Below are 144,179 nucleotides of genomic sequence, written 5' to 3'. Positions count from 1 at the left end.
AGTTTGAACGTGCGGAAGACTTGTCCGTTATCACTGTAGGTCACAGTGGCCGTCCGCGGGCAGAAGATCAGCTTGGTGTGGTCCTGGAAGAGATGTAGTAAAGAAAGATCAGTGTTTGGACCCCCATCTGAAAATGTTTTGTGCCAGTGACAAAAGATTGTATACCGGCAGGTAGGTTTTGCTCAATTAAAAGTAACACTTGTTTTGTTTATCATGTTCTGTTCTGTTGAAAGGTGACATCACTAGGTGGCCTAAGTGCTAAAATAATTCCCCCCCACCCCCCCACCAGGTGAAAATTAAAAATACAATTCCAAAAAACATGTCAAAGAAATTGTCAAAGGTTTTCAAAATAGCCATTGATAGCTGTTGTCAATAGTTGTCAAGCTCACAAACCGGCACATCGCAAAAGCGTTAGCGAATAGCCTGTCGATCGGCTATTCTCAGTCACTATTTCCGAAATCAGATTTGAAGTGATTCTGGGTTCCCGATTTGGGTATTTGAAAATATGGTCACCCTAAACATTACTCTATGGATGTAGAGAAGTTTACCAACCCGGAAGAAGTTAATCTGGACTGCACGATTAGAGAGCTGCAGCACCATGGCTCTCGTGGTCCTGAACCAGTGGACGAGGTAGGGCAGCTGCCACGGCAGACGAACCAACACGTCCGTCCCATGATACGCCATGTTGGCACCGGCCCCGCTAAGGTTTATGCACATGTAGCTATGGTAGTATTTGAGGCAAAGGATCTGCAAGTGGAGAGAAGAGGCGAACAAGACAACAAGTCAGAGAAGCGAAAAGGTTTGTCATTAAAAGTAGAGCTATACTTGTGGGGTTTATTAAGAGAAGCTGTTAATGCCACCATTTATTATTTCTCAACTCCAGTATTTAAATAATGCTTCTGTGAAAAAACCAATAAACAAAGGAAAAAAAGTAGAGTTCTTCTGATACCGATACCAGTATTGGAAAAGCTGCCGATACTGCCTAAAATGCTGCTATCAGTATTAGCAGTATGCCAATCTATGCCATTTAATGTCTTACTACATTTTAGAGAATACCTAGTATGGGTGTAATATTTACTGTATTTATTCTCTATTTTGAGCTTACAGGAAGTAATTAAAAATATAATTTGACCTGGGATGGTCATTTGATGAAGAAAATTAACAAATCCCCAGAACAATTTCACCCAAACAACCCCGATTTTCATTTTGGTCGCTTTTACACCTCCCTATCCGATATGTAACGATGAATCACATGGTGATATGTCATTTATAGTAATCAATAATTTTTTTGAGAACCAGTGGTAGAGTCGAGGAGGTCAGAGATAACCGCTGACCTTCTTGTGGAGTGTGTCGGGGTAGGAGCGTACAGTGACAAAGGACTTGGCGCCCTTCTTGTCAATGTACTGCAGGCTGTCTCCGTCCGCATACATCATCAAACGGGTGTTGTCCCTGAAGAGCACACCCACGCTGTTGTCACACAGCTGGTAGACTGGAACAAACGTCAAATCACTCTTTTGAAAATTACACAATCCATACTGCTATTAATCGCTCAAGACAAATTACACACTAAACTAAAAGCAAGGAACAAATGCCACATGGAAATGGCAACCGTACATAGTAATTGCATGTTATTTATTGCAGCACTGTAGTGTAGCCCCCAAACATTTGGATTTGTTTTTGTTTTTGTCACATTCATGAGCCAATAATTTGATGACCAGTGGAGACTAAATTGACCAATTGATCTCAGCTGAAAAAAATCTTTAAAAAAATTAAGAATTTCACCCACTTCTTTACCCCTTTAAACATGTGATGTTTACATGTGTTACAGGTTTAAATCCCAAGACCATCTGGGCAAGTAGTTGTTCTGATATTGATATACCGGTATCAGAAAAGGTGCCAATACTGGTGAGTATGCCAGTCTATGCCATTCCCATGATGATACATTCACAGTCAGTAATCAATTATTTTGTATTTTGAATGCTTCAGTTGACGTTACACTACTGTTTTATTTTATTTTATGTATTTATTTTATTCCTAGATCAGTGGTTCTCAAACCTGTGAGGGTCCATTTGGAACACCCTCAAGGAACCCTGAAAGTCCCTGGACACCACTTACTTAGTCTGTTCTTTTTAATATTGCCTCTTGTTAATGTGTCTGTTGTTTTACAGTAAATGTGACAAGCACCGTGAGTTATGGAGAAGGGTATTTTGCTCCCATGTATGCATGTATGTATCCAACGGTTCTCGAGACGTACAGTGCATGGGAGCTTCTGAACAACTAGCCATTGTGAAATTAATTATTCAGCATTGAACTACTTCATACTGTATACAGGAATGCGTCTTACCTAGGCCGTATTTATCAGAGCAGTCCACCCATTTGCTGATCCAGAATTTGGGGAAACAAGCAGGATCCTCTGCCTCTTCTGAAAGTGCGTGCACACACACACACACACACACACACACACACACACACACACACACACACACACACACACAGTCACACACGCACACACACACACGAACGCACACGCACACACACACGCACGCACACGCACACGCACACACACACACACACACACACACACACACACACACACACACACACACACAATTACAACCAGCATTCACAGCGTTCTTACAAATCAAAGATTTGGTGATGAAATTCAAACTAAAAGAGAACGCTTCCACACTGTGGGCTCCAGTTGTGGGATTTCTTTAATTGCACCACCCGAGGTGCAATATAAAGTTATATTTTTTCGCTTTATAGCACCTGCCCAATTTTGGGTGTGGTTTTCTCTCCTCCCTTTATCAGTGATCAGATGAGACATGATACTATTTGTAGCGGGGTGGGGGTTCTGAAACCCAGACAAAATGTATGATTCCGGTTCTTGAACTATTCCCTCTTAACGGTCCTTAACGATTTCTCTGCAAGGGTACAAAATGGAATGGCACCAAAAGACCTTACGGCTTTGTAACTCTGAGAGTGTACAAATGGAACCAAAATAATGGACCTGTCCCTTATGGTTCCATTTGTACACGCTCAGGGTTATGGACTGTGGTCAAACGTTTGACAACCACTAGTAGCCTATTGTTATAGTAGCCATGGTTCACATGACGCTCGTACTTCACATCATGATAATCATGACAGTCATGTTTCAGGGCTATTGTTATAGTATCATCGGTATAAGTCCACATAACCAGTCCAGCTCTGACAGTGTGATTTAAAAGAAAATGTGACAGAATTCTCCTCAATGTTAGATTTGGTTCCTAACCCTAATGGCAGGGTGCTTGCTCTCACCTTGGCGTATGAGCGGCCTCTCGGACGGCTCGGTTGCAAGAAGAGCAGTGATTTGCCGCAACACAGCAGTCAGATTGGCAACCTCCCTGTGAATATACAGGACCAGAACTCACTCATACAAGTATCTGTAAGGGGGGGGTTCTCCAAGTGGTGGGGTCCTTGAGTGGGTTCCAGGGGTCTCCCAGCTAAATTATATATATCCAAATCTGACAGTTACCACTTTAAACATTAATATACCGTACTTATACGGCGTCGGCTATCTTGTATGGGGTCCTTGACATGAATTGGCAAACAATGCTGTCAAACAAGTCTATGAAATGAGTTTAATCTGCCAAACAAGTCTATGAAATGAGTTTAATCTGCAACACAATTGTATACTGTGTGTGTGTGTGTGTGTGTGTGTGTGTGTGTGTGTGTGTGTGTGTGTGTGTGTGTGTGCGCTAAGGGTTCATTGGGCTCACAAACACATTGAAGACCCCTGCATTACACAATATTAAACTGTACCTACAGCAGGCCTACAGTGAATATAATGATACTGAGTCATACCTCAATGCATCAATTTCAAAACACATGCCTAGAAATGTTTTTCTTTCGGCTTTTTCCCCCCACTGATAGATCACGTCAGATCATTGATCTATTTTTCCTGTAGGCCTATGCGGTGGTGTAGCTGTATGAATTCAGTAAACAGTGTAAACACAAGCACCATGAGATCGAAAAAACGTGAACTACTATGGCACAATTTGTTTCAAATAATCACTGGATTCACGGAAACCTTAATTGTTTCCTCATCAATCATTGTAAACACATTAGGGCATTAGGCTATTTATAATGTTTTGAGAAATTCGGAACTTGCCAGAAGTTGTTTAGATGATTTATACATCTTCTTAACCTACCTGTGATGCATGGTGATGGTGAAAGGACAGTAGGACACAATGCTGCTTCTGTTCCGGTGTTTGAATTATGACCACGTTGTCAACCTGACCGCGTGTTAACCAATAGGGTTGAATTGAACCTTTGCAGTAAAGCCTAATGCTCTTTTGACTGTACTACGTACTTCACCTCTTATGTAATTAAATTGTAAGTGTATTTAATATAATACATTTAAAAGACTACTGTTCAAGAAAGCTGATCAATTATGTATTTGAAATTTTGAGTTGTTGGTAGGTAAAAAAAACCCCGCATGTTGCATATTCTCGTTCAGCCTGCTTCTTTTTCTTTTCTTTTTTTTACAGAAATAGGCCAATTTAATTCAAACCGATGCAAATAATTATTTGTATAAAATGCTCGGTAGGCTATTGACTGTCTGCAATATGTAACACATTGGAAACTTTTTGTATGGTTAATGGCTTAAGTTATATTAGAGTTAATTAGACAATACCTGTAAATCCTACTGGTACAGTACAGGATCTGTAATGGCTGGCTGTCTCCGGTAGGAGGAGCCACAGCCAAAGGCTGCGGTTCACGGCTGTTACATCTTGTGCAGTGCACACAAGACAAGAGTAAAACATTTTGTATACACCAACCTGGTGTCACTGAATTATCTTGTCACTTTTATTTCAAGATATAATCTGTAATAAGAAATTCAGCCCAACCAGTCAGAGCATTCAGTTTCATTGAAGGCGCCGATCAGGAATTCTCAACAAGGCACTGGTCAGGAAGACCCTATACAAATATTTGGCAGATATGTTAAAAACAGTGATAACTGGGTTCTAGTTTCTGTACACAAATGATCATTCCAAAAGGGGAACGGCACAGTGCAATGGAAAAGATGAGCATTTAGCGTAACCCTCACAAAATAATTCTTGATATACCTGGCTGTGCTTGAATATTCTGGGGTAAATTAACCTGCAAGTTTCTTAAACAGTAATCATTAGAGTTTTGGACCCGTCTGTACTTTCACTCTTGAACCTTTTCCCACCTGGGTGTGTCAAAAATGACCAGCACCCATATATACCTACTGAAATAATGAATCGTTGCCGTCGGGCAGAAACGGCCTTCTCCATATTTGATTGTTTTTTCAAGGTCGAAACAGACGTTTTGAGCTCATCGATCTGCTACTTTGCCATTTTTATCCAATAAAGTTTTGGATATATGGTTTCCACCCGACAGACAATATATAAAATAGGGGCATTATTCTGCTTAACAGCTTTGTATAAGCCCTCAATCTTTTTTTGTTCTTCCCTAGACTGAAATTGGAAGCTTTTCAGTACTTTGGGCCCCAGTCAACTGACCAGCACTGTGCAAATCACTATTTGAACTTATGCTTGCTAAAAACATTTAATTAAGCTACAACAGTCATTTCTGTGTAAGCCATGGCCCACCAGCTGAGAATTGCTGTACTACAGTACACAATAGATGCTCGACTGCCTCAAGTCAGGATGACCATACTAAAACATGCACAGCTATCATTTGTTTCCACAGCACACCAGATCTAGCCAGCAGATACATTACAAATTACATGAACTTCAAACATAACTTTCTTGAGTAAATCATGCCTAAACAAACCACCAGTTATTTATATTGTTCAAATTCTCTTTATTCAAAAGGAGATATTAATACAAAATTTAAAACACATTTAAAGTTAAACATGGAAACAAAACGAACTCAAAAATATAACCCAAAGTGGCTTCTGATTTTTACGATTGTGCTGCAGTGTACTTGGAGCTGAGCAGCTTCTCCACCATCGTCTTGGCATAGCGCATCCTGGTAGCCAGCTCCTTGCAGCAGCCAAACTCCTCCAGCAAGGACAGCTTGAAGGTGCGGAAGACTCGCTTCTCATCGATATATGTCACAGCACCCATCAGGGGGCATAGGATCAGCTTGGCGTGGTCCTGGAGGAGATGAAAACAATGTAATTTGTTACGCCACGTGCAATCTGAGTGTTCATTTGTGATAGAGCATGTAAGGAGCCGACTCGCAACAGCGTTGTTTCCTAAACATATATGTGGAATTATGAGGTTTAGATAATATCATTCTACAGGTATGTTCTTGCGGTCGTTCTAATTCCAGTTGAAGAAATTGCAGGTTGAAATATATACATTATGAAATATTTTAGTGTAGGGTTTTATGGAAGATGCTTCTGAACTGCTAGTTTGACCCATTCAACAAATTGCATGGGAAGAAAATATTCTTTGCACTATACTTGCTGATGTACAAACTCACAACAATTGTGAGCCTTTAGATCCGGCCAATTCGACCATTAAAAATAATGTGTGCGATTGTTCATCAAGGTAAACCCATTCTGGGCAGGAACCCATTTTCGTGGTAGCACTATGTTATGCTTTAGCTATTGAAAAATAGCAGATCTACAAGCTCATAGCTCGCCACTCGAGCTTGTAGGTCTGCTATTTTTGAAAAATCTAAGAACGACTGACATTTTTAGAATCTGATCTCAGGTCAGAATGGGTTAATCAGACCAGTGTGTGTCCAGTGGAAACCTCGTATGAATCTGATCTCAGGTTAGAATGGGTTTTAAGCACTGTGGAGGCAGCACATGGACAGATCTGCATGTTGTCGGTCTGCCATTACTCTTGGGTGCAGTACGTTAAGACTGGTCATTGGTCCGACAAACGACAACCCACCTCGAACCTAACCATAACGGCAAGCACGGGAGCAGGCGCACGGGAGCAGGAGCATTAGTTCGACACGCGTCCGCATGTCGAACTAATGCTCCGTCTCTGGATTTACATGCGGTCCCCATTACCCTTTGGATGCAGTGAAGTTTACCAACCTGGAAGAAGTTAATCTGGACTGTGCCGTTGGACAGGTGCAGCACGATGGCACTCTTGGTCCTGAACCAGTGGGAGAGGTAGGGCAGGCGCGCCAGCTCGTCACCGTCTCTACGTGCCATGTTGGCACCGGCCTTGAGAAGGTGCTCGCTCATGTAGCTACGGAAGTACTTGAGCAACGTTATCTGCAAGAGAGGCGATAAAACAATCTGGGTCAATTACGTGATAAGGATTAACATTTAAACAAAAAGGAAGCAAATGAGCCAAGAAAAAAAGTCTAAAGACCTCCGTGGATAATGCTTGTAATGCTCACCACTGAATGAATACGTCAAGATAGATCAGATAGGGTTATTAAATCCTGAGATCTCATGTATAAAAGTTGTTCCAAGCATGGAGGAAATGCCACACTGGGCAGATAAGTGAAATCACCACAGGAGCAAATAGCCATGGATCCCACAGAAGACATTTTCACAACCCTTTCAAGACATCTGGCTCCCAGCTTTTAGCTCCATACCCCACCAATAGCGGAGTTAGTAACATCTTGAATGTTTATTTATTTTTTAAGTCAGAGAACCACTGACCTTCTTGGTGAGCGCGCTAGGGTAGGAGCGTACACTGATGTAGCTCTCTGCATTGGCTTTGTCAATGTACTGCAGGCTTTCTCCATCAGTGTACATCATCAACCGGGTGTAGTCGTTGAAGAGCACACCAACGCTGTTGTCACACAGCTGGTAGCCTGGAACAAACAACAAAAATACTGAATACACGATCCATACAGCTTTACTACGCAAAGAAGAAATGACATAAGGCAAGTCTATATAGAAAACTGCACATTATTGCAGTACTGCGACTAGTTCTACCCCTGCAAACAGTCACATAGAAATTCTGTTTCAAGAGGTTTTATTAATATACATGCATGATTTGAAAGCAGAATACAAGATTTAGAAATCGTTTCTCCAAAATGCAGAGGCGTGTCTTACCTAGACCGTATTTATCAGAGTAGTCCACCCATTTGCTGATCCAGAAGATGGGGATACATGCAGGGTCTTCTGCCTCTTCTGAAAGTGCACAAACAGAATGATTGTCAGGTGGCTTCAGTAAAAAAAAAATTATATCACAATTGCTACTAAGTAAAAGACCTGCATTCAAAATGTTTGACAAATACAAAAATAAATTGTTCCAACAAGCCCACAACACATCAGCATTTTGAACTTTTAGATGAGCTATTAAAAATAGACAAAGTATAAACAAGGGCTTTAAGTATCTTTTCTTTTTATACATTATAATAAAAGTAACTTGTAAGGGTGCAGTCACACCAAACTTTGATTCACCCCAACTCAAATTTTAAGATAATAGTAATAGTTCAGTATTTGACTAGAAATAATATACCTCGGCTCAAACAGTACTAGGGTAAACATACTTTCTTTCTAGTCATTGGTCAGCATTTACAAGGTTATCATCATGATATCAAGTTCAGTGATCAGCCAAGAGAGCCAGGCCATGTGTAGCTTGGGGTGATATCCGAACAGACATTTGAGAGGACTTGACAAAGTGTTTGCTCTGACCTTCGCGTACGAGTGGCCTCTCCGACGGCTTTTTTGCAAGAAAAGTATTGAGCTGCTGTAACATGTCCGACAGGTTGCAGTCTGGTCCCTCTGGTGCATCCCTGCCCGCAACCTCCCTGTGAATACAGAACCAGAACTCAATTAATCTGTACTGGTCTGGACGCTGTCCAAGAACCAGGAGGAGAAACCTCTCAATATATCATTGCGGTCAATGCGGTCAGAAACCTAGCCTAAATGTATGCCGTTGTAAATGTCTCACCTTACTGCAGGCTCATCTTTCGCCTCCAGCTTAAACTCTGATCCTCCTGGAAAAATAAGAAAAGGTGGTCATGATCAATGGCTGCCTCTAGTATGTTTCATGATGCATTGTGTAGTACAGTTTCTATCATTGGGGGGGGGGGGGGGGGGGGAATACCTTTGTTGTTTAGTGCGGTGAGTGGCCGTCTCATCTCCACAGCTGTGGAAGGGGCGATGGAGAAACGTGGGGGCAAAGTGAGGCATGTGGTGGGCAGGTGCGAGGGGACATAACCCTGGGTGAAGAACTCGTCTGTCTGCAGCTGTGCAATGGTGGGCCTCTGGGAGGGATCAGCGTGCAGCATCCGCTTGATGAGCGAGGCCGCTAATGGGTTGACGTTCTGCAGAGGAAGTGCGAGGTACAGGTGAGTACGGAGCAGAGCAAGGGTGATCACACACAAAATAAAATTGAGGAAATGCTGGAGGTACAGGTTTAAAAACCTTCAAATTCTAAAATAATAAAAAAAACACACACATTTACATTCCGTGCTCAGGCAGCAAATTCCGGCCAATCACTTTGCGTCTTCACTTTTTAAATCTCTCAATATGTACTTTGCTCAGCCAATCAAATCATCGCTATGGGGGTGATCAGCCAATCAAATCATTGTGTATGTGTTGATTGTGTTCACACAAACGGACAAAGCGGGCGCTAGCCCCTCAAATAAAAAAATGTTGCTACATGTTTAGCAACAACTAATGAGCCACAGAGGTAGCAACTAGCTCCCAGATTGAAAGGTATAAGACATTAAAACAACATATGCAATGTTGAATGCTGTCGAGTTTAATTGTGACAATATAGGCTGTAATGCAGTAAGTCGCAGCTTGCCGGTTTGATTCACGATCCCCATGACCTTTCCTGCGTGACCGTCTCTACTGTGTACTATCCAAAATATCTTTAATCCGTGGGGTGTCAACTTACCCAGGGGATGGTATAGTTGTTCTTCTTGATCCGAGTGTATGTCTCCTTCAGACAGGACGTCTCAAATGGAGGCTTACCCACCAACAGAGTGTATCTGTGAAGAATGAGGGGTCAATAACCTGATTGTGGCAATGTCAACATTACTTTGTAAGCATCAAAGGGAAACCAGTTTCACTTTCTGCAGATGAAATTATGCAGTGCATGACAGAGGTTGAAATAGAATTGTTTTAAGTAACACCTTTTTTTAATTCTACCTTTTTCTATCGCCACTTTTTAAATTTACATACATTTTCAATATTTTTATTTATCTTCGAGCCTTCCATTTATTGCCGTTCCCTGAAAGTCTTTTAATGTTTGTTTTTTTCCTTTTTTCTATTAAAGTTGTTTTTATTTGTCGTTATCTCTGTAAAGCCCCCCCATGTAAAGAGTCTTTGGGAAAAGTGCTATATAAGTTTGAGATATTATTAAAGGGGTTCCATATGTGCTTGCCTGCTTGGTGACCTACAATATTTCCATTATATTCCAATAACATTTAATGACAAGGAAAAATGCAACTAAACATTGAACGTACAGGATGCACCCAAGTGACCAGACGTCCACCTCGAAGCTGTGGCCCTTCTTGCAAAGCACTTCAGGGGCGATGTAGTTGGGTGTTCCACACAAGGTCTTCTTCCTCTCACCATCGTACTCGATCTTAGTTGCCAGGCCAAAGTCCCCTTGTGGAGCGAGATAAAGATTAATTTTCTGACTTGTGTCATTCAAATGATTACAACTTTTGCGAGTTGAGGAGTGTGTGTGCCCGTTAGTGGACAAACAGGTTTGTTGTGATTGTGTCATTATGGAAAAAAGAAAATAGGATAAGCACATCCCACAGTTCTCTGTGCTGGACCAAAGATTCTAGTCAGTGCAAAGAATATCTGCACAGCGCGAGAATACTGCTCTCCCATATTTTAACCAACATGAACGTTTCTCCCATACAAGGGCTTCAGCAACATTATGCAGCCCCTTGCATTGGGCGAAATGTTACTTGTTCTTGTCATTTAAATAAAATATGGGAGAGCAGTACATTGTGTCGTGTAGCATGTGGCACTTGATGTGTCACAGCATGTAAATAACTTACCTATTTTTACCATCATGTCGTCGCTGAGGAAGATATTTCCCAGTTTTAGATCTCTATGGATGACTCTGTTGTTGTGGAGATACCGGCAGCCGTTCAGCAGCTGTGTCATGAAGTAACGCGCCTCTGGTTCAGTCACTGCCTTTCGGCGCTTGTGTAGTTCCAGCAGAGACTGAGATAGAACACAATGTTGGCATTATTATGGTTTGATTTACAAACCCAATAAAAAAAATCACAATGAAATTTGATTTGTTAAAGGAGGGCCACTTCACCCCTTTTGCAACCAGATCTTATTTTAATGTTTGGGAGACAATATTTAGACACTATTTCAAAGTGTCCATGGGCTCCATGCTGTCATGGACACTGGGCTCACTTATTTCCAAGATAGCTTTGAGAAGGAAGAGAAGTGGTCATGTGACTGGGCTGCGCCATGAATACATGGCAGTGAATGGAGCCGGTTGGACCAGGTCATAACAAACATTATTTATGAAGCCATGTTTCCATCAGTTTGGAAGCACTCGTTTTCAGTAAAGCAATGTCCTGCTGCCTCTCATGTGCTAATTCAAAACAGGTGGTACACGTACAGGGCAGTTGAGTGATATCTAACTAGCACTTCCAAACAACTTAGAAAAATAATCACCTGCAAGGACACAAAGTAGCTCATAACATGTAAGCAGTGGATTTTTATGAAACAAACACTTTGAGGATAAAAAGAGAATAATTCAAGCTTTCCGTGGTGAGTTTGACGTAGTTTAATACAATCAGACTTTTCTGTTTGGATGAATGGGCTGCCAATGGAAGTTGCACCTAGCCATTAACTTATATGGTAAGATGGCCACGGTCTGCATATGGAGAATACATCAGCTATTAAAATTAAAAAAAAAAATCTTGAATATCTTTGAATGCACACAATCTTTTCAGATTCAGAACGACTGGGCTACATTGATTAACATACAAAACAATTACAAACCATGAGCCGGCTATAGGAAATTACTGGTACGGTAGCCAAACAGGACAACAGGCAAACAGTCGCTGTGACAAATGCATTGCAATGGCTGTAAAAAACTTTATGGCCTAAATACCATAGGGGGAAATCTTCTAGAAGGGTGATTACGGTAGACATTAATGTAAACATGTACATGTAAACAAATTAGCCTTAGATCAAGAGTATCATACATGTATTTGATCGATTTTCACATTTATATTGTATCTCAAATACATCCATGATTCATACTTCATAGTATTGATCGAAGGCTATATAGACAGACTATAATAAACAAAACCACTCTATACATACTCTCCGTCTGCAGATTTCCAAGACGACGAACACGAAGTCGTCGTCCTCGAAGAAGCCGTGGAAGCCCACGATGTGCGGGTTGTCGAGGCTCTTGTGAATAGCGATCTCCGAGGTCATCTTCTCTCTCTGGTGCTGCTTCATGATCATGGACTTAGCCACGATCTTGCCGGCGAACACCTTGCCGGTCTCCATGTCCGTGATCTCGTAGCACTTGGCGAAGCCCCCCTTGCCCAGGAACCGGCCCCGGGTGTACTTCTTCTTGGTCCGCGGGTCGACCAGCACGTCTGGGATCTCCTTCAGGGTGGAGGGTACGGAGGACTTGGGGTCGACATAGGCCGGCTTCGCAACGCCCGCAGACATTGTTGTTGCTGTTTTAAAAGTTTTTCGGTAGTTTAAGTAGTAGAACCACGACAAAATCTTTAGTAGTTTTAGTAAATTCGAAAAGACCCCAAAAACAACAACCGTTGCCTCGACAAAACGTTGTGTTGAATGCTAGCCAACGGGCTTCTCTCTCTTCTTGTTGTGTGCAGTCCAGTCCTTCGATCAAAACAACAAACCTGAACTAAACCGACGCCAAAACCTTTTTGTTTAAATGTATAAAAGTATTGCAGTCTGTAAAAAAAAAAAAGAATATTCGCGTCAACAAACAAACTAAAAGCACACTGACGACAAACTGGAATGCCTCTCTCTCTCTCTCTCCACTCTCTGCTGTTCTTGTGAAAACAGCACTGCAGCAGTTTAAAAGTTTAAATTGCTGCTTCGCTTGTGACGGCGCCCTCTGATTGGCCCACTCGAATTAAATTCCGTCGCAGTGCATCTTGGGGGAAAACAACAAAGCATCCAATCAGTGCACTGGGACGTCACGCCAGAGGAAAATGATTGGCTGTTGATGACAGGAAGAGCCCCCGAATTGCTCTCTGGGAATTGTCGTCTATGCGGAATTTGCAGATAAAGATATTATCTATATTAATAATGCTATATGGGAATATATCGACCATCTACTTTGAATTAATTAATGAATAAAAAAAAGAAGAATACATTGCATTATTATTAATAATATATAATAATAATAATAATATTAATAATAATAATAATAACAATAAAGCACCTTTAAAAACAGTGCTTTACATAACACTGAATTCAAAATCAATTAAAAAATAAATGAATATAATAATCAGCAGATTAAAAAACACAAAAATAATATAATAAATATATAATAATTTTAGAAGATGCATAGAGACCAGTAGTTCTCAAAGTGGACCCCCACCCCCACCGTTTGTATTTTTGGTGACACGTGGTTCAAGGGGGCCCACTGCAAAAGTATGTAACAATGTTACTACTAGTCTGTACTGTATTGCTGCTATGATAGCTGAATTCTCCCCCAGGGCAGGGAATAATAGCGCTTTATCATACCGTACAATCTTTATCTTATACACATGTTTTCTTGGAAAGCTTGGTTTAACCATGGAGGCATTATGGAGGGTAGTGGTGGTGGGTTATGTATTATATCAGCTGTCTCAGTCTGTCACGTTCAGACACACACGTGCAGAGAAGCACACACACGCACACACACACACACACACACACACACACACACACACATACACACACACACACACACACACACACACACACACACACACACACACACACACACACACACACACACACACACACACACACACACACACACACACACACACACACACACACACACACACACACACACACACACACACACACACACAGACTTTCCTCTGTGGGAATGTTTTTTTCTTTACTTTTTTAGTTTCCACTAGATAACAGGGGTAGTATATGTCCACCTGTAAAACATGTGTTTTATGTCACGTGAGGGACAAAACAAACAGCAGACATGTAGTTAAACTGAGCTGACATCTCATCTGATACAGCCAGAGACCTATACGAACCAAATCACATATGGCTGTTTCTCACGTATGAAATGCATACAGTGAATCTTTTCAGATTTGGCACAAACATGGGGTCAAATAAGTTAGACTGCTATGCCACCAAACGTCAAGAAGTGTAACTCAAAACCCGCCATAAAAGCGCCCATGTCTGCAATTTGTAACTGGTCCTAGAAAAGCCCAATGGGTTTTCCTTCTGGTAGCTGTGCTTGTGTTTGTGCACTGAACCAACTGACTAAGTGAGGCAGCCCTGTAGGTTTTTCTTTAGGTTGAGGTCATTACTGTATGAGTCTGACGCTATCTGACAAGGTTACATGTATTCTTATTTCTGTTGTCCTGCATATAATGCAAGCTTTGTTGAGGCTGTACCCTGCTGTTGTATACCATTGTTCATTACTTTCTTACTTACTTACCCCTTCTGGGGCTTATGCCGTCTAAGAGTCCTCCAACTCCAAGCATCTCAATCCTGAGCCAACAACACCTGAGTCCAGCTATCCCCAAGTGTGGGCCTTTGCAGTGTGTGGCCCAAGTGTGGTGTTTATTTTGTGTGTGATGTTTTTATTTTACCTATACTGTTCTACAGTACTTGATCTCTTGCACTGTAACTGTCTGTGTCTAAAAACTGCAGTGCTACCTCTGGCAACTGAATTGACCTTGCAGGATCAATACAGGGCTTAACTTACTCTTAGTGTTATAATCATCATGCTGATAACAAACTATCCTTACACCTGGGAAAAACTGAATCCATTCTCTTCGGATCAAAGTGATCAAGTAATCTCATGCAGCAAGACAGATTCTTGGTTAGAGTGGATGACAATATTATCACACGAAAAGATGAAATTACCTACCTAGATTACATCCTGGAGGCTAATCTTTCCGGTGATAAAATGGCCATCAACGGAATCAAAAAAGTCAATCAAAGAACAAGATTCCTTACAGGATCTGGTCAACAAAAACACCTTGAAGACCTTAACAGGAGCCCTCGTACAAGGTTTCTTCGACTATGCATGCACCTCTTGGTACCACAGCACTTCAAAGGCCCTTAAAACAAGGCTCCAGACCTCCCAAAACAAACTGGCCGAACCCCCCGAACCCACCTCACCCCTGCCCACTTTGACAGGCTGGAATGGCTTAGGGTCGACGACAGAGTACACTGTAGTACAGTGCTGGTGTTGGTGTGCGGATCTCTACCTGGTGCAATATATATAGCATAATATGTCGGAAATCATTACACATGAGAGTCGAGAAATGAGCCAATTAAGCGCTTTATCTCTTTATATGTATATATATATATATATATGTGGGTTTTCTTTTTTGTTTTTTTATATATATATATATATATATATATATATATATATATATATATATATAATTTTTTTTATTTAATATTACTTTGTTTTATTTTTATTTACCTGTTTGTATTATTGTTAATCTTACCCCCCATTGAAGTTGTTATTAAGCATAACCATGTGATCCCTTTCTTTGTCTCTTAGTATCTTATCTATTACCCATTGGTTTTATACCTGTATATACTGTATGTTGTGTGTATTGCTTTGTACTCAAATTATTATTTTTATTTTTATACCTGTGTTTGTATGTTGTTTGTATGTCTGGCCTCGTGGGGAAAGATGGTGGGTGGGTGGGGAGGACTGGGAAGGGAGTTGTGGGAGAAAATGTCTTTGTGAAAACTGCACATGATCCAACTCTTTGAATAAAATTTACAAAAAAGAAAAAAAAAAGACATGCGAATCCCTTGACTCCTTCAAAACCGCTCTCAAAGGGCACCTACGGACAGCTGCAATTTGAAACTGGCCCCTGTAAAATCGGAATCCCCCCCCCCCCTCCTTTATGATGAATTCCTGTTCTGTTCTGTTCTGTGGCTATATTCTGTATGTTTTGATGAATTGAACAAGGTGGACCCTCTTGTAAACAAGTGTAATGCTTTATTGGGTCGTCCACTCACAGTTAACAGTCTTTGTATTGAGTTGTGCTTGAAATGTATAATTCGGCAAACTGTTAATAAATATTTCAATCAATCAAAGAAATCGCTATATGACCATTAGGCCTACTGTTGTTATTCTTCAATATAGGCTAAGTGTTTATCTTTGTAGTGTAGATAGGGGTTATTGTGCGTTGTGTAATGCGTACACAGTGAGTGAACATCCTGAAGCAGAGTTCAACAATAACCCTGCTGTACACAGTGTTCACCTTCTAATCTGTATTTTTGTATACCTTCTCCCCTCATTTTACCAAAAGTACAAGTGAGCAGTTGAGACGAATAACAGTCTAAATCCATACTAATTATCCATAATGTATAAATTATATATATAGGGGTCAGGACAGCAAGGCTGTTATTCGTCAACAACAGCTCATAGTGGAAAAACAAAAATCTGCCACCTCCCAACCTCTCTGTTATGCTAGTGGCTTCGTGCCTGTGTTGTCTCTGTTTTAGTGGCTGGCCAACATTAGAGCATGCCTGAGAGGAGCGAGATAAGAGCAGAACAAGAGGACGATGAGTGGACAGATGAATGAGAGAAGAGTGCGCATGTGTGTGTGTGTGTGTGTGTGTGTGTGTGTGTGTGTGTGTGTGTGTGTGTGTGTGTGTGTGTGTGTGCGTGTGTGTGTTTTTATTTATTTATTGGAGATCGGACATGGACTATAATATGATTGTGAGGGATATAAATAGTAAGTCAGTGGGACTTATATTAGAACCACTGAATTACAGTGGGTGTTTGAGTCAGTGAATACATTACATTCATATTCCTTGTCTGTTCCTTGTGCTTCCTTCAATTACCTCATTTGCATATTTAACCCATTCTGGGCGGGAACCCATTTTGGTGTTTTACACACTCAGATCGGGAACCCATATTTGGGTTCTGTACAGTATGTACAGTATTACAAAAATGTAAACATTTTGATTCTGCTATATAAATATTTGAAGTTTTTCAGAAACCTAGGTCAGGATTTAGAGGCGTTTTTAGAATCGGCCTCAGAAAATGTGTAATACAATAAATCCTTGTATTAATTACATTTACCTATACACCTATCACGTATATACGGAGCTCTGTACGCGTAGAGCGGCAGACCTACACTGTAGGCCTACTGTAGGTGAAAATTACAAAATGTGTGATAAATATGAAAAAGCTTTTCCTGTTATAATATATTAATTTACTTATATTGATCCTATAAACAATTTAATATAGGTATGGTTTTGCACACTCAATTCCTAAACTTTTCTTACATTTGTGCAAGTATTTAATAGTTGCTGTATGGATTTGATACAATCTCTTTCAGACTTCCCCCCCTTGAGCCCCCTATACCGGGAATATGAATTCCTGCCATCCGGCCAAGACCCCTGTTACTAAAACCAACAGGTACAAATTCTCATTCATACCTACCTCCATCCGAGCCATCAACAAGGGAAGCAGGAGGAGGTAGAATAGATGTAGTTACACTCAGTGCACTTTATATTTAATGTAACATCTGTATCTTGTGATAATGTATACGTATGTCTGTTGTTATGTATGTTGTACTGTTTGTAATGTCTTTGAGAGCTTTTATTATCTGCTGTAAAACGAAGTGCCCAGTTTGGGAATAAACTTGACCTTGACCTTGAGATATTCTATTTGAACTATTGGTAAAAAATGAAACAAATAAATGGCTGACAATCATCAAAAACAAAAGCCAATTTTATTTACAAGACCAGCATATATTGTAGACTATATGACCACCTGTACACACACAATCACACACGATCGCACACATAGGTGCTGATGATTCTTTATATGCCTAATACAGGTAGTTTAGTAATGTGGATGGATGACCAGAAGACATGAACATGACATGCAGACCAGCTGCTCATATTTCACACAGAGGCAATAAAGCAGGTGTTTGGGTTTCATCTCAAGACCCAAAAATATACCTTTGGCGTCTCCCCAGGACATGGCTCACAAGCCAGACTGTTGCCTCTCACACATTTTCAAATTGTACTCGGGATAAGATACAACATTCTATCTTCTTCAGTGACGGTTCATGATAGGATGGTAGGACAAGATTCTTCAGTGGATGTGTTAACCACTTTGTAGATAGAGCTTTCGTCAGATTGTTTTTCTTTTTAAGAAATCGAGAAAACTGTGAAAATGTTTTGCCTAGAATGACACGGACAGAGTTAATGTGGTGAAGCGCAAAGGATTGGTTTATGAGCTCACGATAAAACACAGCTGTTGTTCTTCTTCAGCGGTGGTCTCTTCTTCACGTCGTTCATGGCGACGATGGCGGGGACGGTGTCTCTGCGGCGCCGCAGTGCCGGGGTCAGCTGGTGTGGCAGGTTGACGTGCTGCAGCAGAGCGCGGAACACGCCCACCGCGTTGCCTCCAGTTTGAGCCGACGCCTCCACGAAGCTGGCGTCCCACTCCTAGAGGGTTGTTGTGAAGAGACTTTTAGTTTGACGATTTAACACAAATTATCGATTTTAATTTTGTTTATTGGGCATTGAATATTGGAATTGGATCCCCATTTAGGAGTGTGTACACAGTAGAAACAAAAACTAGCACACTCAGTCTGTATTATAAATACAATTTGCCAGTGCACGGCTCACAGAGAAAATAATAGCCAGTCCTTCTGGTACTTTTAATTCATTCAAGTCACGAGCAGCATTTTGCCTTAAGGCAAGGGGGTGCATACGTTGGTTAGACATACTAAGGGCCGATTCATACTCCTATTTTAGAGCCGAATAAAAGTCGGTTCGGCGCTGTAGAGACTACAATTTGACGTCATTTGAGGTTCGGGGGGGCGGGTACCGTCCTAAAGTCGGCTCTTCGGTGCTACTGAACATTTCTGACGAGCAGAAATCATTTCGGCACTACAGCGCCGAAACAGCGGTAAAATAGGAGTATGAATCAGCCCTAACAGTCTGACAGGCATTAGTCCGACAACACCGTTGCTCGGACTCGCTCCCGACATGCGTGGCCGGTTAACCTAACCCGTTGCCGGGTGAAACTCACCAGTGGCTCCCGACATGCGTGTCAGGTTAAAACTAACCCATGGCAGGTTAAGACTAACCTGTGGCTTCCTGTGAGGTTAGCTTTAGGGTTTGGGTGTTGGGTAGGGTGTCGTGTCGGACTAATGTCTGTCAGACTGTTAGTACGTCGGACCAAATACATGCACCAGTGCTGGCTAATTATGTTCTTATTAGGAGTACGGTACATTCTCAGAGACATGTTTAGAGGGGTCCGTGGCCTAATGCGTACTAAACGGAGGTTCCTTAAAACATAGAGTTTGAGAAGAACCACTGAAGTAACAACCGCGAAACAACCAGCCATGCACACACACACCTTCTCCACGACGGCCATGACGTCGGCAGCCAGCAACACGCGACCCTCGGCCTCCGTCAGGTCCGCCTTGTTGCCCACCACGGTGATGGGCGGGGCGGGAGCCGAGGAGTCACCCCCCCTCCGCAGCTCCAGGATCTCCTCTCGCAGCCGCCGCACCTCCTCCAGCGAGGCCGGGTCGTCCACGGCGTACACCAGCGCGAACGCGTCGCTGTGGCGGATGCACAGCTGACGCATGGCCGGGAACGAGTAGAAGCCGCTGGTGTCCAGGATCTCCAGGCGCACCTTGAGAGATGAGATCAGATAGATACGGTTTAGATTAGATAAGACCTGTGGTCCAGACACCTTGGCTGGCAATCCAGTCTGGCAGTGTGCCGTGGGTTCAACTCCTGAACCCCCCCCCCCCCCCCCCCCCATTTCTCTCCCCATTTCCTGTCAGCCCACTTTCTATCTATCCCTCTACAAAAATAATAAAATAAAGGCGAAAGCCACAAAAAAACACATTAAGATATAGGGCTGTATTTTGCGTGTCTTAAGTACCAGGTCTTATTCCCTAACTTGAGTAAACTAAAGACCTGGAGGCGTGGTCAATGCATATTCTGAGTGGCCAAAAAGCATTGGCCACTCCAGGTCTTTAGTTTACTCAAGTTAGGCGTTAGGGAATAAGACCTGGTACTTAAGACACGCAAAATACAGCCCTATTAAAGCCCTTTAATGATCTATCAACACTGTCACTACATCACTTGGGGTTAATAGGCCTACATATTTTGTTCCTTTTTTTTAACCAAATGCCATGGGTTCCCAGATTGGACCTTTATTGATCCTGCGGGGAAATGCAGTTATCAAAGGGCAGCACGTACAGCAGTTAAGATACAGCAGCAGGGGTAAGACATCATCACACTCAAATAATCAATCAATAATAAATATAAATATCGTTGCTGTCGATATAATTAAGAATCATTTCAACCACTTTATCCCTATAGTGTCTGCAGTGGCCAAATAAAGTATTTCATGTGGTTCTTGACATGAAAAGGTTTGAACTGAGTGCACACCAGGGGGTCCCAATAAGATGTTTAGCTCACTCTACAGTAAACAAACCAAACCAACATACATTTTAGTTTTAGCCTACATGGAATATCTGAAGTCACGTACGTGCCTCACAGTGCACATTTCCTAAGTTACAAATTATCACCAAATTCGCCAACATTGAGGCAAACGTATACATTGCGAAAGTAGCCAATCTTACAATCTTACAAGCCAACACGTTCTTGACTCAGCTTGTAATTTTTTTTGTCAGCAGCAGTGTAGCACAAAATAAATAGTAAGAGAGTAATTGATCAGGAAACATGGACAACAATATGTGCAAAAGTAAATCTATCTTCACTTACTTCACTACTTAACATAATTAGGCCTACAAGTTTATTTTCAAAACATACTTAACCCCTGTCTGTCTAAACAAAATGTCCAGGGAGAACTCTCCCCAATGTAACAGATGCAAACTGCATTTGGTACCTACCCGCATATGTTCTGGTTTTGTCCAAAAATCAAACCATTTTGGCAAATAATTCATGATCAAATTGAAAAAATCCTTAAAGTAAAATTGAGAAAATCTCCTCTGTTATACCTGTTGGGGCAGACCCAAATGTAAATTTGAGCTCTGCTCATAGGAAATTATTTGATCTATTTAGATTCTTGGCAAAGAAATGTATCTTGATTTTGTGGAAGACAGATGAAATAGGCCTACCCTCAGAACATAATGTGGATGGCCCAAATAATGTCACTACTATACCACTGGAGAGACTCAAGTATGAAACACAAAATAAGGCATCGAAGAGCGCATTTGATTCTGTGTAGGACGGAACCCACCTTAACGTGCACACAACACATGCATTACACAACCCATGTACCTCTTGGATTTTTTTTTTCTCTTTTATTTCTTTGTTTCTTTACTGTTGTTTTTATGTAAGTAACTGTTTTGTATGTAAGTCTGCTGTGTTGTCCTTGTGTCTATGTAAAGAAAACCCTCAAAATAAATAATGGGAAAAAAGAGAGACAGGGAGAGAGAGAGAGAGAGAGAGAGAGAGAGAGAGAGAACGCACTTTTCCTCCGCCTGCAGCATCATACTCCAGCGCGTGGAGCTCCTCCACAGTGGGGGTGTACTTGTGCACGTAGCGGTCGTGCAGGAAGCGGAGGATCAGAGCGCTCTTCCCGACCCCCGCTGCGCCCAGGAACACCAGGCGCACCGTGGTGCTGCCGTCTCCAACAGGCAATGGCATGGTGCTCGGTCCGGTCCGGTCCGCGGCTGGTTGGTTGGTTTAAGTTTGGTATTAAAATAATTAAGACCCAATAGAAAATGTAACTTAAAGTTTAAATTCCATAAAGTGTTATGTTGAATCAATTATTGTGTCCAATGCTCAATCAATTCCGTAGTGATGATGACTCTGCAGTCTGCACACAGCTGCACTGATCATAGGCTGCAGGTGCGCCTTTAGTTCACCACGGTGCAAGTTAACACAGACCTAGGCTAGGCTACTTATAGCCTACAATAGGCTGGAGAGGATGGCTCCGCCCACAGTCACACCTCTCTCTCTCTCTCTCTCTCTCTCTCTCTCTCTCTCTCTCTCTCTCTCTCTCTCTCTCTCTCTCTCTCTCTGTCAAATATACGGACCCTCCCCCCCTCTCTCTCTCTGATAGTCTCTCTTCTTTTGCTCTCACCTCTATTTTTCTCGCCCACCCCTCTCTCTCCCCCATCACCCCCTCTCTCTCCCTGTAGGGGGGACATTGGGAGGTTTGTAGGCATATAATGTATAGGCGAGGCACTACAGTACAGTACAGTACAGTAATAGTATTAAAAAATCACACCCATGTGAAGTGAGGGGCGCTCTTATCATCGTACAACAGAAATGATGGATGTTGAGTCTTATGCTCTGGTTGTGGTGTCGTTGTGTTTTGCTTTTTGCTTCTGACTTTACAGGTATCATATGAGTCTTCTGTAAAGGTTTTAAGCGGTCCGGAATTATTCCGCGATTGGAATTAACAGAAATCTAAATAGGATAAAAATATAGGCTCAAAAGACAAACATAATACATTACAAATGTGGTTGATTCCAATCGATCTGACGATGTGTGTGTGTGTGTGTGCGTGCGTGCGTGCGTGCGTGTGTGCGTGCGTGCGTGCGTGCGTGCGTGCGTGCGTGCGTGCGTGCGTGCGTGCGTGCGTGCGTGCGTGCGTGCGCGTGCGTGCGTGCGTGTGTGTGTGTGTGTGTGAATACCCACAGCATTATGACTAATATGGACCCACTTCTGAAACCAATCCCTCTCTTAGTCAACATTAATGAAGTCTTATCATGTGCCAAAAATACTGTTCGAACATTACGCCCATGTACGAAGATAAAAAAGCATTGTTGGGTAAAATTGCATGAACTTTACATTGGCAAATTTAATCATTTCAACACTCAACACTGTTTTTTTTCAGCAAATCAAATATCATATTTTGTGATCACTTGAAATGACTATTGAAGTTTCCAAATGGGGCATTTGATGCCAGGTTCTATTAGAACACAAAACACTTGACTTGACAACACATGTTACAGTTAGTTTTTGATGTTATAAGACGATTGATCATTTTAACTTTAGATGAGTATAGTCATCGACTCATCGTAGTTAGTTTGATTTAGTCCATTTGTGGTCCTTGGTTAATATAGCATTAGCATCACAATCATGTTACCACTTTATCCATTTATATGTTTCCTGTTCAAAGATAGCAGTGATGCGAGAGTGCAGTCTATAGCCAAGACCAACTGGAGCCTGCAGAACCATTGAGGGGTATGATGTTCGAGAGACCCGAAAACCCGATGACCTTGGGATACATCACTGAGGATACGTCCCAGATGCATCCATGCAATGTTTTTTTTTCTTCCGTTCTTGTTAGCTAAGGTGGTGTGCTTCTTACCTTTCCTGGCTTTGCCCTGGGTTATTAGCTCCCATATAGTGTCAGTTTGCTTGCCTATAGTTCCGGGTACCTGGCTGACGCAGTGCCCTATCAGCTAGCCTCATGCTTCTCTCTCGGACCACTGGGGTCACCAGTCGTAGAGGACCACATTTCTTCTGATGTGGTCCGTCCATGTGACATCTAGTGCCATGTTTTGAGCATTATCATGTAGACTCCATCCAGGGCTCCTTTCTGTTGTGCTGTGAGGGCCCAGCCCCATGCAGCAGTGCTGCTGACTCCACTCACTGTGAGGGTCCATGTCTCCGTCCCATACAGCAGTACTGACTCCACTGTGAGGGTCCGTGTCTCCGCCCCATACAGCAGTACGGACTCCACTACAGATCTACAAGCTCACAGCGTGTCAATTTGTTAGCTTGTACATCTGCAATATTAGATTTTTTTGTTGTTGACATAAATCTTCCCTTCTGGGAGGCCCTGGCACAAAACCTTTTCAAATGGGGCTCCCCAGCCAAACGCATATCAATTTGGGGGTCCTTGACATGAAACAGTTTGAGAACCACTGCCCTGCAAGTGTGCATTATAGAAGAAACTGCTAAAACTTCAAAAACAAAAAGACTGAGCCCTATTGTCCATGAGGACCAAAACAACGGTTGTATTATCCACGACCACGTGTGGACTTCTGGTACACACACACACACGCACGCACGCACACACACACACACACACACACACACACACACACACACACACACACACACACACACACACACACACACACACACACACACACACACACACAGAGACAGGAAACAGACACTTGCATACGTATTTACACCAGGTATGAGTCACGGAAGACTTCATGGTAATATAATACTTAGACCTGACCTTCTCAGGAAGATACACTATTTGCACCAACAGACACGCACACACGCATGCACGTGCGCACACGAGAGAGAGTGCTCGCTTATGTTTGTGTTATCTTATGGATAACACGGCAGAAGAGATACTGCAATAACATGAATTCTTGGTGTGTTTTCGGTTAGGTGTTCATTTCATGCTGGCACACATACATACTGAATGCAAATGAAAATAAAAGCCTGGGTACCGAGGCTACAGATACACCAACTTGACACAATCCAGCTCCGTTTTTTGGGTGGATGATATTTTGTTGTGTATACTGTACAAGATCACACTATTACACATCTTTGTTTGTCAACAATGATGCTTAAACACATAAAGGACAACATGTCATGTACCGGCGGTAATTGGTCCTCATGGTGATGGCGCCATTTATGTTTACTATAGGGCTGTGGACAGCTCAGAAACCTGCCTAACCAGTGATATGATCGGTACGGGCTAAGATTTCAAACCTTTTTGTTTTACAGAACAAGGGCTAACTTCCCAGGAAGGGAAAGGCTGTAGTTTCTGTATTGACTTCCTCATTCCAACCGATGATGTCACTGGCAGGCAGGTTTCATATGAAGGTCCACAGCCCACCATGCAGAGTTGGACCACAATTGTGCCATCTTATAGCGCAGGAAGTGAACAGAGTATGTGTATTATAAGGTACCACCATGCACCAGCAGGCAGCAGACCTGCAGAGTGAGGACATTAGTGATATATGAAGATAAGGTTCGGTGTTTAAACCCTATAAGCCTATACTGTATACTTTGTCATATACAAAAAAAAATAGCCCACCTTTACAACAAGCATTGCCGATCTGAATATTTTTGGCCCTTTTGGAAAGTTTGGCCAAACAAGCAGATTGAAAGTGGTTAAACGTGAATTACTGTATCACTACTACAGAAGTGGCCTGCACCCTCGTTGAGCTCCAGAGAAGCAATTAGAGTACGGGCGTGGGTGGGTGGCAGAAATGTGGATAAGGGCAGCGGGCAGGTTGGTAACCAAACGGTAGGCTGCTGTGCAGGAAGTGTGAACAGAGTATGTGTATTATGATATGGTACCACCATGCACCAGCAGGCAGCAGACCTTTCACACAGGATTTTTCCTCTTGACACAGTTATTCATGTCCACCATTGTTCTTAATATGAGACTCAAATACACAAGACCTCATTCTTTGTGCTCACACAGTATACTGTCTGGCCCGGTGGTGTGCAAAGTTTATTATCGCTGGGTAAACAGCTACCGAGATGGATAAAGAAGGAGAGTGTGTTTGTGTTTTTTACGTGTGTGTGTGTGTGTGTGTGTGTTTGAGTGCGTGCATGTGTGCTCATGTGCAAGCCCATATACTAACGTGTATGTGTGTGTGTGTGTGTGTGTGTGTGTGTCACTGTGTGTGTGTGACTGTGTGTGTGTGTGTGGGTGAGTGTGCACATGTACATGTACATGCACCCACCTGTACACATACGTGAGAGTAATTATTTCTGAAGAGGTTTGCATTGGTCTGAGTTCAAGAGATTACTCTCACCTATCTGTATACTGTACCCTTGAAGCATTAAGGTCAGTACTTTCTGTTCCAGAAAGACGTAAAAGAAAGAATGAATGAAAGAGTGAATGAACAAACGATAGGGAAATACGTGACATGCATGCATTCCATGTCTATAATGCTTTATAATGCACAATCATTCCAGGTCTTAAATCCTTATGGCCCAAACCACACTAAAGTACTAACTAGTCACAACTCCTTGCAAGGACATGATGTCACACCAATGCAACCGTTTTTGTTGCAAGGAGTACGTTGCATGGCAAATCATTTATGTGGTTTGGGCCTCACACCGGCTTGCTGTGTGTCAACGAATTGATTTCAATATTGTTACAATTTAGGCATTTAGCATGACGCTCTTAATCCAGAGCGATTTACAATAAGCAAGAACAGAAAGCATGGCAATACATCACATACATAAAAAAGTAGTTATCATGAAACATTCGTAAGCTAAGAATGTAACAGTGGAATATCTATATAATGATACTATACTATACTATACTATACTATACTCAATTTTAAAGTTTTTATTGAGCATAGAAGAGGGGTAAAATGCAGTACATATGTTATGCTCTCCTCTATTTGAGCGACCACATCAAACACGAGGTGGACGCTGGAAAATACTGCGGCATGGTCATGCTGGACCTCCAAAAGGCTTTTGACACCGTGAACCACTCCATACTGGTTAACAAGCTTAAAGCTATTGGTTTTGATAGCACATCAGTGAGCTGGATGCAATCCTATACCTGGAGGGGAGAGAACAGATGGTGGAGGTGAACGGAACACCTCCCAGTGAGCTGTGGCGTCCCACAAGGAAGCATACTAGGGGCTTTACTGTTCCTAATATATGTTAACGACATGACTTCAGCTTGTGACTGCAACTTGTTCCTGTTCGCAGATGACTCAGCACTGCTGGTCTCGGACAGGAACAAACTGCAGCTCTGAACTCGGTAGAATCTGCACCTGGCTCGCTGATAACAAACTATCCTTACACCTGGGAAAAACTGAATCCATCCTCTTCGGATCAAATAGTAATCTCAGCAAGGCAGATGGCTTCTTGGTTAGAGTGGGTGACAATATTATCACACGAAAAGATCAAATTACCTACCTAGGTTCCATCCTGGAGGCCAATCTTTCCGGTGATAAGATGGCCACCAACGTAATCAAAAAAGTCAATCAAAGAACAAGATTCCTTTACAGGATCTCCTCACTGGTCAGCAAAAACACCTTGAAGACCTTAACAGGAGCCCTCGTACAAGGTTTCTTTGACTATGCATCCACCTCTTGGTACCACAGCACCTCAAAGGCCCTTAAAACAAGGCTCCAGACCTCCCAAAACAAACTGGTCAGGCTCCTACTTGGCCTCACCCCCCGAACCCACCTCACCCCTGCCCACTTTGACAGGCTGGGATGGCTTAGGGTCGACGACAGAGTACAGCATCTTGCAATGGGTCTGGTCCACAAGATTCGATACACCACCAAGATACCCATGTACCTGTCTAAATACTTCCTTAATGTAAACGAAGTCCACACCCACAACACCAGAGGGAGTGCAACAAACCATGTACAACCCAGATTCGGCACAAACAAGGGACTAAATTCTTTTCGCTCCTATGCCACCAAAATGTGGAACGCCCTACCAACAGTCATTAAGACATGTGAATCCCTTGACTCCTTCAAAACCGCTCTCAAAGGGCACCTTTTTGCTTCCTATATGATGAATTCCTGTTCTGTTCTTTAGCTACATAGAAGTGTCTATTTGTATGTCTCTAAATGTTTTGATGAATTGAACAATGTGGACCCTGTTGTAAACAAGTGTAATGCTTAATTGGGTCGTCCACTCACAGTTAACAGTCTTTGTATTGAGTTTGTGCTTAAAATGTACTGTAAATTCTACAAACTGTTAATAAATATTTCAATCAATCAATCAATCAATGCTTCTTTTTCTATTTTTACATACAAATACATAGACAGAGAACAGACAGGAAACAGGACAGTTCTGATACAACATGGACAGAATTGTTTTGAGTTGGTTTGAGTGGTCACAAAACTGAAACTGAAACAAAACAAAAATTAGACTAAACAAAACAAAACGAAAGACAAGACGAATAGCAACCCCCCACCCTCCCACTTGGAACTTTGACACCTTTTTCTTTCACTGTATACGTTTTTTTTGTTTTTGTTTTAATAGAATAAATAGTGGTAATAGCCAGCAAGGATTTCATGAGCATAAGAGACCAGGATAGGAATGTAGGACATTGCAGCTTGCCTTCATCTGGTGGTTGGATAAAAGGGCAACAAAAGTAAACTAGAAAATTCGCAATTTAAAAAAATTGCAGAGTGTGGTTGCCGCAGTGGCTTACATATGCCCCTCCCACTAGTATTGCCAGCCAATTACAATTTCAAGTCACGCCTTAGATCATGCGTAAGTAATTCGGAGGGGATTTAACCCCCGAAATTCATGTTTTTGCGGCAAACGGTTACATTTCTCGCATTTGCGGCGCCCCCTATGGATGAAACCTGCTTTTAGAACTTGGTTGATTGAACCACCCCGGACATGTGATTCAAATTTGGGATGGATTGGACATTCCGTTCGTGATTTATGGCATTTTTTGTGATATAGGCCCCTCCTACTAACTTCGGAAGACGATTACGGCCGAACGATACGCACTTTCAAAATTCTGCAGTTCAGTTTTAATTGGATGGGTCCAGAGATCACGTGTGCCGATTTCTGTGAGATTTGGACAAAATCTGTAGGAGGAAAAGCAAAAAGTGTGTTTTGGACAAAATTCAAAATGGCGGAAAATCTATCATAGCGGAAATGGGCGTGGCCTATATGGGGAGATGCGTCATGACCCAAGGAATATTTTTTATTTTACGACCTACGGTTCAAGAGTTATAAGCCAAAAGGTAAAGTGGGCTGTTATAGCGCCACCATGAGGCCGACCGATAAAAATTTAGGGTTAAATAATTTTAGGGATAATGTTGAATTATCCCTAAAAGTTTTGTAACTATAGTGATTACAGTCTCCGAGGAACAAATACTTGAATGTGAATTTTTGCCTTTTCCCATTCATGTCAATGGGGAAATTTTAAAATCACTTTCACCTAGAAACTACATTCACACTTTGTTATTCAGCTTACTGTGGAGACACATGCTGGAACTTTTTAGTATTGAGTTTGTGCTTGAAATGTACTGTAATTCGACAATCAATCAATCAATCACTGACCTTGAGCAGTATAAATGACCTTCATAAGATTAGTAAATGACCTTCACCAGTATATATGACCTTCACCAGTATATATGACCTTCACCAGTATAAATGACCTTGACCAGTATAAATGACCTTGACCAGTATGCGGTCCGTGACCATGGACTATAGACTTTCTCTTTTCCGCGATTTTCACCTTTTTTTTTTCAAATCCTCTGAAATCGAAAAAAAACGACATACTATTGTATGACCTCCGAGACCATGGATTAATGACCTTGACATGTATAAATGACCTTCACCAGTATAAATGACCTTGATCAGTATAAATGACCTTCACCAGTATAAATGACCTTGATCAGTATAAATGACCTTGACCAGTATAAATGACCTTGATCAGTGTAAATTACTGTGACCAGTATAAATTACCTTGACCAGTATGCAGTCCGACACCATAGACTATATCCCTTCACTTTTCCGCGATTTTCACCTTTTTAAAAATCCTCAACAATGATGAAGAATCGCGCACTATAGCGCGCCGCTCAATGACCTCTGAGACCATGGACCAATGAACCATGTAAATACAACACATTGAGCAGGGCACTGCAGGGAGTTGAACCCCGTTCAATGAACCATGTAAATACAACACATTGAGCAGGGCACTGCAGGGAGTTGAACCCCGTTCAATGAACCATGTAAATACAACACATTGAGCAGGGCACTGCAGGGAGTTGAACCCCATTCAATGAACCATGTAAATACAACACATTGAGCAGGGCACTGCAGGGAGTTGAACCCCGTTCCGGTAAACCAGAAGTACGACACCAGTGCCTTAGGTTTTGTGTTGTCCTTTACAGGTCCTTTCGTTGAAATGTAAATTTTACATTTCAAACAGTAAAGTAATGTATAAAGAAGAGAAACACAAAAGCACAAAAATAACATTTTCGAATTACCTTTGCTTTGATTTTTTAAACTTTCTCTTTTGCCGACCTCCCACATTTCATTCGATGATTAACAAAAAACAGTGTTGGATCTGTAAGGATCCATTTGGTTACACGTGCGTGCGTGTGTACATGCTTCGATAACCAGTGTTGGACCTGTAAGGGTCAATTTGGTTACATGTGTTACACTCTCAAAGTTAAAGACCTGTAAGGGTCTATTTGGTTACATGTGTTACACTCTCAGAATGACAGACCTGTAAGGGTCCATTTGGTTACATGTGTTACACTCTCAGACTTACAGACATGGACCAAATGGTCCATTTGGTTACACTAGACCTGTACGTGCCCGTCGGCCACCATATATACTCTCAGAGTTAGAGCTGTAAGGGTCCATTTGGTTACATGTGTTACACTCTCAGAGTTACATTTGGTTAGCGTGTGCATGCACATGTGCGCCCGTGCGTGTGTAGGTGCATGTGTGTGTGCGTGCGTGTGTGCACGCTTCAATAACCACTGTTGGACCCCATGGGGATCAAGGACCTCAGGGAGCCACCCATAATTCACAACGATCACAGCGAACTCTGTTGCGTCACAACTGGTGGCCAACAGTCATAACCAACACCGCCGCCGACCCACAGGAGAATACCATCGCACAGTGGTATCAGACCAACCACAATCAGCCAGCCCTCAAACCAAACCCTTCGACCTAGAAGAACTCGAAACTGCAATGGGAAAGTTGAGCACCTGGGACCTAACGCAAAGACCTGGCTCGTGGGGATACTGAATAAATGCATGGCACAGAAAACCATCCCTTCTGTCTGGAGAAAGGCCAAAGTGGTTGCAATCCCCAAACCTGGCAAAGACCCATCATCCCCAAAGAGCTACCGACCCATTTCCCTCCTCTGCATCACCTACAAGAGAGGCTGCTACTCCAACGCCTCATGCCACTCATAGACACCAAGCTGACTAAAGACCAAGCTGGTTTCCGTCCCGGCCGCTCCTGTGCTGGACAGAGCTCAACCTCACCCAACCTCTGGCTTGCTCAGCTCGCATTCTGAGCTGGCTGGCTTGCCGTCATGCCCAGGACGAAAAGATATAGAGAACACCAACATGACAAATAACAGCAGGAAGGCATGGGCCACAATCCACCGTCTTGGCAAAGACCACACCACCCATAATTCACAATGGTCACAGCAAACTCTATTGCATCACAACTGGTGTAGTTATTGGATGGAGCCCGCACACCACCAAAAAAAGAAAAACCCTCCGTGACCATGGACTTTAGCCTTTCGCTTTTCTGCGATGTAACCTTTTTTCAAATCCTCAACAATGATGAAGAATCGAAGGCCCAGGCCGTAGCGTAACGGTCTGGGCACCGGACTGGTGATCCAGTCGCGGTGTGCCGCGCGTTCGACTCCCGGACCCGACACGGCCTTTACCGCATGTCATCCCCCCATCTCTCTCCCGTTTCCTGTCAGCCTACTTTCTATCCCTTAAAAAAAAAAAAATCAATAAAGGCGTAAGCCGCAAAAAAAATATCTTAAAAAAAATGATGAAGAATCGTGCACTATAGCGTGCCACTTAATGACCTTGACCAATATCAATGACCTTGAGCAGTATAAATTACCTTCAATAAGACTAGTAAATGACCTTGACCAGTATAAATGACCTTGACAAGTACAAATGACCTTGACCAGTATAAATGACCTTCACCAGTAGAAATGACCGTGACCAGTATATGACTGTGACCAGTATACATGACCTTCATGAGACTAGTAAATGACCTTGACCAGTATAAATGACCTTTATAAGACTAGTAAATGATCTTCACCAGTATAAATGACCTTGACCAGTATGCGGTCCGTGACCATGGACTATAGCCTTTTGCTTTTCCTTGATTTTCACCTTTAAAAAATCCTCAACAATGATGAAGAATCGCGCACTATAGCGCGCCGCTCAATGACCTGAGACCATGGACCAATGAATGAAATACAACACATTGAGCAGGGCACTGCAGGGAGTTGAACCCCGTTCCGGTAAACCAGAAGTCCGACACCAGTGCCTTAGTTTTTGTGTTGTTGTTCATTTAAAGGTCCAGGTGTGCATACGCATGTGCGCCTGTGCGTGTGTAGGTGCATGTGTGCATGTGTGTGTGCACGCTTCAATGACCACTGTTGGACCCAATGGCGATCAAGGACCTCAGGGAGCCACCCATAATTCACAACGGTCACAGCAAACTCTGTTGCATCACAACTGGTGGCCAACAGTCGTAACCAACACCGCCGCCGACCCACAGGAGAATACCATCGCACAGTGGTATCAGACCAACCACAATCAGCCAGCCCTCAAACCAAACCATTCGACCTAGAAGAACTCGAAACCCGGAAAAGCAGCAGGGATTGATGACATACTGGCAGAAATTATACAGCACCTGGAACCTAACGCAAAGACCTGGCTCGTGGGGATGCTGAACACATGCATGGCACAGAAAACCATCCCTTCTGTCTGGAGAAAGGTCAAAGTGGTTGCAATCCCCAAACCTGGCAAAGACCCATCATCCTCAAAGAGCTACCGACCCATTTCCCTCCTCTGCATCACCTACAAGAGAGGCTGCTACTCCAACGCCTCATACCACTCATAGACACCAAGCTGACTAAAGACCAAGGTGGTTTCCGTCCCGTCCTGTGCTGGACAGAGCTCAACCTCACCCAACACATTGAGGATGGGTTTGAGGGAAAACAAATAACTGGAGCAGCAACTGGAGGGCGAAGCAAGCACGCAGGCAGCTTGTGCCTGCCTGCGTGCCTGCCTGCCTTCCTGCCTGCCTTCCTCATGTGGAAGCTGCATAGTTGACTTTGTGTGTGTCTTTCTTTTTCTGTCTGTCTTTCTTAGGATGAAGATCAAGGTAGACGCCGTTGGAAGGCTCAACACAAGCCGATGCCCCTAGAGATCCATCCCAAAGCTTCCCTCAGGGAGTCCAGCAAGCCAGCTAGCCAGCAAGCCCGCCCAGTCAGCTAACGCAGCCAGCCAGCTCCGCCAGTCAGCCAGTGTAGAAAGTCAGGCTGACAAGCCAGAGCATATCAGCCCTTGCAGTCCGCCATTGCAGCCATACCAGCCTTGCTCAGTCAGCTCAGCCAGGCCTCTCTCGAGGCCTGGCTCTCTGTCTGCCTGGCCCGGTCTGCCCTGCCCTGCCTTGCAGCAACAGAACCAGCCTTGCTAGCAAGCCAGCCAGCTCAGAATACGAGCTCAGCAAGCCAGCGCAGCTGGCAAGCACGCAGTTAGTCTTAACCAGTTTCAGACAGGCAGGCCAAGGCAGACAGACAGGAAGACCGAGGCGCCTAGGCAGGCAGACAGGCCAGGAAGGCAACAAAGTGCAGGCAGGGGGACTATCCGGCCTAAGGCTGCGCTGCAAGGGTTGGAGCCTGGCCAGCTCCTGCTGATCTCCGCTGAGTGGCTGTGGCTGCACAGTAAGGCTGCAGTAACCTAGTCTGGGCTTGTTGCTGCACTGGCTTGCTCAGCTCGCATTCTGAGCTGGCTGGCTTGCCAGAAAGGCTGGTTCTGTTGCTGCAAGGCAGGGCGGGGCAGACCGGGCCAGGCAGACAGAGAGCCAGGCCTCGAGAGAGGCCTGGCTGAGCTGACTGAGCAAGGCTGGCATGGCTGCAGTGGCTGACTGCAAGGGCTGATATGCTCTGGCTTGGCAGCCTGACTTTCTACACTGGCTGACTGGCGGAGCTGACTGGCTGCGTTCGCTGACTGGGCAGGCTTGCTGGCTAGCTGGCTTGCTGGGCTCCCTGAGGGAAGCTTTGGGATGGATCTCTAGGGGCATCGGCTTGTGTTGAGCCTTCCAACGGCGTCTACCTTGATCTCCGTCCTAAGAAAGAAAGACAGAAAAAGAAAGACACACACAAACCCAACTATGCAGCTTCCACCTGAGGAACCGAGACGCGAAAAAAGAACTGAGCGTCACTTGGGATGGTCACAAACTCTCCAACCATACCCACCCCATGTATCTTGGAGTTACACTGGACAGGACACTCTTCTTCAAAAAACACCTGGAGAACACAAAAGCCACGGTCAACACCCACAATAACATCCTGTGAAAACTAGTGAACTCCAAGAGGGGCGCAGACCCACAAACAATCTGTGCAACTGCCATGGCCCTGTCTTTCTCTACAGCAGAGTATGCCTGCTCAAGCTGGAGCCGATCACGTCACACCAAATTGGTCGACACAGCCCTAAATGACACCTGTCGCATCAACACGGGATGCGTCAAGACAACACCTGTCCCGTGCCTGTATGCGCTAGCCGGCACCTCCCCCCGCACATCAGACGACTGTGTATCGCTCAAGATGAATGGAGAACACAGGAGATAGACAGTGAAGTTGGGAATGAACGAAGGAAAGTCTGGAATGAAATGATAGAGAACACCTCACACACACATAGTTTCCTTTTGTGGCTGTTTACATTCGAGGGTCGCCGGTCCTCTCGAACGGAACAGTTTAACGTCATGCCCAGGACGAAAAGATATAGAGAACACCAACATGACAAATAACAGCAGGAAGGCATGGGCCACAATCCACCGTCTTGGCAAAGACCACACCACCCATAATTCACAACGGTCACAGCAAACTCTATTGCATCACAACTGGTGTAGTTATTGGATGGAGCCCGCACACCACCAAAAAATTAAAAACAACATACTATAGTATGCCCTCCGTGACCATGGACTTTAGCCTTTCGCTTTTCTGCGATTTAACCTTTTTTCAAATCCTCAACAATGATGAAGAATCGCGCACTATAGCGTGCCACTTAATGACCTTGACCAATATCAATGACCTTGAGCAGTATAAATTACCTTCAATAAGGCTAGTAAATGACCTTGACCAGTATAAATGACCTTGACAAGTACAAATGACCTTGACCAGTATAAATGACCTTCACCAGTAGAAATGACCGTGACCAGTATATGACTGTGACCAGTATAAATTACCTTCATGAGACTAGTAAATGACCTTGACCAGTGTAAATGACCTTTACAAGACTAGTAAATGATCTTCCCCAGTATAAATGACCTTGACCAGTATGCGGTCCGTGACCATGGACTATAGCCTTTTGCTTTTCCTTGATTTTCACCTTTAAAAAATCCTCAACAATGATGAAGAATCGCGCACAATAGCGCGCCGCTCAATGACCTGAGACCATGGACCAATGAATGAAATACAACACATTTGAGCAGGGCACTGCAGGGAGTTGAACCCCGTTCCGGTAAACCAGAAGTCCGACACCAGTGCCTTAGTTTTTGTGTTGTTGTTCATTTAAAGGTCCAGGTGTGCATACGCATGTGCGCCTGTGCGTGTGTAGGTGCATGTGTGCATGTGTGTGTGCACGCTTCACCACTGTTGGACCCCATGGGGATCAAGGACCTCAGGGAGCCACCCATAATTCACAACGGTCACAGCGAACTCTGTTGCATCACAACTGGTGGCCAACAGTCGTAACCAACACCGCCGCCGACCCAAAGGAGAATACAATCGCACAGTGGTATCAGACCAACCACAATCAGCCAGCTCTCAAACCAAACCCTTCGACCTAGAAGAACTCGAAACTGCAATGGGAAAGTTGAAACCCAGAAAAGCAGCAGGGATTGATGACATACTGGCAGAAATGATACAGCACCTGGAACCTAACGCAAAGACCTGGCTCGTGGGGATGCTGAACACATGCATGGCACAGAAAACCATCCCTTCTGTCTGGAGAAAGGCCAAAGTGGTTGCAATCCCCAAACCTGGCAAAGACCCATCATCCTCAAAGAGCTACCGACCCATTTCCCTCCTCTGCATCACCTACAAGAGAGGCTGCTACTCCAACGCCTCATACCACTCATAGACACCAAGCTGACTAAAGACCAAGGTGGTTTCCGTCCCGTCCTGTGCTGGACAGAGCTCAACCTCACCCAACACATTGAGGATGGGTTTGAGAGAAAACAAATAACTGGAGCAGCAACTGGAGGGCGAAGCAAGCACGCAGGCAGCTTGTGCCTGCGTGCCTGCCTTCCTGCCTGCCTTCCTCATGTGGAAGCTGCATAGTTGACTTTGTGTGTGTCTTTCTTTTTCTGTCTGTCTTTCTTAGGATGAAGATCAAGGTAGACGCCGTTGGAAGGCTCAACACAAGCCGATGCCCCTAGAGATCCATCCCAAAGCTTCCCTCAGGGAGTCCAGCAAGCCAGCTAGCCAGCAAGCCCGCCCAGTCAGCCAACGCAGCCAGCCAGCTCCGCCAGTCAGCCAGTGTAGAAAGTCAGGCTGACAAGCCAGAGCATATCAGCCCTTGCAGTCCGCCATTGCAGCCATACCAGCCTTGCTCAGTCAGCTCAGCCAGGCCTCTCTCGAGGCCTGGCTCTCTGTCTGCCTGGCCCGGTCTGCCCTGCCCTGCCTTGCAGCAACAGAACCAGCCTTGCTAGCAAGCCAGCCAGCTCAGAATACGAGCTCAGCAAGCCAGCGCAGCTGGCAAGCACGCAGTTAGTCTTAACCAGTTTCAGACAGGCAGGCCAAGGCAGACAGACAGGAAGACCGAGGCGCCTAGGCAGGCAGACAGGCCAGGAAGGCAACAAAGTGCAGGCAGGGGGACTATCCGGCCTAAGGCTGCGCTGCAAGGGTTGGAGCCTGGCCAGCTCCTGCTGATCTCCGCTGAGTGGCTGTGGCTGCACAGTAAGGCTGCAGTAACCTAGTCTGGGCTTGTTGCTGCACTGGCTTGCTCAGCTCGCATTCTGAGCTGGCTGGCTTGCCAGAAAGGCTGGTTCTGTTGCTGCAAGGCAGGGCGGGGCAGACCGGGCCAGGCAGACAGAGAGCCAGGCCTCGAGAGAGGCCTGGCTGAGCTGACTGAGCAAGGCTGGCATGGCTGCAGTGGCTGACTGCAAGGGCTGATATGCTCTGGCTTGGCAGCCTGACTATCTACACTGGCTGACTGGCGGAGCTGACTGGCTGCGTTCGCTGACTGGGCAGGCTTGCTGGCTAGCTGGCATGCTGGGCTCCCTGAGGGAAGCTTTGGGATGGATCTCTAGGGGCACCGGCTTGTGTTGAGCCTTCCAACGGCGTCTACCTTGATCTCCGTCCTAAGAAAGAAAGACAGAAAAAGAAAGACACACAAACCCAACTATGCAGCTTCCACCTGAGGAACCGAGACACGAAAAAAGAACTGAGCGTCACTTGGGATGGTCACAAACTCTCCAACCATACCCACCCCATGTATCTTGGAGTTACACTGGACAGGACACTCTTCTTCAAAAAACACCTGGAGAACACAAAAGCCACGGTCAACACCCACAATAACATCCTGTGAAAACTAGTGAAATCCAAGAGGGGCGCAGACCCACAAACAATCTGTGCAACTGCCATGGCCCTGTCTTTCTCTACAGCAGAGTATGCCTGCTCAAGCTGGAGCCGATCACGTCACACCAAATTGGTCGACACAGCCCTAAATGACACCTGTCGCATCAACACGGGATGCGTCAAGACAACACCTGTCCCGTGCCTTTATGCGCTAGCCGGCACCTCCCCCCGCACATCAGACGACTGTGTATCGCTCAAGATGAATGGAGAACACAGGAGATAGACAGTGAAGTTGGGAATGAACGAAGGAAAGTCTGGAATTAAATGATAGAGAACACCTCACACACACATAGTTTCCTTTTGTGGCTGTTTACATTCGAGGGTCGCCGGTCCTCTCGAACGGAACAGTTTAACGTCATGCCCAGGACGAAAAGATATAGAGAACACCAACATGACAAATAACAGCAGGAAGGCATGGGCCACAATCCACCGTCTTGGCAAAGACCACACCACCCATAATTCACAACGGTCACAGCAAACTCTGTTGCATCACAACTGGTGTAGGTATTGGATGGAGCCCGCACATCACAGGTATAAAAAAAAAAACGTTCTGTATTGAAATACTGACAACGTTTCGATCTATTTGATCTTCATCATGTCATGTGTACACAAAACATACACTTTTATACTAAGGGAGTGCCCCCATCAACCAATCAAAACACCACATTTTGGTGCCCCTCCCATCACTGCAGGTGTGACACGTCAACCCTGAGTGAGTAGGTGGGGACCCAGACATATTGATGTAAATATAGTCTGTTCAGAAATGTTAGTGCCTCTCATAGAGCTTGTAGGTGATGCAGGAGGGAAATGGGTCGGTAGCTCTTCGGGGATAATGGGTCTTTGCCAGGTTTAGGGATTGCAACCACTTCGGCCTTTTTCCAAACAGAAGGGATGGTTTTCTGTGCTATGCATGTGTTCAGCATCCCCACAAGCCAGGTCCTTGCGTTAGGTCCCAGGTGCTGTATCATTTCTGCCAGTATGCCATCAATCCCTGCTGCTTTTCCGGGTTTCAACTTTCCCATTGCAGTTTCACGTTCTTCTAAGTCGAAGGGTTTGGTTTGAGGGCTGGCTGATTGTGGTTGGTCTGATACCACTGTGCGATGGTATTCTATGTGAGTCGGTGGCGGTGTTGGTTACAACTTTGTGACCAAGACCGCCACCGACCCACAGGAGAATACCATCGCACAGTGGTATCAGACCAACCACAATCAGCCAGCCCTCAAACCAAACCCTTCGACCTAGAAGAACTTGAAACTGCAATGGGAAAGTTGAAACCCGGAAAAGCAGCAGGGATTGATGACCTACTGGCAGAAATGTTACAGCACCTGGGACCCAACGCAAAGACCTGGCTTGTGGGGATGCTGAACACATGCATAGCACAGAAAACCATCCCTTCTGTCTGGGAAAAGGCCAAAGTGGTTGCAATCCTTAAACCTGGCAAAGACCCATTATCCACAAAGAGCTACCAACCCATTTCCCTCTGCATCACCTACAAGGCTATATGAGAAGCTGCTACTCCAACGCCTCGTTGCCACTCATAGACACCAAGCTGACTAAAGACCAAGCTGGTTTCCGTCCTGGCCGCTCCTGTGCTGGACAGAGCTCAACCTCACCCAACACATTGAGGATGGGTTTGAGGGAAAACAAATAACTGGAGCAGCATTCAGAGATCTCTCTGCTGCCTACGACACTGTCCAACACCGCACAATGGTCAGGAAAAGCCTCCTCAACAACAGGCGCTTCTATGTCCAGTTAAATGACCAGAGGAGTAAATGGAAAGCCCAAAAGAACGGCCTACCACAAGGTAGCCTGCTCGCCCCCTCCTTTTCAATATCTACACAAACGTCCAGCCACTACCCAAAGTAGTAGTACTGGAATTAAATGATAGAGAACACCTCACACACACATAGTTTCCTTTCGTGGCTGTTTACATTCGAGGGTCGCCGGTCCTCTCGAACGGAACAGTTTAACGTCATGCCCAGGACGAAAAGATATAGAGAACACCAACATGACAAATAACAGCAGGAAGGCATTATAAATTACCTTCATGAGACTAGTAAATGACCTTGACCAGTATAAATGACCTTCATAAGACTAGTAAATGATCTTCACCAGTATAAATGACCTTGACCAGTATGTGGTCCGTGACCATGGACTATAGCCTTTTGCTTTTCCTTGATTTTCACCTTTTTTTTAAATCCTCAACAATGATGAAGAATCGCGCACTATAGCGCGCCGCTCAATGACCTCTGAGACCATGGACCAATGAATGAAATACAACACATTGAGCAGGGCACTGCAGGGAGTTGAACCCCGTTCCGGTAAACCAGAAGTCCGACACCAGTGCCTTAGTTTTTGTGTTGTTGTTCATTTAAAGGTCCAGGTGTGCATACGCATGTGCGCCTGTGCGTGTGTAGGTGCATGTGTGCGCACGCTTCAATGACCACTGTTGGACCCAATGGCGATCAAGGACCTCAGGGAGCCACCCATAATTCACAATGGTCACAGCGAACTCTGTTGCATCACAACTGGTGGCCAACAGTCGTAACCAACACCGCCGCCGACCCACAGGAGAATACCATCGCACAGTGGTATCAGACCAACCACAATCAGCCAGCCCTCAAACCAAACCCTTCGACCTAGAAGAACTCGAAACTGCAATGGGAAAGTTGAAACCCGGAAAAGCAGCAGAGATTGATGACATACTGGCAGAAATTATACAGCACCTGGAACCTAACGCAAAGACCTGGCTCGTGAGGATGCTGAATACATGCATGGCACAGAAAACCATTACTTCTGTCTGGAGAAAGGCCAAAGTGGTTGCAATCCCCAAACCTGGCAAAGACCCATCATCCTCAAAGAGCTACCGACCCATTTCCCTCCTCTGCATCACCTACAAGAGAGGCTGCTACTCCTGTTTACATTCGAGGGTCGCCGGTCCTCTCGAACGGAACAGTTTAACGTCATGTCCAGGACGAAAAGATATAGAGAACACCAACATGACAAATAACAGCAGGAAGGCATGAGCCACAATCCACCGTCTTGGCAAAGACCACACCACCCATAATTCACAACGGTCACAGCAAACTCTGTTGCATCACAACTGGTGTAGGTATTGGATGGAGCCCGCACATCACAGGTATAAAAAAAACGTTCTGTATTGAAATACTGACAACGTTTCGATCTATTTGATCTTCATCAGGTCATGTGTACACAAAACATACACTTTTATACTAAGGGAGTGCCCCCATCAACCAATCAAAACACCACATTTTGGTGCCCCTCCCATCACTGCAGGTGTGACACGTCAACCCTGAGTGAGTAGGTGGGGACCCAGACATATTGATGTAAATATAGTCTGTTCAGAAATGTTAGTGCCTCTCATAGAGCTTGTAGGTGATGCAGGAGGGAAATGGGTCGGTAGCTCTTCGGGGATAATGGGTCTTTGCCAGGTTTAGGGATTGCAACCACTTCGGCCTTTTTCCAAACAGAAGGGATGGTTTTCTGTGCTATGCATGTGTTCAGCATCCCCACAAGCCAGGTCCTTGCGTTAGGTCCCAGGTGCTGTATCATTTCTGCCAGTATGCCATCAATCCCTGCTGCTTTTCCGGGTTTCAACTTTCCCATTGCAGTTTCACGTTCTTCTAAGTCGAAGGGTTTGGTTTGAGGGCTGGCTGATTGTGGTTGGTCTGATACCACTGTGCGATGGTATTCTATGTGAGTCGGTGGCGGTGTTGGTTACAACTGTTGGCCACCAGTTGTGACCAAGACCGCCACCGACCCACAGGAGAATACCATTGCACAGTGGTATCAGACCAAGCACAATCAGCCAGCCCTCAAACCAAACCCTTCGACCTAGAAGAACTTGAAACTGCAATGGGAAAGTTGAAACCCGGAAAAGCAGCAGAGATTGATGACCTACTGGCAGAAATGTTACAGCACCTGGGACCCAACACAAAGACCTGGCTTGTGGGGATGCTGAACACATGCATAGCACAGAAAACCATCCCTTCTGTCTGGGAAAAGGCCAAAGTGGTTGCAATCCTTAAACCTGGCAAAGACCCATTATCCACAAAGAGCTACCGACCCATTTCCCTCTGCATCACCTACAAGGCTATATGAGAAGCTGCTACTCCAACGCCTCGTTGCCACTCATAGATACCAAGCTGACTAAAGACCAAGCTGGTTTCCGTCCCAGCCGCTCCTGTGCTGGACAGAGCTCAACCTCACCCAACACATTGAGGATGGGTTTGAGGGGAAACAAATAACTGGAGCAGCATTCAGAGATCTCTCTGCTGCCTACGACACTGTCCAACACCGCACAATGGTCAGGAAAAGCCTCCTCAACAACAGGCGCTTCTATGTCCAGTTAAATGACCAGAGGAGTAAATGGAAAGCCCAAAAGAACGGCCTCCCACAAGGTAGTGTGCTCGCCCCCCTCCTTTTCAATATCTACACAAACGACCAGCCACTACCCAATGCCTAATGCCAGCATTTCATCTACGCCGACAACCTCTGCATTACGACCCAACAAGCAGACTTCCAGAAGATTGAGTCTGTCCTTGAAAGTGCCCTCCAAGAAATGTCAAGCTACTACAATACAACCACCTGAAACCCAACCCATAGAGAACACCTCACACACACATAATTTCCTTTCGTGGCTGTTTACATTCGAGGGTCGCTGGTACTCTCGAACGGAACAGTTTAACGTCATGCCCAGGACGAAAAGATATAGAGAACACCAACATGACAAATAACAGCAGGAAGGCATGAGCCCCAATCCACCGTCTTGGCAAAAACCACACCAACCATAATTCACAACGGTCACAGCAAACTCTGTTGCATCACAACTGGTGTAGGTATTGGATGGAGCCCGCACTTCACAGGTATAAAAAAAAACGTTCTGTATTGAAATACTGACAACGTTTCGATCTATTTGATCTTCATCAGGTCATGTGTACACAAAACATACACTTTTATACTAAGGGAGTGCCCCCATCAACCAATCAAAACACCACATTTTGGTGCCCCTCCCATCACTGCAGGTGTGACACGTCAACCCTGAGTGAGTAGGTGGGGACCCAGACATATTGATGTAAATATAGTCTGTTCAGAAATGTTAGTGCCTCTCATAGAGCTTGTAGGTGATGCAGGAGGGAAATGGGTCGGTAGCTCTTCGGGGATAATGGGTCTTTGCCAGGTTTAGGGATTGCAACCACTTCGGCCTTTTTCCAAACAGAAGGGATGGTTTTCTGTGCTATGCATGTGTTCAGCATCCCCACAAGCCAGGTCCTTGCGTTAGGTCCCAGGTGCTGTATCATTTCTGCCAGTATGCCATCAATCCCTGCTGCTTTTCCGGGTTTCAACTTTCCCATTGCAGTTTCACGTTCTTCTAAGTCGAAGGGTTTGGTTTGAGGGCTGGCTGATTGTGGTTGGTCTGATACCACTGTGCGATGGTATTCTATGTGAGTCGGTGGCGGTGTTGGTTACAACTGTTGGCCACCAGTTGTGACCAAGACCGCCACCGACCCACAGGAGAATACCATTGCACAGTGGTATCAGACCAAGCACAATCAGCCAGCCCTCAAACCAAACCCTTCGACCTAGAAGAACTTGAAACTGCAATGGGAAAGTTGAAACCCGGAAAAGCAGCAGAGATTGATGACCTACTGGCAGAAATGTTACAGCACCTGGGACCCAACACAAAGACCTGGCTTGTGGGGATGCTGAACACATGCATAGCACAGAAAACCATCCCTTCTGTCTGGGAAAAGGCCAAAGTGGTTGCAATCCTTAAACCTGGCAAAGACCCATTATCCACAAAGAGCTACCGACCCATTTCCCTCTGCATCACCTACAAGGCTATATGAGAAGCTGCTACTCCAACGCCTCGTTGCCACTCATAGATACCAAGCTGACTAAAGACCAAGCTGGTTTCCGTCCCAGCCGCTCCTGTGCTGGACAGAGCTCAACCTCACCCAACACATTGAGGATGGGTTTGAGGGGAAACAAATAACTGGAGCAGCATTCAGAGATCTCTCTGCTGCCTACGACACTGTCCAACACCGCACAATGGTCAGGAAAAGCCTCCTCAACAACAGGCGCTTCTATGTCCAGTTAAATGACCAGAGGAGTAAATGGAAAGCCCAAAAGAACGGCCTCCCACAAGGTAGTGTGCTCGCCCCCCTCCTTTTCAATATCTACACAAACGACCAGCCACTACCCAATGCCTAATGCCAGCATTTCATCTACGCCGACAACCTCTGCATTACGACCCAACAAGCAGACTTCCAGAAGATTGAGTCTGTCCTTGAAAGTGCCCTCCAAGAAATGTCAAGCTACTACAATACAACCACCTGAAACCCAACCCATAGAGAACACCTCACACACACATAATTTCCTTTCGTGGCCGTTTACATTCGAGGGTCGCTGGTACTCTCGAACGGAACAGTTTAACGTCATGCCCAGGACGAAAAGATATAGAGAACACCAACATGACAAATAACAGCAGGAAGGCATGAGCCACAATCCACCGTCTTGGCAAAAACCACACCACCCATAATTCACAACGGTCACAGCAAACTCTGTTGCATCACAACTGGTGTAGGTATTGGATGGAGCCCGCACTTCACAGGTATAAAAAAAACGTTCTGTATTGAAATACTGACAACGTTTCGATCTATTTGATCTTCATCAGGTCATGTGTACACAAAACATACACTTTTATACTAAGGGAGTGCCCCCATCAACCAATCAAAACACCACATTTTGGTACCCCTCCCATCACTGCAGGTGTGACACGTCAACCCTGAGTGAGTAGGTGGGGACCCAGACATATTGATGTAAATATAGTCTGTTCAGAAATGTTAGTGCCTCTCATAGAGCTTGTAGGTGATGCAGGAGGGAAATGGGTCGGTAGCTCTTCGGGGATAATGGGTCTTTGCCAGGTTTAGGGATTGCAACCACTTCGGCCTTTTTCCAAACAGAAGGGATGGTTTTCTGTGCTATGCATGTGTTCAGCATCCCCACAAGCCAGGTCCTTGCGTTAGGTCCCAGGTGCTGTATCATTTCTGCCAGTATGCCATCAATCCCTGCTGCTTTTCCGGGTTTCAACTTTCCCATTGCAGTTTCACGTTCTTCTAAGTCGAAGGGTTTGGTTTGAGGGCTGGCTGATTGTGGTTGGTCTGATACCACTGTGCGATGGTATTCTATGTGAGTCGGTGGCGGTGTTGGTTACAACTGTTGGCCACCAGTTGTGACCAAGACCGCCACCGACCCACAGGAGAATACCATTGCGCAGTGGTATCAGACCAAGCACAATCAGCCAGCCCTCAAACCAAACCCTTCGACCTAGAAGAACTTGAAACTGCAATGGGAAAGTTGAAACCCGGAAAAGCAGCAGGGATTGATGACCTACTGGCAGAAATGTTACAGCACCTGGGACCCAACGCAAAGACCTGGCTTGTGGGGATGCTGAACACATGCATAGCACAGAAAACCATCCCTTCTGTCTGGGAAAAGGCCAAAGTGGTTGCAATCCTTAAACCTGGCAAAGACCCATTATCCACAAAGAGCTACCGACCCATTTCCCTCCTCTGCATCACCTAGAAGAGAGGCTGCTACTCCAACGCCTCTTGCCACTCATAGACACCAAGCTGACTAAAGACCAAGGTGGTTTCCGTCCTGGCCGCTCCTGTGCTGGACAGAGCTCAACCTCAACCAACACATTGAGGATGGGTTTGAGGGAAAACAAATAACTGGAGCAGCATTCAGAGATCTCTCTGCTGCCTACGACACTGTCCAACACCGCACAATGGTCAGGAAAAGCCTCCTCAACAACAGGCGCTTCTATGTCCAGTTAAATGACCAGAGGAGTAAATGGAAAGCCCAAAAGAACGGCCTACCACAAGGTAGCCTGCTCGCCCCCTCCTTTTCAATATCTACACAAACGTCCAGCCACTACCCAAAGTAGTAGTACTGGAATGAAATGATAGAGAACACCTCACACACACATAGTTTCCTTTCGTGGCTGTTTACATTCGAGGGTCGCCGGTCCTCTCGAACGGAACAGTTTAACGTCATGCCCAGGACGAAAAGATATAGAGAACACCAACATGACAAATAACAGCAGGAAGGCATGGGCCACAATCCACCGTCTTGGGGAAAAAATAGCTGATCAATAAGCCCCAAACGCGTTGCACTGCGACGCGTTTTGAGCTTGTACATCGGCTATTTTTGCTACAACAGTAATATGCAACGTGGCCCTCTGGAGTGAGAGTGGAAATATAGTGGACTGTGGAAATATAGTCTCTATCGTCAAAGTTGCCCACCCCCATTCTAAACACTACAACATGCAGAGGAGAAGTCATAACAGAACCATCTAAACACTACAACATGCAGAGGAGAAGTCATAACAGAACCATCTAAACACTACAGCATGCAGAGGAGAAGTCATAACAGAACCATCTAAACACTACAGCATGCAGAGGAGAAGTCATAACAGAACCATCTAAACACTACAACATGCAGAGGAGAAGTCATAGCAGAACCATCTAAACACTACAGCATGCAGAGGAGAAGTCATAACAGAACCATCTAAACACTACAGCATGCAGAGGAGAAGTCATAACAGAACCATCTAAATACTACAACATGCAGAGAAGTCATAACAGAACCATCTAAATACTACAGCATGCAGAGGAGAAGTCATAACAGAACCATCTAAACACTACAGCATGCAGAGGGGAAGTCATAACAGAACCATCTAAATACTACAGCATGCAGAGGAGAAGTCATAACAGAACCATCTAAATACTTAGCCGCAATTTGCAACTCTAGATTTTTTTACAATCTGTTGAATCTAGAGTTGCAATACCCTCCATCCACTTCCTATTCATGGTTTTCGGTTTCTGATCTGCTGGTCTTAAATGACGTTAAACTCACCAACATTGCAGCTGTAGTCCAAGCTTGAATTATCCTCTTTCAATCTGCCGAGCTTGTTTTTCATAAAAATCCCCCGTAGACATGTTATGAGTTACTTTCTGTCCAAAATATTCCAAGAGTTCACAATCCGAGCCGCCATATTGTATTTTTGCAACGTGCCGTAAAACAAGATGTGAGGGGGAGCGCTTGTTTAATAGAAGGCTGTGCGTGATGGGGCGTCACACTGCGTCTGCCTCTTCTTTGGGTGTCTTACCTGCGCAGGTAAGATTCTATTAAACAAGCGCTCCCCCTCACATCTTGTTTTACGGCACGTTGCAAAAATACAATATGGCGGCTCGGATTGTGAACTCTTGGAATATTTTGGACAGAAAGTAACTCATAACATGTCTACGGGGGATTTTTATGAAAAACAAGCTCGGCAGATTGAAAGAGGATAATTCAAGCTTGGACTACAGCTGCAATGTTGGTGAGTTTAACGTCATTTAAGACCAGCAGATCAGAAACCGAAAATCATGAATAGGAAGTGGATGGAGGGTATTGCAACTCTAGATTCAACAGATTGTAAAAAAATCTAGAGTTGCAAATTGCGGCTACTAAATACTACAGCATGCAGAGGAGAAGTCATAACAGAACCATCTAAACACTACAACATGCAGAGGGGAAGTCATAACAGAACCATCTAAATACTACGACATGCAGTCATAACAGAACCATCTAAACACTACAGCATGCAGAGGAGAAGTCATAACAGAACCATCTAAACACTACAACATGCAGAGGGGAAGTCATAACAGAACCATCTAAATACTACAACATTCAGTCATAACAGAACCATCTAAACACTACAGCATGCAGTCGTAACAGAACCATCTAAATACTACAGCATGCAGAGGAGAAGTCATAACAGAACCATCTAAATACTACAGCATGCAGAGGAGAAGTCATAACAGAACCATCTAAATACTACAACATGCAGAGGGGAAGTCATAACAGAACCATCTAAATAGTAATACTACGACATGCAGTCATAACAGAACCATCTAAACACTACAGCATGCAGAGGAGAAGTCATAACAGAACCATCTAAACACTACAACATGCAGAGGGGAAGTCATAACAGAACCATCTAAATACTACAACATTCAGTCATAACAGAACCATCTAAACACTACAGCATGCAGTCATAACAGAACCATCTAAACACTACTCTGTTCACCTCTAGTCGATTATTTATTCAGCCACGGACCACCATTGTGAGCATAGAGTATATTATGAATAGAGAAGGCACCCAGAGGAAACCCTGAGGCGAAATGGACATAGTGGCCGAATGAAGGTATTGCAGCCTGGCCCCAAACACATGAACGCGCTGGTCCGTTGACTATCATTGTGCACGTTCACGACGGCAGCACGCTAGCTAGCTAACGAACTAGCGTGCATCCCAGAATGCTTTGTTCCTACTGTGTTGTGTTCATATATGTTACTACTACTACTTTATAAAACCATGATCCAGTAGCCGAATGGTTAAGCCGATGGTATGTGAACATCCGGGCCCGGGTTCACTTCCCAGTCAATGACCGAGTTTATTTTCTTCTTAACAAAGACAACACTGTTTGTTTGCATCAAGTCGAGGTCCTTTATTCATTCCGTATCTGAGCCACGGGACCACCATTTTTAGGCTCAAATACTGAATGAATAATGGACCTCGACGAGAAAAGCTAAAACAATTGTGCTAGTTTGGTAAGAATGAAGCTAACTCTCAGTCCTCGATGGGGACTCGAACCCGGGCCCTGTTGTCTACTAGGCGCCGAGAGTAACCATTAGGCTACTGGAACACGGTTTTACAGAGTGGCACGAACATAATATATAAACATCACAACAAGTTAACATATAAAGTGATCACAGATGTTTGAACAACAACAACGTTAAGTATTAAATAACATTGAACGTACCTGCTTGCTGCGGACACGACGACGACCGACATGGTGACGTGGCAAAACAACACTGAGCAAAACCCCCTCCACGCGTCTCTTCCGTATTTGAGGGGGGGCGGCACTTCCTTCCGGGTATGACGTGAGGCCACGCCCGCGAGGACGTGGAGCTTTCTTGATTTGAGGGGGGGCGGCACTTCCTTCCGGGTATGACGTGAGGCCACGCCCGCGAGGACGTGGAGCTTTCTTGATTTGAGGGGGGGCGGCACTTCCTTCCGGGTATGACGTGAGGCCACGCCCGCGAGGACGTGGAGCTTTCTTGATTTGAGGGGGGGCGGCACTTCCTTCCGGGTATGACGTGAAGGCCACGCCCGCGAGGACGTGGAACTTTCTTGAGTAAGACCCGGAAGCGGGTTACGTCACGGCTTATAAATAGTCAATACAGACATGAGTCCCCTTCCTGGCAGCGTCCTCAGTGGTCTAGCGGTTTAGACACCCGACTTTGAATTAAACTTTATATAACTTCACGGGTTCAAACCCCTCTGATGTTTTTCTCAATCATTGATTCACAATACCAGAATGCACGTTTAATCATAGTACATAAAGCAGACAGCCCTGTGATTAAACCTTCAGCATTACATTACACTGCAACCCCACTGTGGCTATACCTTTTTATTCACAATGCAAAGTTATTGTACTCCTAATAATATATCATGGTGTAGTCTAGCTCTGGTTTGATTGATTGATTTAAATATTTTATTAATAGTTTGTAGAATTACAGTACATTTCAAGCACAAACTCAATACAAAGACTGTTAACTGTGAGTGGACGACCCAATTAAGCATTACACTTGTTTTAGAGGGTCCACATTGTTCAATTCATCAAAAGTCCACATTGTTCAATTCATCAAAAAACAACATTATTACAAACCTACATTATGTGGGATCCTTTAGCTTACAAACGGAGTGACATTTCTGGCCACAACGTGGGTGTCGCTGGGCTGTGGCGCTGCCAACTGACTTTTGTGTTTCCCTCTGCTTCATGATCACATTTTAGTTCCTTTATTACAGCGAATCAAAGGTGTGTGAAATACTTCTGTAATTAATGACTTGCTGACTATCTCGCGATTTTAGCCTGGATTTAGTGTTCACGCCACATAGGCTATACATTGAAGACCACATAGGCTATAGCCTACATGAAGACCCGACTCCAGCAGCAGAACTGACAGGTAGGCTACAGTACCAAAAAAAAGCCCTATCTTGACCACAGAAACGCCCCTAAAAGACACGGTATCCTACCGTCGGTATACGTGTAACATAGTGTGTATAAATTGGCAGATTTTATTTTTTATTTTGCACGTCACTTTCTGACTTTCCAAAGGAAACGTTTTAATGCCTTATTGCTGTGTTGTTGGTGATTTGTGGATTCGTTTTAGATCAATCAGGGATCTGTTAATAACGTAATACTGTACTGCAGTCTGCAGTTGTTCCCAAATCCACATTTGTTGAGCCCCCATTAGACCCCCATTAGACACTACTTGATATGTATCAAACAAATTTGGCTAATAATAAATTAATTAACATAATTTCAAACATTAAACCATTTAAACTTCTTCACCTGAACTGACCAGCTCGGTGAAATAACTCAGTACTCAAAACATGTTAATTTATATCAATTTTATTTATAACTGCCAATGTCATGTAAATGTACAACGCACAAAATGTATGTCACCATAACCAAACATGTATTTCTACTTGATAAACCTTATTTATTGGAAGACGGAGCACTTGCAGCATGTATAGATTTTGAGTCTATAATTTTGTTCTAAATACCTGCAAATTGACAAATTGTACATAACTCCTGTACTGGACGCTTTATCGTATAAAGTAAAGAAAATAAAGAACCAGACCACGTGATTAGACAAAAAGTCTCTGCAAAAAAAAAAACAGTTTCTTACCCAAACTTACAAGTGAAACTTCAGTAGTATTTAACCCATTCTGACCTGAGATCAGATTCATACGAGGTTTCCACATGGACACACACTGGTCTGATTAACCCATTCTGACCTGAGATCAGATTCATACGAGGTTTCCACATGGACACACACTGGTCTGATTAACACGGTTCTGAATGTGAAAATCTGACATAACATTTCTATGTTCCGCATCTAGAGCCATACTGTAAAATAGATTCCAGCCTCACAAGAACTATGCATACATTTCACCTGGGCTGGTGGTGATTCACATTAAATGCCAGCAAAGCCATCCATCCTTTAATCACTTGAAACATGTGAAATTATCCTTTACAAATGTTCAAAAACAGCCTCACAATGCTGTGTTGTGAGTTTGTAGATCAGCCATTTTTACAATTGAACATTGTTGTGCGACTAAGTGTATATATTATGTAGGACTTAAGAGGTTAATTACAAAATGATGTAACAATAACTGAACGACTTCTACAAACATCTGTCAAAGGCATCACAAATTTAAAAAAATTGCAGAGTGTGGTTGCCGCAGTGGCTTACATATGCCCCTCCCACTAGTATTGCCAGCCAATTACAATTTCAAGTCACGCCTTAGATCATGCGTAAGTAATTCGGAGGGGATTTAACCCCCGAAATTCATGTTTTTGCGACAAACGGTTACATTTCTCGCATTTGCGGCGCCCCCTATGGATGAAAATGGAATTGCTTTGACATGTGATTGAAATGTGGGATGGATTGGACATTCCGTTCGTGATTTATGGCATTTTTTGTGATATAGGCCCCTCCTACTAACTTCGGAAGACGATTACGGCCGAACGATACGCACTTTCAAAATTCTGCAGTTCAGTTTTAATTGGATGGGTCCAGAGATCACGTGTGCCGATTTCTGTGAGATTTGGACAAAATCTGTAGGAGGAAAAGCAAAAAGTGTGTTTTGGACAAAATTCAAAATGGCGGAAAATCTATCATGGCGGAAATGGGCGTGGCCTATATGGGGAGATGCGTCATGACCCAAGGAATCCAGGGAAAAAATATTTTTTATTTTACGACCTATGGTTCAAGAGTTATAAGCCAAAAGGTAAAGTGGGCTGTTATAGCGCCACCATGAGGCCGACCGATAAAATTTTAAGGTTAAATAATTTTAGGGATAATGTGGAATTATCCCTAAAAGTTTTGTAACTATAGTGATTACAGTCTCCGAGGAACAAATACTTGAATGTGAATTTTTGCCTTTTCCCATTCATGTCAATGGGGAAATTTAATTCACTAATAAATTCATATCAATTAAACTATACAACATTTCTCTTAACAAAATACAAGCACACGATTCCCGATTTTTCCGGTCAATTTGACATATGGCTCAAGTGCGTACAGCGTACAGTGTGGGAGGTATAAAGCGTCAAAATAAAGACTACTCCAGTGAAATAATAAAGTGTCACAGTTACAAGAGTCTGGTTGCCCATTCGGGCAACCACACTAATAAAGTGTCACAGTTACAAGAGTCTGGTTGCCCATTCGGGCAACCACACTGCCACACTTTTCGGCCAGTTATAGCGCCACCTTGAGGCTGAGTTGAAATTGTTCATGTGGCATTTCTTCCTCGGCCTAGTGGGAATGTGCGTGCACAATTTCACGGAAATCACGCGATGTGTTCATGATTTGCAGCATTTTTTTTAAACTGAGCACTCCTGTGAACTTTGGAAGCCAATCTTAACCAATCAGGATGGAGTCTGAGAAATCTGAAAGACCCGTTTCGTTGAATGGCTCTAGAGAGACTGTGTACCTGGTGGCGCTATAACAGGCCGTTCTGGAAATTTTGGGGCAGAGGTTCATCGTTGGCATCCAGGGAGTGTGTGTGCAAAATTTGGCATCGACCGGGTTAACGGTGCCGGAGATTAGCTGCTCACGGACACACACACGGATGGACGGACGGAGTGCAAAACATACTCTCTCCCCATGCCTTCAGCCTGGTGGAGACAAAGAGAGGAGAGATATGAGAAGTAGAAAAGAGAGAAAGATAGACGGAAGTATAAGGAGTGGGGTTGGTGTGCAGAGTAGGAGGGGAACATCATGGTTTATATTTATAACCATCGGTCTATGGGGTGTTCAGCAGACCTGAGAGGTTCTCGATAGGTTATTGTCGGACCCCAGGAGGAGGTGAATCCTCCTGGAGAGCAACGTATCGAATTAAATTTACTACTATACTAATACTATACTATACTATACTATACTATACTATACTATACTATACTATACTATACTATACTATACTATACTATACTATACTATACTATAAAGTGCTATGACTACATAAAATGCAATTCTAGTGCTCTCTACATATAACATGCTATAAGTCTGTATAAAATGCTATCTAAGTCTACATAGTTCTATCTAAGGGGCTATGGTAAGTGATACGGGCCATGATGGAGTCTGAAGAGGTGGGTTTTCAGACTACAGCAGAATTGTTGATCTATAAAGTATAAAGCTTTGAATGGTGGTTTAAGGCCAAAATACATTTCTGATCTGGTACGATCATGAACCATTCAGAGTACCTCTCAGGTCATCTGGGAAAGGTCTGCTTTCCGTCCATAAAAACAAAAAAGAATGTGGATAAGCAGCATTACGTTTTTATGCACGATATATCTGGAACAATCTCCCAGAAAACTGCAGGTCTGCTGCCACTCCCTTTCTGTTTGCCACTGCCTTTGGTTGATTACTTTTCCTTTTCTCGTTTCTTTTCTCTTCTGCACTGTAACTGTATCTGTTCATGTTTTACTTCTTTTGTTTTACGCATCCTAAAGTAATTGTGTTTCCTTTGCTTAACGTTCCGTGTAAAGCACACTGAATTTCCTCCTCCTTCCTCCTCCTCGTTGAAATGTGCTATACAATTAAAACCGCATTTAACATTATATCGACCACAAAGTGGTCCTTGGGTGATTTAAGTCGAGTGCACAACAGCATTAAATCTGTGCAAGAAGTTAAGAACAACAATAACACCCAATGGCCACTTATACAGACTTATAATCACACTATAATGCGCTGCATCACAATAATAATAGATTAGTTATTATAATGTAATACAACTATGAGTATTATAATACAATAGGAGCCTTGCCAATGAAGAAACAAACACGTGATTGTCCAGAATTTATGAAGTATTACAATACCTGACCTCAAGTCATACAAACCTTTATCATTTGTTATGATCACTATTATAAAGCAGTATGGGTATTTATTAGTTCTTATTACTTATTTGTACAATGTCTAAAGCATATTCTATTGCATTATAACTATGTTTTTTTACATTATAGATGCATAAGAAAGAAAGACAGAACTAAAGAAAGGTGCTTCTTCTACACTAGAGGGCAGCATTGACTACATTTAGATACTGAAATGTCAGAAGTGTAGCATTAGAAATATGGTATAATATGCCAGCATAAAAATATAACGATTTTACTTATATCTCCAAGTCAAATAGGAGTTATTGTTGCACTACAATAAGACACACACACATACCCTGTCATAGTCGTACACGCACGCCCGCACGCACACATGCACGCACACGCACACGCACACGCACACGCACACGCACACACACACACACACACACACACACACACACACACACACACACACACACACACACACACACACACACACACACACACACACACACACACACACACACACACACACACACACACAGCACCCCAGCGGCACTCCAGGCCAGGAGAGAGCTCCAGTTATGATGCAGTGATGAAAAATTCAGGGGATAGGTCCCGGGAAACAGGTGTGGCTAGAGGTGATACTGTAGGTTCCAAGGACTGTATAAAGAGGACAGGAAGCGAAGACCGTAAGGGCGCCGCCATGTTGCTCACATGGTGCTCCATGGAAGGAAAGAAACATGCGCAATGGGCTTTATGCAGCCAACACTTCCGCGTTCAGCTTCCTTGGTCTGCAACTGCGCATGTTTCTTTCCTTCCATGGAGCACCATGTGAGCGCCCGTACGGTCTTCGCTTCTTGTCCTCTTTAGACAGTCCTTGGTAGGTTCCAGGATGCAGGTGTGGTTAGAGGGGAGGGCTCAGGATGGAGGCATGGTTAGAGGGGAGGGCTCAGGATGGAGGCATGGTTAGAGGGGAGGGCTCAGGAATTGGAGGCATGTCAGAGGGGAGGTCTCAGGGTGGAGGCATGGTTAGAGGGGAGGTCTCAGGGTGGAGGCATGGTTAGAGGGGAGGTCGCAGGATGGTTAGAGGTGATAAGTCCAGGTAGAGATTCAGGGGATGGGCCCCAGGATGCAGGTGTGGTTATTAGATATTGTAGGTCCCAGGATACAGGTATGCTAGAGATTCAGGGGAGGGGCCCCAGGAAAGCCGGCGTGGTTAAAGATTCAGGGATTTGCTCCCAGGATGCTGAGAAAAATAATCTGCTGACAACAGAGAAAACATTATTGGCTTTTTAATTTTTTGTTCAGTTCAATACAAATGGAAGAGTATGATGAAAAAACAGACACAAAAAACAAGTTTTATGCAAGGCACGGCCACAATGACAATGGGAGGATCTCATCATTGTGTTTACAGGCCAATGGTGGCATCCAGTCTTAAACAAACATTATGTAATCAATTCATCAATATAGTACAGTACAGTACAGTACAGACATGTGCTTTATCATTTGGTCATGATGTTTATACTACACGGTTACACAGAACACTTCATCACTTATGTTACACATTCAGGAGATGGTTGTGCATTTGTAAATACTGAAAATACTGTGTGTGTGTGTGTATGTGTGTGTGTGTGTGTGACAATTTGTTCTTATATTTGGCAGCCTAGGACATACCCACAGACAGCTTGTTAGACAACTTGGGATTTCCCGAAAAGGAGGAAAAAAGGCTGGCAAAGTATTGTGCTGTCTCCGCCACATATGGTGTGTTTTGTGTGTGTGTGTGTGTGTGTGTGTGTGTGTGTGTGTGTGTGTGTGTGTGCGTGTGTGTGTGTGTGTGTGCGTGCGTGTGTGTATGGACAGGTTCTTGAACTCATAACAATCAGTTACCCCCAGCTCTCATTTGAGCACTCTAGGCAGGGTTACGATGTGCAATGTGACACATTGTTAACTTGACGATCTGTGCTTTTTGGCATGCGACACAGTTGTGCGACAGAGTATAATTAATTAAGCTTAACGAGCCCACTTCATCTCCTTCCTTCTCTCTCAAAAGAGACTGATTGAGTTCAACCAAGGCGAGAGCTATATAAAGCCCAGCCCATTCAATATCACTATGCTCCTCCCACTATAAGGTTAGCAGGAAATCGTCCCGGTCTGGCAGAAACATCTTATTGTACATTTCGTAGATTAACACCCTACTTGATCATACTTCAGCGCCACACAAAGCATCAAAAGTAGCAGATAAACGTGCTCAGAATGTGGCACAGAGTGATGCGTTTTGAACTTGTACATTTGTTACTTTTGCTCTTTTTGAATCCTGAAAAGTAACAGCTTAGGACATGAAGTTTCCACCCGGCAGGGAAGAAATAGTGGTGATGTGGGAATGTGGGTGGGGGGGATGCTAGTCAGAAAGAATTGTCTGTCTGCACTCTGCAGCCACTCTAATTTGAATCCTATGAACTTCGGCATGCTTTTGCACTTAAGTTTCCATGGTTTTTCTGTGTTAGTGAAGTCCTCAGCGAACAAAGAAAGCATTATTTACAGCACCATAATGTACGTAAATCGGAATCATCCCTTTATCCAATGTGTCTTATGACAAGAGACAGAGAGAGAGATTGAGAGAGAGAGAGAGAGAGAGAGAGAGAGAGAGAGAGAGAGAGAGAGGCATTTATAGACGCATTTATAGAAGCAGCAGAACACTATTGGAATTTGGGATAGTCTCACTTACACCACATTTATCAGGAGAGGTGGAGCATCAGAGTTGTCACTTACACCGGTAGTAAACCAAAGACAGATGTGCACTCACAGCAATGCCTTTAACTTTATCCAGTTAAACTTGTGTTCAAATTGGTTCAGGAACTAGAAAAACAAATTAGGTCTAATCGGAGATGATCGTCATTCCTCTCTCATTTACCAAGGTCCCATGATGGCTTTAGAGAGGAGAAGGTCAGTTCAGTGATATTTATATTCCACGGAGAAGAAATCTTGGCGCCATGATTTCCATGTTAGCAGCTCTGTTCTCCGTTTCACACACACACAAGTACAGCCAAATTCACCCAGACGCACAGACGTACAGTCGTACACCCATCTACACACGCACACACACGCACACGCACACACACACACACACACACGCACGCGCACGCGCACGCGCACGCACACGCACACGCACACGCACACGCGCACACGCACACGCACACACACACACACACACACACACACACACACACAGGCTATGTCTACCAATACTTTGAAGCATAATATTACACGATGATGAAGTCATGTCGCCACGCGCGCGTGTTCCTCAGTATTCCCACAAGGTGGCGCTGTCCAACGAGTCTGCGCTGGCCTTCAGGGCCCCAGCGTGGTCTCCTTTGAGGTACTTGCCCCCCGGGGTGCGGATCACCATCTTGTTGACGTCACAGAACACAAACAGGAACTGGACCGGGGTGGCACTGTCGCACACCACCGACGAGTCCTCGGCTACACACCAGTACTTCTGCTGGGAGTCTGAGAGCACGCCCGCCCACACGCACACACACACACACACACACACACACACACACACACACACACACACTCACGAGGGTTTTAATGTGTTCTAGTCATACATCAATCGTGACACATGGATTAAAGCTAAATACAATCATGTCAGGCCAGGTCCGAACTTAAGCTGTTATTTGTGAAACAGCATATGGACTGAAATCAGTCGTATTTTTTTTTTTTTATATTTTTTTAAGATATTTTTTTACGCCTTTTATTGATTTTTGAAGGGACAGACAGTAGGCTGACAGGAAACGGGAGAGAGATGGGGGGATGACATGCAGTAAAGGCCGTGTCGGGTCCGGGAGTCGAACCCGCGGCACACTGCGACTGGATTACCAGTCCGGTGCCCAGACCGTTACGCTACGGCCTGGGCCAAATCAGTCGTATTTGACCGAGAACTTTAATCCATGTCTCCGTGGATCCATGATGACATTTTACAAGTTTGCAAGCTGCAATCTGCAGGTTTGATGTCCTCTACCGAGTGACAGAGAGAGGTAAAGGCAACAGTAACACCCTTGATTCAAACAAAGGTATTTATATTTATATGCATTACTACCTTATTTACCACGACTATTGCTAAGTCTCGCAACCCCCACCCGTTTTAAGGACTCAGTCAGATGTGCCTTAGTCACTTAGTGTATTTTGCATAGTGATTTGTTTGTTTTACTCCCTGTACACTTGGACAAATGACTGAAATGATGTGCTTATATATATTCAAGAACTGATAATATATAGTATAATGAATTTTGCTGTATGAATCGGTATTGCGATGTCCCCTTTGGTACTAGTTGGTTGGAAGTTATGTATTCATGTCTTACCTACATACAGTACACTAAAGATGTACTGTAACATACAACGCTGATGAAGGCTTGACGCCGAAACGGGCACGTTGAGCTGTCTGCTCTGCAACGTACCATGCCAATTTATGTATTATGTACAGTTCTCTTTTAGAGATGTTTTGTAAAGTTACTTTCCCGACCGTGCACCCGGTAAGAGTCCCTCTTTGGCAGAGGAGACAATGGGCTTACGAGATTCAAGCAAGGCTATACTTGCCGAGTAGGGAGACCACCTCCAACCACTGCAGATGTGGTACTGTAGTTATATTGAATTATAATCTACCATACAGATTGGTTAAAATAACATTTCATTCATTAAAATAATCTCTACCTCGCAGCTTGAAGTTTCTTCAATGTGTATTTCCTTCTCTAAAACGCTTACGGTGCTAAATCAAACTGTAATATGGCAATATACTCTCTCTTATACTCAAACTAACACACACCTTTGATGCTGTAGGCTCCATTGTGGAACTCAAGCTGGAAGACATCGTAGGTGGCGCGGTTGGAATCCAGGGTCGCAATGCCGGCCTTGCGAGAGCCAATGAAACCGTGCTCGCCACGAAGCACGATGATTGGACGATTGATCAGTTTCATCAGGAACTGCTCCGTCTCCCCTATAGAGAGAACAACACCTTCAACCTCATTGTACTGTCACATCACTACTTTGCAGCTGTTGTAAGAGTGGGTGAAATTATTTGTTTGAGAAAAGCTTCCCAAGAACTGCAGTTATATTTTAAATAAGAAGAAGAAAAGAAGTAAACTCAAATATCAAAACAAATATCTAATTATCTAATATCGTCGCTGTCCGGTGGAAACATCATATGTCCAAAACTGTTCACGTTCAGGCTCCAAATTCAAGAATAACAACTAGATCTGCTACTTTTGTGTGACACAAATCATGTGTGTAGATCAATTTGGGCATAATTAATTCATGGAAAACCACAACAACTTAGAATAATATGGAGAAAGATGTTTCTGACCGACAGCAATGCAAAGCATATCGTGTGTATTCGAAAGAATAAAGATAGAGTACATCAGCCTCTTGTTCAAATAAAAGACATGAATTGGCAGCTGGTAAAGTACAGTATGTATATATGTATGTATGTATGGGAATGGGAGTGTGTTCAGTCACACATTACATAAAGTGACAGTGCCAGTGTAATGGGAGCATGTAAGAGTGACACCGCATGGCGACAAGGCTCAGCGTCTTATTCAGCAGCCTAATGGCCTGGCTGTGGAAACTGTCCCTTATAGTCTGTTGTTGGTTCACAACAACAGTGAGACATGTGAGACCTGTGGTCTCACATGGAATAAAGCTAAATAAAATATAATTTAGTTTTTTTGAATTATGGTTAGGTATTATAACTCTAAACCTTATGTTCCTGCTGTTCTACATACAGCCAACCATTTGAAGAAATTACATTGAGGCTTTACACTTTGCTTTGAAGAAATATCGGATACCATTAGTAATAAATATTCTGCTGGTTGTGTTTGTGGGCTATGAGCTGACCACCCAAGTATCCCCGGTCAGAGAGATTGTGACACCAAAGTAGCTTATCAACAATGTGTTTATTCTCCGTTCACCATGAAACCGTGGTTTATTATTCAAGGACGCACGGCTGCATAGAAGTGATGTGTGGAGTACTCAGTGAGAGCAGGTTCTGCATGTTGCCTGTGTGAAGGCTGGAGACTGAGTGAGGAGTGGGGGGTGAGTTTCTGGTTATATAGGGCACACCTAGACTGTGATTGGTCATTGAGTTGAGTGGTGTGATGGCAGACACCTGTGTCATTGTGGATGCAGGGGATGGGTAATGTCCACCAGAGGCTGCCAGTCAGACAGCATGCAGATAATTCACAACAATTAGGGACTTATGGAAGATGCTTCGGAACATGCATTCTACTTTGACAAACTCAACACTCTTTAATCTATTTTAAGGAGGCTTTTTGCCTTTATTGATAAAGGAGACAGACGAGGAGAGAGGAGAGAGAGAGAGACGGAGAGTGAAATACTGTACAGCAATGTTTGTCAGGATCTGGACTCGCATTAGGAGCCTAGGTGCCCGGAAAGCTAGGCCGGACCGGGCCACACTTTTTAATCATGAAATAACTAATAACCGAAAAATAGCAGATCTACAAGCTGCGCAGCATGCTTCCCATTATAAGACATATGCTGGCTTCTATGGAACCTAAATGACTGAAATCAGCCGTGGCGACTGAGAATTTGAATCCTGTGGCGTCACCTGCCTGCCGGTAGCAGCATGAACAGATTGTGGCTGTGGGGTGGAAAGTGTCTATGATGATCCGCTTAGCCTTGGTTAAGTGCTTGGTTGGTTGGTGGGGCAGTAGAATGTCCCAAGCAGGGTTTCCCACTTTTCCTCAATTCTTTACTGGTTGGCCACCGTGACCGGCCCAGCCAAATGTTAATCGACCATTACCATTACACCTCGCTACATTAGTGCAGCGCATCTTTTCACTTATCACGGATGTTCCTGCGCTTATAGCTTCCTAAAGCCTGATCTACTCAGAATCAGAATCAGAATCAGAAGACTTTATTGCCATTACATGTAAACATGTTAGGAATTTGGTTCGGTGAACAGCAGAGTCTCTGCAGAGGTGTCGCTTTGCCAAAAACAACAGAATAAAGTCAGGAATGATGAATGAATCCGCTTGTTACGTGACTCCGTCTTACTAGCCGCAAGTATAAACAAACTATAATCCGAGCATGTCTGGGGGCTTTGTTATCACAAGGAAAGAAGAGATTACCTATCCGGGTTGTATTTTCCATAAGAGTCTTTCCGGTCAACTAATGGCATAACAAAAGTAATCAGGAAAGTCAATCAAAGAATACGATTTGTGGGCAGGATCTCCTCGTTGGTCAGAAGTTGGAGGCAGCACTCATTCAATGTCATTATGACTATGCATGCACCTCATGGTACTGTAGCACCTCAAAGGCACTAAAATGTCTCAACGTCTCAAAACAAACTAGTCAGATTACTACTAGACCTCATACCTAGGAATCTAACCCCTGCGCATTAAGCCATTTTGACCTGAGATCAGATTCTAGAAATGTCTTCTACATCCTGACAGTTTTCTGAAAAAGCTATGTTTCTATGTCAGTCGTTCTTCTATTTTTCAATAGCTAAAGCATAACATAATGCTAACACCAAAAGGGGTTCCCGCCCCAAAATGGGATAATTATGCTAGGTTGAGGTGGCTCAGGGTAGAGGGACTCTGTAGAGGGACAGAGTACAGCAATTTGCAATGGGCCTGTTCTTCAAGATACTCGAGGGACCAGTGCCCGTGTACCTGTCGTCAAACTACTTCAAAAGAGTGATAAACGCCCACGGGCACAACACCAGAGGGAGCTCCACTGATCTCATTCCCCCCCACATTCAGCACAAACATGGGGTCGGGGATGTATTCATTGTACTATTATGCCACCGAAATGTGGAATGCCCAGCCATCAAAAAGTGTGACTCCGGAGTCTCTAGAGTCCCTACCCTTATTTAAAACCACCACCAGGTGCATCTGTTTGCAATTTGCAGACAGCTGAGTCCTCTAGTTTTGCAAAAGAAATGATCCTCCCACTGATTTTCTGAAAATATACTCAGTCAATCAAATCTCGTGCAACCTAAATAAGCAGTACATCCTACAGCCTACATCATCAGCTTTTGTTTTGTTTTGTTACCGTTACTATGCGTTCCCACAGGCAGACGCGTTGTGAGTTGATTTGGAGCAGCTACATGCGTCTTTGCAATGTCATGTCGCTGGCTCCAATTGGCAATCCAATGAATGTTAGACTGCATCTTTTACATCTGTCCATGTGAACGCTCCATTAGGGTTAGGTTCATGACGGCATGAAAGGAAGGTACCGCTAGTCAACTTGCCTGCAGTGTGTTACCAAGTTATTCCACCACTCTATGCTTTATTATCGTCAGTTGATAACAAGAAGAACCGTTCTCATAGCTGATCAGGAGGAGAGAAACACATAAAGTGCTGTATTAGGTTAATCTAGGATCAGATAACTGCAGTGCAACTGCCGCGGGCTCTCCTCTCTGGAACTAAACCACACTGAAAATTCGTAAGCTCATAAAAGACAAGCCCAAAACCCCCGCAACCCAACAACTTCCCAACATTTATGAGCAACCTTACAGGAAAAAAAGCCAAAGCAGACTTGGCAACACTAGATATGACCGCATCCCTCTAGGCCGCCTCGTTGTCATTGACGATCAGGCCAATCCCTGTCCTGTCATCAGTGTTGGAGCTGCACATACAGTACGTAGTAGAGGAGAGTGTGGCTCCCTTAAAGGGCCACTTCACCCCTTTTACAAAACGATGTTTGGGACAGAAGAAACACTTTCCTGGGGGTTTCATGTGTGAAATACGTGTTTTCAGATATTTTAGTATTTCAAAGTGCCAGTGATGTCATGGACACTGATCTCACTTCCTTCCTGGACCCACCACTGGGTTAACAGCAGGAGGATGAGTTAACAAAAGGTCAACAAAGAGAGAAGTATATGACCAAGCTGTCCATCTGTCGTCTGATGACAAAAAAGATTACGAAAGAAAAGGAGAGAAGTATGACTAAGACACAGAAGTGGTCAATGTTATCCTCAACTTCATATTGACATCTGTTGTCCAGATCATATCTCACGCCAGGGCTGCAGTGCTGAATCATTCAGGCCGCGGTAGTAAAGTCATACACCCAGCCAGGTCACCCTATCCATATACCCACACGCGTGTACGTATATACGATATTACTGTTAGGACAGGCCTGTAGATCTTCAAGCTCCTCTGCGTTTGGAATCCAGGGAGAATTGGAGCTAAGGAGTGAATTGTTTGGAGCAGGAGCTGTCCTTCAGGATTTCCTTGGATTTGCCTGTTTTGACTTAACCTTAATTCACCTAAGGAACATGTATGTAGGTAACCCAACTCCATATATGGAAAGTATAGGCCTACTTTCCATATATTCCAAACGCAGAGGAGCTTGAAGATCTACAGGCCTGTTTCCCCAGTTAGTGAATTATATAGTTTGTTTAGGTAGTTTGCTCCAACTTGAGCCACTTCAAGGATAAAATAAAAACACTGGGTAAAGAATGTTGAGTAGAGTGCTGGACAACTGTCATGAAGTGCTGCTGCCAGCCTACAAACAAACTTCCACACCGAGTGACACACCTGTGGCAACTTTAGTCCTGAGCAGGGAGATTGCCAGGTGTCAATCATCGTTGAGTGGTGATGCCTTGTCAATTAGTCAATTAAGAGTCAATTGTGACTCTGGCCGTCACAAAACAAGTCCCCAGGACTTTTGACTGTACCACGTGCTGTTTACATTTCTGACCAATATTATTCAATCAATAAAAAATTAAATAAACTCCAATGTTGAGGGCCAGAGGTTCTGAAGTGATGCTGCTCATTCTCATCACCTGTTGACGACAGCCTGACAGGAAGTCTAGTATCCAGCTACAAATGGTCAGGTGTATGGCTCCAGGCTCCTCACCTTCGACTATTGTCGACTATTATGTGAACTATTGTTTTGAATCTCAATCCCTTCCATGTGAGTAAAGGGCAGTGCGGAGAGCCACAGCAAGCAGGCAAGCCAGCATGGCAGGCAGCATGGAACAAATGTAGCCCCTCACCAACCTCTCAAAGCATTTACTGACAATTGAGATGAGGGCGACAAGGTCTCCAGTCGTTCAGACATGTTACCTTGCAGTGCTTGGGGACAAGCACAACGGTGGACATCTTGAAGCCCACGGGGACAACAGCCTGGGAGAGGGATTGAGAGGTTGAAAAAAAAAGAGAGAAAATAGCAGCAAAACACTCCCGCCAGCTGGCCTGGCCCCCCCTGACATGCTCTGGGGAGTGGATGGCTGCGTGAATGCTCTGCGGTTACGTCAGCATCCGAGATGTTAAGTGGGCTAGCCTGTTCTCACGTGGGGCTATAGCTCCGGCTGGTTGGAGGACCGAGCTCAACCGTGGAGGGAGGTTAGAGAAGGGGTAGCTCTCAATGCAGTTGGTTCTCCCTCTGCAGTCCATTATATGGTAAACTGGTTATGTTTGGGCAGAAAAGCTTTTTGTGTGATATCCGTGAATCCTTGAGTTAAAGTCAAGGTATTTTACTGTCAATTCCCCTAACTAACACAAGAGTCAAGAACATTGGGGATTAAAAACAAATTAGCTTGGGGGGGGGTCACAATAGTGTAAACAAAGGCCTACAGACAGATAGAAATACAGCCATATTAGACTGTTGGGTGGCTGTTGAAGGAAGGAAGGGAAATTGTGCAAACATGACTGATAACTCACCCGCATTCTCCACAGTGGCAGTCAGCTGTCCGTTCCTCTTGGCGGTCACAAACTTCCCGTTGGCTGCGCGCACACACACGTGGCCCTCATGCCACTCCAGCTCAAAGTAACTATTGGCAGATCTGAGATGATGTACACATAAACACAACAAGCAGCCTTTGAGCATTCTGTACAGCACCATGTCAATATTTGTGTCCTTGTATTGTATCTCTTATGTGGACATAAATAAATGATTACAGGAGAAGGGCGCACACCACCGCTGCTTTTTGCGGATCCAAAAGTTCGCTAGGCGATCACTAGCTGGCCGCCTGTCACGGAAAACTGATCAAATCGACCCGGAAATATTCGGTGGCAGTGTGCAAATGTGATTGACATAAAGTGAGGTTGTTGTTTTTTTACGTCCTCCAAAGTTCGCTCCGATATTCGGCCGAAACACCTTAAAAGTAGCCTGGCTCCAGCCCTGAATCGCTAGCCACGCCCATTAAGAAAATATGTTCTGGCGATTCAGAATGAATAATGAAGTGAAACGAAATGAAACTTCTGACTGAGTCTCAGGCTCCTTTCTTTCATAATCTTTTTTGTCATCAGACGACAGACGGACAGCTTGGTCATATACTTCTCTCTTTGTTGACGTTTTGTTAACTCATCCTCCTGCTGTTGGCAAATAAGTCTAAAGGTGTTTTCACACTGGTGCGTTTTGTTTCGCTGCTTTTTGCGGATCCAAAAGTTCACTAGGCGATCACTAGCTGTCAGCCTGTCACGGAAAACTGATCAAATCGACCCCGAAATATTCGGTGGCAGTGTGCAAATGTGATTGACATAAAGTGAGGTTGTTGTTTTTTTTACGTCCTCCAAAGTTCGCTCCGATATTCGGCCGAAACACCTTAAAAGTAGCCTGGCTCCAGCCCTGAATCGCTAGCCACGCCCATTAAGAAAATATGTTCTGGCGATTCAGAATGAATAAGAGTCTCAGGCTACCTTAAAAGTGAAGAAAAGGCTTCACTCGTAGACACGATGCAAGATCATTTAAATGAATACCAACTTTCTAACTGGCTGTTTTTTTTTGTCTGATTGCATTGGCAGTATTTATGTCCTTTGTACCAAGGTATTCTTGTACTTCTATTTATGTTGATATAAATACTTCCAAGTGTGTGTGTGTGTGTGTGTGTGTGTGTGTGTGTGTGTGTGTGTGTGTGTTTACTTGGTAGAGGCGGTACACTGCAGTCCTCCAGTGGGCGTCAGGGTCCAGTATTTCCCGGCGGCGGTCCGGAAGGCACACTTCCTGTCCGCGCGACTCATCTCCAACTGGAAGACCTCCTGGTCCCCCTCCTCGTCCTGATTGGCTGATAGGTCCATCCCTGCAAATGGGCGGTATATATAGGCTTATCTCACCTAGCCAGCACGATCTGATATGTTTCTGCCTACAGTACCATTCGTCTGGGTACATCAATTTCATTGTGTGGGCAAAGGTGAAGGCAATTAATCTTTTTAATCGTCAAATAGTTCACCCACCTCTGGCCCACACAGAAGTAGAATGTCACCTTAATAGACCTTAACAGTAGGTGAATATCTCTGATGCTGCGTTTATTTACACGAATCACACGGACAGAAACAAAGATACAGTCAGCCATTCATTTTCAATGGAAAGATACATCCGATGTTTGTAGCTGCTGTAAAAGCTACATCAGCTAAAGGTGATATTGATAACATTTTACGTAGGCAAATAATACAATGAAAATAATATGTATAGATAGATATAGATAATGTGTTTCCATTTGTACACTCTCTGTTCAATTAAATGTGTAATACCCCAGAGTCAAACAGGGCCATTTGTCAATATAAACTGTCCACCAATCGCATGTAACCACCGGGTCACTGAACAAAAAGATGTGTCCCTTTTCCCTGCATTCACAAATCTGTCATCCATTTTGTTTTTGTATAATTGTATCATTAGCAGGATCTTGGGTATAGCCTACTACCTGCAGTATGTGAACAAAGCAACCAAATTGAACTGTCCTTTGGCTTACTTAATCCTACATTTAAATGCAGGCATCAATGCATCATGTCCTCTTTTGAGTCTTTGGCCCAAATAAATGTCCTGTGTTAGCACTGGTTCTACTTACACAGCTACATCTAAAACAGGGAGCATCAGCGATAGAAACGGATTCAGAAGACTGCACATCAGTTAGCAAAGTACTGAATGTCTAATTTGTCTATTTATTAGCCATACCACACCACCATTCATTGTCTATTCACAACCTCTGCCTATGTGCATAAATATACTGCAGACTGTTTTAACTAGTCTGCAACAATTCAATGTCTGAAAGTAAGATGAGAGCACATCTAATGTGTCTGCTTCAAAGTTACATTTAGGGCAATTTCTCAAGACAGATTGAATTCTGCCAACAGCAGACTCTGTCATGTAATGTTGTTGTTAGTAGGAATAAACACAGAAGATAGCAGATAGATGTTTGGCATTAAACTCTAGCTAGCCCCACGCAGGAACACATGGTTCCAATCTCGGGTGTCACATTTGCGCACTCCAATGTACTAGTTGCTGCTAACTGAGTTTAACGAATTAAAGGTGGCATAAACAAAAACAGTACGTGTTTTTCACGGCATACTGGAGTGGATTTTTCTGTTAAAAGTAAAAGCTTTTAATACACTTTTGAAGGACCATGACAATTGACAAAGACTTTAATGTTGTTAAAATGTTGTTAAAAATAATGTCATTAAACCATTACATGTCCAAAATTTCGGCCAGTGCCATCTGGGTCTTGATTAACTACTCAGCAATTTTCAAGACTCTGCAAGTTAACAATGTTCATACCATACTGAAATGAAATGGAATACAGTGGCTCCCTCAAAGATCAAACAAACCACAGAATGCTTTGAAAAATGGCGGACAGATACAGTGAGTCAATGAGCTGAACATGATGGCAGTCAGACCACCGGTACACGCCAGACTTCCCATACCTTTCAGGCTGTGACCCTCCAAAATAATCATGTTTGAACTGGGGGCCCCCCACAGAGACAAGCAGTTTGAGAACCATTTCTTTAACTTGTCAGTGAATGGCGGCACCCTGGCCCCTAATCCTTGTATCAATATTATTAGGTATTATTCTCTTATTATTATTTATAGTGGCCTACATGCAAACCCCAGGCTGAGGAAGTTGATCCCACAACCCATTTCCCCTGTAATGATCTCTCATAACCTCTCTCTCTCTCTCTGTCTCTCTCAAGGCTCATACATACAGTTTTTGGTGATAGGTTATCACCGTTTTTTAAGAGTTGAGGCCATCATACTCGCTGTGATGTCCTCAAGGATTGATCATCACCGCGACTGACGTAATGGTGTAGTTTTCCAACCCTTTAAAAACTACACCGCGGTGATAAGCGATCACCAAAAACTGGAGTATGTATGAGCCTTCAGGATCTCCCCAGGTTGGCAGAGGGAGAGTAGGGCCCAGGATTACAGTTTAGGACATTGGCAGTGCACTGGGTGAAACATGGGTTGCAGAATCGTGGGATAAAATTTAAAGCACTTTATAACTGGATATAGACAAGTTCTCTAGCTTGCCAAAATAAATGACCCACCACTGTTTTTCCTGTAAATACAGTATACTTTTACTGTTCCTAGTATTGATGATTTCTTATATAAGATTGTATGTCTTTATGTCTTGACTCTTGATGAATTGAACACACAGGGCCAGAATGGAAACAGGCCCTCAAGGCTTTTTGTGTTATGCTTTTAGTATTATTGTAAAACTGTACTGTACCCTCTGTACCTTTTGTAAACCGTTAATAAAGTATTCATAGTGGTGTGTTCTAGGGTTTTTAGGTTAAGTATTCAATCAATCAATCAATCAATCAATCTTTCTCTCTTTCTCTCACACACGTGTGTGCACGTGCACACACACACACACACACACACACACACACACACACACACACACACACACACACACACACACACACACACACACACACACACACACACACACACACACACACACACACACACACACACACACACAGAAACACAGAGACACACAAAATAAGGCAACACAAATGCAGGCAAACACAAGACAAAGACAAATACACATGCATGTGTGCATGCATTGATTGACTGTCTACTCTAAACTACAGTAGTGGACTGTCAGACACGTCGAGATTAGAGAGCAGACAGACAGGACCATGGCTTGTATAACCTAAAAAAACCACAGGTCTCCATTATGGGAGGATATAGGGCAGTCTCTCCCTCCCTAATAGTACTGTTACTCTATTTTAGAGCAGCTATGAGATGAGATGAGTAGGCCTACTGGTGGTGAAATAATGCTAGTGAAGCTGAGGTCCTTCCACTTCAACCCTGGCCACAAAATGTGGATAGAATTACTGTAGGAAAGAGAGGGGATGATGAAAGAAGAAAAGGAGAGAGAGAGAGAGAGAGAGAGAGAGAGAGAGGCGGGTTTGATCTGCAATAAGGGGAGAGGAGAGCCAAGCAGCATGATAATGAAAAACACATGGTGCACGGCTACACGCACACATGCACGCACGCATGGACGCACGTACGCACGCACGCACAATGGGAAGGGAAAGACATCAATCTGTGGAGGAAAAATGAGAAACCGCAGGGGTCTAATCTGTTGATACGCACGCATGCACGCGTGCACAGTGCACACACACGCACACACACACACACACACACACACACACACACACACACACACACACACAGTTGCCCTGCACACTCATTCAACAGCTGTCTGAGTGCACAGTCAGTGAGCCATGACATGGTGAGTGGTGACCTCATCAGAAAGGAGTGTAGTAGGCCTGTATTGTATGTATGTATCCTACAGCTCAGAAAGAATGTGGCGTGTTGTTAGCTTGTAGATCTGTTCTCCCATTTCTTTCATTTGCATCGAGGTCCTGCAGATAACCTGCAGTGAGCATTCATTCATTCATGAATTCATTCATGTATTCATTCATGAATTCATTCATCCAAAGATTTTACGCAAATCAGATTCGCTGCACGCTATCTCTGTAATCATGTGATCAGGACATATCTCTCATATCTCTGACATTCCATTCCAATTGGCTACGATTTGGCTTCCAAAGTTTGTGGGGGTGGCCCGTTTTGCACAAAATGCCACAGCACACATTCTGAATGCAGCGCCCGATGGCTGGGAAACGTGCATTCCCACTCCTAAGCCAGGGAAGAACCATTCCATTCCACTCCATTCCAAATGTTTTCAAATCTCCTCATGGAGGACGCTACAACAACAGCCCACTACACACGTTTTGGCCTATAACTCTTGAACCGTAGAGTTCATATATTTCCCCCCCTGAATTCCTTGGATCATGATGCAACATATAGGCCATGTGTGCCAGATTCCATTTTCTGCCTTATAGTGTGTTTTCTTCAAAACACACTTTTTGCTACTACTCCTACAGATTTTGTCCAAAACTCACACAAAGTGGCACACGTGATCTCACATGGGGTCATGTGATCAAGATGTATTAGTTTGATCTCTCAGATCCATTTCCAACGACCCAATGACCCGACGCTTGTGTAACACCCGGGATTCGAACTCGGGTCTCCCGCCTGAAAGTCCAACACCTTAACCAAAGGGATATCCCTAAGGACTGGGGGGAGATATTAGACTTTTGAGGCCATCAGGCAGAGGCTGTGAGCCACTCTGCTACACTTGCACTTGCAGGCCCTGGCTAGGCAAACCCGGCCTGGCGGGAGAGACCTGTGCTATAGTCCGAGTGCTTCTATAGTTTATCAATGTCCTCACCTTGCCGGGTGGAGACGTTCCTCTCGTTGCTGGCGGTCAGGACCACCTGGGCGTGGCTGCGCTCCAGTCCGAACAGCTCGTCCTTGCCCACGCGCGTGATCTTCCCGGACTTGACGGTGCCGCTGGGGCCCGAGGGCGCCAGGTAGCGCCCGTTGCAGTCGCGGAACTGCACCTTGCCGGAGCGGAACTCCAGCAGGTAGCCCGTGTCCCGGTCGGGCGCGGGCGCCAGGGCGCCATCGTTGCGCAGGAAGCGGTTGTCGCAGGTCTCCAGGTGGTAGCGCTCGTCGCGGTACACCAGCGTGATGAGGGAGTCCACGCCCCACGGGACGTCCCGGTCCGCCGAAACCTCCTGGCGGTCCCCGTGCACGCTCAGGTGGGCGAAGCGCTTGCGCGCCAGGCTGTAGAGGTTGACCTGAGGGGGTATATATATCCCATTTAGGCCTGACATCGAAATAAAATACAAATAAGTCTTCTGAAAGAATATATATTCAAAGATTTGTGCCGCATTTTCAAGTTTTTCCAAAAATAGCAGACCTACAAGCTCGTAGCGCGCCACTCGGTGGCGCGCTATGAGCTTGTAGATCTGCTATTTTTCAATAGCTAAATTATTACATAATGCTTAGTTAAAACACCAAAAGGGGTTCCCGCCCAGAATGGGATATATAGGCCTGTCACCATTAGTAATTTATCACATGATTGGGATTATTTGAGATATACTTGTAATTATTTTCAGGCAGAATCGAATCAGCTCCCGTTATGAATTTATCTGTTGAGAAGGGTTCATAGGCTATTAAAACAATATATATATATAGGCCTAATACCAAAAAGTGGAAATACAATACAGATCTACAAACTTAAGAATAGATACTTCTGCTTTTTCCACCTGTTTTGGCCATAGTAGCCTAGTGCCTATGGTAATTGATAGCCCACATTACAATTTTGATTATTGTACAGTCATTCTACTCAGTCATTTCTTCATAACTAAACCCTTTGGTTTAGGCTAGCTACCTAGATCAATTCGGTTAAAAAGAGGGGTTCTTATACCTTTGACATGGATTAAATGGTTGAAATCAAGGAGAGTTCTTCCTATACAGAATCAAGGATGGGCAGGTTGGTCGTATGAATTAAACCGTTACACACCCCCATATGAAGCCTTGAATTCATGGAGAATTAAATTGAGTCTCCAGTCAACTTGGATGGTCATCAAAGTATTGCCTCAGGAGAACTATAATAAATCGCTTGTTGCAATCAATCAAGCTAAACTTTAATCTTTATAATGACGGTCACCTGCGGGTGCACGGCCAGGTGCATGCTCCACTTCTCCCCCGGGCCGATGCTCTGGGCGAAGCAGCTGATGCGGTCCTCGCTGCCGCCCAGGTAGCGGCCGTGCGGCTCGGACTGCAGCGACCAGCGGCCGCCGTCGTCCGCGGTGATGACGAAGCGACAGTCGCGGCCGCGGTCGTCGCGCGTCTCGCTGTCGGCCGTCACGTTGCCGTCCTTGTCCGTGGCGAGGTAGCGGCCCAGGTGGGAGCGCAGGAACACGGCGCTGCCGTCCTCCACGGTCTGCTCCAGGGTCCACGTCTGCTTCTTCTTCAGGCTGGCGGCCGACGCGTTGATCTTGAAGCCGAACGCCTCGGCGGTCAGGTACCGGCCGCCGCTGTTCACCAGACCCAGGGGGATCTGCAGCAGGTCGCTAGGACCGTTGGAGGAATCGCTAGAAGACATTTTTTGTTTTGTTGTGCCTGCGGCGCCGGCGGTGATGTGGTGGTCGGGAAAAGAGCTGAGAAAATATGTCCCTGCAAGAGGCTGAGGAGATGGGGAGGGAGAGAGAGAGAGAGAGAGAGAGAGAGAGAGAGAGAGAGAGAGAGAGAGCGAGAGAGAGAGAGAGAGAGAGAGAGTGAGAGAGAGTGTGTGTGTGTGTGTGTGTGTGTGTGTGTGTGTGTGTGTGTGTGTGTGTGTGTGTGTGTGTGTGTGTTGGGCTGGGTTGTACTTGTGTGTTGGCAGGCAGACAAGGAGGCAGTGATGATGAATGTCCTTCCTCTCAACCTCTCTAGACTGTGAATGCCGGGCCGGCCAACCTCCTGCCGGAGCTGCAGAGTTACAGAGTTTTATAACGGGAGGCAGGCAGGCCAGGCAGCAGTATAGGCCCAAATGGAGCACACGCCCACATTGTTTCAGACTACAGCCTCTCAACCAGTCCAGTGGTCATTGAGGGGGTTCCAGGTGGGCTGACTCGGAGGTGGTCCCCAGCTAAATGGAGAGTTGGCATGGGCCCTTGGATCTTTAGACTAGAGGGTGTGAAATGAAACCAAATAGATTGTATTTGACAGTCTTAGGAGTTAAATTATTGTTAAACGTCTGTATATTACTTAATTTACAAGAAGTCTAGACAATTAGAGAATGTAGAATGATTGTTATTTTGATCAACGTTTGCCTGTGGTGGTACTGGTACCCCATCAACACAGCATGGCTGGACAGAGGCAAAATATCATCAAATGGCTCAAATGCTGAATACATAATGGACCTTCATATGAAAAAGGTTGAACCCACTGGGTTATTAGCTTAGAGGAGACAGACTGAAGAAAAGAGCAGTTGTGTTCTGCAGATTGTCAAACTGGTTCCCTCCTCCTCTAATCTCCGTCCACCCTCCCCCCAATAACAACCCACCACGCCTGGCTGACTGCATGCAAATATTAAACAACCAAAACAAAGAGGCCCAACAACATAACCGTTAACGTCTGTTAAAGTCCTGCAGTGACAAGCCTTGTTTCTCCCTCTCTTTCCCCCACACCATGCACCAGTATCAACGTCAGGTCTGGCTGGGTTTCATTGATTGAATACTTTATTAACCTTTTTTAAAAGGTACATGTTATGCAATGATGCTAAAAGGATATAGCACCAAAAACCCTGAGGACGTTGTTTCCATTGTGGTCCTGTATAATGTAAATGTATTATTCAATACATGTATATATATTAGTCACATACAGTACACAGACACGGTAGGCTACAATGCAAGAGACCATGGATCGACACACTGGAAAAAAAACTAATCATGAATCGAAATTGGGGTCCATGGCCTATACTCTACTGCGTGTCAAACTGGGGGTCCTTGAAATGAAAAAGGTTGAGAATCACTGTCCCCACACATTGTCCCCGTGCACTCCCTCTCTCGTTCTCTCTCTCTGTCTGTCTCTCTCTCTCTTCCTCCTCTCTTTTGCCCTTTCACTTTATTCTCTGTCATTCTAGCTGTATAATTGGGTTCTGCTCATCTTCAATTCCACATGGCTAGAGCTATTCACCAGATGACAGTCCACTGTTTGTCTTTTAGTGGAAGGAGGAGGAGGTGGAGAGAGGAAGGGGACACAATGTGTAAAGGTGTGGATTGGAACAGAGAGAGAGAGAGAGAGAGGAGAAAAAATGTTTAATCAGAGGAAGAAGAAAGAGTGAGACAAAAAAACGACCAATGGGAAGCCACGGAAAGGCACGTGACAGCGTGAGTCAGAATAATGTGTTGCCATGCATGCACGCAGGGAACATTATCTATCTATCTATCTATCTATCTATCTATCTATCTATCTATCTATCTATCTATCCTTTGTCTGTCTGTCTGTCTGTCTATCTGTCTGGGCTGAACTGTGAAAACACATTGTTCAGTATTTTCTCCAGCACAGATTCCTGTCTCGATCCACCCCCACCAACCTCCACCAACCCCCACCCCAGGCCTGTGTGTGTAGCCCCTAGTGATGCATACCGTGACACTGCAATGTACGACGGCTTAGGTGAAAGGCCACTCCTGTGAAAACGTTCACCAGTTCAGTGCACGCACGCACGCACTCACTCACGCGCGCAGTACGCACTACATATATACTGGCGATAGGCCCTTCTCACCACATTCAAACCCCAACTGTAAACTCTCACATGCATCATCCTCTGTTGTTCCCTAACCGCAATTCTATCCCTTTAAAAAAAAAACCCTACTTACAGTAAGTTCTAACCCCAAACAGACCATTTGAAAATGTCATAATGTCCTGACTCTGGTAGGCTGTAATGCACAGACACACACACACACACACACACACACACACACACACACACACACACACACCACACACAGTAGTGTACAAGTTGTAAACATTATTATTAGTCATATTGTCGGATGGAAACCTCATAGGTCCAGGATTCAAAATAAAAAGTAGCAGATCTCTACAAGCTCAAAACGTGACACACAGTGAGACATTTAGGCTAAAAGGATACGACAAAAAAGTCACTGAGACTTGTTTCCATTGTGGTCCTATGCATTCAATTCATCAACATAGCATCAACATAGACACATAGTATACGAATACACAATAATACATGTAATCAACAACATGTACAAACGACGATATGAGGCAAAACGGTTGGGAACTATTGAATTACGGCAGCACACCAGTCAGAGAACTCTTTCAGGCTGGTTCCTACAATATTTCATCGCTCCGCCAGTGTTTCTGGGTTGAGGTGAAGAAGAGTGCTGAGCAAAGCCTGCCTGCTCACACACACCCACACAGCTAAAATAGAACCGCATGCTCTGCTGTGTAGGATGGTGCCGAGCAGAACTAGGTCAGTACAGGGCAGGAAGGAGGGCCATTGTCCTGAGGTTTCACACCGCAGCCCAAAACAACACCACATGTCCGAATAAGAGAAGACACCGCACCAGCTTGTGCCCTGACCTTAACCCCTCACTTAGTCACTTCCCACCTCTTGTTGGAGGTTGTTTGTTGCCCCCGCCCCCCCTTCCATCCTCTCCACCCGGTTCCTTCCCTCTTCCTCCCCTGAGAACCAATGATGTTCTGACTCTGACTATGCAGCCAGTCGAACTCTGTTCTGACTCTGACCATGCAGCCAGTAGAACTCTGTTCTGACTCTGACCATGCAGCCAGTATAGAACTCTGTTCTGACTCTGACCATGCAGCCAGTATAGAACTCTGTTCTGACTCTGACCATGCAGCCAGTATAGAACTCTGTTCTGACTCTGACCATGCAGCCAGTAGAACTCTGTTCTGACTCTGACCATGCAGCCAGTAGAACTCTGTTCTGACTCTGACCATGCAGCCAGTATAGAACTCTGTTCTGACTCTGACCATGCAGCCAGTAGAACTCTGTTCTGACTCTGACCATGCAGCCAGTAGAACTCTGTTCTGACTCTGACCATGCAGCCAGTAGAACTCTGTTCTGACTCTGACTATGCAGCCAGTATAGAACTCTGTTCTGACTCTGACTATGCAGCCAGTAGAACTCTGTTCTGACTCTGACCATGCAGCCAGTAGAACTCTGTTCTGACTCTGACCATGCAGCCAGTATAGAACTCTGTTCTGACTCTGACCATGCAGCCAGTATAGAACTCTGTTCTGACTCTGACCATGCAGCCAGTATAGAACTCTGTTCTGACTCTGACCATGCAGCCAGTAGAACTCTGTTCTGACTCTGACTATGCAGCCAGTAGAACTCTGTTCTGACTCTGACCATGCAGCCAGTAGAACTCTGTTCTGACTCTGACCATGCAGCCAGTATAGAACTCTGTTCTGACTCTGACCATGCAGCCAGTAGAACTCTGTTCTGACTCTGACCATGCAGCCAGTATAGAACTCTGTTCTGACTCTGACCATGCAGCCAGTATAGAACTCTGTTCTGACTCTGACCATGCAGCCAGTATAGAACTCTGTTCTGACTCTGACCATGCAGCCAGTAGAACTCTGTTCTGACTCTGACTATGCAGCCAGTAGAACTCTGTTCTGACTCTGACCATGCAGCCAGTAGAACTCTGTTCTGACTCTGACCATGCAGCCAGTATAGAACTCTGTTCTGACTCTGACCATGCAGCCAGTAGAACTCTGTTCTGACTCTGACCATGCAGCCAGTATAGAACTCTGTTCTGACTCTGACCATGCAGCCAGTATAGAACTCTGTTCTGACTCTGACCATGCAGCCAGTAGAACTCTGTTCTGACTCTGACCATGCAGCCAGTAGAACTCTGTTCTGACTCTGACCATGCAGCCAGTATAGAACTCTGTTCTGACTCTGACCATGCAGCCAGTATAGAACTCTGTTCTGACTCTGACCATGCAGCCAGTAGAACTCTGTTCTGACTCTGACCATGCAGCCAGTAGAACTCTGTTCTGAATCTGACCATGCAGCCAGTAGAACTCTGTTCTGACTCTGACTATGCAGCCAGTATAGAACTCTGTTCTGACTCTGACCATGCAGCCAGTATATAACTCTGTTCTGACTCTGACCATGCAGCCAGTAGAACTCTGTTCTGACTCTGACCATGCAGCCAGTATAGAACTCTATACAGGAGTCAGCCGGGCCCTCCCGCATGCATCGGTTCATCTGGGACCCAGGAGCTGGCGCCATAGGGGGAGATGATCTTCCTCGCAAGCAATGGACCACACTGAACCGCTTGAGAACTGGGGTTGGGCGCTTCAATGCATCATTGCAGAAGTGGGGACTGGCAGACAGTGCGGCATGTGAGTGCGGTGCCACTGAGCAGACCGCCGACCATGTCATCTTCACCTGCCCCTTACACAGACCGCCCTCAGAGGCCGGCCTCTTTGACCTGGGACCAGAGATGCGGGCGTGGCTCCACGACACCGAGTTGGACCTCTAACGTTACACGAAAGAAGAAGATAGAACTCTGTTCTGGAACGTGTAGACAGCAGCGGTTCTTTTGCATGTCAAGGAACCCCAAATTGATATATCTTGGCCACGGACGGTCCCCCACCTGGAAAGGGACTCCCAGAAGAGAAGATTTCTGTTCAAAACATATTTTTAAATGATTTAAAACTGTCCAAACATTTTTCGATATTGTGCAGACACATGAATTGGCCATTAGCCTACTTTGTTCTCGAGTCACTCCTCTTATGTCCTTATTTAACACAGAAAGAGCATTTTTCCTCAGGCTATCAAAGCATTGAACTGCCTGGTCAACTGTCTTTAACCTACAAATACAACAAAACGCATACAGTGGTATTGGACAATATCTTTGCACAAACCTTTGGATTGTACATAGAATTGTGTTACAGGCTAATTGTATACTCTTGTTTGCACATTTCTTTTGTGGGTTCAACATACATACATGCATTTAGTACATATACATTAGTATCATAGTATCATACTTCAGTAGCAAAGGTGCCATTTTGAATTGTATCCTACATGTTATGCTACACACTTATTAGGTTTACTCTACACTTCATAACTTACTGTATAGTTACTATAGTATACTAGTTAGTATTACTACTAGTAGTGCTTTATTTGCATTATAACTTTTAGTACCTTACTTGTATTTGTGTATTGTACAAATGGTCCATTTGGTTATATACAGTACACTCTCCGAGATAATAATAGATACATGAACACTGAGGATTTGACTGTGTTGTCAATGTTTAGAGTTACATGTAGCTGTGTAGCATCTCCTCCCCTGGAGTTCTCCTTGAATATCAGTGAGACAGTGATAAGGGGCAAGGTTACAAACTTTATACAAAGCAAAACCGTTTTAGTCCAGACTGAAAATGAAGCATTAGTAACTTGAGCATTCATGAAGCTGGGATGAACATGTTCAATTATTTATAGTTATACGGATCATCCTTCTAAATGTCTTTCCTGAGCTCAGACATTTTCCCCAACAGCACACCAGATAGAATTCAATCTGAGAGTCTGGCTTGATGAAAAGTGAAAACATTAACACTTGGAAATCAAAACCGGACCCTGTGTGTCAAGAATCAAATGAAGGTTTATGTGTACTACAGCTCATGTACAGTATACAATCAGCAAAATGCAAGTGTTCTGCTTATACATGTATGACAACTCAACCTTGATTCTTGACATAAATGGTCCTGTTTTGATTGACAAAATCTGTCATATGCTGTTTCTCACTCAGGTGCGCTGCTGTACAGCAGTGTTTCTTGTGTGTGTGTGTGTGTGTGTGTGTGCGTGTGCGTGTGCGTGTGCGTGTGCGTGTGCGTGTCGTGTCCCTTTGAGATTTCAGTGAGCTAAAAATGGACCTGATGATGGGCAAAGAGAATCAAGGCTGTGGGTCGGTGTGCAGAGAGAAGTAACCTACTTTCTGCACTGTAAAAAAGACTAATCTTTTCAAAGATACAGCTTCAGCATTACTAGAATACTGACACTGTGTTGTTCCTAAATGTACCTCTGTGATCCTTCTCTCTCTCTCTCTCTCTCTCTCTCTCTCTCGTCGCACGCACGCGACCTCAGCCGTGTACACATCTGCCTTGCTGACGGCAGACTTCTGGGCTTTTTACAGAATTAATTCTGTACTGGCCATAGCAGTTCTTGAGTGAACAGGGTTTGATGAGGTCAGATCAACATATGGAATGTCAGAACAGATAAGCTCCATATGGAGATCTAAGGGTGGTAGCGGGGACATTCTCTTGAGTGTACAGGGTTTGATGAGGGCCCAGGCATTCATTTTCGGGCCTGTTGAGAACTCTAGTTTTCGCCGGCTGTCGGGCGTGGCTGCACTAATAACTTTGTGGCAGGCCCGTCTAGAGTTTGAAGGGACAGGTATCAGTCAAAAGGAAGACATCGAAGAGGAAGGATGGATGGGGAAGGATCAACATATGGAATGTTAGAACCGGTTCTGACATATATCCATATATGAAGATCTAAGCGTTTGAGGTCAGATTTTTTTAAAGAGAACTCGTTTTATTCTTGTAATGTTTGTTTTCAGAGCTCAAGGAGCAGAGTAAATCATCACACCATCGATGAGCTCCGCTTACTTCCCATTTTCCAATAACTTAATTGTTTCAGCAAAAGGAGCAGCTGTTCACATATTCATCAGTATGTGGGCCAAGGCTGTGTTTAACTCAAAGCTTGGAGACAATAAGCCCTTCAAAAAAAACAAAAAAACAAACAAACAATGCCTCTAACCAGGTTAAAACAAGGGTTTAGCTAAACAAATCTACTAAGAGGAGACAAAGGTTGTTAAAGTAGCTCGCATGCCAATCAATAATGCATTATTCTCTGATTCTAATACTCTACAAATATGGTTAGGCAAGTGCTTGCAGCTTGAGTGCTTACCTAAACGTCTCCAGCCACTAACTGTGTACTAAGGTTGAGCATGCTCTTACTTGCTTATTACTAAAGATTGCACATTATAGTGAGTCACAAAATAGACAGCTACATTTAATTTATCTGTGCATTCCTAGATTCAGATGTGAGAGACAGGATTGCCGACTGATAGTATAATACGGTACCTCCTAGGGGTGCAACAGTTAATCAAACACATCAATGTAAACGATTATATATAAATAAAAATTGATAATCCAAATACAGAAAATAGCAGACCTAGATCGGCTATTTCCTGTATTTTTGTGCGACGGCATTGACAAAGACAATAGGACTTAAGTTGTTGATCGAAATTGATCGATTTAGTCGATTATAATAAAGAAAATCACTGAGCATTGTTTTTGTTCATTTGTTTATATGAATATTTTGTATTATAAAAAAGCGCTTCTGTGATGAATCAAAAAAAGTAATCGATAGAATAATCTCTAAGAAAATGATTGATGGTTGCAGCCCAAACAAATAAGCTGACACATAAGGATGCACTCGATCCCGACACCTCCATTCTTCTCTCCTTTTGAATGTCCGCCCACACAAGGCCATGGTATTAGTCGCATTTCGTGTAAACATGAACTTCATGAAGTATGTTATATTATTGCTATTATTTTCAGACAGAAAAAGCACTGTACGATTCTATAGCGTTCAAAAAGATTCTATATCCTTTCTTTCAGAAAAATGATCTATTTCCATACCAAGGGAATAGCATGTCATTATTGCTCTTGGGCAGAAACATTGTCCTATTTTATACATTGTCATACGACAGTGCGACAATGTGTATTGTGAGCTTGTAGATTTATCTTTTTTTTAATATGACGTGCCCAAAAACTGTCTAGAGTCATGACATACTGCCAGTGTCCACACGATAATTTTAGATTTAGTTTTTACATATTATATAAAGACCCAATTACCGAATGTCAGTCTCCAGGTTTTGTTCAGAATATGTATATGACTCTGATTTACTATGACACTATGGCACATTAGGAGTCTGCCGGTAGCCTACAGTGGTTTTCAAGGACCCCCATAACTCTCAGAGTGTAAACCTCTCAGAGTTAGACCTGTGATGGTCCATTTGGACCACCCAAGGAACCCCCGAAGGTTCATTGGAGCGACCCGTGTTGCACAGAGGGGCGGAAGTGTGCCGTTATATGGCGCATCCCCAGCATCCAGTCCATAGAGTATTAAAAGGATAGAGACTGGGACTGACGCGAAGCTCCACCCCCTCCGCTATTCATGTCAGTGGAAGTTGCTCAGTGGCGTTTTGAAGCCGCCGGGACCGTCTATTTCCGCCTTTTTGGGCGCATTTCCGCATTTGACCTCCAAAATTTGTAGGTCAAATGCGGAAGTGCAACCGAGCGCTCAATGTTAAAGCTCAGCTGCACAGGGTTTCCTCGTCATGAATCCACGGGTCCGCCTGCAGTCCTTCCTCTTACCACTAGGGCCCAGCGCTTCAACATTGGAGTGCCTAGCTGGCCCCTTGATCCAGTTACGCGACTCAGGTCCCTTTCGTTCATTACGTTCCTTGGCACCAACGCAGGAAGCTTGCCCTCACTTGAGAGCATCTACGAGGCGTCTACCTTTCTATGTCTAATATGCATCGACCCACTGTGAGGATCACAACATCACGGCACTCGTTCTATACATTTAGGGCTAGCTCTGTTTCTGTTAATATTCGTTATGTCAAAAAATGTCCACCGTAAGCCCGGCATGGCGACGCGTCCTCAGTGTCCTCTCTGCCTGAGGAGAAGGTCCACGGCTTGGGCCAGGTCGTCCACGGTGCCGTCGGCGGTCACCGTGGGGTGTCTGTCGTCGCTGGGCCTGTATTTACCAGTCCTAACTTGAACACCCTTCATTCCAGAGTGTTGGGCCCCGCCTACATCATTCACCAGATCATCTCCAATCATCAGTGCCTCGTGTGGTTGAAGCCCCATGTCATTGAGAACGCTCTGGAAAAACATAGTGGATGGTTTGCCGATGACTTCCGCCTCTACATCACAGGCATACTCCAAAGCCTTCATGAAGGCTCCAACATCCAATTTAAGACCATCCGTCTCTTTATAGTACCTCCCTTTGCCCAGAGCGAACAGCACAGTCATTCAGGTTCTGGTAGGAGAACTTCTCTGCCACATCTCCGATGACCACACAGTTTGGGTCGGTCTTGTCAACACTGTCAAACTCCGGGACAACACCATCATACACCAGCAGGTGGGGACGTAAGCCTCTCTCCTTGAGGACAGCCGCTGCTGCAGGAGCAGGAGAGAACACCTCGGACACGCTGATGTCAAAGCCCATGTTCTGCAGCTTGGCGACAAACTTCTCCCTAGTGGACTGGGTCTCATTGGTGCAGAAGCGCAGCTGCAGGTCTGATGCCTTGAGCTTTTTTACAGCTTCAACCGAGCCAGGAATGGGAACCCCGCCGTCCGCTCCGCTGTCATATAAAACACCACACATGTCTAGAACGACACCTTTCAGGTGTTTCGCAGACTTGGCCCAGCTGTCATGGCATGCGGCCATGATTCAGGTCAGATGTAAAGTTGCTGGCTAATATTGATTAGCGACCTACTGTCGCAGTTACTATCAGGGATATCCATCCCTGATGATGTCACATGATGTCACGATGACCTGGGCACCATATAGGCCTATGGGGGCTTGCCTGGGGTGAGTGCAGTACTTTCATCCGACGGAGCATTGGTCCGAACGACAACCTACCTCCTCCCTCACCCTAACCCTAACCTCCCCCGGGGCAGACACCTAAACCTAACCGCAACCCTCTCCCGACCCGCAGCGCCCCTCGGAGCATTGCTCCTTCGGAGCAATGCTCTGTCGGATGATAGTATGCCTCCCGCCTGGGGTGACCAACCAACCAACCCACACACTGACGGGAAATGCTAGATTCCATAGTTAACTGCGACCTGTGGTCGCAAAAGAAGTATAGTGCACAATTTCATGAACGCAGAAATACTTTTAAAATGTGTACATTGGAATAGACACTATGGCATTAGGAGACCACTATAGTATAGTAGTGGTTCAACAACTACTTTTTATTTTCAAGAACTAACTCCGAGAGTGTAGCCTAAACATGGAACCAAATACCCTGGCGTGTCCATTTCATTTGTACACCGAGTTACAGACCTGCCTTCAAGGAACCCTGAAGGTCCCTTAACACACTTTGAGAACCACACTGCACCACTAGTATACATTTAGGACTAGCTTGTTATGTTTCCTTCACAGATTGATTGATGATTGAATTTGTATTCAGTTTGTAGAATGGATACAGTTCAAACGAAAGTACAGCTCAATAAAAACTGCTACGAGGATAAAACCCGAAAAATCTCTGAGACTCGTTTATATCAGGGTCCTCCAGTACTTGCAGATAGATACACAAGATACAAAGCTACACAGCATCTTTGTCAAACTGGTCAGGCTACTACTGGGCCTCACCCTCCGAACCCACCTCACCCCTGCCCACTTTGACAGGCTGGAATAGCTTAGGGTTGACGACAGAGTATAGCATCTTGCAGTGGGTCTGGTCCACAAGATTCGATACACCACCAAGATACCCATGTATGTAGCGGTCTAAATACTTCCTTAATGTCAATGAAGTCCACACTCACAACACCAGAGGTAGTTCAACAAACCATGTGCAACCCAGATTCGGCACAAACAAGGGACTAAATTCATTTCACTCCTATGCCAAAAAATGTGGAACGCCCTACCAATTATCATTGAGACATGAGACTCCCTTGATTCCTTCAAAACCACTCTCAAAGGGCTGCAATTCGAAACTGGCCCCCGTAAAATCTGAATCCATCACCCACCCCTTTCCCCCCTCACTGTATACGTTTCCCCCCCCCCTTTTTTTTTTACCTCCTTTATGATGATTTCCTGTTTTTTGGCTATATATATAGTAGTGTATATTTGTACGTCTCTAAATGTTATAATGAATTGAAAACGGTGGACGCTATTGTAAACAAGTGTAATGCTTTATGGTGTCGTTCACTCACAGTTAACAGTTTTTGTATCGAGTCTTGAAATGTACTGTAATTCTGCAAACTGTTAATAAATATTTCAATCAATCAATCAATCAAGCTGAAGTTGAAACCAGCTCAACCTTTTGTAGCAGCTTTGTATGTTCATGTCAATGACCGGCTTACTTTGAAAACATAATGGGTAGCCTGTATCTTTTTATAGCTGCCAGTGTGCGTTTCCGGTAATATCATTGTCCGCTCACTTTGTACATCTGTGTGGTAAAAACAAAATGTTGATGGAAATGTCCATCAAAAGCCAGCATGACTATACCTGCGGCAACATACGCCACACATGCTCACATCTATACACACATACACAGACACACACACGCACATGCATGGACTGCCAATCCTCTTTCTTCTACTGTGCTGCGGCAGGATTTCTGCAGGTTGCCATGGTAACAAGCAATAGTAGGGTGAGGTTTTGATGGAACAAAAAGGCCAGGCTAGTGATGATGATACATCAGATCAGCTCACTGAAAACACTCAGATATCGCTTACTGGGAAGCAAATAATGGCACAGAATCTATCTGTTACTGTACAGGTATTTGTCAGCTAATGCTGACAAGAACCAGGTCCCTGTATTTGCCAGGGAAGCCCCCCCAATCTGAAAAGTATATTGATGATTTATAAGACGTAAGCACCAACCCAATTTTCTTTCACATTATATTGCTAAATTGTACTAACTTCAGAATATTTTTTACCAACGTGAAATGTTTAAAATTACAACTTTTCAATGGAGCTGTGCTGGAAACGCCAAATGTCCACCCTCTGCTGGTGGAACACTGCATGCACGTATAGATACTGAATAGTCTACATTTTATTTTCTACAATAGTATAGATTTGTTATAGTCCAGACTGTATGCATGCACGCACACACTTTATTTTCTACAATAGTATAGATTTTGTTATAGTCCAGACTATACACACACACACACACACCTTGAGACTAGCATGACACCATCATCCAGTTTGTTGTTTATTCAGAAAGGTTTTGCAGGATTCAAGACATTTTAAAATCTCAGGCATGCTGTCAAGATTGGGTTGTCTCTCGCCTCACTTTTCCCAGCTCTATAAGAGCCACAATGAAGGCCACTCTCTCTCTCTCTCTCTCTCACACGCTCACACACACACACACACACACACACACAGGTAAAATAGGCACTCTAACAGTACACTGTTGCAGATGGGTCAGATGTGTAGTCTTTGACAGTTTATCAAAAGTAGGCACTTTTGAAGTAGACAGTACTGTAATTACTTGGTGACGCTCCGTTCTAATAATCTGTCATCTCCGTGCCTGAGGAGGAGTCACACAGTGCAGGGCGGGAGGTTTTAAAAAAAGAAAAACGACAACAACTTGGGGTATTGAGGAGTATTTGGGTCGGAGCTTGGCTTAAAAGTCAAAACATGTCATTTTCATGCATATTACAAATACAGTAGGTATAAGGCCAAGTTGAGAATGGTTCCATCACAGGCAGTGGCTGTGGAACCGGAGGGGTTTCCAGTTAGATCACCCATGGCTGTCCCCTGGTGCCTTGCATGTCTTCGCCCGCCATTTGTGTGTGAATGCGTTAACAATGCGAATGTTAAACTTAACGCACATTGTCAAGTGCTTTGGATAAAAGTCGCCAAAGAAAGACCATTACGTTGCCGTCGGGCGGAAAACCTCTTATCTCCATATTTTGACGTTTCGTGTTTTTTGTCAATTAGCCCTGTAAGTGATCATACTACAGCGTTGCACACAAGCATCAAACTTATAGATCTGCTGCTTTTGTCAGTTTCTAATTTGAATCCTGTAAAAGTAACCGTTTTGGACTTCATATGAGGTTTCCACCCGTCACTTGTCATGCTTATTGCACAAGCTCAAATCACAAGATAAACGAGAGCGTTACATGTTCTTTAAAACCTCTTCTCTGGGTTATAGTTGACATTATTTTGTTTTTCCAGGAGAACTTTGTGCTAACGAGATCTCCCGTTTTCGCTCTGCACTAAATATAATAATGTGAATATCTTTGTTCCAAAATGATCTCAAACACATTATACTACTTTATGGTTATTAAAAAAGGACAGTAAACTGAGTTCCGGACTCCAGATAAGAGAAAATGTAACATTTTAAACAGACTGGATCCACTATTCTTATCCCCCAAAATGGATGTGTAATGTTAAACTCTGCAATGTGTAACTGAGTTCGTATCATGCCTGTGAAAACGGAATTCTTGATCAATTTGGGGCGAAAGAGATAGAAATCTGAAAATTGATTCAGTGCAAATAATGCTGATCTGAACTCTGATTAACAGGATCCACTGAAATTCATTCAGATGTAAGAAATTGCAGTGATGATTTTTCCTCAAAAAAAACATTTTGACATCTTAAATCCGCATGTGAAACCGTTTGGCGCCCAAGTACAGCAGAACGCCACTGCTAACGCCTTGAGACCGAAAAACATAATAAATTATCCCGCAGTCGCTTATATCGTATATCATTTACAACATGATCCGCTTCCCTCTAAAAAAACAAAACAAAATATCGATCATAATTTAGTTATTGATTTTAGTGTCCTAGTTTTGAATTGCACACAGTGAGAGGAGGTTGACAGCAGTTTGAACAGGAGGCACGGTTTGTGCATGTCCCCAAAAGTCTTTTAGACGAGAGGCGTTTTCAGAAGCCGCTCCCACAACCATACGCCACCCCCCCCCCCCCCCCCCCCACCCCCACACTTGTGCACATGTTGAGTTTGGTCCCACAATGTCACTGGGATCTCTCTCTCTTTAGAGCATTGGTTCTGAAAATGGGGTGTAGCCAGGGGCCCCCTGGCAGCAAAATGATTGATAGTTAAGGAACATGTGGGCCCTTACAGGCCTGTTGACTCTCAGACCCCCTTTTCCACCAGTTGGTTCCTGGGAACCGGTTCAGTTCTTTTTGGTTCTTAGTCCATGAGCCAGAGTTCCAAAATTGGTGGGAAAAACTAGACCTATATTAAATTGTTTATATGATCAATACAAGTAAATTAATACATGATAACTATTCCCACAGTAGTAGCTCTTTCATATTTTCCATTACTTTGCATATTTTCCTACATAATGCCTCATTTGCATATTTAAAAATGTAAAATTTGTAATACAATAAATCATTGTCGTGTAAGTACTAAACTTTGGAAGGTTCATGGTGATAACAATCTAATATTAGGTATGGTTTTGCCCACTCAATTCATAATTAACGTTCCAATTTTGGAGCATTGGGAACCAACCGGTGGAAAAGGGGAGTGTACAGCTGGAACTAAATGGACTCATAAGACCGGCCCATTTGGTTGCATCTGTACACTCTCAGAATTATGGGGGGTAGGGGGTCCGTTACCCTAATGCATATGAAAAAAGGGGGGGTTCCTTGAAATAAAATATAAAAAAAGTTTGAAAACCCCTGCTTTTTAGAGCCAGTCCTCCAACAACCCTTGGGTTCCCAGCAGCCAATGTCCTCGTGGGGCGTTTGGGGCTGAGCATGTTGGTCCCTGGGGTTGGGTGGGAAGGTTTGAGCGATAGTAGTGGCTTGTCTCTCTCTCTCTCTTTCTCTCTCTGAACGTGGTCTGTTGTTCCCCTCCCAGTGTGGCACGGCACCGCGCCGCGCCATGGTGTGCCCCCGACCCAACCAACACCCCCTTCCATCACCTCTTCTGTTCCCAGATCTCTGCCATGTTCAGGTCCAGTTTCTCCAGGGTGCGCAGTGCCTGCACGTTCTCCGCGTAGAAGGCCACGTCCGCCCCCACCAGCCTGGACAACAACAGCAGCAGTACAGGGGCATGGATGGAAGTTAGAAATACATGTGAAATACAATGGAAACAACCCAAGGACTTCTTTGTTATACTTATAGCATTTACCCATTCAGACCCGAGATCAGATTCTAAACATGTCTTCTACATCCTGACAGTTTTCTGAAAAAGCTATGTTTCCATGTCAGCCAAAAATAGCAGACCTACAAGCTCTTAGCGCGCCACTCGGTGGCGCGCTATGAGCTTGTAGATCTGCTATTTTTCAATAGCTAACGCATGACAGAATGCTAACACCAAAAGGGGTTCCCACCCAAAATGGGTTAATGTATTGCTGTACTACATTTCTGACTAATAAAGTATTCAATCAATCAACATAGCCAAGATGGAGGCACAACAGGTGATTGAACAAATAAGATTAAAAAAAAGGTAGGGTAAGAGACATTGTTTTGGTCAAAACAAAGAGTTTTAAAGCAAACTATTCTGATAGTAATCATTGCTATAGCGTTTGTTCAGTAACAGTGGTCGCCCCTCCCATCTCTTTAACCCCGGGAACCCCTTTGTGTTAGCATTGTGTGCCACCGAGTGGCGCGCTATGAGCTTGTAGTTCTGCTATTTTTGAAAAATCAAAGACACAGCAACATAGCTTTTTCAGAAAACTGTCAGGATTTGTAGAAGACATTTTTAGAATCTGATCTCAGGTCAAAATGGGTTTTTAATAAACAGAAAATATATTTTCAGGTGGGTTGCAAATTTCTTCCATAGAAACTTCTACGGAATCCCAATGACGGAAAACAGTCGTGGCGACGGAGAACTGTAATGTGTATGCGTGTGTGTGTGTGCGAGCGCACGTGTGGAGGTCTACTACATCAAACGACAGTAAATCCTGGATCGTACCCGTGCTGTGGGCCACCGTTATTCACCACACCGAGCCGTGCCAACTGCCTCTTAAGGTGCATTTTATAACTCGCGTTGATCCTCAGGAATAGCATCTGCACAAAAGGAAGAAAAACAGAAAAAAAACAATGCTTATTTTCACTGCGCGACATGCTTCCCATAGAAGACATTCTGGCTTCTATGGAATCTAAATCATGACTGAAATGAGAACTTGAATCCATGTGATGATGCGTTTGAACCTGTGTTTGTTCCTCAGGTAACAGTTCATAGAGAGCTTCGTGCATCTTGGCCATCTGTTTGCAGACGTTACGGAAGCAGGCAGAGGGCATGGGGGCCTTCACTTCATACTGTTGAGACGACACACACACACACACACACACACACACACACACACACACACACACACACACTAGAGGTCACACTTTTACAACACAAGTTTGCTGTAGAACTCAACTGAGACTGCCCACTTTTTGTCGATGAATTGATTTTGTGTGTTTTGTTTGGTTTTTGTAAAGCAACGTCCATACTAGACTCTAGTATGATCTATAGTTTGTAACTAAACTAAAGCGTCATACAAAAGCATCAAAAGTACGAGCTTGTAGATATGCTACTTTTGAACTTGAATCCTAAATAGAAGCGGTTTTGGACATATGAGGTTCTCAGTTCCCACCCGATGAAGGGATAAATGCTGTATTAATGCTGTAATAAAACCTTTAATAAAACCTACAGAGCCATGGTTGATGTGAACGTACCTTTGATAGAACCTTCTCAAACAGGCTGTCCATGATGGCTACCAGCTTGGCTGAGATCTCTGCTATGTGATCATTGTAGTCCTGCAAGGAACACAACACAGGTGCAACAGTTAACAGAACTAATGGATGTATAATAATAATAATAATAATAAAACAAGCCCAAATTGATTAAATCAATTAATTACCAGCTGCATTATTATTATCTGTGGGTCTGCTGCTGACGTCATGCCACTTTTTAGCTGCGCTCCGCTGTTATGCTAAAATTAGTGACCCTAAAGAATCCTGATGCAACATGGCTGGAGACGAGGCAGCCAATCAGAACTGCTCGACTAGCCATGCCGTGCAGACGATGGGATGTTATGGGTTGTTGCCAGTGGTGGCAACTGTCGTGACAGAAATAAGCTAAGCAGCCTCCAAAAACTAAACCAGGCAAGCACCTGTGAATGAATCCACGTTAGGCTGGAAATATGCAGGCTTGGCAACCAGTAGCAGAAAATGATCTCCAGTGACCAGCTTGCAGCTGGTAAAAAAGATCGATAATCCAATAAACTACTAGTTGACTACTAATCGATGACAATTTTGGGAATGTCATAGATGTCAAAAAAAGAGAAAAGAAAATAGCTGTCAAATCTGGGGGGAATGAGATGAGATCAGTGGAGTTCCCTCTGGTGTTGTGCATTTATCACTCTTTTGAAGTAGTTTGTCAGGTACATGGCCACTGGTCCCTTGAACATGTAGGTGTGTGAGGTCAACAATGTCACAGCGGTGACTCTTACCTTAGTGATGTGGTCAAAGTGCCTGAGGACGCTGTACTGTTTGGGTTGTAGCTTGGTCTCAAAGTGAGCTCTGATGATGGGAATGTAGTGAACTACCAGCTGGAGGCAACGAGAGGCCAGCGCTGTGGGACACGGACACAAACATACACACACGGACACATACGTACACACACACACACTTTGAAACTTGGGCTGCATTAATAATGTAGCACCCAAGTAGGAATATACATACTGTCCTATTTTCAGTCAAATAAATGAGGTTTCTAGCGGTGATATACTAGCATGTGTCCATTCCTACCTAGGTTTCTAGTGATGTGTTATATACTAGCATGTGTCCATTCATACCTAGGTTTCTAGTGATGTGGTATATACTAGCATGTGTCTATTCCTACCTAGGTTTCTAGTGATGTGGTATATACTAGCATGTGTCCATTCATACCTAGGTTTCTAGTGATGTGGTATATACTAGCATGTGTCCATTCATACCTAGGTTTCTAGTGATGTGGTATATACTAGCATGTGTCCATTCCTACCTAGGTTTCTAGTGATGTGTTATATACTAGCATGTGTCCATTCCTACCTAGGTTTCTAGTGATGTGGTATATACTAGCATGTGTCCATTCCTACCTAGGTTTCTAGTGATGTGTTATATACTAGCATGTGTCCATTCATACCTAGGTTTCTAGTGATGTGGTATATACTAGCATGTGTCTATTCCTACCTAGGTTTCTAGTGATGTGGTATATACTAGCATGTGTCCATTCATACCTAGGTTTCTAGTGATGTGGTATATACTAGCATGTGTCCATTCCTACCTAGGTTTCTAGTGATGTGTTATATACTAGCATGTGTCCATTCATACCTAGGTTTCTAGTGATGTGGTATATACTAGCATGTGTCTATTCCTACCTAGGTTTCTAGTGATGTGGTATATACTAGCATGTGTCCATTCCTACCTAGGTCTCTAGTGATGTGGTATATACTAGCATGTGTCCATTCCTACCTAGGTCTCTAGTGATGTGGTATATACTAGCATGTGTCCATTCCTACCTAGGTCTCTAGTGATGTGGTATATACTAGCATGTGTCCATTCCTACCTAGGTTTCTAGTGATGCGGTATATAGAATGTGTCCATTCCTACCTAGGTCTCTAGTGATGTGGTATATACTAGCATGTGTCCATTCCTATCCTACCTAGGTTTCTAGTGATGTGGTATACACTAGCATGTGTCCATTCCTACCTAGGTTTCTAGCGGTGATGTGTTATACACTAGCATGTGTCCATTCCTACCTAGGTCTCTAGTGATGTGGTGTATACTAGCATGTGTCCATTCCTACCTAGGTCTCTAGTGATGTGGTATATACTAGCATGTGTCCATTCCTACCTAGGTCTCTAGTGATGTGGTATACACTAGCATGTGTCCATTCCTACCTAGGTTTCTAGTGGTGATGGTCTTGAGGCCGACCACCTGCAGAGCCCCGGCTCCCAGCACCAGCTGACACGTCCGGGAGTTGAAGTGCTGCAGAGGGAGGAGAGGAGTAGTTCAACCAATGTTTTATATTTTATATAAAAAAAATTAGAGTCCTTTTCTTATGAAACAAGGAATATCCGCACTCTTTAGTATAGTTTGTTATGAGCTCCGAAACTGTACCCTGTACTGTCACTGTGCTGTACTGGCACACCCAATATCACCATATACAGTTAGTGTGTGTGTGTGTGTGTGTTACTGTAGGTTGCGCACAGGTGGTGAAAAACAACCATGCTGTTTTTGTGCTCAGACGCACCCAGCCAGCCAGCCAACCAGTCAGCCAGCCACCCACCAACACACATAGCTCCGTAAGGGAGTGGTTGCACCACATCTTATTTCATGCATTAAATGGATTAGCTGGTTGAGTCTTGCATCCCCAGTGCAGTGTGTGTGAGTGTCCCACACCTTGAGGAGATCAGCCAGGCGTGTCAGCATGTCTGTAGTGATGGATGGGATGTCGTTGACACACTGGCAGTATTCCAGGAACATTCGGATCAGCAGCAACACCGTCCTGTGGGGAGAGACCAGTGAACCCATAAAGATCCGATTCTAAAAATCAGTAGTTCTCAAAACTCTTTCGCGCCAAGCACACCCAAAATGGTATGCATTTGGCTGTGGACCCCCCCATTGAAAATGTTTTGTGCCGGGCACCCCAGAAGAAGAGATTTGTGTTAAATAATTTCAAACGCTTCACACAGCAACGATATACTGTATTGTTACATACGTTGTTTTGAAGATACAGAAGTCAGGGCTGATGAAATACACAGTCTGGTGACACACGTACCCAATGACGGCATATCTCTGTCCGTCCACAAGGAGATGCTCACTGGGTTTCCTGTCTTCTGGACCTAAAGAAGGACAAACATAAACAACTGTGCCATGTCAAATGTTTAACCCATTCTGACCTGAGATCAGATTCTAAAAATGTTTGAAAATTACAGTTTTCTGAAAAAGCTATGCTTCTATGTCAGTCGTCCTTCGATTTTTCAAAAATAGCTTTTGAGCTAGTAGATCTGCTATTTTTCAATAGCTAAAGCATAACATATAATAGTGCTAACACCAAAATGGGTTAAGAGAACCATTACAATAAGGAAATACCTCTACAAGTGATTCTAAACATCAGTTAAAGTCACAGTTTTCACATCGTTTGTCATTTTGATCCACAAAATGCATGAACAGCAGACTCACACCAAAAACAACCGTCAAAGAAGAATGATTTTAATAAATCATATGCCACAGGTTTCTCTCCCTTTTCCATTCGGAATATTGTAGACTGTATTCTCTCACTCACACATATTGTAGACTGTATTCTCTCACTCACACATATTGTAGACTGTATTCACACACACACACACACACACACACACACACACACACACACACACACACACACACACACACACACACACACACACACACACACACACACACACACCTTACATAAAGAGTAAAGATTCAAAAATAATGCATTTATTACGCCGCAGGACATGCAGAGCATACATTTGGCTTTAGTCACAAGTGAGCTTAACATTAGGCTAGCAAAGTAAACAAAGAAAATAGTGGCCAAAAATGAGCATTTAGTAAAATATCTCCACTTTCTCCCCAGTTCCTCCAGTGACTGGGGCAAGTAAGTGATTTTTTCCCCCCCTAGAAATGCTTTGAACGTCCGGTTCATAGAGGACTTTAGGTGTGAAAGGCACCCGAGTGATGTCGACTGCCGAATGTGGTGGATTTATATTCCGCCCCGCTCCAACCAGTGGACGAGGTTTCCAGCAGACGAGGTCACATGCTGTCAATCATGACCTCGTGCGGTCATCAAAACGTTGCGCAAATGCAACTTTTCCTTCCCGTCTATGTATCTTTGCCACAGGCTGTATCCATAGCACCGTCTGTGATGTCTCAGACAGCTCATCGTGAGTTGGCTCGGAGCCTCCACTGCTCGCCCAAACCTAGCATTTAGTGAGCCTTTTACCGCTGATCATGTGTGGTGCGTCCTTGTGCGCGTAACCAATGACATGACCAAAAACAGGCATGTCAAAGCTGAAAATGGTTAAGGTAGCACTTGAAAATCTCTCGTTCGATATCAACGAAAATGCGCTAGGACGTGTGTACACGTTCTAGCGATCCGTCGGTTGATTAGCTATGACGTTTCCACACGTCCTATGGTCTAAATGGGTTAAGAGTAATGGCCTATGAGCAATTATTCTAATCCAGGCAAGGTGAGAATACCCTCATACCGGTCTAGCTACTTCTCCAAAGTGAGCCACCCGCAGCCACAACACCAGAGAGAGTGTCGAGCGACCATGATCTACTGTATCTACTGTACAGTACAGTACCTGGTAGCTTGCGCTCCGGCAGTGTGATCCTTCCGTCGGCGATGGAATCGACCAGGTCCTGGAACTCTGCAGGGACTTCAGCCTGCTTCCACCGCTCGTTGTCCAGCAGCAGACTGGGTGGGGATACCATGTTAAACAACAGTGCTGTATTAAAACCCATTCTGACCCGAGATCAGATTCTAAAAATGTCTTCTCTACATCCTGACAGTTTTCTGAAAAAGCTAATGTTTCTATGTCAGTCGTTCTTTGATTTTTCAAAAATAGCAGACCTACAAGCTCGTAGCACGCCACTCGGTGGCGCGCTATGAGCTTGTAGATCTGCTATTTTTCCAATAGCTAAAGCATGACATAATGCTAACACCAAAAGTGGTTCCCGCCCCCAAAATGTTGTTGCGCTATCAAAAGTATCCCTTGTTTCATTCCTTTCATTCGTATGATCTCACACACACACACACACACACACACACACACACACACACACACACTCTCTTTGTCTGTGTGTTCTAAACATCCAGAAGTACCCCTACACTAAACTCAGCGTGGAATAAACATCCATCCATGGGTACACTTGACTCCACCAACCTCAGCTTGGTCTTGCGCTCCTCGTGGAAGCGGTGGACGAAGCGGTTGGCCTGGCTCTGCAGCGCCCCCCTCAGGGACATGCTGCGCCTGCAGCACAGCTCCTCCGTGTCCCGGATGAAGGCCTCCACGGCCTGGCACAGGCACACGAACTCCGAGGAGCTCAGGCGCTCCAGAGAGCCGTCCTGATAACACACAAAAAAAGGTGATCTGCTGTAATGTTTTAAACATTATGTATATAATTTAGCTATTGAAAAATAGCAGATCTACAAGCTTGTAGCGCGCCACCGAGTGGCGCGCTACGAGGTTGTAGTTCTGCTATTTTTGAAAAATCACACCCGTGTGAACTGAGTGGTGCAACTCCCCTCTCTTCTCCTCTCTCTCTCTCTCTCTCATTAGCAGGCAACAGTGCAGCACTAATATTATCTCTAGCTCTCTCTGTTTCTGGCAAACAGCGCCCCTACTGGTAGTCAGTCATACTGGTGCTCGTACATGGGTGAACACATACATGAACACATAGGCGGACACGGACATTGCTGTTCCTTGGAGTGGTTGCACCACTTTAAAACCCGTGAAAATATTTATTTCAGAAAACTGGAGGATTTAGAAGATAAAAAAAAAAAAATTGAGGTCAGGCCTAAATGGGTTAACCTCTCCCTCTTCAATCTAATAAGCTCACATCATGGAAATACGCTCTTAAGATTTAGTGTTGTATGCTTTTGACAAGATGCTGTTGTCGGGCAGAAGACCTTTTATGTTTTTCTTTTATCGGCTTACTTGATCATACTACAGCGTCACTAATATTGTCACTACCCTGCCGTATTTTGAGATTGTAGATCTGCTACTTTTACATTTAAAACCTGATAAGTAACAGTTTTGGAACATGTGAGGTTTCCACCTGACAGAGAGGACATATTATACATTTGTGTATACGCATTCTTGTCAAAAAACATGTTAATCAATCAATCAAAACGCGTTGCAACATGTGCTATAGAGCCTGCAACCTGGGCTAGAGTGGACTACTATCACGACACCTGAGGTAGAATCCTGTACCTTAGCTCTGGCCACCAGGACTTTAACACAGCGGTCGTGGCTGACATCCGAGGCGGTGCACAGCAGCTCCTGGATGGTGTTGGCCACACGGCCCAGCTCCAGCTCAGAAGGCATCATGTCCTCACCGGACCTGTAGGAAGTTTACGGAGGAGAGAAATGAACCACTCGGACATACACAACAGCAGCGGCAGCAGTAACAGCAGCACATCAAGTGGAATGCAGCAAAAAAAGAAAACTTGGTATGAAAATCCTGGGAAGATTGTGTGGCTTCTTGACAATCACAAATAAAGAATGGTTCAGAAACTCCTAACCTATTCTGACCTGAGATCAGATTAAAAAAATGTCTTCTACATCCTGACAGTTTCTGAAAAAGCTATGTTTCCATGTCAGTCGTTCTTCGATTAAAAAAAATAGCAGACCTACAAGCTCGTAGCGCGCCACTCGGTGGCGCGCTATGAGCGTGTAGATCTGCTATTTTTCAATAGCTAAAGCATAGCATAATGCTAACACCAAGGGGTTCCAGCGCAAAAAGGCCTAAAAAGACGATCTACTTCACGCGGATACAGGTAAGTAAACCAAAGATACTTGGCATGTCTTTGGATAACACATCAAGAACTCCTGACTTACGCGATGCCCGCGGCGGCCCCTACAGTCGTCTGGAAGCTGCTGGAGGAGGACTCCGTGGTGCCCGAGGCAGAGTCACTACCACAGGCCCCCCCCTGCTGCTGCTGCACCCTGGATCCGGGGGCAGAGCTCTGGTCCTGGGTTGCTGCTGCAGCTGCTGCTGATGCCACCACCTGGGCATCGCTGATGGCATCGCTGATGAACAGGCCTTCGTGGGTGAGGTAGGCCAGCTCAGCCTCACCCTGCTGGAGCAGCGGCGGGGGGCAGCCCGAGGAGGAGGAGGCCGACGTGCTCTGCTGGTGGTCCTGGGGCTCCGAGGAGCCGGACGACGACGAAGATGGCTGCTGCTGCTGCTCCGCCAGCACCCGGCTCTTCTGGTTGGTGTCCAGGATCATCAGCACCACGTTCCTGATCACACTTAGGGTGGACTATAGTGGAGGGAGGCACACACAAAGGGGAAGGAGAGAGACCAGGGACAAATTAGCCATTGGGGCCGTGCCGCAGGGGCCCTTGGCTCTCAGGGGCCCTTCGGGGAATTTGGACCGCGCGATACTAGCTTTGACGTCCTGAAAAGGGCTCCTGGGGCCCTTCATTGGCCATTGATTTTGTTAAATTTAGGTTAAAAAAAAGATGATAAAAACACGGAAAAACATGAAAATGTTGCACGCACGCAAAAGATTAGCGGCCCAGGGGGCCTCATGGGGGTTAATCCGTCCCCGATAGAGACGGCTACATTTGATACACGTCTGCAGAGAATTGTTTCCGTGCGTGGAACTGTAGATTATCCCAGAGTGTCATTTTCATATCGTGCCATCGCTAATCGGAGTCCAGATAGTCTTATAAAAAAAGAAACCGATATTGTTGTCTAGATAAATATCTAAATACCAGGGCATCCTGGTAGCCGACAAGATAACTGTAATGGCCCCCATTACGATTGTGGCTAGGGATCTGTGTACTTTTACATTCTCCTGATTCCATTTACCTCGACTGGTAGCTCTCCACCAGACAGACAAACTACAGATTACTACAGACCGACAGTGACATGAAGTTGGGAGATCAGTTGGTTGGAGGGCGTGAAAAAAATGTTGTTGAATGCAGCCGAGAGCCAACACAGAGACGCCTATTGTGGTGCTAAAAATAGCCTATGGCTTGATGTCTTTTTTTTCCCCAAACAACACATACACATGACCACGTACATCCTTAAATCATTTGAGAGATTATAGATAACTACTGCACTACATGGTGCTGTTTAAGGCATGGGCACAAGGTTATCTGTATTTAGACTATTTTGGTGTATCTTATATTTTACATTTAATGTTAATGAACACTTTCCCCCAGATTAATGAGTTAATCGATTGTAGAACAGCTTCCCTCCCAATAACGAGTTACACAAGTTACGTTTTCATTGTTTCATTCACGCTTTTAATACGTTTTAAGTGGGATAGGTGACGCGTTTTGAAGACGTCATTGGAAAAACATCGCACCGACATGCAAAGGGTTCTGGGAAATTGAGGCCCAATTCATTCCAATGGCAATGGTGGCATGCAGCAGACGCGTTCCTCACTACGACAAGCGATTACACCATTTTAAAGCGGAGTTTCATGAAAAGTAACAATGATGTCAGTGCGGTCGTTCTTCAAAGGTTAGTGAAATCCAGGCAGTGAACGTGGCATTGCAATGTAATTAATTCCACAGTCAAGTAGGCATTTAGCAGACTGTCTTAAACAATAAAACACTGCGTACCTGTCCGGCAGCAAGTGACAGCGGCATGCGCACACGGCCATGTCATTTTGCTTCAAATAATGATAATATAATAAACAGCTAGAATAATGGAAAAAATGGAAGCCTGCCATTTCTGTTTTGAGTAGACTACTGTAGGATAGGCTACACAAGACCCATCATAAACGTATATCCATTGCCCCATGAAATAGTTTCAGAACGAGCACTCGGGTTTACAATGATTTAAAAAAAAGGCTCAAGTGAAACCATAGTAGAATAGCACCGGTCCATTTATAGACCCCAAGACAAAGTGCTTATGATATTTATAAGTTAGAGATGCGACATACGCTTAATTCTGTTCAGAGAAAATATGAAACAGCTGTGTTTGAACGAGGCGAGTCCGACACTTGAATGGGTCCCATGCTTTGTGCCTGCATTGAGCACACATGCAGCTGTAGTAATATCAACATTTTAGAAAAGGGTCCATAGCACTGATAGCAGCCAACCAGAGAGCTCTATATCCTCTCCGCCTGCCACAACTCCAGTGCAGAAATATGCTTGTTCCCGTCAACATGGTGATGACATTGACTCTCTGTACCGGTATATTAGGACTATAGTGGACATACCCACCTCAATTCTCTGTATATTATTATGTCTATGGGTAGACATTACCCACCTTGATTCTCTGTAGAAAGAGAAGGAAGTTCTCAAAGACGTTCTTCAGCAGATCAAACCACTGGGGGAACATCATCAGACGCATCTGATCAGGTAGCCTGATAAGCACAAACAACTGTTACATGGATTTCAATAAAGTTCAACATGCTGCAATCTATAAATAAATATTCGTGAATAAAATAAAATTTATTTATGTTTTACCAATATGTATGGTTGGAGGTGATCTTGCTGCTCTTCTATTGGGAGATTTTTTAGATACTGATATCAAGTAGTTTAGCTACTAGTTGAAATATAAGAGATATTAATTGCATGAAGCGCAAACCGCAGTAGTATCTGCTCTGTCCAAACAGGCTTTCTGACTTGGCTCCGAAGAGAACCCAGGTTCAGGTCTAGGGTAGGAGCAATCTTATGGATTGCAGCTTCGTCTCTATCATTTGATTGTGAAATGTTACGTTTTAACCAGGCCGTTTCTTCAAGGCTGCCTGGCACATAAATAGCTTAAAAACACAAACCACCTCTGATAAATGCAAAGGCTCACTCACTCTCAACAAACATGTGTGAGAACCCACCCACAGAAACATATCCCGCATCTTAGCACACACACCACAAACCTTCCACATTCCTGAAATGAATTCTTCCATATACCCTGCCAGGAAGGACACACACGGTACACTCCACTGTAGCCCATTGTCTGTGGACAATGGGCACAGTTCCCAACATCTATGAATGCAAGTGGAGCTCATAGGCAAGGTTGGCTGGCTGTCATTGGGTTTAAGTGTAGTTGTTCATTTTAAAATGACCGTTCAATGTTTACTGGCAGGCAATGGCAGCGTGACTGATGGGTTCACAAACTTGACAAACAGCAGCGGAATACAGTACAGCTGGGGCTAAAAAAAGGTGGGTCCAATGAAAAGTGACACCCCATCACATTTCACAACCCACCGTTGCAGGGGTAGAACAGCTAGTTCCTGGTTCGATCCACGGCTTCCCCTGGATTAGTGTTGAAGCGTTGTGAGCTTGTAGTTCGGCTATCTTTTGAAAGATTTTTAAAACAATGTTGGTGTGCTCCACAATGATATTACGTAATATGGCAGCAGTGGCTCAGGAGTTAAAGCGACTATACACCCGTGTTGGACGTCAAATTGTTCTTGAGCAAGATACTGAAGGCCTAACAGCTCCTGCTGAGCAGGGATGGTACAGTACCTTGACCTTACCAAGATACTGAAGGCCTAACAGCTCCTGCTGAGCAGGGATGGTACAGTACCTTAGATACTGAAGGCCTAACAGCTCCTGCTGAGCAGGGATGGTACAGTACCTTGCATGGTTTCCTCTGGCGTTTTGTTGTATTCTATGATTCTGAGGCCTTTGCATCATGAGTGTAATTAGGATAATAGGATTAGACTCATGATTATTAATTAATAAGGAAACAGTTCTACTTACTTAGTGACGACTTCGGTGTCAATGTCTTCTATTTGCGAAACACAGTCCACCACGCACTGCAAAGAACAATATTTCCATTCATTCACACATTTATTTCCCACTGACTTTGAACAAAGTATCATTGATTACAGAGAAACAATTGACCTTAACTGGTTTCATTTTGTGTACTTTACTTTTATTAATCCTCTTCATAGTATGTATAACTATTAACGATTTCTAAAGTGCTATACAAATATGAATGTCCAAGTGATATTTAATTGGGTCTTATCAAGTCCCAGGATGAAGAGTCATTAAGGGTTTCTCTTCCCACCTGTGTGACGAGAGCCTTGGCAGCGAGGATCATCTCATTGTTGTAGATGTCCAGGAAGTCCAGTTTCCTCTGTCTCAGAAGACCAAACACCAGAGACTCCAGACGCTCCTGGATAAGCCCATGAAACATACATGAAATCTATCGTGCTGCGGTCAGGCATGTATGTTTTTCTCCCCCCGTAAATTAACGCCCTACTTGATCATACTACAGCATCACACAAAAGTATCAAAAGTGGCAGATTCGCAAGCTCAAAACCTCAAGCTTGTGTTATTAGACTTCAGCAGTGTAATTAACGAGATATCCAATGGTTATCCAAGTCAAGGTTAGTATAATTCTAAAAGCAATTATTTGCTAACTGCAGTGACAAACTCCTGAGAAGTTTAAACAATCAAAGAAAATCTGGGAGCCAATTTAGTACAACTTATCAAACAATCTGAATTGGCCTGATTTGATTAAAAAAAACATCATTATCATCCAGATAAAAAAAGCCAAAAAATAATAATTACATTACATATTCCCAAATTAAATTAAGTAAGCAGTGTGATGACTGTGGTTGATTATCACTTAATGATACAATGAAAGACAATTATGGATTTGGCTTGATTTACACATGCACAAAAACAAAGTCTTGCCAGTGGCATCTGTGGCCCACCTTTTCCGATCTTCGATCATAAACAAGATGGAATTTGTACTGTATGATTTAAAAAAAACAAATACATTAGACTTGAATGAGTGTCTAATTGATAATGCCCTGCCCTGAACATATTAGAAAATGGCATCCACTGGTGTAAAAATAACCAGCAAAAGATAAATGCATTAAATGTCACAATTCAAATGTTTCAAATATTCAGCAGCAAAGTACATAGTTTCTTTAGCATCTAGATCCATAATCCAAGAGAGAGTATAATATTTTAACATTCTAGCAAGTAAGGCAGTTATTTATAGACTGACATACAAGTACATCCTCAAGTATTGTAAATCCATAATCAGAGCCATGGGGGAGGTCTTTGAGAACCACTGATTGTAGTATTCATAACACAGTGGTAACTAATGACCAGCAGGTGTCACAGTTTCCATTAATCCATTTTGGGCAAGAACCCCTTTTGGCGTTTTAAACATTATGTTATAATTTAGCTATAGAAAAATAGCAGATCTACAAGCTCATCTGTGGCGCGCTACGAGCTTGTAGGTCTGCTATTTTTGAAAAATCCTTAAAATGTGGTGCAAATCATTGAATATATATTTCAGAGCGAACATTTTTAACTAAAATATTTGCTTCAGGGGGGTCCCTGGAACCCCCCTGAGATGGGGGTCCATGGCCCAATAGAGATAATTCTGGGAGTCCTTGAAATGAAAAAGGTTGAGTACCACAGACATAGAAACATAGGTTTTTCAGAAAGAATTTAGGATTTAGAAGCCTTTTTTTTTTTAAATCGACCTCAGTCCAAAATGGGTCAAAGCCGTACCTTCTCCATGATGTGTGGCTCGTCCCTCAGACTGCGGTAGAGGTCACTCTTGGCGTACATGCTGAAGTCCTCCACCATCATCTTATCTATCAGCTTCTCCAACTCGCACAGCTGAGAGCCCAGATGTCTGGGGGTGGTGGAGGGGAGAAACAGTGCAAGGCATTTTATTTAACGATTATTTTAATGTTATAAAAATGTATACATTTGAATATGATTTGAATAAAATAAGTCGCCCTCAGTAGTAGTAATACATGGATACACACAGTACATGGATGAAAGCTAAAATAAATCCTATAATATTATAATGTTTGGTAAATATAAAGCCAGCCAGTTAATTGCAGACTTTCTTTTAGGAAATATCGGAGATCATTGGGGTTTTCTGGAAGACTGAACATGTGTTCGATTACTAGTTTGACCATTTCAAATACTCTTCAATGTTATAATAGCAAAAACCTTTGTTAGGCCAATTTGTTACATAATGTGAGTGTAACAATTACAGTAGCACAGTTATGAAGAATTATGTTTTATGGAAGATGCTACTGAACATGTATTATAGCTACACTGACTAATTCAACTGCTACTTTGAAAACTTCTATTACTCTCTCAGTTTCATCTTAAAATAAATGACCAAAAACAGCAGATCTACAAGCTTAAAAGGCATCGCAGGCGCGTTGGGACCTTGTACATCAGCTATTTTCTTGCTTTAGCTATCGAAAAATAGCAGATCTACGAGCGCTACGAGCTTGTAGGTCTGCTATTTTTGAAAAATCGAAGAGCGACTGACATACAGTAGAAGACATTTTTAGAATCTGATCTCAGGTCAGAATGAAAACTGTCAGGATGTAGAAGACATTTTTTGAATCTGATCTCAGGTCAGAATGGAAAACTGTCAGGATGTAGAAGACATTTTTTCGAATCTGATCTCAGGTCAGAATGGGTTATAATCCATCACATGACGCACACAACAAAAAAAGCCCTCTGACCTGAAGCTGTGTATGCCCTGCAGCTCCTGCTGCAGCACCTCCTTGGTGGTGTAGATGAGCTCCAGGGCGCCCACGAACTCCGAGGTGGCGAGCAGCAGCTGCACGGTGGGCTGCGTCTGGTGCACGGCCGCCATCAGCTTCAGCTTGCCGTGCAGCTTGACGCAGTTGCTGCGCGTCAGCACCGTGCGCACGGCCCGCAGCGTGCCCTGGCACATGACGCGGTCCATGGCGGCCGTGCGCTGCCGCAGCACCGCCACCGCGCGCTGCGTGTTGCGCAGACGGTCCTGCAGCTCGTGCTGCGACGACATGGCGTGGAAGAAGGCCTCGGAGCGCAGCGAGATCTGCCGCGCGATGCTCACCTCCACCACGTCCAGGTAGTGGCTCAGCTGTGGAGACGACGACACAAAGCAAAAAATACAATCTAATTTTTTTATATATTTTTTTATCCCACGATTTTGTAACCCATTTTTCACCCCTGTGTCAATCATCTAATGTGATCCTGGGCTCTACACACCCTCCACCAACCTAGTCCCCATATATGGGGGACATGGGGAGAGCAACGGACTTTAACTCATGCTTCCTTCATGCCTGAGTGTCCAAGTTGCTCCTTTACACCTGACACGGGGGAGTTTCCCTGGTTGGACATAGCGCGTGGAGGGAACACGTCATTCCAACCAGTTCCTTTCCCCTCCATCAGGCGCCCCGGCTGGCCAGGGGGAGGCAATTTAGTGACCAGGATTACTGCATGTTTTTTGTGAGGGTACCAACCCTAGGGGACACGGGGAGAACATGCAAACTCCACACAGAAATACAATCTCAAAATACAATCTCATGACGGAAAATGTAATGATGTTTTAGGTATAGGGCTGTCAATCGATTAAAATATTTAATCTGATTAATCGCATGATTGTCCATAGTTAACTGTGATTAATCGCAAATTAATCGCATATTTTTAAATATACCTTAAATCAGTGGTTTTCAAGATTTTTCTTATCAAGGCCCATTATATTTATTTTTATATTTTCACCCTCCCCTGAAAACAGGCCCACCACGGTGGATTTTACCCCATGACCCCGGCGGTGGTAGGGGGGGCAGGAACAATAGAAACCACGTGTGTTTATGGATAGATGCTTCTAAACATGTATTCTAATTGGTACAGGACTCGAAATTAACTTTTTTACTTGGTAGCGCTTGTGCTACCAATTTCAAAATGAAGGAGCACCAGAAAAAAATTAGGAGCACCCACCAAAATCTAAGGAGCACCAATATGTAATCGATTTTTTACATAAAAACAATAATATAACGTGTGGTTTACAATTACAAATAACATGAAATGACCAAAGTATAAAAATGCATGCCAGATTTTAAAATGTAGTGTCTGTCCCTCATCCATCCATCTCTTCAAAGAGACAGAAGCATCAAACATCTCCAGATGAGGACCCTCTAGTCTACACTGATTCCGGCCAGTCACATCACCTGTTTTCTTATTCTTTGTTTTGTGTTTTTCACCTTCATAGCCTATTTAGATCATATATTAGAATTTCTAATATAAAATTATTTCGATGTAAAACATTATATTTATAGCTAGCTATGCCTACTCACTTCTAATCAGTGGTGGATAAATTACTCTAATGTTTTACTTAAGTAAAAGTATCAATACTGCTGCTATGTAGAAACACTTACAAGTCTGCTATTCTCTCTCCCTTCCTCTCTCTCTCATTCCCTCTCTCTCTTGCATGCGTGTGCGGCTGTGCGCGCACACACGCATGCACACACACACAGCTGAGCCGGTCCGCCTCCGGAGCTAGAGGCTCCAGTCTTTTCTGAATCTGAACGCTTGAAATAATGTACTTTCTGACACATGGTGAAGTTGCGAGCCGAGGCGCTCTGGAATGTGAGCGATGCAGCGCTCAACGTTGTCCCGTACCGTTGTGTCAAAGAGTAGTTAACTACACACTCCACACGTTGGTTTGTTAGCATCAAGTGCTAGTGCAGCTAGCAGACAGGAGCAGTGCAGTGGATGTCAGAGAGCGGCTCAGAGCGCCCGTTTTTCTACAATCGATCGTTGTAGCCAGGCGCACCACAGTAATTATTTGTAGTGGCACTGGTGCTCCCAAATATATTTTTAGGTCGCAAAGATTAAAATTCAGGCGCATTTGCGACCAAAATGGTCGCTATTTCTAGCCCTGTGGTAGTTTGATCACTTCGAATACTCTTTGATTTTTAAAACACACCGAAGATAGTCGATCTACAAGATCAACGCGTGTTGTGAGCTCCCCGCCAGCAACAATATAGTATTCTTGTTTTTGAGTGGCGCAACCACTCCCTTACGGAGCTATGTGTGTGGGTGGCTGGGTGGGTGGCTGGGTGCATCTGAGCACGAAAACAGCATGGTTGTTTTTCACCACCTATGTGCTACCTAACACACACGGACATATTAACTGTATATATAGTGATTTCGGGTGTGCTAGTACAATACAGTGACAGTACAGTAGAGTAGAGCGTACAGTAGAGGGTCCCCCCCCCCCCCCTGATCCCTGATCATCGCTGGGCTTCAGTGGCCTTTAGCAGCAGCCACAGCCACAGTGACTGACCTTCTCCTGCAGGAGTCTGGAGGAGGTCATGTCTCTGCTGCTCTTCCCACCGGCGCTGTTGAAGTGCGACCAGGGAAGCACCGCGTTGAAGGTCGTCGGCTCGTCCAGCGCAAAGTCTGGCTTCATGAAGATCTGACAAGATGAGAGACGTGACACGATGAGTGAGGCAGCTGAGACACAAACCCACAGGTACATGCATGCTTTTTGCTTCGATGCCCCGACCACATGGAACACTTTACAGCAAACATTGAAAATGAATATACCCCAATATCTTATGGTCAATTTAATAACCTGCTTTTGAACCTTCCCTACCTCAATATGTAACTGTTTTTAACTTATGTTTCGTCTCATTGTCTATATATAATAATGTCTATGCCTTACATGAAGATTTGTTTTGTGTTTTATACCTGCATTGTTTTATATACGGTATGTAATCTCGTCAGCATTGAAAATGAGGGAGAACCTCAATTGCTCTTTCGAGAATAAATAAAGGTTTCAATCAAATGGCAAAATAGGTATATAAGTTGACGATTCATCGCCCATACAAATAATTGTGATTAACAATTTAAATGTGTTTTTTTTTGCTTTGCACGTTGGAAGATAAAAAACTGTACAATATGAGTCCATAGAACCGCATTATGAAGCCAATCGGGAATGTGTAATGAATGGAGAATGTTCCATTTCAATGTATCTTTCTTAGCACTGTGATAAAAACATCGATTTTTACCTTAGGAACTTGTTCCAGGTCTGCTCTGGATTTGTCTGAGGAAAAGAAAGCTTTGGTTAGAGCAATGATACTATGACAAAAGCTGATTGATTGATTGATTGATTGAATACTTAACTATAGTACTATACTATACTTAACAGTATGGAGAACAGTAAAACATTTAGGCTAAAACTCTAACACAAAAATGTTCTAGGAGACTTGTTTCCATTTAATTGTGGTCCTAGGATTTGACATGGTGATTTTGCCACTGTGAATACCAATAGACATTAACATGTAAGACTGTTTATTGAAAACAGCAATAAATTCAAAACAAATAATTAATCTTCCATCATCGTGTCATGCCTGAAAAACCACAATCAGAGGCACGCTCACATGGCTCCTTTTCCACCAGAACTTAGAATCTAGAACGGGTTCTGTTCTTTAGTTTTGATCATCTTCCAACCTAAAGTGATACGCCCACTTTGGTTCCCACTTCAGGGCAAGTAGTAGTATTTTTTGGTTCCAGTTCCGAACCAACTTTTAGGGATCTGAACCAATTCATTTGGCAGGAAAAAGAGAACGGAACCGGTTCAACCCCGTTTCTGACATTTTTTAGAGTCTTAATGGTCTTTAGGTCTTAATGCCTTGCCTTAACTTATACTTCTGCTTCTTCTTCTGCTATTTTTTGCCACGTGATAGCGTCATAAAACCGTATAAATCAGGGTTAAGTCTGTAACAGAGGCAGCAGGCTGCAGAGACAGAGGGAGGTGTTTTAATAATTCATACCGTGGTTAGTGGCGGTGATACTGGAGACGGAGTCCACATCGTCTTTGTTGGGACAGATGGCCTTACAGCGTTCATGGATTCTTTCCCTCTAAAACAGCAAAAGATACAGATGGCTTCAGTGAAATACACAAATAATTAATAAAAGATGAGAAAGAAATTAAATCTATGCTCTTGGTATTTACTTATATAGGAGTAGCCAATTATTTTGGCAACTCCTCTCCCAAAAGACCACCAGTAGATAAAAAGAAAAAAATAACAAAAAGTTTCAAAATAATCTTATTTGTGAAATTATTTTTAAACTTTTTTTAAAACTTTTTCTTAAAGTTGCGCCAGTCCTCAAATTATTGGCTCGTGCAGGAATGCGACAAAAACTAAATAAATCTCCATGAATTCAAGGAAAAATAAGTCATTATTTGGGTGAACTACACCTTTAAGTGGTTAATTCATAATGGCTTTGTTTTTATGTCTGGGTTGCTGGAAACGCAATATTTAACACTTATAGGGTCTCAAGCTGAATATGTTTGTTTGGGAGAGAGACCCTGCACTAGTGCAGCGTCAATCATCGACGACCCACCAAGATGTCCCTCCCCTGAACACAGCCTATGGTGCGCTGTGGTTATACTAGATGATATGGGATGGTCATGTGGTTAGAAAGACTGTGCCACAAGGTAGGACACTGAACTCTTACCCATTGTCTTATCTAATGTTGCTTTGTATATAAACCATCGTCTACACATGGAAGTAGCATGTGATTTGTATATGCTACCCAGATAATGAGTAATCTAATCACGTGCATCTTCACATGCATGTTCTGTACAATGTACAGTACCCTTACTTATAGTGAATCTGATTCTGTCTGTATTGTGAACGGGTGCCTGGATGCCATTATTAGTCCATGTTTCACTGCACAGAGCAGTCATTTAGGTGGGGTTGTTAGCAGGTGTTGGGTTACTGTACAGCTTGCACTTAAAGTGACAGTCATTCAGTTGAATAATGCAGCGTCAGTGAAGGCAGAGGTATTACTTGAGCAACTGCTTTTCTTTATTTCGTTTTTTTTGTATTCAATACTTTATTAGTCAGAAGTGTAAAAGACAAGCTAAAAGGATAACACAAATAAGGCCTGGGGACTTGCTTCCACTGTGGTCCTTCAATTCAAAAGGTTCCAAACCTTTTTGTCCTTGGTGCCCGGTGCCCACCCCCCCCCCCCCCCCCCACATCTGACACAGGCTGAGACCCTCATTTTAAGCACAAGCTCCAATTAATACTCCAAAAATTTACGCAAGCTACAAGCTCACAATTGTGCAAGTAGATTGCCATTGCTATTTTTTAAGACATGCCATGGACGGAGATCTCCGTAATCTCAAACATGACAAGTCCTCCCTGTGATCCTTGGTGTGTGTGTGTGTGTGTGTGTGTGTGTGTGTCCTGGACTGGGTTTGGGGGCACACACACTGACCTGGGCCGTCTCCTGCAGGTAGGGGCCAAAGTGTTCTCGGGTGATGTTGGGGAGGTAGAAGGACGGCATGACCTCGGTCTCGGCAAAGTCCAGGCCCCAGGTCTTGGTGAAGAAGTCGGACTCCCGCTTGGCGAGCCGCGGGTCGTTCAGCGCCGCCGGGAGGTTGACCCTGGAGCTGTACACCGTCCAGCGCTCGTGTTCCGCCACCACCGACGGGCCCTCGCACAGGCTGCCGCGGGCCTCGCCTGCAGCGCGGACACATGGGGAACGCAGCGAGCAACGTTATTATGGCAACAGTGAAGGGATACTTTGACAGAAAAAGACTCGCTCACCGTATAGAAACTAGAAGGTAAAAACTCCTTAGACTGAGACTTAAGAAAATATTTTTTCCTTAAATGCTCATAAAGTGCTCTGTGTTCAAAGTGCAATCTAAAAAGCAAACGTTTCGGTCCTATAGGCACTGACGAAGGTCTTAGGATTAAGGAGTTTTTACTTCTAGTTTCTATACGGTGAGTGAGTCTTTTTCTGTCAAAGTTTCCCTTATGTTTTTGAGACCACCGCTACCGTAGTCAAGTTTGGAAAAAAGGACAAAGAAAGACAAAACTGTTTTCTCAGTGCAATAGTGAAGGGATGCAATTATTAAATTGTACTATAAAATACATCGTTTGTTGGGTGGAAACCTCATACGTATGTCCAAAACGGTTACATTTCAGGATTCAAATAAAAAACAAAACAGCAAAAGTGGCAGATCGACAAGCTCGAAATGTGTCGATTCGTGCCATGTTTGAGCTTGTAGATGCTTGCTCGCTACTTTTGAGTTTCGCTATAGTATGATCAAGAATGGCATTAAATGGCCTGGGCTGCTGGCCCAACGGTTCGAGCACCTAGGCTGCAGATGCAGACTGACAAAAATAAACGCATAAAAAGCCCCAAAAACTCATCATAATAAAAATTATAATAATAATAATGGCGTTAATTTACGACAACACAAAAAGTTAGGATATGGAGATAATATTTCTGCCGACAGCAACGATAATGGTAGAAGCTTTGAACAAGACAATGAAATTGCCTTGGTTTATGAATCAAAGCGGGATTAGTCAAAGGAAACTGAAATCAGTTAATCCTCCTTGACCTATACATAGTAAAATCCTTTATTCCTTCCTCAGAGTTAATCCATTCTGGGCGGGCCGGGAACCCCTTTTGGCGTTAGCATTACGTTACGCTTTAGCTATTTAAAAAAAAAAGCAGATCTACAAGCTCATAGCGCGCCACCGAGTGGCGCGCTACGAGCTTGTAGGTCTGCTATTTTTGAAAAATCGAAGAACGACTGACACATAGAAACATAGCTTTTTCAGAAAACTGTCAGGATGTAGAAGACATTTCTAGAATCTGATCTCAGGTCAGAATGGGTTAATTGAGAGGTAATGTATTCTCACCCACCGGTAGGCTCCTTGGGGCAGACGTCGGGCAGCGAGCGGACGACAGGCCTGTAGTGGCGTGCGGAGGAAGCCCCTCCTCTGTCCTTGCAGAAGACCCCGTCACTGACCCCTCCACCGCCGGGACGGGGAGGCCCCGGGGACGAGCCGTGACCGGAGGCCATGGCATCGGGACACACCTCCAAAAGGAGGCTAGCTGGACACACACACACACAAGACATATTCTTTTTGAATAGCACATTTCAACAACAAGGCAATTCAATGTGCTTTACACCAGTGGGTTTTTTTGGCAGCAAATTTCTATTTTAGTTTAGTCATAGTCTTTGGACTGAAACTTCATTTAGTTTTAGTCACATTTTAGTCACCTGGAATGTCTTAGTGTTAAGTCTAGTTTTAGTCGACTAAATGTCATAAGATTTTAGTCGACTAAATCTACAGTTGATTTAGTCGACTAAAATGTATTTTGGCGGGTCTTGATGCCGTCGTAATGAGTCGTTGAGCAAGTGTAAGTTTTTACACTTGCTGAAAATAGCCGATCTACAAGCTCGTAGATCAGCTTGTAGATCAGCTATTTTCAGCATGCAACCAAGTGTAAAATGACTAATACTGGATCTCTTGTCCACTAGTCCCTTCCTAACATTTTAGTCTAGTTTTTATTTGTCAACGAAATTGTCAGTATATTTAGTCTTAGTTTTAGTCATCGTAGCTTAGTTTTCATTTAGTTTCCATTTGTTTTTGTCAGTGAAAATAGGTAGTCAACGAACATTTTTCGTCTTAGTTTTAGTCAACGAAAACAACACTGCTTTACACAGAACATCAAGCAAAGGAAACACAATGACATTAGGATGCACGAAAGCAAGTAGCAATACATTCGTATTGCTTTTTCTGGTTGGGTATCATCTTTGGACAGACATAACATACTGTACGAGGCAGCATAGATCGTCACTTTCCAAATAACATGCAAGACGATGCCTAAAGCAGCACTATTCGCATTCGCACTATGTATCTTTTTTAATTAATGAATGCATTTTTGTTCATCCGTATGGTTACGGTAGGGTAGAGTATGTTTATGTTAATACAATATAACTTATACAATGTGGTGGCTGTATCCAGTCTCACTGCTCTCCTGTTGAGACATAGATGGTGTCAAAGGTCATGTCTCACCACATGTCTCTCAGACAGACACAGGATCATCTGACATGAATTTTGCAAGCAGGCCGGCTCTATTAGCTCCAAGGAAAAAATGTCAGCTACTTTAAAAGCAAGCTGCTCATTTTGTCAACAAGTTACGTACATAAATGATTCACGTCAGGTTGATAACGTTCAACATTGCGTTTCAAAACAGAAGTGAAAGTGTTGCTTCCTCATCGAAACTTGTCAGAAGGCCAGTTACATGTATTACATAATCCTCTATTATAAATTACTAAATATGTATGTCAGTAATTTATTTGTATATTTAAGTGATTTGTCACATTTATTTATTTATTTGACAGGGACAAAGCTCATTAATCAACATGTCAGTTTTCACATCAATGGGCCAGAGTTAGCCAAAGCTAAATTTCATCTGTAGTCCCTGGGCAGGCTCTTAAAAAGTGAATGATAAAGAAAGACAGAGTGTAGGGCACCTGCACACAACACCATACGTTGATGCCATCTTCCCTGTGGAATTTCTGTTTACAAGCCTAAAAGGCTAACAGAAATGATTTATACTATGTCCTGATCCTGACGTTCAATTACAAAACACACAATGAAATTGTTAATCACAAATAAGTTGCGTGACAATTGATCGTGAAATGATTGGTGACAGCCCTACATGCATCATACTGAATGAGTCAGACACATGACACATTGGTAAACCACTGTGGTGGCAGTGACTGTCTAGACTAGTGTCTAGGAACCTGGAGATCTTCCTGGATCTACTTCAACCAAATCTTGCCCTTATTTCGGTCCCATAAACATAAAATAAATATATATATATATATATATATATATATATATATATATATATATATATCAGATGAGCTTGTCAAATGTCAATCTGCTAATTCGTCACATGACGATGTAAAAAAATTATATATATATACATTGCATCATGGATGCACCTGGGACGTATCCTCAGTGATGTATCCCAAGGTCATCAGGGTTTCGGGTCTCCCATCATCATACCCCTCACTCAGGTGACCCAGCCGGGGTGATCAAGTCCCAACTTACGTCCCAGTAGCTACCCTCGATCAGTCCCATTAGGGAAAAAACCAGGGCCACACAATCCGTTCCTCCTGAACTACTCTGCCGGGACTGGGAGGTACCATTCTGATTCTGGCGCGTGGAAGGACTAGGCTCTGTGGGTTGACTCCTGTACGGGCCCCTCCTACGTCTCACCAGGTCCACTCCTGCTCTCATCAGGTCAGGCCCTGTGCGTTGCACCAGACTCCCAGCACCAGGCACTTATATCGTTGCGGAACCTTCGCATGCATCCATATTCTTGGGGGAAAATTAGCCGAAAATAGCAGATCTACAAACAGCGTGCCTCTGCCATTTTCTACGAAGCGGTTTAGTGTACAGGGAACAAACAGCAGACCATGAAAAATGTTGAAGAGCCCTGCTCTATAGAAATGCAGGCTATGTTTTGCCATTGAACGAGTCTACTACTAGACGTGGTGGAGTAAGCGGCTAAAGAGTCTGGCCCCTCTAATCCCATCAGAGTAGAGGATCAGACGAGAGATGAGAAGCAAGATGCCCTCCTGCCCATGTACAGCTTTGATTTAACATGCCCCTCTGCCTCTCACCCTGTGTTATCTCTAAACTAAAGCTTTAGACGTCCCAAAACAAACTGATATGGCTACTTCTCTGCCTTTCCAGTGCCTTAAGCCCATGATGACCCACCTAATTGGGATGGCTCAGTATCTAAGATACTCAAAAGGGACAGTGACTGAACTTCTCACCTTTATCTCGGAGAAAACGTATTTTGACCGCTTGTGTCTGCAACATTATTCTTTCGGTCATGACCCACACTTCATGACCATAGGTGAAGGTAGGAACGAAGATTGCTCGGTAGACACTAGACAGAGAGCTCTGCCTTCTGGCTCAACTCCATACCTTTTCCCATAACAGAAATGTCACGAATCTGATGGCCAATAAACAGTCCCATTACAGGGCCCTAATACTGAATCCCTAGTTGGAAAATGGCAGCTGAACTGAAGCAAAGCAAATATGAAAGGCTGGTAGACTAGAGATGTTCTCGCCGGCGCAACTAAAACTGGCGACACCGATGGATTTACCAGAATAGAGCTACTGTAAACTATGGCCGGACGCTCACACCTCACGCTGGGCAAGACTACCGAGTGTGTGACTAATCGGAAGGACAAGGAAGTTACATTCATGATTGATGCTTTCTGCAGAGTTGTTGACATTCTCCAGGCTTGAAACCGGTGTTGTGAACTTGTGAATGGTAGAGAAAAGACAGCTACCAGGGGAAGTACATTGCAACGGAAGTCCTGACCTAAAGGGCACGCCACGGACCACGTCTCATGAGATGAGAAGAGCCTGGGAACGAGTTGAACGGTCACTCAGAACTCATGAGCCGACGGTGAAGAAAGCACGAATCATAAAAAGCACTGATCTATCATCTCTAGTCTAACCTTCCAGTGTGTGCAGAATAAACCAGTAAATATATAGACACGAATAAACCAGACTGTCTTTTGGTTTATATCACTACACTTGAATTAACTTATATCCTGCAAACTGCCATAATGGCAATATCAGAGTGTTGACAGTAATATTGAACACAAGTCGGACTCAGAATAGACGAGCAATATCATGATGCTGCCGGCACAGTGCTCACAATTGCTTTTCGCAAAGTCTTTGCCTGCAATGTTGTTAGGTCTAAAGGTACACTGGTACATGAATGCCACTCAAAATTCTGTGCACTGTCACAATTTCACACATGACACCAAAATCTAATTATGCTGACACACATTGCATGCAAATCTTGTATATCTGAATGGATATACACACAGAGACATGTCACTGTAGCAAAGAGTGCTGCTGATACATTCACGTCAGTTTGAAGAGAATATACTGCAAATTCCTACACATGTGCTGAGTTGTTAGCTTGTCATAAAATCATCATTGCATCAAACGAAGATGTCACCAACTTGAGGCTGAATGTTAGGCATCGGAGATACAGGGATATACGTACATCTAAGTGTATAATTAACAAGTGCAGGCTGGTCACAGACAGTAAGGACTAAGGGGCCAGGGCATCGTTAGTGGCAGTGGTACTACCATGAGTACCATGTACCAAATTGTTGGTTTAAAAGGACATTAATATCTAAACGGTATTTGGTGGATAGTTTTACTTGTACTATTTGCATTACTCACAGTCTGCATCTAAGTAAAACGGTGAAAATGTGTCCTTTGCAGTCACATAATAATAATATTGAATGTATAACTCAGTGTAGTGTACAAATGTAAACAACGGTACTTGTACACAGGTACTGTAAATGGAAATGAGTATTTTACACTATAATTATATAATACAGTAATAGTAGTAATAATGATAATCAAATGTAATCAAGACTGTCACTTTATCAAACAAGCTTTGGAAAAGCAAGTAAAATAATAATAATAATAATGTGTAATGTGTGTCTGCTGTGTTCATGTTGTCAGTCAGTCCAGACAGTCCATCTGATATGATCTGGTTCACTGTACTTACACGTAGCCAATTCTAGCAAGGCATTATGCTAGTTAGCCTGACTAGCCATTTGACAGGCTGTCAAACGGCTCGGCGTGCTAACAGAGCGTCACCATAGTAGAACCAGCAGCACTGCTAAAGGTCGTGCTAATAAACCAGAATAATAACCATACCTGTCGTGTGGTGAAACACAGCGGTTCCAAAGGCTCCGTCGTTCCACCATCACAGACACACACAGACAGCAGAGCCAAAAAACTACAGCAGCTAGCACTGCAGCTATCCTAGCAGCACTGCTGCTAGCATCATCATCAACCGGTACACACTAACCATAATGCACTGCGGGAGGAGGAGGGACCACCAGGACGGACACACCTCTTCTTCCTTGGGTCCGCTTGGGTCACGTGTTCCAAAAGCTCGCGCTTGTCACCTGGTGGTCACAGCTGGGATTTAATTTAAATGCTAATTGTCCTAAACGTGACAGCAAAATCTTGAGAGACTGTTGTAAATGTAATGTTCACGAAGCTTAGTTTAAACTTTAAAGTAAACCCTTGCCAACATGTAACGTTGAAAATAATGTGATATAGCTACCTATCTTTAACACAATGTTGTACACCTCCAATTAACGCACGCACACGCACACACACGCACGCACGCACGCACGCACGCACACACACACACACACACACACACACACACACACACACACACACACACACACACACACACAGGCTGCTTGCTATGAAGAGGAAGGACGTATACAGTAGTAGTACCATTTTAAACACAGTCTGTCCTATTATTGTATTGGCCGGGGAAATCAACCTGTTGACAACTTGCCAGCATACGCAGTGAGTTTACACTGTCATGGGGGGAAATTCAAAGGTATCATTATATATTATTAATATTATAATGTTTCCTCTTACATTATCAACCTCTGAAGCCTTCAACCGAGAGGAGAGGCCTAACTATGAATCTTAGAGGAGCAACACGTGGATTTGTGCTCTTCCTTTTGACTGTACCAGGTATTGCATATTTATATTTATTAAAGGTTTTGTTCTTCTGTATTTCAGATGAACATGTGAGGAGTTGTAGTGATGTGATATTGTGATGATGTGATATAATGTCAAATGTCATTGTAGTTATAGACACTTTCCCACAGAGAGAAGGGTCAATTGATAAAATATTATTAGTGTGGTTTATTGTTAGATCACTGAAGAGGAACTGAATTGTAGGTTGTTTCACAATGTTCAGGCATTAAAATTAAATGCATGGAAGGCATGGATATTAAAATCTCAGGTTCAGGACAACACTATCAAATATCACCATTATGCTAGTATATGAAGACAGTTAAATGTTATGTACATTGTGGGTTAATAATGAATAAATATTGAATCGGGGGGAGAGCTGAGAAAGACAATTCACAAATTCTGATTACAAACGTATATTCATAACAAACAACATGGGAAAGTCTTTTCCATCCACGGCACCCCTGAACTAGGCTGTTAATCTTTAGAATCTCATGTCATATTACGCTACTGTATGTAAATATGCAAATATTTCCCCTTAAGATACGGTCTGTCACGGAGGAATATTCGTTTCCATTAGAACAGACGGAAAATAACTTCATACTTGTGAACGTTCACCTGCAGAAGATAGTCGACTTGCCAGCCCATAGAGCCCCATCGTGAACCCGGACATGCTGAGTAGCTTGCAAAAAAAAAAAGAAGAAAAAAAGATCATCAGTGAAGGTGGGGGCCGCATATATATGGCCCCCAGGCCAGCAGTTGGCCATGAATGCCCAACAATGCCAAAGCATTTCTGGGGGTCCCCGGGCCAGAAACGTTGAGAACCTGACCTAGAGTACAGTATGAATACAATATAGTACAAATAAGTACAAATCAGTGGTGTTATTTATTTATTCATTTTTAATTAACCCATTCTGGACGGGAACCCCTTTTGGTGTTTTAACTAAGCATTATGTTATGCTTTAGCTATTGAAAAATAGCAGATCTACAAGCTCAAGCTCGAGCTTGTAGGTCTGCTATTTTGGAAGAATCGTGAAAATGCGGCACAAATCTTTGAATATATAGGCCTACTATATATATTATTTTCTTTTAACGTCAGGCCTAAAAGGCTGGCATAGCTCAGTCAGCTTAATACTGGAGATGTTTACATGCGCATACTAACCACTATGTGGGTTATCTATCCAACTGTGATGTGACAAACAGCTGAACTATTTGGAGGTTTGTATAAGGTCAGCTCATTCTACACTGTTGCTCATCATGCTGTCACTGAAGGCTGATATGTGTTGCTTTGCTATACCGCCACTTAGTGGCTTCCCCTGTGGGTTCTGTTTCCACTGGGGTTGTCTTCTCATTGGCTGCGTAGGGAGGGAGCAATGTGTAGCAGAGCCTGAATGCCAAGATCAAACATAACATATATAATTTACATCCTAAAATGAAACGTTTTTCAATCCATTTTTCAATCTGACTGAACGTATATAACTTTATTACTTTAGAGTGTATTGTCTGTGTGTGCAGTACAGTGTACACTAGTATAATGGTGAAAGTTAAGTGACGGATAAAGCTGCAGTTCAACACAGCCTTATTATCCAAAACGATATGTTGGTACTAACATCCTGATTGTGTCATTGACTAATAATGGGGGCCACTAACAAGCAAAATAAACATCTCCTGTCCTCTAATAACTTTATGATTATGATATGTTTTGTGTTTCAAGTCATTCAGGGTCAAGGTGACTGGAGAGTAAACTATGACTATCCTAAGTGCGTCATTAAGGGATCAACTGTGCAAGCAAGCTGCACCTACGTAGGTAGGTAGCAAGGTTATAATAGTTAACTAAAACTAACTAAAAAACGAAAACTAGAATTAAAAAAACATTTTAGTTAACTGAAACTAAATAAAAACTAAAAATAAATTAAAAACGATAACTAAACTGAAACTGTATTGTGTGTTCACAAAACTAACTGAAATTATAGAAAAAATACCCTTAGTTATAGTTTTTATCAATATTTATATGCATTTCGGAAATTCATAATATAAACCTTTTAAATTCATTTGATTAATTTCCTCATTTCTCCAACAAGTTTTACGGCTGTTTTCAGCACCGTACGGCAGCATGTAGCCACACTTTACATTGCTTGTTTACATTCTGCACTGCCTGAAACTGACTGCATGTTACTTGGAAAATCAAACCCGTCTTAAGTGAGTGGTACTGTACTGTACTGTACTGTACTGTACTGTACTGTACTGTACTGTACTGTACTGTACTGTACTGTACTGTACTGTACTGTACTGTACTGTACTGTACTGTAAGCCCTCCTCCCTGGCCTGTGTGTGTCTGTGTGTTAGGCTGTGCAACAGTGACACTTGGTGGTGAACAAACGCTATTTTCGTGCTCGGACACTGCCAGGAAAAGTTGGAAGTCCCAATATGGGAGAGAGACGCAAGGAAGTGCCTTGTGGAAAAGGATGATAGTAAAATATGCGGAGCACTTCGGAAGGGGCCTATTATATAAGGATCAGGCATTTGCAAAACATTTGCCAAAATGGCAAGTGGTTGGTATTTATTCACCCTTGCCACAACAGCTTGGTTTGGTATGGAACAGTATCTCTCTCATGGGCAAGACAGAACTTGTCATCATTAAAGGCAATCTCAATGCAGTGAGATTCTGAAGCCAGTGGCGATCCCATATCTTCAGAATCTTGGACCTAACGCCATCCTCCAGGATGCCAACGCTCGCCCCGTAGAGCCAGGATCACAGAGTACCTCCAAAATGTAGGAGTGGAAATGATTTGAGTCTAGACCTCAACCCAATTGAACACTTGTGGGATCAGCTTGGGCGTGCTGTATACGAGTGTATGTGCTGTACATGCAACCAACAGAGCCAAGTGTTGTTTTTTCCTTATTACTGTGGGAGAGTGCAATCATCCAATCCACTAAGCAACTCAAAGCAAGGGTTGGTATACCAACCATTTGCAATTTTGGCACATTTTTTGGGGGCGCTACCCACACGCTTAGCTGTGTTGCTCATTCCACGAATGCCCGATTCTTACAATCTATACAGACTATACCTCGTTGTACAGGTGACAACGATCAACGATTAAAATGATATAAAACACAATACCAAATGGTATCATCAAAGTGGAGAAATAAAGGACCAAAGTTACGTTTCTGAACTTTTAGAGTTTATATTTTTAAATGGTATATCTTTTAGGTTTTATTACACAATACTTATTGATCTTTTTTTATCCTATACCTGACAAATAAACCAAAGTACGAAAAAAAAACTAAAACTAAACTATAACTAAACTAAAACTAAACTAAAACTAAGCATTTTCACAAAATAAAAACTAAACTAAAACTAGCAAATCCGCTCTAAAAACTAACTAAAACTAACTGAATTAGAAAAAAACAAGTCAAAACTAACTAAAACTAAACTATAATGAAAAAACCAAAACTATTATAACCTTGGTAGGTAGGTCACGAGTCACAGACGGTTCCTGGTATACTAAACGGATGCATAATGAACCTGTGGATCTGAAACAGGACCCTCAGTATGCAGGTCGTGTGGAGAACCATTGTGACCATCAGCGCAGCAGATGCACACCATGACCATTACAGACCTGAGAGAGACTGATTCTGAGCAGAATACATGGTCAGGTTAACAAACAAATCAGATGAGATACATGTACATGCTGGTTATTATAGTGGAGTCCAAGTAACAGTCACAGGTAACCTCTCATCTAGTATACAATTCTTACTGTCACAACTAAGTAGGGTTGATCTTAAACAGAAACGTCAGAGTAAATGTATAATTCTATAATTTGTGACTTACAATCATCATTTTGTTTTTTATTTGGACCTAGACCTGCGGTTGACGATAACTCATCCCAGAGTGAGAGCTGGACAGAGGGCGACACTGACCTGTAAGACCAAGTGTTATCTGAGCAGCCCAACCTACATCTGGTACCACAATGGGCAGGTTCTAAGAGAGACACAATGGAATTCTCACACTCATCTAGACTCAGTCAGCAGTCACCATGAGGGAGAATACTCCTGTGCTGTCAAAGGTCAAGAGGGTCACATAAGTCCCACAGAAACTCTCGGATGTGAGTATGTGACGGGGGTCAAGTGTTCTTTTTCTTTTTTTGTGTTTCCTAATTATTATCCTTATTATTTACCTGTTAATCAGTAATATTGTTTTCCCTTGTGTCCTTTATATTACTGTCTTAATGTGCTGTTGTGTAATATCATTTAAGGGTTGTGTTCTTGAATGTCCCCTTTAAGCCCTTAATTACCTGACCAGGGCCAGCCCTGTCAACGAGTAGGGTGGAGCTCCAGTGACTATAAATGGGGCCAGAGAATTCATTCAACAGAGAGACAGGAAAGGGAGAAGGCCTGCAGGAGTGGGTCTGTTGTGTGTGGACGATGGGACAGGAGGAGTTGTGCAAACTAACCAAGGATCTGGACCGGCAGATGAGACAGTGACAGAGGGGAAGCCAAATCACCGCAGCAGAGGGGCTAAGTTGCGACTTGCCCCTCTCCAAGCTAAGTACCCCCTCTGTGTCCTTCAAGTTGACCTTGACAACATACTGTCTGTAGCTGCCATTGTGGAGTGAGGTTATTGGGACTGGATGAACTGGCGGTGTGTCCATTGTGTGTTCACAGTGATGCTGAGAAGTTCCCTCGACCCCACCTGGCTGCCAAGAGACTAATTGCCCCCTTGCAAGTTGCACATTTTGAACAGTAATGTTTTAAGAGTTGTTGATTATTGTTTTGGTTGTTTGGTTAATTAGTTAGGTTGTTTATAGGATATAGGTAGGTTAGGCTTTTAGATTTTTTCTATTGTATTTTTAATCGGCCATCTTAAAGTGCCCATGTACAGGACTAATAAAATCCACATTGTTTTGTACCAAAGGTACCTTAGAACTGCTTCTGTTTCAGTTATTCCTGGGTTTCCTATGTTTAAATGCTCTTTTACCTGGTATAAGACTAGAACCTGTGTGCATCTTTATATTGAAGTTAAGAGTGTTATACAGGCCCAGGCCGTAGCGTAACGGTCTGGGCACCGGACTGGTAATCCAGTCGCGGTGTGCCGCGGGTTCGACTCCCGGACCCGACACGGCCTTTACTGCATGTCATCCCCCCATCTCTCTCCCGTTTCCTGTCAGCCTACTGTCTGTCCCTTCAAAAAATCAATAAAAGGCGTAAGCCGCAAAAAAATATCTTAAAAAAAAAAAAAAAAAGAGTGTTATACAGAGGACCATCCTCATTAAAAAAGGTGGCGTAGTCGCAAACCAGCTTTATTGGGTTTCACAATTATGCATCCTGCACTTTTAACAGTGCACTTCGAATATATATATTGTGTTTCTCATGAAGTAATTCCATGCAAGTTCTCTGACTCTAATCGGCCCGGGTCACAAGTACATTTTTGTTAAATCGGTAACTTTGTTTCAATGAATAAAATGACATTTTGTCAAATTGTTTTCATAATTGACTGTCCTCATACTTGACAAAGTATCAGGGGGAAAGAAATGAGGTGAAGTTAGTCTGTTCTGCTCCATTAGAACCGTGTACAGTGCAGGCCAGCTATAGAAGCCCATTGAAATTCAACTGTAGTTACAGTAGCCTACTTTTAAAATAATACAAAATTAACTGAATAATATATTGATTTGAATAAAAAATATGTTTTCAAATGAGTGTCTTTGTCAAAATAGCTTCTTGTTTTCTCAATAGAGCATGTGTTTCACATTTAATTGACCACTTGAATGGGTTACTCATTATGTTAACAGAGCAGAGGGGAGCGGACAGACAGACAAGTAGTCACATTTCAGTGACATCACTGTCTTTACGAGGCTACGAGCGCCGACTGTGAAGAGGGGAATGCTCAATAATACATCCTGATTCTGACTGACTTTGTGAATTCATTCAGACATTAATGTCTATATTTTGAACATACTTTGGCTTATATGTTCTATACCTGTCGGTAGTTCTGGACTTAATTCTGCGTACCTTGCATTAAGGCTGATGGGACTGATGGCTTCTAGCTCCCTCATGAAACGCAAACCAGACTCTCCTCTGTAGTGAAAATCTAAAGAACATTTGACCTACTCACCAATACAAAGACGGGTGGTGTCATTAAAAAGCCTACTTTCCTTAGTGGACGGGCCGGCACTGGGCGCACGCTGAGCACCCCACCACACGTATGAAATGCACCTTTTGGCCAGAAAGGGATTTTCTTTCCACCGTGAAAAAATATATATTTGTAGTTATTCCACTGCGCCTTCTACCGCCCTAAAATCTCATAGACAAGATTGTTCCATCCGGTTGGAAAAAAAAATCCCTTTCTGGTGTGGTGGTGGGCTCAGAGTGTGTCCACTACGTTTTAGACACGCAATACAGCCCTTAGTGTTTGTCTCAGTTCAAAATACCACCAAAGTGGAGAATGCGGCACCCCAAAAATAAAGGATGCAAGACCGGCTCAGAGTAAACATTCCTATTTTATTAATTTCTTTATGTTTTTTTCCGCGGCTTTCGCCTTTATTTAATATTTTTTATAGAGGGACAGACAGACAGACAGACAGAAAAACAGTAGGCTGACAGGAAGTGGGGGGAGAGAGATGGGGGAGTGACGTGACATGCAGTAAAGGCCGTCGGGATCGGGAGTCGAGTCTGCGGCACACTGCCAGGCTCGGACTACGTACGGCCAAGGTGCCTGGACCGCTGAGCCACGGCCCAGGCCTAAACATTCCTATTTATTGAGAACGTGAACCATGCACTTAGGTGGTATTTTGAACCCAGTTATATTTATAGCAGAGTGATAAGCACCCATGCACTGCCTAAACAAAAGAGGAAGCACCTTCCTTTCTCATCCTGTTTGTCTCATTGGCTAATAATGGCAAGCAAGCAAAGACACGTTACCAGTGGTGGGAAGTATAACTTAATACAATTACTACTGTACAATCTTGAGTTATTTGTACTTTAATTGAGTATTACCAATTTCCAATACTTTTACTTCTACTCCATTACACCTCAGATGCAAATATTGTACTCGTACTTTATTACTTTGTAGATTTGTATTTGTTTTATTTAAAAAAAAAACATATGATCCACTTCAGAACCTATACATTTGGAACTATTATACATTTGAAAAGTTGAAATAGGATATTCTGCATGAGTACTTTCTACCTTTGGTACTTCAAGTACATTTTGAGTACTTTTTCCACCACTGCACATTACCTCCTCTAATGTCTTTAACCCATTTTTGGCGGGAACCCCTTTTGGTGTTTTGGATCTGTCATCTCACCAGTCCTCTTCACCCTGTACACAGATGACTGCAGCAGCCCAGACCCTGACATGTTATTCATCAAATATTCAGATGACACGGTTATTGTCGATACCACCAACACCAATAACCGCATCATATATGATTGAACCCTACAAACCCTCCCGCGCACTCAGATCAGCCAACGCCGGGAATCTTCCGCCGTAGTCTGAAAACCCACCTTTTCAGACTCCATCATGGCCCATAGCACCTACCCTACCCCCTTAGATAGCACTTCCGTAGACTTAGATAGCATTTGATACAGACTTATAGCATGTTATGTAGACAGCACTATAATTGCATTGTATATAGTCATAGCACGCCATAGTACATATGTATAGCATAGTAGTATATATGTATAGTTTTATTATATAGATATTCCACTGTTACTTTCTTAGCTTACGCATGTTTCATGATAAATGCTTTTATGTGATGTATTCCCATGCTTTTGTTCTTGCTTAATGTAAATCGCTCTGGATTAAGAGCGTCTGCTAAATGCCTAATTGTAAATTGTAAATTGGGGTAATGGACTATTTTGCTGAGTGGCGCAATAACAACTTCCTGGACCTAAACCCCAGCAAAACTAAGGAGCTTTGATGAATTGAACAATGTGGACCCTGTTGTAATCAAGTGTAATGCTTAATTGGGTCGTCCACTCACATTTGACAGTCTTTGTATTGAGTTTGTGCTTAAAATGTACTGTAAATTCTACAAACTGTTAATAAATATTTCAATCAATCAATCAAAGCTGCTGGTGGACTTTAGACAGGGCCCGCCCACTCCACCTCCGGCCCTAGAGATAAATGGCCAGGCAATAGAACGTGTCGAAGAGTATAAATACCTCGGCACCACCATCGACCATAAGCTCACATTCAAGACCAACGTGGAGAACATTCACTCCACGTGTCAACAAAGGCTGTTCTTCCTCAGGAAGATGAGGAAGCTTCAGGTCCGACCATCGATCCTGCAGGCCTTCTACAAGTCCTTTGTAGAATCCATAATGACCTTCAACATCACATCATGGTTTGGTGTGATGCGTGCCATCAACCGGAACCCTCTCGACAGGGTGGTTAGGATCAGCGGCAAGATCATTGGGAGGGACCAGGAGTCACTCAGCAGCATCCATAAAAAACGGACAATAAAGAAGGCCTCTGAAATAGTTGAGGACAACACACACACCCTCCATAACCACTACGAACTAATGCCCTCAGGCCGGCGATACAGAGCATCAAAACTCACTAAAAGCTAGCTTTGTGCCCACCTCCATCAGACTCTTGAACACCTAGGCTGAACCCCCCCCCCCCCCCCCCCCCTTCTCGTTGGAATCCTTAACAAACAACCCCCCCCCCTTTCCACCTGATGGACTATAGTGAACGCATAGGTTGCATACAGTAAATATTTAGATTTTTAATTATTAGTACTTATAGAATAGATTTTAATATATTATGCTTTTAAGTAGTTCCTCTTAAAGTCGTTTTATGATCTTTTATATAGTAACTGTGTTTGTGTGTACTGTGATTTCTGTTGTCTTTACCACTGCACAAAATAAGTTTCTGAAAGGAAAAATAAAGTTCTTTGAAGTTGAAGTTGATGCTTTAGCTATTGGAAAATAACAGATCTACAAGCTACGAGCTTGTAGGTCTGCTATTTTTGAAAAATCGAAGAACGACTGACATGGAAACATAGCTTTTTCAGAAAACTGTCATTTTCAAACAGACATTTTTTAGAATCTGATCTCAGGTCAGAATGTCTTTAATACGATAAAGTGATCTGTGTGTTTACAGCTGTCTGGGGAGTGACTGATGTATATTTTATACCATACAGAGGAGAAAATGTGCAAGGCAGACAGACGAGATTCGATGTTCCATGAGTTGTTTATTCAGAGTACAGCTTACAGCATAGACAGACTCACGCCAGCCAGCAAAGTGGCTGACGTCTCCACACAAGGCCTGCGCCCCAACTGACCAAATGATTGTATTCTAGGTGACTACTTAAGCACTTTACATTGGCGTGGGGTGTCGACATTTATTGCATATGTAAGTCTTTGATCAACCAGTCTGTTTTCTTCATGTCAACAGACTCTTTTGTCATGCCAATAACCACCGGAATTCGGCTCCTTCTCCTCCTGAGAAGGCCGACACCCATCACGTAGGTGACCACAGCTGCCAAAATGTCTACTGTAGTAGGCTATGTAAATTGCAAAAGGCAGAAGGACACAAGAGCATGTAATATTGCAGAATTATGGAATCTCATATTCATCATGACCTACAACTCTGACGATGCGTGCTCCAGCATGGGATCGACTGTGCACATGTACTGCTCCTACATTTACCCACCTGATGGAGACTATAACGTCACGGGCAGATTCTGGTTCACTAGATCAGACACCAGTGGAAATGATGTGGATCTGATACAGGACTCTGGGTATGAAGGTCGTGTCCAGAGCCATTGTGATGAGGTGGACCGCAGCTGTACCCTGACCATTAACGACCTGAGAGAAACAGATCATTCTAATTACATGTTCAGGTTCATGACTGACTAACAAGCCAGATGGGAGTGGGAAACACCGGTACTCTGAAAAACCCGGAGTCAAATTGACCATAACGGGTAACCTTTTCATGTGGGAGTATGGCTTACCTGGTACGATTCTGACGGTCACATGGTACAAACTAGAAAGAGTGCCCCTTAATTGGGGCACATGTAGGCCTCCACCAGGCCAGGTCAGGTTGTGGCCTCCTGGTTGCGCTGTAATAGGCCAATGTGAAAAGGGTGCCATTTGTTCTTACGCTTTTGATGGCAATTGGATGATTTGAGGCATTTTGTTCAAAAAATGTGTTCGTCATCGACCGGGTTAACGGTGCCGGAGAATAGCTGTACACAGATGGACGGACGGACGGAGTGCAAAACATACTCTCTCCCCATGCCTTCGGCCTGGTGGAAACAAAAATGATGTGCGTTTAACTTTTTTCTACACAGTAGAGTAGTAAGTTAATTAATCTATTGTGACTGCAATATTTTTTGTTTTGTTTTATGGCACCGTCTAGACAACTGTGAGGATCCCAAAATCCCACGACGCGACAGCAGTAGTGAGTATACGTTTTTTTAAGCTGTGATGTTTACTTTTTTGGATCTCAAATCACACTTTTATTTGGTTTGTCCTGATACTCAGCATACATGAATACAAATACTGTATGGTACTATGGTTAGTTTATCAACTAGCCCCATCTGTGACCTCTCCCTTCACTGTAGTGCCGGAAATCGGTCACATAGTATTGAAACTGGGAGTACCAGAAACAGCTGTTCCTATTATATGGAAGTATAGGCAAATGTCCAATGTCTCATTATCCAACACCATATTGGTACTGTGATCCTGTTTGTCTCATTGACTAATAATGAGGCCTCTAGCAAGGAAAGACACATCTCCTGTCATCATTCTATAACATTTTGATTGCGATATGTTCTGTGTTACAGATGACTGGGGAGTCACTTACACCTCTCGTGCTTTGTGCGCCATTAAGAGATCAACGGTGAAAATAAGCTGCACCTACAGTTACCAATCCAGTTTCCGGTCCATTTCTCATTCATATTATTATTATGACAAAGTCAAAGTCAACGTCCTGAACAGTTTCTGGTTCACTAAATGGGAGGTAAAGGCTGCACTCTGACCCTTACGGACGTGAGAGAGAGCGATTCAGCAGAGTACATGTTCAGGTTCACAACCAACAAACGAGATGGGAAATATGCTGGAAATCCCGGAGTCACTTTGGGGGTCACAGGTAAACTTTTGCATAAAGGTGTTACATACATTTAACATTGTTTAACCCATTCTGACCTGAGACCAGATTCTAAACAATGTATTCTACATCCTGACAGTTTTCCATTCTGACCTGAGATCAGATTAAAAAAATGTCCTCTATGTCAGTCGCTCTTCGATTTTTCAAAAATAGCAGACCTACAAGCTCATAGCGCGCCACTTGGTGGCGCGCTATGAGCTTGTATATCTGCTATTTTTAAATAGCTAAAGCATAACGTAATGCTAACACCAAAAGGGGTTCCCGCCTGAAATTATATAAAATATAAAAGATATTAACATTGTTTAATATCTAGGAAATACACTCTGTCTGTCTGTCTGTCTGCAGCATCATATTTCTTGTGCACGCTGCCAGCAGGCCAAGGAACTATTAGGAATATTTTTGCTCAATTGCTCAATGAACACTCAATATTCATATTCCTGAATGAATAACCTCAGACAGACTGGCTATGGGACGAATGTTCCATACCGTCTCTGTACCGTGACGATGTGACGACTTGTTTAGGCAGTGGGTGCTGCAGCTATAAACTATATAGGTTCAAATAGCACCAAAGTGGAAATAGCAGTATAGTCCAAATTAAAGGATGCAAGACTGGCTCAGATACACATTATTTATTCTGAACGTTTGACACGTTTCGGCCTCAGCCTTCCTCAGAGCAGATTTGAAAAGCCTTATCAAATGATTTGGGCATGATTCCATTTGGAGATGATTCATCTATTGTCACTACAATCATCACGACAGTTTGTATTTTCAGTTTAACATCTAGGAAATACACACATCAGAGCAGTAAATTAATATATATATATATTTTTTTTGCACCCTATAGTCTTCCGGGTGTCGATGACTTCTTCCACAGTGATAGAAGGACAGACTGTGAAACTGACCTGTGACACCACCATCACCAACTGTAGGCTGAAAGACAAGCCCGCCTACGTCTGGTACCACAATGGACAGAAGATGGAGCACGCAGAGGGACAACGGATGGTCGTAGGCCCGGTCATCAGTCCCCATGCAGGGAAATACTCCTGTGCTGTCAGAGGTCGAGAGGACGTCAAAGCCCCTGAAGAAGCTCTCGCGGTCAGATGTGAGTAGGTTGTTTTTAAGTTGCGCCGTTCACATATTCAATCTGAAATCATAGTTTAATTTGGCTTGTTGTGACTGTGTCTTACAACTGAGCATACAGATGAATAAAGACTATGGTTAGTTTAGATAGACAGTAGACACAATATAAATATAGTTTTATTGGTCCTGTGTGGGGAAATACAGTCACCAGAGCACAGAAGTTAAAATACAGTCACAGGTTAAGAAGTAGCTACAAGAAGAGAAGATACAGGACGGTAAAATAAATGTTGTATTTTGTGCTCAATATTCAGACAGAGTTCAGCACATTTAAATGCCTTGAGCTTGAAGTCAAATCCATCCCTTTGTTTGAGCTGGAGGCAGGCAGGCATCTGCAACAATACATTTTATTTTTTTAACATAAAGTTGATAATTAAATTAAACAATTACTGTAGCTAAACATTCTTTTTTTGGGACATTTTTGTTCCCACACTTTTCTCATTGAATGCAAAATGTGAGTTTAGTTTGTTAGCAGTACATTACTGTATGCATGGAGTGCAAAACAAAGAGAGGACTGGTCCAATCACGCTGGTCCCTTTCATTTGTATTACTTTCGTAGACTGACTGACCAGCTGGTTGACAAACATTCAGTTTGGATTCCATGGCCATCTAATTTCCTGGGCAGATCTTTGCAGTTTGCCCCTGTACACACAACTGACAGGTAGCATCGTTTATCTTTGCCCTTTATTCACGATTTCTAATGTTTGTTTATATTGCATATAGTTTTCTCTTTGTTTTCTTTTAACCTGTGCAGCACTTTGGTTGACCTGGTCATGTTAAATGTGCTACAATATATAAATAAAGCTGAGTTGAGGTCATTGTCCCATGCCTTTTCATACATGCACAACCCTAAAACCCTTTTGAGTATAATCATAATGTATTATTGCGACCGAAGGTTGCAGTTATCTCTATGGAATCGTGCATTTCCCATCAGTGTGTCAGGCACCATATATGGAGCCCAGGTCTCGTGACATCATGTGACATCATCAGGGATGGAGATGTGGAGACCCTGATGTCATAGTAAATGCGACCTGCTGTCACAGTTAAGCCCATATATGGAGATCCCTGATGTCATCAATATTGGCCAGCAACTCTTCATCTGACCTCAAACCCTTAGATCTCCATATATGGATATATGTCAGAACCTGTTCTGACATTCCATATGTTGATCCTTCCCCATCCATCCTTCCTCTTCGATGTCTCCCTTTTGACTTGTCCTTTCAAATTTCAAACTCTAGTTATTAGTGCAGCCGCGCCCGGCAGCCGGCGAAAACTAGAGTTCTCAACAGGCCGTAAATTAAGGCCCGGCCCTACCTGGGCCCTTATCAAACTCTGTACACTCAAGAGAATGTCCCCACTACCACACGTAGATCTCCATATGAAGCATTCCATATCAAACCCTGTACACTCAAGACATGCTCCTTACAGTATATGGCCAGTACAGAATTCATTCCATGTTGATCTGACCCCCCATGCCAAAGCACCAGCTTTTCGCCCTCAGGCGAAAGCACCCACTTCTCGCCCTCAGGCGAAAGCACCGGCTTCTCGCCCTCAGGCATCTTACTGGTTATTATCATATATATATTTTTTATTTTATTTTTTTGGCACCCTCTAGGCTTTCTGGTGACGTTTAGTCCATCCACTGTCCAAGAAGGACAGAATGTGACCCTGACATGCAGAACCAAGTGTCCTCTGCCTCTCTACCCCGCCTACATCTGGTACCACAACCGACGGGCTCTGGACCACACAGAGAACAGTCTGGTTCTAGACACAGTCAGCAGCAGGCAGCATGCAGGAGAATACTCCTGTGCTGTCAAAGATGACGACAGAGGTCCAGGTCCCGAAGAAACTCTCAACGTCAGATGTGAGTAGAATTTGCATGTCTGTAATTACGATCACAACTAGAACTGCACTCTGTCGAGTGCCTATACTTGTGCTTTGCACACAAGTGGGCCAAGAGCGCGCAAGAACTGTCGACCGCTGCGAACTTTCAAATCTCAGCCTCTGTAAAACATTGAAATGAAATACTAAAGTTGGGTTATAACTGGCTGTCAATTGTGACGTAATTACGATATGTTATAACGATTACAATAATAACAATTAAATAAATCAATTATAGCAAAAATGAGGGAGGTGGTGGGTCAGTTCAGAATAAAAATCACTAAAGAAATCAGTAAATAGGTTTAACTGTAATTTATTAAATCAAAACTAAATAATAAAGATTTCAATAGCAAAACGTTCAAATCAAAATAAAATAAAACTGCCTCAAAAAGAATGGGTGTAAATCTCAAGTGTCCTGGCACTGTCCAAAACTAAACTTAAATGTCTCAAAATAAATCAAATGGAAACCAGTCTCCAGTATGCGCCGAGTGTAGCCAGTCTCCTCTGGCCACCCTTAAACTCCTTCGCAAAGTCTGGTCCAATATCCAATATCCAGGGAAATAATCCAAAATGGAAAGAAGGTCAGTAAATCCAATGGTAGAATCCACTATTCAGGAAAGTACTCCAGAAAGGAAACATGGCAAGATTTGGGAAATATTCCTCTTGCCTCTCCAGTAGCCTGTCTGTCTCTCTGTTCACCTCCACTCTGGACTGCCAGAGTCAATCTCTCCAGGTGGCCCAAACAATGTGATTGCCCCTCACCCCATCAGCCAGGTGAGCTGTGGGCGGGGCTTCACAATCACTGCCTGTTCTGTTACCATAGCAACACATGTATCTAGCTGGTTTCTCATGGCATAGTCCAGCAGATAACTAGAAAAAACGCATAGTGTGGCAGATAGGTGGAAAATAATAACATACATGAAAATAGTGCATAGCAAACGAAAAAATGCATATAAACAATGTGACTCTGGGCACAGATGTTACAATGTTTCAATATTGGTTGGGTACCAGGTAACGTATAGTAATTACTGTACATGTACTGTACTCCCAGTAGGCCAAGGAAGAAACCCCACTCTGACCATAGAAAACCGCTTCACATTTTTGGCCTAATATTTTGGCCACTTTGCATTTTCTTCAAAACACAGTTTTTACTACTACTCCAACTCAGACTTTGGCCAAACTTGGTACAGTCGGTACGAAATTGGTACAGTACATTCCCTCTCTGGAGGAATGTGATCAGGATATATCAATCAGATGTTTCATATTCCATTCCAATTTTGCTGTGGTTAGCATCCAAAGTTTGCAGAATTGCCTGTTTTCGCCACTTCTGCAGAACACTTTTGTACAACTTGTACAACTATGGAGATACAATTAAGGTTTCTGTGCGACAGGGTTTGATACTGTATGAGTCTGGACAGACACACATGTAAACTGCAACTGGTTGTCTGAGGCATACAACCTCAATGCAGTATTCTAGTTGTAACCACAAAATAGGTCAGCATTCATACAGCTACAAGCTCACAATGCATGATTACACAAAGCGTTGTGAGCTTGCATATCTCCACTTTTTGAATTAAATTATATTATGTTTTAAGGGGTTAAAGTTAATCTATGTTAACATTATGTTCTACAGATGGTCCAAAGAAGGTTTTATTAGTGAGACCCTCTGGTGTGATAAAGGAGGGTCGTCCACTGACTCTGACTTGTGAAAGTGATCCAAACACAAAACAAGAACTGTACACCTGGTACAAGGAGAATGAAACACTGCCAGGAAAAACACATACAACATATAAATTCCCCTCTATCAGCTCCAAAGACAGTGGGACATACCAGTCAATCTTCAAATGAATATGGAAAGTTAAACTCATCTTTTATCACTTTAGATGTCCAATGTAAGTATACGGTTATAAGTCAGTAAGTTCTATGTTGATACACAAATACAGAAGCAGCATTATGAACATGGTAAGAATGTTCAGCCAAATAAGCACGAGTTGTGTTTCTATGTATCTTCCTCTCCAGATGCCCACAGTTCCTGATCCCCATGCAGTACCTTGGATTAAAACAGCTGCAGGTGCAGGGATCCCCTTAGTCGTTCTCCTCGTCATCATAGCCGTCTTTGTCTTCCGGTGGGTCAGGTAATTACAGTTTACACATTAATCCAATTCAATGTGTTAAATCACAGACTCACCTAAAATGTACTCTTTCATCCACAGACAAAAGCGGGCCTCTAGGTCTATACCACCAGCACGACCTGCACCCAAAACCACAGTCCAGGTAGGTTATAGCCCTGGAGAGCCCAAACAGTTTGACACTTATCCGTCCTAAGTTACAGTCTGGGTACTGGAATGTGCCAAAAAACAAGATTCCTGTACATGATCTCCTCACTGGTCGACAAAAGCTGGTCCCTAACAGGAGCCCTCGTACAAGCTAGGTTTCTTTGACTATGCATGGACCTCTTGGTACCACAGCGCCACAAAGGCCCTTAAAACAAGGCTCCAGACTTCCCAAAACAAACTGGTCAGGCTCCTACTTGGCCACCCCAACTCACCCACTTTGAGTGCCCACTTTGACAGGCTGGAATGGCTTAGGGTCGACGACAGAGTACAGCATCTTGCAATGGGGCTGGTCCAAAAGATTCGCTACAGCAAAGACATGTACCATGTACCTGTCTAAAACTCTAAATACTTTCTTAATGTCAACGAACTCCACAACCACAACACCAGAGGGAGTTCAACAAACCATGTGCAACCCAGATTCGGCTCAAACAAGGGACTAAATTAATTTTGCTCCTATGCCACCAAAATGTGGAATGCCCTACCAACAGCCATTAAGACATGTGAATCCCTTGACTCCTTCAAAACCGCTTTCAAAGGGCACCTACGGGCGGCTGCAATTCAAAACTGGATCCCGTAAATAAAATCTGTTCCCCCCCCACCCCCTTCTCCCCTTACTGCATGTTTTTCCCTTTTTACCTCCTTATATGATGATTTCCTTTTTTTTTTTTTATAGAAGTGTATACTTGTCCGTCTCTAAATGTTTTGATGAATTGAAATGGTGGACCTGTTGTAAACAAGTGTAATGCTTTATCATGGTGTCGTCCACAGTAACAGTTTTTGTATTGACTTGTGCTTTCATTTGGCATACTGTGAAATTAAAATTTCAATCAATCAGGAAAAAAATTATAATAATAATAACTTTCTTTCTTTCTCAGAACAACAACTCTGACTCTGACTCAGATTTTGAGATCTTCTTAACTTTGGCCAGTAGCAGCAGCCCTGCCTCTTCAGCCCAAATAGAACAGCAAGATGACGTTAACTACTCCACTGTCCACTTCACTCGCTATAAGAAGAACCAGGAAGAGACACACTTTCCCACCGTCCGACCACCACAGCCCCATGAGGGACAGAATGATGTCCACTACTCCACTGTCCACTCCACTCGCTATAAGAACCACAAAGCCCCGCCCCCTCTCCATTCCACCGTCCAACCACCAAGGCCCCAGAGACAGATATCTGAGACACAACTGAATAGATACAACTGAATAAGGCTGATTACGTGACCAGACTGATATTTACGGAGCCCTGCAGTGGCCATTGGGAGATACGGTATATCTATCTATCTATAAATGCACCACGTCTCTGTTGGTCTGTGTGTACATCTGTAATGCACGTAACTCGAGAACCTTTCTCCACACATGCGTTCCGGTGCCCGGTGTCAAGTCTGTCGGACCCACGGTTGTCCAGAACCGCCACAAAAGGCCTCTGCCTGTATGGGCTCTTGACATGCAGGGACCCTGCCCAGGCTCCATATATGGATGGCTGGGATGTTCTGACTTCACACCACACCATATTTGGGCATGCCTGACACAGAACTACATATGTAGGAATAAAGGGACACAGAGAGACAGATACAGAAAACTCCATATATGGGCATAAAAGGGACACAGACAGATGGGTGGAACGGGTACTCTGACACGGGTACAACAGGTATTGCATTGCTCTGGTCCATAGCCTTACTGCTAGGCTATGGACCAGAACTAGGTATTGCATAGCCGGGTGGGGCATTGATCTCCAACTTCCATCGTTACAGACTCGGTGCTGCACCAGTTTAGTTTTATTGTGTAATATTGACAATGTTTTTTATGATGCCTCTATGAAATAATCTCGGGAGTAAAAGAATCGGCACAAATTACACAGTACACACGCATGCAGGCTCCGTTCAGTTGATTTAATCCATTGCTTATATAGGAACTAAAGAATGGATTACAATAACATCCTCTTTAATCAGTAACATGTGTGCTATAACTATATATCAAATATTGTTTCATTCAAATGCAATCAATGGCTAGAGCGTAGCCGCTCAGCCAGCTATGAATATACGCACTGTGTGGGTTGGCATGCGCGCACCGCCGATCTACAAGCTGACTACAAGCAATAAAGCATAGAGCAGCTAGGGGTTCTCAACGTTTTTGTCTGCATGGGAACCCCCGGAAATGCTTTGGCCATGTCTCGCGACCCTCGCCTCGCCCGGGGTGCATACTTAGTTTAGACTAGTCATTCGTTATAGACATGGGTTAAGGTATGGTTTAGGTGTGCTGCTGCCCCGTGGGAGGTTAGGTTTAGGGTGAGGGTTTGAGATAGGTTGTAGTTGTAGGACTAATGACTGGTCTAACCAATGACTAGTCTAAACCAGAAACTGTCTAAACTAAGTACTGCACCCGCCCCGCCCTCCGCCCCACCCCAATACAAACTGACTGCAAAATGAATAATAGAGATAATATATCATAAATGAATACTGAAACCAGATAAGCCCTCATTGGGGCATTGGGTTTTAGTGCTAATTTGCTTATTTCCATCGAAATAAGTAGTAAAGTGTGGGATACTATTTATATTTAGCCTGACACTCAGCCTGAATTTTCATTTCGTTTCGCCTGAACCTAAATTTTTAATGTGGCTAGCGATTCAGGGGCTGTTGCCAGGCTAATTTATATTATGAAGAGAGGATATATACTTTTATTTATTTTTTGCGATTTTATTGTCCTTTAAGGAAAGTTTATGCATGTACTATGTGTATACTATGTAAACTCTACATTTCCATTTTTCCAGCCATTCAGTTGCAAAAACTAAAACAAAAACCCTTTTTGTTTATTTATTTTATAATATTAAATTAATAAAATAATTTGGCTGTCTGCCCTTTGGGTATGGGGGGGTGGTCGCCCGGGCAGGGGTCTCGATGCGTTGCGTCGGGGCCGCTTCTTGGGGTGGTGGCCCTGCCGCCTGGAGGGGTGGCGGTTGCCGCCTTTGAGTGGAGCATGCATGGGTCTGCTTTTGTTGTAATTATTTGGTGCCTATGATAACTATTGTCTGCCTTTTTAATATATGTAATTAATGTACTGTATGGATGTATTCCCTGATTGAGAATCAAAATTCGAAAGTCACTTCTCATTTTGGTTCATTGTCCTTGTCATGTCTTTGTATATTCAATCTTTTTATTTATAATAGTGTTGTGCCTGAGCTGTTTTTTTTTATTTTATTTTTTTTATTATGTGTTATGTTTTTGTTGTGTAATGTCTGTTTGTCTTTAAAAAAACAATAAATATACTTTATAAAAAAAATAATAATAATAATTTGGCGACCCCCCCCCGGCGCCTAGACCCACGGGTTGAGAACCTCTTGCAAAGAGTACTAGGAGGCCCTATTGACGAGGGGGTGGTGGATAAGGTTTAGGCTGTTAGACTGATGCTTACAGTAAGTTTCTCTGGATGAAGAACGTGCTTTATGCGAACATTGTCAATTGTAAATTGCTCCACTGCCTGTCACAAATTACTGTTTCAAATAATAATAATGTAATATGGTTATTAGATTAGCCTATTTTAATGCGACGAGTTTCTACAATGTTCAACACTTGCTGTTCATCACGAGAAGCTCTCAATAAAAACCCTCAAACAACATCACTAAGAGGATTTCCTGTTTGCTGTTATCTTATATGATCTAACCATAGGTGATAGGTTAGATATTTTTCCGTACGCGTTACAGATTCCATATATAGCTCTATATCTATCTATCTCTCTCTTTCTCACTCACGCGCGCACACGCACACGCACACGCACGCACACACACACACACACACACACACACACACACACACACACACACACACACACACACACACACACACACACGGCATGCGCTAATATTTCTCACAGATTATCATCAGGAAACTCACTAACATGACTTCTGCAGCTCTGCCTTTGAGCCTGGTTATTTACCAGCAGTCTGCTTGCTACAGTATGAAGAGGAAGGACGTGGTCCCATTTTAAACAGTCTGTCCTATAATTCTGTATCAACCTCGGTGGACTCAAGCTGCTTAAGGCATACTCTCAGTACTCTGTAAGTTTACTCTTTGTTTATACAACAAAAAAACTTTTTTAAATAAGCAATTTTTTTAAATTCAAATACTATTTTGCATTTAAACTGCATGAGTTAAATGACAAGTTAAAGAGAGCCTTTTAAACACAGTCTGTCCTATAATTCTGTATCGACCTCGGGGGAATCGACCTGTTTAATATAGCCTACTCTCAGTACTCTGTAAGTTTACTTTTTTTTTTAATTAAACAAAAACAAATTAACCCTAGAACACTAAACATATTTTTTGTTACACCATCACTAAACACAGGTATATTTTACCCAATATAAAATATTCCATAAATAAATAAATTCTCATCAAAATATATTGCAGAACAGCAATACATGGCAACTTGATGACTCTTGTCATCATGACTTTTCACAACAACAACAAAAAAGATTTCATGGGGGGGGACAAAATCGGTGAAAAACGTGCATATTATTTTTTAAATATTCCTAAAAAAAAAGATAAATTAAGTTGGGAACTTCTCCTTTGGTCCACCCATTCCTAAGACATGTGAGAAGAATGGTCCAGTGAAGAAAATAATAATAATATAAAGTCCATTGTGGGTGTATTGGATTTCTTTCTATCACACCATCACTGAACACGGGTGAAATTCACCCGAAGACCTGCCTGTAGAAGGGATGTGGGCAGGGAAACAAACCTATACCTTCCATGATGTACATCATGAAGGTACTGAGAGACCCATCCACCTCAGACATCAGCAACATTATGAAAATTGCACAAATATAACCGTCCGGGTGAAAATCACCTATGTTTAGTTTTCTAGGGTAGGCCTACTTAATTAAAATACTATTTTGCATTTAAACTGAGTACAATGACAAGTGAGCATATCTGTATGAAGAGAGCATATACAGAAAAGAGATGATCTGTTATGATCTGGTTAAGTTAAATTATATTTCCTCTTATGTACATACAGTATGATCCACCAGCTAATGTGATTTAGTTCCTCTGACGCCTTCAACCGAGAGGAGAGGCCCAAATATGAATGTTAGAGGAGCAACACGTGGATTTCTGCTGCTCCTTTTGACTGTACCAGGTATTGTATACATTTATATTTATTAAAGCTTTTGTTCCTTCATTCTCTGTATTTCAGACTAACATCATGTGATATCATAATGTCAAATGTCAAAATGATGCATACATCATACATTTTTCATAAATAATGGTGAACAGACAGAAGGCATGATTATGAATGTTGGTTTATACTATAGTCAGATCACTGTAACTTTCTGAAGAGCAACGATTAGACTGCTGTATAGGATCTGATTTAAAATAATAATAATAAAAACTAGTATATAGTTAGGGGGGGGGGGGGGTATATCACCCTGCTATAAAATGGCTGTCTTCTAATGTGCTGAGTGATACTGTATGTAGATGCCTGTATGCCACAAGAGCAAATATAATATTCACTTGTATTTAGGACTTGATTAAAAAAAAACTAATTAATTTGAGGCGTTGTAATTAATTAATATAAATTAGTCACATTTAAATCAAATATCAATATTTGACCTGAGAAACTTTTTTACATATTTTAGTATACGAGTGAATTAATGACTGAGTTTTGTTTAATTAAAATTTCGGCCAAGCAAAGCGGTCTGATCGTCTGATTGCATATAGGCTGGCTATACAGTATGATCTGTATTCGGTACGCCTGAAATTCGTCCAGTGAAAAAGGTTCTGTGGTGCAAAAACTAAGCGTGATTAAAATGCATTCATTATTTTTCTCGCATTATTGTTTTTGTAATTAAAGTGTCGCAGTCGGTGGACGGATGAGACCGGGGAGCCCACCGACTGCGAAAATGTTAATTAATATAAATGAATCTATATAGTGGTGTGTGGGGTCTTCGCGTACTGTAAGTATAATGGTGACAATGCTGTATAGGTCAACATTTTATTCTGTTCAAGGCCTCATAATCCAACGTTTGTCTCATTGACTAAAGAATGTTGGCCTCTATAGCCAGCAAAGAAACATCTCCTGTCCTCTAATAACTACCTCATTATGATTATGTTCTCTATGTTACAGTGATACAGGGTCAAGACGGCTGGGGAGTAACCTGCAACTCCGAGCGTTTGTGCGTCAGCAGGGGCTCGACGGTGCACATCTACTGCACCTACAAGTACCCTCCTGATCATAACGTCACGCACAGATTCTGGTGGACTAAATCCTCCGCTGAGGATCTGATACAGTACGAACAGTATGCAGGTCGTGTACAGTACCAATATGACGACGTGGACCGCAGCGCGACCCTGACCGTTGCAAACATAAGAGAAAGCGATTCTGCTGTATACATGTTCAGGTTCATAACAAACGTACCGGGAGGGATGTGTAATGGCCCCAAGAAAGGAGTCACATTAACCGTCAAAGGTAAACTATTCCATGTTGTCTATATTATACCTGGTACAAATCGGACTGTCACAGCTATACAGAAACACATAGGAGTATAGTAGGTTAATTCATTTTGGGGCGGGAACCCCTTTTGGTGTTTTAAACATGTTATAATTTAGCTATTGAGAAATAGCAGATCTACAAGCTCATAGCGTGCCACGAGTGGCGCGCTACGAGCTTGTAGGTCTGCTATTTTTGAAAAATCTTTAAAATGTGGCGCAAATCATTGAATATATATTTCAGAGCGAACATTTTTAACGAAAATATTTGCTTCTGGGGGGTGCCTGGAACTACATCTTTTGAGATGGGGGTCCGTGGCCCAATAGAGATAATTCTGGGGGTCCTTGACATGAAAAAGTTTGAGCATCACTGACACAGAAACATGCGTTTTTCAGAAAAAAAATAGGATTTAGAAGCCTTTTTTTTTAATCGACCTCAGTCCAAAATGGGTTAATTCACCTATTGTGATCATTTTTAATGTCTCCGACTAGACTACTGTGAGTCAGACACAGACTACACAGTCAAAGCTCCTGACGAGTCCAGGCTCTCCACGAACGGTGAGTAGGCTTTTGTTACGTTGTGATGTTTCTGTATTGAATCTCAAATCACTTTTATTTGGGTTGTGACATCATGCTGCATAGTGCATACTCAGCATATACACATACTGTAGGTTAGCTTCTCATAGCCCCATAGTGTGGCCTCCCCCTTCGCTGTATAGCGTCAGAACTCAACTCATACACATACTGTAGGTTAGCTTCTCATATCCCCATAGTGTGGCCTCCCCCTTCGCTGTATAGCATCAGAACTCAACTCATACCTGTAGGTTAGCTTCTCATATCCCCATAGTGTGGCCTCCCCCTTCGCTGTATAGCATCAGAACTCAACTCATACCTGTAGGTTAGCTTCTCATAGCCCCATAGTGTGGCCTCCCCCTTCGCTGTATAGCATCAGAACTCAACTCATACCTGTAGGTTAGCTTCTCATAGCCCCATAGTGTGGCCTCCCCCTTCGCTGTATAGCGTCAGAACTCAACTCATACACATACTGTAGGTTAGCTTCTCATATCCCCATAGTGTGACCTCCCCCTTCGCTGTATAGCATCAGAACTCAACTCATACCTGTAGGTTAGCTTCTCATAGCCCCATAGTGTGGCCTCCCCCTTCGCTGTATAGCGTCAGAACTCAACTCATACACATACTGTAGGTTAGCTTCTCATATCCCCATAGTGTGGCCTCCCCCTTCGCTGTATAGCGTCAGAACTCAACTCATACACATACTGTAGGTTAGCTTCTCATAGCCCCATAGTGTGACCTCCCCCTTATAGCATCAGAACTCAACTCATACACATACTGTAGGTTAGCTTCTCATAGCCCCATAGTGTGGCCTCCCCCTTCGCTGTATAGCGTCAGAACTCAACTCATACCTGTAGGTTAGCTTCTCATAGCCCCATAGTGTGACCTCCCGCTTATAGCATCAGAACTCAACTCATACACATACTGTAGGTTAGCTTCTCATAGCCCCATAGTGTGGCCTCCCCCTTCGCTGTATAGCGTCAGAACTCAACTCATACACATACTGTAGGTTAGCTTCTCATATCCCCATAATGTGACCTCCCCCTTCGCTGTATAGCGTCAGAACTCAACTCATACCTGTAGGTTAGCTTCTCATAGCCCCATAGTGTGACCTCCCGCTTATAGCATCAGAACTCAACTCGGTCACATACATATAGGGTACTGCATTTCCATTCAGAACCGGCTGTAGACCATGCAACACTCATTACCAAGATGGTTTTGGATAACAAGTCCTTGGACTTCTTAGAACAACTTACAATTCCGACGCTCTTAATCAGTGCGACTTATTAGTAAGCAAGAACAACACATGGTAATAATAATACAAATACATAGAAATAGTAAGCAAGCTAAGAACTGTCTAACAGTATAATATCTGTACAGTCAAGCTATGACTATACACTATAGAGTGCTATGCCTACATAAAATGCTATCTATATGACCTATAAGGTTAGCCTTTGCATGCGCCTGTAAGGTCGTCGAGGCTAGTGCAAGTGCATGCTATAGGGGCTAAGATGGAGTCTAAAGAGCTTTCAGACTGCTGCGGAACACTGTGGGCCTCTAGCAAGCAAAGAAACATCTCCTGTCCTCTAATGGTTTTATGGTTGTGATCAGTGTTGTTTTTGGCAGCAAATTCAGATTTTAGTTTTAGTCTCTTGAATAGTTTTAATTTAGTTTTAGTCACATTTTAGTCACCTGGAATGTTTTACTGTTAGTCTAGTTTTAGTCGACTAAATGTCATAAGATTTGTAAAATGACAAACTAGTCCCTTCCTAGCATTTTAGTCTAGTTTTTATTTGTTGACGAAATTGTCAGTGTATTTAGTCTTAGTTTTAGTCATCATAGCTTAGTTTTTATTCAGTTTCCGTTTAGTTTTCGTCAGTGAAAAAAGGTAATCGACGAACATTTCCCGTTTCAGTTGACGAAAACAACACTGGTTGTGATTATGTTCTGTTCTGTGTTACAGATCTCTGGGGAGTGACGTACTCCAATAGCGTGTGCGCCATTAAGGGTTCAACCGTGAAGATGATCAGCACCTACAAGTACCCGTCCAGTTACAGTGTCAGAGTCTATCATCGTTCATATCGTGAATATTCATATTTTGGTTATCGTTATGACACTGGCCACTACACCACTGAAACTGTCAACGCCGATGTCATAAACAGTTTCTGGTTCACCAAAGAGACGGATCGTCATCCCATGGATCTGTACCGGGGCTCTCGCTATAGGGATCGCGTTCAGTACCACTGTGTCAAACAACGCAAACGCTGCACTCTGACCCTTACGGACGTGAGAAAGACGGACTCAGCAGAGTACATGTTCAGGTTCATAACCAACATACGAGATAGAGGGAAGTATGCTGGAAAACCCGGAGTCACGTTGGGTGTCACAGGTATAACTTTTTCATGAGGTGTTCCATACATTCTGTTTGACATCTAAGGAAATACACATACACACACCAGAGAGGAAATATCTCTACCAGACCATGAGGGTTGAGTCAGTGTCTGCCCAGGTCTGGGCCAAGGAACTACAGGAATATTTTGATATTGCTCAACGAACACTCAATATACACATTTCTGAATTAATAACCTTAGAAAAGCTGTACCATGCTGCAGTCCATGTGATAAAGGTTCCATATAATAAGAAACCATAACCATAAGAACCAATAGTGTTGTGTTGCTTTATCCATTTTTAGACTGTCTGTGACTGCATGTCTGCATCCATTCATGTCAGAAAAAGGCAGGTGCGCTTCCCTCAGCTATATAAACTATAGGTTCAAATAGCACCAAAGTGGAAAAAGCAGTAGTCCAAATTAAAGCATGCAAGACTGGCTCAGATACACATTATTATTTATTGAGAACATTCGACGCGTCCTGGGCCTCAGCCCTCCTCAGCGCAGATGTGAAAACGCATTTTTTTAATTTTTTGGGGCATGATTCCGTTCGGAGATGTTTAATCTATTGTCACTACCATCATTTCACAATCATCGGTTATTTTTTATTTATTTTGGGTTTAATATATATCTATTCTTTTTTTTGCACCCTCTAGACTTCCGGGTGTCGATGAATTCTTCCACAGTGATAGAAGGACTGACTGTGAAACTGACCTGTGACACCACCATCTGTAGGCTGAAAGACAAGCCCGCCTACGTCTGGTACCACAATGGACAGAAGATGGAGCACGCAGAGGGACAACGGATGGTCGTAGGCCCGGTCATCAGTCCCCATGCAGGGAATTACTCCTGTGCTGTCAGAGGTCGAGAGGACGTCAAAGCCCCTGAAGAAGCTCTCGCGGTCAGATGTGAGTAGAGGTTGTTTTTAAGTTGCGCCGTTCACATATTCAATCTGAAATCATAGTTTAATTTGGCTCGTTGTGACTGTGTCTTAAAGGGATTGTGACATTTTAAAAAAAGGTTTTGGAATTGTTCTTGTTTTTTTTAGGTTTTCTAATCTCAATTGCACCCAAAAAACATGAACTTTTAACATTCAGTAGATTTTCTGTGATCTGGGGTTTTCTGGCTCAAACAGGTGCTCTGATTTGCCGGCAGTAAGTGACATCACTTACTGCAAAATTATGTCAATGAGATTTGCCAGCAGATGTCACTGTTTCACTGTGTTGCCTGTTTTCATTGTAGCTCAAAAGGCCCCAAAAAACCCCAAAGAAAACTTCAGACAACAGAAAATCCACTGAATGTTCAAAGTTCAGGTTTTTTGGGTGTAATTGAGGTCATAAAACCTAAAAGAAAAAAGAAAAAGAAAAAGAAATGAAAATGAATTGCATAAAACCTTTAAAACTAAGCATACAGATGATGGGTCTATGACCCTTCATCAAGACTGATTTGTTTAGAATTAGATAGGTAGTAGACACATATAAATATAATACACACAGGTTACAGGTTAAGAAGTAGCTACAAGATACAGGACGGTAAAAGAAAATCATGCAAAAAGAGAAACATAGCAAGGATTGTAAAGAATGTAAGGTTATTTTGTGCTCAATATTCAGACAGAGTTGAGTGCATTGAGCTTCAAGTAAAAGTACTCCCTTTGTTAAATTAAATTGTTAAAAAAAACACATATATCGTTAAAAAAAAGGAAAAAAGATAAATAAAGTTGATCACCACCCCCCAAAACCCCTTTGAGTATATAATCATCATAATGTTTTATTGTTATTATTTATTTTTTGGCACCCTCTAGGCTTTCTGGTGACGATTAGTCCATCCACTGTCGAAGAAGGACAGAATGTGACCCTGACCTGCAGAACCAAGTGTCCTCTGCCTCTCTACCCCGCCTACATCTGGAACCACAACAGACAGGCTCTGGACCACACAGAGAACAGTCTGGTTCTAGACACAGTCAGCAGCAGGCAGCATGCAGGACAATACTCCTGTGCTGTCAGAGATGACGACAGAGGTCCAGGTCCCGAAGAAACTCTCAACGTCAGATGTGAGTAGAATTTGCATGTCTGTAATTACAATTAATTAACCCATTTTGACCTGCGGGAACGATTATGCAAATGTATTCTGAATCCTGACTGTTTTCTTGAAAAAGCTATGCTTTCTATGTCAGTCGTTCTCACACACTTTCATGTCACTTTTCACGATTCTTCAAAAGTAGCAGACCTACAAGGATTAGCCCTGGATTAGCCCAGCCAAGGTGTTCATGTCCAGCTGCTTCACTAGCGTTCAGACTACTGTACAAGTACACAATATGGAAATAAACATATTTATCTCTGCCAGGCTAGAATGTACCGGCCGGGGAGGGGTTAAACATTTTTGCCTCTGTGAGTCAGTCTGTCTGTGAGCAGCCCAGTAGGCCAAGAAAGAACCTTTATTCTAGTTTTAACCATATGGACCTTTGTGTTCCTAGTCTGGGCATGTCATATTTACATATTAGGGCAGACACAGGCGAACATTCGGGAAAAAGGCCAGCATTCATACAGAAAAAAAGCTTGCCATGCATGATTACACAAAGCGTTGTGAGCTTGCAGATCTGATATTTCCGCTTTTTTATGTTTATGGTTTAAGGCAGGGCCGCACTTTTTTGACATGAGAGTTACCTTCAAAATGCCAAGCTAAACGAGATCTATCCACCCAAAGAATCACCCAAAACATCTTGCTGAAAATAGTTTTTTCTTTTTTTAAAGTATCTTTGGAATAGTGGCGTTGATGTCACATATATAATGTATATATAATATATAATAATAGAAGGGTGGAAATGGAATTGGTTGTTTTTTTAGTAGGCCTATATAACTTTGTAATGCTACTGAGGTTTGTGCGCAACACTTTTGAAAACATAGATATTGTTGCATTGTGGGTTTGAGACGGGCACTTTTTGATGTCAAAAGTCAAGTCGCCTTAAATCAAGTGACAGATGCCTATTTAAAATTTAAATTATATATTTTTAGGGGCATCATGTGATCTACCTGCACAGCCTTTGTGATCTACTGGTAGATCACAATCTACCTTTTGGGCACCCCTGGTTTAAGGGGTTAAAGTTAATCTATGTTAATATCATGTTCTACAGATGGTCCAAAGAACGTTTCGTTATCTGTGAGTCCCTCTGCTGTGATAAAGGAGGGTAGTCCAGTGACTCTGATTTGTGAAAGTGACGCCAACCCGGAAGACTTGTACACCTGGTACAAGGTCAAGGAGCATACATCACTACATCTGGAACAAAAACAAACCAAATACTTCTCCTCTATCAAACGCAAAGACAGTGGGACATACCATTGTCAATCTTCAAATGAATATGGAATCTTAAACTCATCTTCTATCACTATAGATGTCCAATGTAAGTACATGAAACATTTTCACTTCATCCAATGGCAACAATGTCAGGTCACATTCTCACCTAATACTTCGGTAGACTCAGATCCGTATGGGCGGGGAAAGGGAATTCTTGCATATTTAATTGGCTGCGGTTTGCCTTCACACTGTCATTCGCAGCAATTGGAAACGCAGCAGGGGGGACCTTTATCAATGTGTTCCGTTCATAAACTATAGCCTACACAGTGAAATCTATGGTG

The 144,179-nt window shown here is 43.4% G+C and overlaps 5 protein-coding genes, 1 long non-coding RNA gene and 1 pseudogene across 8 annotated transcripts in view; 2 read left to right on the top strand and 5 right to left on the bottom strand.

Moving 5' to 3' along the window:
* Positions 1 to 5,828: 5,828 nt before the first annotated feature.
* plk1 (polo-like kinase 1) lies at positions 5,829 to 12,927 on the bottom strand. Its single transcript, XM_083764706.1, has 11 exons — positions 12,218 to 12,927; positions 10,924 to 11,092; positions 10,375 to 10,519; positions 9,804 to 9,897; positions 9,006 to 9,225; positions 8,850 to 8,895; positions 8,591 to 8,706; positions 8,006 to 8,083; positions 7,607 to 7,761; positions 7,028 to 7,210; positions 5,829 to 6,128 (listed from the first exon to the last, which is right to left on the bottom strand). The coding sequence occupies exons 1-11, from the start codon at positions 12,575 to 12,577 to the stop codon at positions 5,934 to 5,936; spliced, it is 1,761 nt and encodes a 586-aa protein (XP_083620832.1). The 5' UTR covers positions 12,578 to 12,927; the 3' UTR covers positions 5,829 to 5,933.
* Positions 12,928 to 18,346: 5,419 nt separating this feature from the next.
* On the bottom strand, positions 18,347 to 21,748 carry LOC310858308 (GTP-binding protein Rhes-like; the record flags this gene model as incomplete). Its single annotated transcript, XM_083764415.1, has 3 exons — positions 18,347 to 18,556; positions 19,476 to 19,757; positions 21,572 to 21,748. The coding sequence occupies 3 exons, from the start codon at positions 21,746 to 21,748 to the stop codon at positions 18,347 to 18,349; spliced, it is 669 nt and encodes a 222-aa protein (XP_083620541.1).
* Positions 21,749 to 54,695: 32,947 nt separating this feature from the next.
* On the bottom strand, positions 54,696 to 71,720 carry LOC310858989 (fascin-like). Its single transcript, XM_083765337.1, has 6 exons — positions 71,190 to 71,720; positions 69,903 to 70,314; positions 65,303 to 65,459; positions 64,102 to 64,223; positions 58,242 to 58,412; positions 54,696 to 56,926 (listed from the first exon to the last, which is right to left on the bottom strand). Exons 1-6 carry the CDS (start codon positions 71,625 to 71,627, stop codon positions 56,721 to 56,723), a joined length of 1,506 nt encoding a protein of 501 aa, XP_083621463.1. The 5' UTR covers positions 71,628 to 71,720; the 3' UTR covers positions 54,696 to 56,720.
* Positions 71,721 to 80,524: 8,804 nt separating this feature from the next.
* LOC310858474 (phospholysine phosphohistidine inorganic pyrophosphate phosphatase-like) lies at positions 80,525 to 81,534 on the bottom strand (annotated as a pseudogene). The gene has a single exon. The product of its transcript is annotated as a phospholysine phosphohistidine inorganic pyrophosphate phosphatase-like (transcript).
* A 2,486-nt stretch (positions 81,535 to 84,020) lies between these two features.
* Positions 84,021 to 113,930, bottom strand: vps54 (VPS54 subunit of GARP complex). 2 transcript variants are annotated; one of them, XM_083765331.1, is made up of 23 exons: positions 113,790 to 113,930; positions 108,924 to 109,119; positions 107,488 to 107,732; positions 106,032 to 106,119; positions 105,267 to 105,301; positions 104,540 to 104,671; positions 101,946 to 102,331; positions 100,963 to 101,089; positions 99,497 to 99,604; positions 99,187 to 99,242; positions 97,748 to 97,844; positions 95,356 to 95,780; positions 94,729 to 94,858; positions 93,679 to 93,860; positions 93,097 to 93,209; positions 91,545 to 91,608; positions 91,166 to 91,271; positions 90,664 to 90,751; positions 89,233 to 89,354; positions 88,457 to 88,537; positions 87,944 to 88,051; positions 87,705 to 87,799; positions 84,021 to 86,811 (listed from the first exon to the last, which is right to left on the bottom strand). In XM_083765331.1, the coding sequence occupies exons 2-23, from the start codon at positions 109,090 to 109,092 to the stop codon at positions 86,706 to 86,708; spliced, it is 3,063 nt and encodes a 1,020-aa protein (XP_083621457.1). In that variant the 5' UTR covers positions 109,093 to 109,119; positions 113,790 to 113,930; the 3' UTR covers positions 84,021 to 86,705. The 2 variants fall into 2 exon arrangements, with proteins under 2 accessions (XP_083621457.1, XP_083621458.1); XM_083765332.1 differs by having other exon boundaries at positions 108,928 to 109,119.
* A 21,031-nt stretch (positions 113,931 to 134,961) lies between these two features.
* On the top strand, positions 134,962 to 138,130 carry LOC310858907. Its single transcript, XR_014569246.1, has 4 exons — positions 134,962 to 135,160; positions 136,130 to 136,236; positions 137,224 to 137,565; positions 138,078 to 138,130. It is a non-coding gene; the product is annotated as an uncharacterized lncRNA (long non-coding RNA).
* A 1,996-nt stretch (positions 138,131 to 140,126) lies between these two features.
* The window catches only part of LOC310858307 (B-cell receptor CD22-like), a gene marked incomplete at its 3' end in the record, with an annotated part of 12,025 nt that continues 7,972 nt past the window's right edge, over positions 140,127 to 144,179 (top strand). The window contains exons 1-4 of the mRNA XM_083764414.1: positions 140,127 to 140,547; positions 141,204 to 141,455; positions 142,349 to 142,597; positions 143,678 to 143,944. Of these exons, the coding sequence (XP_083620540.1) occupies positions 140,181 to 140,547; positions 141,204 to 141,455; positions 142,349 to 142,597; positions 143,678 to 143,944 (1,135 nt within the window). The 5' untranslated portion in view covers positions 140,127 to 140,180. The remainder of the gene's footprint in view (positions 140,548 to 141,203; positions 141,456 to 142,348; positions 142,598 to 143,677; positions 143,945 to 144,179) is intronic.

The sequence above is a fragment of the Protomyctophum parallelum genome (assembly GCF_964188405.1).
Source record: "Protomyctophum parallelum genome assembly, chromosome: 5".
NCBI classification, from domain to species: Eukaryota; Metazoa; Chordata; class Actinopteri; order Myctophiformes; family Myctophidae; genus Protomyctophum; species Protomyctophum parallelum.
This window is presented reverse-complemented; position numbering and strand designations above follow the sequence as displayed.

Bases quoted from the DNA above. Each gene is read 5' to 3' on its own strand.
- plk1 (XM_083764706.1), bottom strand. From the start codon at position 12,577: ATGTCTGCGGGCGTTGCGAAGCCGGCCTATGTCGACCCCAAGTCCTCC. The intron at 7,762-8,005 runs GTAAGACACGCC...TGTTTGTTCCAG, and splicing joins CTCTGATAAATACGGTCTAG to GCTACCAGCTGTGTGACAAC. The intron at 6,129-7,027 runs GTTGGTAAACTT...CATCTCCTCCAG, and splicing joins TCCAGATTAACTTCTTCCAG to GACCACGCCAAGCTGATCCT.
- LOC310858989 (XM_083765337.1), bottom strand. From the start codon at position 71,627: ATGTCTTCTAGCGATTCCTCCAACGGTCCTAGCGACCTGCTGCAGATC. The intron at 64,224-65,302 runs GTAAACACACAC...ACATCATCTCAG, and splicing joins CAGTGTACCGCCTCTACCAA to ATCTGCCAATAGTTACTTTG. The intron at 56,927-58,241 runs GTGTGTGTTAGT...GCGTGCTCTCAG, and splicing joins TGGAGCCTACAGCATCAAAG to ACTCCCAGCAGAAGTACTGG.
- vps54 (XM_083765331.1), bottom strand. From the start codon at position 109,092: ATGCCATGGCCTCCGGTCACGGCTCGTCCCCGGGGCCTCCCCGTCCCG. The intron at 105,302-106,031 runs GTATGAATTATT...TCTTTTCCTCAG, and splicing joins TATCACCGCCACTAACCACG to ACAAATCCAGAGCAGACCTG. The intron at 97,845-99,186 runs GTAAGTAGAACT...TGTGCTTATCAG, and splicing joins GACACCGAAGTCGTCACTAA to GCTACCTGATCAGATGCGTC.